The 127,168-nt window shown below is 47.1% G+C and overlaps 1 protein-coding gene across 1 annotated transcript; it reads right to left on the bottom strand.

Annotated features, from left to right (window-relative positions):
- Positions 1-19,382: 19,382 nt before the first annotated feature.
- Positions 19,383-82,339, bottom strand: LOC144148395 (1,5-anhydro-D-fructose reductase-like). The gene is made up of 9 exons (XM_077679935.1): positions 82,091-82,339; positions 75,652-76,011; positions 71,788-71,955; positions 54,819-54,935; positions 35,688-35,806; positions 28,405-28,495; positions 22,216-22,299; positions 21,384-21,472; positions 19,383-19,416 (listed from the first exon to the last, which is right to left on the bottom strand). The coding sequence occupies exons 1-9, from the start codon at positions 82,337-82,339 to the stop codon at positions 19,383-19,385; spliced, it is 1,311 nt and encodes a 436-aa protein (XP_077536061.1).
- Between the last annotated feature and the right edge of the window lie 44,829 nt (positions 82,340-127,168).

The following is a 127,168-nucleotide window of genomic DNA, read 5'->3' as shown; positions in this document are numbered from 1 at the left end:
GAGTTTCCCCCGATGAGTGAAAGAAGGGGAAACCCCTCATCCTTCTAAAAGACACAGGAAAAGGGCCTCCCTGAGCGAGCAGACGGCAACGCCGCCAAGTCTAATCCCAGGATTCGGCCGGACAACAAGTTGTTCCCCGAAAGGCGACCCTTGAAGAGGGCGGGAAAAGGCGCCGGCGTCGCCAATCGCGTCTTTCACAAAGGCGCACTGTCGACAGACCGGCTGCAGACCGGAGAGTAAGGAATCCTTGCGCGGCCGTGCCAAGCGGCTTCCGCTACAGAGGGTCCCCTAGATTTCGGAGCTTTTAAGGAAAGACAGCAGTTACCGGCTGAATGGCGAAAGGTCAGAGTCCAGTAGTTATCGCTGAAAAAGTACGTTAGAGGCTGCATGAATAGAAACCTCAATATGAGCAGGCTTGGCGCGGTCGACGGCGACGACTTCTCGCTTGCCACGCACGTCGATTGCGTTGGTCTTGTTATTACGTCCGAAAACTTTGAAAGGGCCGTCGTACGGCGGAGTGAGGGGTGGCTTTGTTGCGTCGTGTCGCAAGAACACATGAGTTGCTCAGTCCATGTCGGGAAAAGTGAAAACTTTTCTGTTGCGGGCAATGCGAGGTGCTGTCCGCCTGAGTTGCGCAAGTCATGCACGCAGCTTGTCGATGTGGGCGGAGGCTGCTGGGGCGGAAATTTTCTGGTCGGAGAAGAATTCTCCAGGGGGCGCAGTGTTGAGCCGTACACCATTTCCGCTGCGCTGAAGCCGAGGTCTTCCTTCGCCGCTGAGCGGAGGCCAAGAAGAACGAGCGGGAGCTTTTCCAACCAGTGCTGGCGATCGAGTTTCGGTGTGAGTGAAGCTTTGAGTTCCCTGTGCAAGCGCTCCACCATTCCGTGGCTTGCGGGGTCGTAGGTGGTTGTATTCTGCAGCGTCGTACCGAGGAGGGTCGAAAGCGCGGAAAAGAGGTTGCTCTGGAAAACTCAGAAAACTCTGTCGATAACTCAGAGATGTATGAGATCTGACGAATTTCCCGTTCAAAGTAGGATGAGCTGTTGTTGCTGAATACGTAGGTGAGGGGCTTGTGGTCTGTCAAGATTTAGAATTGACGACCTTCCTGGAAGTAGCGGAAATGCTTAATGGAATAATAGATTGCAAGCATCTTCCTACCAAAAGTGTTGTGCCGCACTTCTGCAGGCTTCAGGCGTTTCCACTGGGCTTCCATTGTGCACACTTCTGTTGCTGCAGCACTTCTCACCCGATTTGGAGGAGACGTCCACCATGAGGCGTGCAGGCGCATCAGGCAGTAGACGAATGAGAAGGGTGGCCGCGGCCAGCTCGTCCTTAGCTTTCCGGAAAGCGTTCTAGTGTTCGTCATACCAACAAAATTCTGGTGCCTTTTGGTCATCTCGGTGCAGAAGGTCGGTCAATGGCTGGTGTACTTGAGCACGAGCCGGAATAAACCGCCGGTGGAAGTTTAGGAGCCCGAGGAATTCTCTCAGCTTCCGGAAAGATGTTGGAGCAGGAAACTTCTTGACGTATTCCACTCTCGATTCCAATGGCACAATGCCTTCAGCAGTGATGCGGTAGCCGAGGAAGTTGAGATCCTCGACACCAAACTTGAACTTTTGAGGTTTTAACACCCGACCGTCCTCATCCAGACGCTGAAAGAGCTGGCGGAGGTACTGTTCTTGCCCGCTAGGAGTTCTGCTGTCCACCAAAATGTCATCTAGGTAGACAAAGAAAAAGGAAGACCCCTGGTGACCTCATCCATGAACCTTTAGAAAGTTTGTACTGCATTTTTCAAGCTGTAGGCCATACGGAGAAACTGAAACAGGCCGAATGGAGTTGTTATGGATGTTTCATGGGCGAAGCTCCTCTTGCTCGGGCCCTGTCCCGTCCCTCATTGCTGCTGTAATCGCACCATGATGATGATTGTGGCAGGATCCCCCTAGAGATTGGCTAACCAAAGATTGGCCGAATATGTCAAACGTTCAACGCGTTCGTTGCTACCAAACAAGGAAGAGAGGAAGAAGAAGAGGTTGTCGTTCGTCGCCTCCGAGCGCAAGACATGTACCGGGGGTACGCGACACAAGACGCTCTGCAGAAGGCGACGGCTAAGATGGCTAAAATGGCTACACACTGAATTCGCCAAATTACCCATGGAGATTCTCATCGTCAAGCCCTACATAACCACGACAAACATCGATGTCATCGACGGGCTTGTCAACGGAGCAGTGGGAAGTCTGAAGCTTTGCGAGCGTGGAGTGGTAATCTTGACGCGGCGGCGCCCGGTTTCGATTCCACAACTCTGGCCGTGACGGGAGGTACGGGGTGCAACTCACACTGCGGTACAAACCGAGACGCGCGCATGGCTACGAACCCGCCTTATGTCCTTCACTCATTCAGATGGTGCGCGCCGTCAAGAAGAGCTATAACAATGTTTCACGGTTTCACCGATAAGCATTATAGCGTCGCCCCTCTCATCATCATTCACTTCGTGGAGATGGCGGGATTTTTTGGTACGTCCTCCGGTTCAACGGGGATTTCATGGTATGCCGCTACGAGGTCGATCTTGCTGTATATTTTTGTACCTTCCAGCCGCGCACTAAACTCGTGAATGTGTGGCAGAGGATACTGGCCCGGCATTCTCGATGCGTTCAAGGCTCTGGAGTCGCCGCACGGGCGCCAGTCGACCCCGTCGTTTTTAGGCAAAATGTGCAGTGGTGATGAATGGTTGCTAGACGAAGGGCGAATAATTCCCAGCTTCAGCATATGCTCGAACTCACTGCGCGCAGCTTGAAGCCTGTTTCTGGACAGATGTCATGGCCGGGCGGTGACCCGCGGCCCGGTGGTGACGATGTGCTGAGTCACGTTATGTTTCACCGGCTGTTGCCTGTTGCGGGGCTTGGTGAGAGAAGGAACTTCGGCCAGGATGTGGTGGTAGGAAGATACTGGCTTGAAGGCGCAGAAGACAGAGGAAATTAAACCATGAATAGAGGTCAGCCTAACAGTGAGCTCGTCTTGCTACTCCACCTGAAAACAAAACAGTGCGAAAAGGTGTGAAACGCATCATTGCGCCCACAGGCGCACAAATAGACGCAGGAGCGCACACACCAAATGGACCAAAGTATAATTGGTGAATTTTTTGCAAGATGCAGCCGCAGGCAAAAGACATCAAGGCCCTTGAGGGAAGTCGAGTGGATTTGTTCGATGACACCCTGAGTTACAGGCATGCATCCGACCACAGTAAGACGCACGTCTTCCTAAATAGTGGTGGGGTGATAAGTGTCCCAAGGCCTCCCGAACGCTGCGACTCTAAATGAGAGGGGAGGTCTCTCGTCACGTCCAGTGCAGGAAGTCGTTGGTGGAAGGAATACTGAGGAGGATGCCGCGTAGTTTTACTTTATAACGCTTTCCTACAATACGTCTTGTGGAAAGTGCGGGAGGGGGAACCTTGTCAGTGGTTGATAATTTTTTCTAGTGTCTGTATATGATGACAGGAGGCACTACGCGCCACCGCATATGCAAGCGACACCGCATCCCATCGATGGAATTGCATTATGTCACTCGACTAGCAATAGACGGTATAAGCTGTTTAATTCGCCCCCAGTTTTAAAAGAACTCTGAGTGTCAGAAGCACAAATCTTTTAGTTTCACCGCGCTGGGAGTGCATTTTATAGGCTAACTGTCTGCACGATAGTGAGCCAGGACGTTCAAGCATTGTCCCGTGGATGTAAAAATCACCCGATCACAACCTTGCTCGAGCGTATAGAGCAAACCATTTTGCAGAGCGTAAGGCTTCTCTGGGTTCTTCATGGCGGCGGGTTTTAAACCCACCTATCTTCAATGAGGTCGTGCATGCGTCACAAGAACTGTCATGAATGAATTCGTCAATAAAATGACGCGTTCACCGTGCTCATGTACACCTTTTTATTCGTAAGGTAATTTTATAATAGCTGTGGAAGCAAGGCGGTAAATTTCCTTGACAATGTGGCATGTGCGCTCTCTAATTGTCTCTGTTGAGAGAATTATCCCCAATTCGATTGTGTGTTGCCCATTTCTGATTTCGAACGCTACTGATCTTGAAGCCGTACAATGGGTTCTTTAGTGCCATAGCGAACTTGTCTACTAACGTCGTCCATTTTTTGCTGACTCCAAAGGTGTCGTGCAAATATGCAAGCAGGCCGACTCTACGGTCCTTTCGGCTAACTGGTGAGAGAACTCCGACAAACATTCCATCAGGCCGATGCAGAATGGCTATGGTATTGTTTTCAGTTGCTTCCAAGTCAGTGCAAAATCGGTGGCGACGTTTCGGCTGATGCAGCTGCATCTAAGCTCCATATTGCTCAAATGCACGATTTTGCGCCCGCTTTCAAAGACCAGTGCCGCTAGCTTTGTGCATCCCCGCGTCCACATCTAGCTCCCCCTACGCCACCTCTGTTTTTGCGATGGGCTGTCTCGAACCCAGGCTACTTGGTGGGGTGTGGTTTATGGAGGGGTTCACGAAAAACTACTTCTTCGTCATCGGGATAAACTACAGCGCCTATTGCGGCACTTGTAGTGTGGAAGACAGTCGATCATGCACTTTGCCGTTGCTGCAATGTTATTCAAAAATTAGCCTGCGTTACCAAGCTCCGCCTATTGGCAACAAAACGTTTGCAGTAGAGACCATCTAAGGAATTTGGTGCCAACCACATCTTCACGGAAGGCGACAAAAGCCGTTGTCTCTTTTCTGAAGGTGCTGACTGCCTTATGTGTACAACACCGAGTAGCAACACCAGCCTCCAAGTTAGGGACACCATAAACGTTTGGAAGAAAATTGATTTAGCGCTCCTGATGTCACATAAAGAGGGTGGATTTGTGGTGCTTCCTAAGGTTGACTTTTTTTTAAAATAGCACAGCTGGCTGTATCGAAGAGTTTTTTTTTTTCAGTTGAGTGCACAAAGAAAGAATTAAGGAAGAAGGCATTGGCTCTTTGTAATCAGATGAATTTGCAAAGCCTTAAGAAAACCATCGGTTGTGTGAAAAGAGACATCTAAGATAGGTTTTTTCAGTAAAAACGCACAAAGAGGAGATGCAATTCAGGGCGATTGTGACGCAGAAAGATTCTTGGCATGGAACCCTCTCCAGAATTTCGCAAAGGCATCCTAAATTGCTTAAGGTGAATGCCCCTTACCCTCTGCCTAACTCGGAAAGTGTTTTGAGGTTTATTGCTGAGTATGAATATCCTCAGCAACCGCTGCAAGCCTTTTCCATCAACGTTGTAGACCTCTTCTACTCAATTCTCCAAAGTGAACTTTTCTGTGCCGTCCGAGAAAGCATCGACGACTTTGGCCCCATTGCTTTTCAAAATTCTATTGGTTTTAGCATTTTACGGAATTATTAAGCTTTTACATGTCCTCTACAACAGTTGCTTTTAATGAAACACCCTTTCTTCAACAGGAGGGCATCTGTGTTGGTTCACGTATTGCCCCCATTTTCAGTGATTTGTTTTTATCCTTTTGTGAACGGCGTATTCACACGTGCCTTGATATAGTCTGCAGTGGTAACATTCTAAAATACTTTCGATACGTAGATTTTTACCTGGTTCCTTTTAAGAATGTGCGGGCTGAGAATTCGACGAAACTCGTGAACCAAGTTCTAGGCATTTTTAATTGATGTGGCAAAGGGCCCGAATTCACCTTTCAGTTACATGATGAAGGATGCCTTCTGTTCCTCGATTTAAGTATATTTTTTTCATGATGGTCAGGTGTGCTGGCTTTACCATCCCCGGTCCAAAAAAAAACAGTCCTTAAATATGATTCGGCCCATTCGAAGGTCGTGAAAAAGGGCATTGCCAAAAAATGCATGCGCGCTGTTTTAAAAAAGTCCTATGACCACCAAGTTCCATGTATCCTTCTGCACCAAGCTTGACGCCTGCACAATGCTGGTTTTCCTGCGACACTGTTAGCTTCCATTGCTGGAAGCCTGATCAAAGATACAAATTCAGTGAGCCAGGCAAGCCTGAATAAACCTGAACCCCAGAAAGCGCGGCATGTCGTCGGATCATATGTGCGCAACCTGTCCCACCGGCTAAAAAATTGGCGTGAAGGTGGGGCACCCAGATTGTTTTTCCAGCGCCAGGCAAGCTTGCACGTATGTGTAAAATCGTTAGCAAAGACGCTGGAACGCATGGCTGCTCAACTAAGTACACCACACGCTTCGTGAATGTAAAGTAAGTATGGTGTACATTATCCCACTAGATTGTGGAAGATGCTACGTCGGACAGACCAGGAGCTGCATTAATGAAAGAATAAGAGAGCACCGCGCAGTCGTAAATTCATTGGCGCGGGGCGGACATTTGGCAGATCACTGTAGGCGGTGCTCTTGAAAGCCTGACTTTCAGGAAACACGCGTCCTGCGCAGCTTTAGGACACAGCTGCAAAGAGAGATCTTTGAGGCCTTTGGCATTATCAAGGAAAATATAAAAGAAAATGGCAAATGCGTGAGCACAGCGTCTCTGGCTTTGCACAGAAAAGACAAAGGCTATCTGGAGCTACAGTCACTTTCTCTGTGAAAGCTGCGCATGCCGTATATTTTTGTAGCGTTTCTGCGGACTGATATTTATGTTGCCTTTCCTGTCCGTAAAGCCTCAGTTGATGTCTAGCGCTCGTCCCATGTCACCCTCTCTCTTCTGTACCCGTCTATTGCGATTTTTTTACCATGTCGAAGTCCTATAAGCAACTCGCCCAAATTTCTGCATTGAATAGCCCTTGTATATTTTATGAAGGACGCAAACTTGAACGAACATCTAAAATGTCGGAAAACTAATTGTATTGCGTGCGTGTACTCGCCGTGGTTTCGCCCCATTTATAGGGACACTGAAGTGAATTTAAAGCTCCCGTTTCTGCTTGTACTGCGTAGACTGGCTCAAATTAACACACTTTTCATCGTTTATCCGGTGGATAATTCGGTAATTATTTCATAAAGCCCGAAAGAAGAAAAAAACTACAATGCAAGGTCTGCGGCGGCCGCACCGACTAAAGGCTGTGACGTCGGGAGGAGGTGCACCGTGATTGGACGATGTCCAAGATTAGCATCCAAACAAGATGTTGTTTTCGATCTGTTAAACAACATGCTTGACATCCGACGTTATTGTTCGGTGGGCATTCTCAATATCTCCATAATCGTGATACCACGTTTCTGGCTTGTTGTCGGCTGTAAAATGCTAAGATAAGCCTCCCAGGACGCCTTGGAAGTCTCTGACAGGAAGTCTCTCCGCGTCACCGCAGACGCTCAAATTCCACGTGATTGTCCCCATATTTTGAGCTTGCCCCACTTATGCCTCCATCGTAAAAACCGTGTTCACACAAGGCCAAGGGTCTCCTAGTTCTGGGGTAGGCCCCCTGCCAACAAGCAGTGGGTGCTTACAGCAACAGCACGTCAACGAGAACTCTCTAGCCCGTCAATGTCAGTCTGTGAGCGTTCTGCGAACTCAATCGTAGAGCATTCAACGTTAGGACTCGAAATGGTAAATTCAGTATAGCAAAACATCGGCCGAAAACGAAAAAAATCAGCATACAAACAAAAGACTATGTACCCACGGGGATGTAAACTTGCAACTTGCAAAACAACCTACCTAGCGATGCAGACCACTCGGCGACGGGCCAGCGCTGCCGGCAGTAGAACTATTAGGTATATAATGTAAAACCGTTAGCACTTACATTTTGTTTTAGCGTTTTAAGCAATTTAAATGACTATCTGATGTATAGCGCTCGTGCAGTAAGGGTACCCCAAATTTACAGAATATCTCACATCTAGAAATTGCATTTTTAGACGGAAACGCGTTCGCAGATATGTGGTCGTGCTGCTGACCGCTGTGCTTGTTTACCCAGCGCAAAAAAGTTCTTGCCGGTCCCTAGTTTTACAAAAGACGGTAAAAGATTAAGGTGCTTTTATTTTCTTAGTACCTATATTGATTTCACTGACTCTTCATCCGCCTTCAAGTGGCCTTAGATTTTCCTAGTCAGATAAGCTTCGCATGTGCGGTTGTGCAGCGCTTGTGTGAAGCGACCTGGACTTCGAGCTTGATACAGTGTACAAAGTAACCAAGAAAAGAAAGGCACATTTTTCCATTCACAAACGTGTAGTTGCTTAGTTTAAACTGAGCCAACAAATTGCGACGACCCGTCTGCGGCCGCCGGTCTAAACGCTGGGCTTACTGACTCTGTTGGAAGGTCGGCGAGCCGTGCAGTTTCGTAATCAAGCCAAGTCATTTCCTGCGGACTTCACACGAAAACGCCACAGAAATTTTCTGAGGATGCACAGAGGACGCCTGCATTTTCCAATTGAGTTTTCTACTAAATAAATTCGCGTGAATGCACTAACAGTGGTCCACACATGGCCTATCGACTCCGTACTAAAAGTAGCGCTTGTAATCCCGCAGTGTTTGCAAATCACGTCATTGTCGCTCTAATGTGCACCATCTTTTATCGCCTGGATAGGTATTCTACGTTCCGGATAGCTAACTGGGTGTACACCTCGTTAAACCACCGGCCTTTCCGTTCACTTTTCTCGTCCGCTAATGTAGATGCCACCCGTCAAACATGTGGCCTAGATCGCAGTCTGCGGTCGCCTGGATAAAATATTTGGTATTGGACACGTTTAAATTTACAGTAATGCCCGAAATTGGAATTTTAACCTTCTTCTTTTCGGTATATGCATTCAGCCTATGAATTGCTTACGTATAAAGGCTGACGACTATACTTGTAGATGATGTATGAAACGTTTTATGGGACCTATACTTTTTGTGAAGGCGAGATCATGAGGTCTGGTAGACGACTCCTTCTATCATTTCGTTCCTGTTCGTCGTGGCTGCGAAAATGTCCTTTTCCCGCTGAGCCAGCACCCCAGACCTGTACGTTTCATCACAATGCGCTTCTACACAGCTTGCCCAACCTAATCTAACATTCTCCAGGTGTTCAGACGGGCTACAAAAGCTTACATCGTGCAGTCCCACCTGACGTTTTCATAAATATCCAAATTGCGATTCGCAATTTCTTTATCAATTAGGCGACTATACTGTAACTACGGTATGCGAGTGGTTTTGCAAGACTTGAGCGAAGCGGCACCTGTCCCCTTTTAGATATTCTGGGTGTTCAGCGCATCGAAGATTCAGAACAGCTATGAGGACAGCTATACTGGCGGACTCGAGATTAAATTTCACCCTCGCAGGGAATCTCTAACGTGGTACGAAATATCGACAAACGGACGTGTTCGCTTTTCGTCTCCGCCTCAAAAGCAGTCAACGAGGGCAGGACCCAACGCGCGACCATGGCTTCACCAGCACAACCTCGCAGCGAATGCACCACTGCATCAAGCCTGTCGCTACTGCTCTGCTGCCGTTTCCCACGGCAAGCTCTGTCGTGGCTTTAGGTCCCCCGACCTGATTACAATAAAAGATTCTCCGTTAGCGTAACTACACTCCCTAGTTCTTCCCAAGACCCAGATGCTCTCCAACTAACTTTAGTGGCAGTTCATCGCCATCTCGACTCTGGCTTCCCGGAATCCCTTTATTGGGTTGTTCACAACCATCTTTTGTTGTTATTTTCTCTGGTAGACACTTTAAGGACGATCACAACATATGAATGCAAGATAACGACTTAATGGTGTTCCAATGAACATTAAAATTTTCAGGTATTTTTGCAAAGGTGTCTACGACTAGGACGCGGAATTTACTGGCGTTCGCGCGAAAGAACTCTTCTCTAAAGTGCGAGGGTAAAAGTACCAAGGGTTAGGAAAGGGAAAGGACATGCAACAAAGTAATAAAATATCATCCTTCGCCAGGAGTTATTTGTCTCTGCGAATGTCTGCATAGTCGGCCGTGTTGGATGCAGCCAATAAAAACTGATATGGTCCCAGTGAAGCGACTGTTATAGTGGCTTCTTCCCTCAGCACCACGGTAATTTCATTGTAAAAGTTAAACTTGCGTCGACCCGGAGTCGTGGGTGGACTGGACTGGATTGCGAAAACGTATCTGCATGTCTTTTTTCGTTGTTGCGCAGCACACAACCGTGGTGTTATGCTGCGGGTTACATCTCCCGACGGGGTTTATTACACCGGCCACAATGCAACCATGAATTTCGCGGCAGAACAAAGGAGACAAAAAAATAAACCTTTCACTGCGAAAATCGTGCATGCATCACTGCATTTGCATGAACAGTGTACATGGTTATCAAATTATTACACGAAATGAGACAACTTACAGTTTGCGTACTTACTGGATAGGGATTACGAACTCTACGACCAACCCTAGCTGTTTCGCTAATCAAACCCCATCGCAGATTAGGAGGGCGGGATTTTTATGGCAAGCGCCAATGGAAACTGAAAGCGCAAAATAGACACGGACAAAGAAAGGGGACAACAGGACGAGCGCTCGTCCTGTTGTCCCCTTTCTTTGTCCGTGTCTATTTTGCGCTTTCAGTTTCCATTATGCATCACCAACAGGCCCAAACCATGACCCTTTTGAAGCGCCAATACCCTCACAGAGTATTTTTCTCGGTTATATGTATGTACATAAAACATTGACGGGTTTTTTCATCATCTCGAGCAACGGCAATTTTCATAAGGTTCTGGAAACTGCAAAGACACATCATCATTTAGTCACCATTTCAACCATTCAGCCGCCATTTCAGCTACTGCAACTATACGGGCGAGGCAGGGGATCGGGTGCGAGCGAAGAGTTTAAGGTGTGAATAAAAGCACTACGGAAAACCCCAACTGCAAGAGCTACAACAAACAGAAAGTAGGGAGCATTATGTTGACATTTTTATCTTTAACGATGTTGATCAGTGCTACGTTCCACGTGTGCTTCATCATACGTGGTTATGCAGCTTGATATGATAAAAACGTGTATTCGAACTAGAGATAGTTTGCAATTTCAATGCCTTATTAAGTCGCAACATGGTTTAGCCGCAAGACGAAGGATCTTGAAGGCTGTAAAAAATGCGATGTTTCATCAAAATACGCCGGCCGGTGCAATTATACCCAGCAGGATACGGCTGACGGAGACATTAAAACAGCCAGCAAAACATAGACGCGTAGATGACAAAGGAGAGGCAATTTTCGTATAGTAATAATTTGTCGGGAATCAGAATAATTTGCTTCACAATAAACGTGGGGCGTCAAAAAAGGGAATGCAAAGAACTGTTTGCGCTAAAGTAGGATAATTTTCCAAATAACATTAGGCGAGACCCCTGGCATTAAAAAAAAACATTCGCAGAGACCTGCACGCACCGGCGCTTTCAGAATGATGATTTATACAGCGGATTCAACCACCACCTTACAATCATCATCATCACCGTTATGATGATAATCATCATGATGCTTGCTCACTAAACTCACTGAGCCACTCTCAGCGAAATCCCTCCCCTCATAGTTCGCTGTGTGTTCTTGCGCTCAGTGTTTTCAACAGAAATAATAATATTGTATTCAAACTATTTTGTGTTCTTCAAAAGCACTGCTGTTTTGGAAGCCTGGCTTGTCAAAAGATTGTAAAAACCATTGCAACATCATGGTTCTCAAAAGGGATGGCGGTAATTTTACTGATGGCACTTTTATAGTCCAAGACGTGTTCTCTAGTGGCCAAATCCAGAATACGCCTTCAGGCAACAGGGAACGGGCTTTGCGTACTATGACGTTGTGTGCCCGGCAATACGTTCTGTGTCCAGGATGACAATCTACAAGTTACTTGGCATGCATTATAGGGAGAAACAAAAGCTAGGTTACTGTCTTCTGCATTATTTTGTGAAGGCCACAGTAATTTCCGACGGTGAATCCGGTTTCACCACTCGAACGGGTTCTCCTAGATACGCGGAAGAAAACGGTATCTTCTCCAAATTGGGGTCACCGCATGGAAGTTCTCATGTTCCTCAATGGAAGAATAAGTAAATGCGCGCTCCGAGGTCATCAGGGGCATACTTCAACGCAAAGCACACGGGGCCTATTGTGATGCTTTTTTCATAATTGTAGGTAACAAAGTGCTATGCGCAGTGTCACATTAGAAGCAACTGTTGCGACAACTTCTTAACAATTTCAAGCCGCCCTTTATTAAGAAAGAATGTGGCCAAGTTTCACAAAAACCTTATCCAAGGTTTTTTTTTTCGCTTACTTTATGTTATCTCTATTTGGTGCGCTTTAAACTATTTCACTATTCCCGTGCTTCAAAAAACAGGCGATTCATAAAGACATCGGTGAACCTAAAAGCGTGAACACTTCCAGAGGCGATACTAACGCGACCTTTACTTCGCATCATTTATTCCTGAGAAAGCTGGGGTAGTCCCTGGTAAGAGTTTTCTACATCGATCCGACGCTTTTAGCCCCCCTCTTTCACGGAAGTAGGAAAGGCTTGATTGCGAAAAGATTACCCAACAGTGCGGGTGCCTTTCGCTGTATTTTCTCGCTCCGCATAGAGAGGGACCACAGAAAAGGAATGGGCACTCTCAGCAACGACATTGGACACCTTGCTTCTTTTTGTGCCAGTGAGCGCAGGAACGCGTTTTTCTGAAGGAGCTTGGTTGGCCCTGTAGGCTGAGCGAAGAATAGGAGAGAACGCACGAAATGGTGGTAGAGAAAATCGATGGTCGAAAGGGGAAAAGGGGGGTGGGTAAATGAAGTCGGTTGTAGCCACGCCGGCACACGCGAGGACGAGGCAGGCCCAGTGAAGCGGCCCTTTATGGCACTTTCTCTTGAGTGGTTTGCTAGGTCTGAGTTTTGTGCGCTACTGGAGTATGTGGGACGTGTGTTCCAAGTGGAACAGAAGACTGACTGCTTCCTCGGAAGCTGTTTGCGCTGGTGCTAGGTTCTAGAGTTGCATGCAGAACGTAAAAAAATATTTTGTGGTTTAAAAAATGGTAGCTTCTCGAAGAAAAATGCCCTGTGAGGTTTAATAGTACCGACCAGCATTTGCAAAAAATGGTCCCTTCTAAAACCAGTGGCCTATGAGATGCCATAAGAGAATAAAGATTTCTGAGGATTTTTGAAAAGCTTAAGAGGGTCTCAGATGTTTAGTAGTGCGTCATAGAGCCAAACTTATCAGGCTGTGAGTGGTACCAAAGCCGTGAGGAGCGAAATGAAACGATGCAGCTGCGATAAGTAAGAATAGCATGCTTGCAGCTAAACGGCGGCTCCACAATAATTAATGACGCCATCCTGATTCGGCGGGAGCGTTCAATATCTGCGCGAAGGCAACCAGCAGGAACGCTGATGCTGCCTGAAAAGAAAAAAAAAGCGTCGCGAAGTAAGGCAGTCAATTGAATAGCCCAAAACGACAGTAACTGTTCGGATGCTTGTAGCACAGGCTGACTGGTAATTTAAGAGGAACAAATCACAGGACGCAAAGCAAAAGCGTCGTTACTCTAATCTTAAAAGGTAAAACTCTGTGACTCCCGTGGCCTGTTTGGGCCTACGCAGGCAGATCGTTGGGGGAAAAAAACACGCAGGCGGAGAAAAAGATATTCAAGCTCAAAATCTATTCCTCTAGAACCGAGTTGCGAGAGAAGTTAGTGGTTTTGTGCTTCGTTTGGCAGAGTTCATGTCATCTTATTAAACGATATATTTACTCTCGAATCTCGGAGACCTATCATATAATGGCTCCGAACATATTCGCGTGCTTTTGTGTTTGCGAAGGTGTACTTTATGCCACCCATCTAATCAGCACAGTGCCACGGAGCTTCCGATCACATTGCTCTTTTCCCAGTTTCGGAGAAGAGCAAGCATGTAGCGAGTGTTTAAAACAGCTTGGAGAAATGACAGGCTGTGAATGTAGTCCTTAAATATTAATTGAAGACCGCCGCCAGCTCAGTTATCACTGTTATTCGCTCGTTAGCTTTGCTGTGTCTTACTGTGTTCATGCCGGTCAGGCTGACGCAGCTTTCAAGGGTTGCGGAACCAAGGTCCGGGAACAGTTTTCATCATTCATTGCGTTTTTTGGCTAACGTGGATGTACCGGTAAGGGTGGCTGACAGAGATATTCCCATCCGAAGACATTCTGTCAGCGTTGTCATTTGTCGGGCCACAGCCACTCCTGTGTTTCCTTTAGGGGAGAAGCGGCCCAATTTTTGTTGATTGGAAGCGACGAGTGCTCCGAGATCATTCTACGGGTCAGAAAGTACGCATAGGAAAACGCGACAGTGGGTGTAGCCTGGTTGTACTGCCAAAAGTTACAGTGGTCATGTCGAATTCGTTCCGCGTCAGGGTGTGTCGACTAGAGGGCTATGGCGGGGATGCGTCGTGAGGACACGGTTTGGCTTTGTTACTCCTCGGTGCGCTATCGGGAATGGAGCAACGCGCTCCAAAAGGGTACTTTGGGCTTTCAAGGTACGATTACCGGGTGTTCCTTCACGGGCGGTACCGACTGGGCAACGTTTGTTTTTAGATTATTCAGAGTTTGTCAGTTCAGCTTTCTCATTGTTTATTAGTTACCCTGGGTTCAAGAAACGTTCTTTGAGATCTCACCTTAAAGAGAGTGTTTGGTCACGTGGGGATTCGTATACTCACCTGCGATTGGTTGTTGTGGCTAACCAGAGGCGGGCTGTGTTAACTGAGATGTCTTCCTCACTTTCAGTTGGGACTATCCTATGTAAAGTGGAACGTTTGTAATAAAACTGGGTTGTATCGTGTTTTGGGACAATATGAAGGTAAGACAGACGTGGGGCACACGTTACGAGCATTCGTACAGACGCCGAGAGACCCTTGGTAGGGACATAAGTTCCCTACATGGCTTTGAGGATGTGCGATGGTTACACGTGTCTGATTGTTGGGTCTTGGCATGGCATGTGAGTGCTTTCACTTTTAATAAATTTTTCGGTTGGTAGTACGCGCCGGTGTTGTTTCACTTTCTCGTACGTGTGTCAGTTTGCACTTGAGTTTCACTCATGGATGTTAACCGCCTAGCTCGTCTCTCCATTTTTCTTCAAGTGTACGTGTTTCTGTTTTTAAAATTGAGAGTCCCCATTGTGTGCCTTAAAACGTTTCCGTGAATTTGCCATTTTGACCGGAAGGTTTTTAGTTTGGCGTTGAAATTTGTCGCTTGCTTGCGGCTGAGAAAATGTTTGTAATTAGTATGGTCAACTCGGTGTTTCGTCTAAATTTTTATCTAGTCAGGTACTAGTAAGGAGGAAAGAGTACTAGAGAGGAGGAGGGTATAATGAGGAGTAGCACGCTCTAAAGAAACAAGGAATTATAAAAATGAATAGGCACTCACAAAAAAGCAAACAAAAATGTAGACAACAGAAGCCCAAGCAACTGTTAAAGGCAAAAAAAAAAAATTGCGGAAGCAGGAAAAGAAATGAGTCCTTTCATTTTATAACTGGTCTTGAAAATTTGTGGTTGGTCATTCCTATCTATTATTCTGGGCGGTATGAATGCGTGCGGGAACATAAAAATGACATACTATATGTCTAAATTTGCAAGAATGATCATGCCGTGGAAATTTACTGTGGGGGAGTCAAACATGTCGTCGGCTAAATGCTCCCAGTCATACAATTTTCTGAAAAGGTTTAGGCGAGCATTTTGGCGGTGCAGTGATAATGAACTTAACGGCGCACCATTTTTTAGTCCCGCGACGCTTGAGTACGATGAATAGCCAGAAAATATATAATGAATTGCGTGGTATAGCAGGGACTCAATGTAGCGTATGAGACATTCTAGACTTAGATCCCAACTGGCAAATGTATATTCGATGTTAGGGCCGATATGTCTGAGGTATGAAAGTTTTCGAACATTGCATGGTGTGTTGTTTAGGTTATGTTGTGTTGCACCTAGTGCACGATTGGCAGAGAGAGGTATACAGCCAACTTTATTGTCTTGAGCACATAGGCCCCGGTCCTAAATTCAGTCTTGCAAGCCTGTGAATAATTTGCCTGTGTCCTGTTCAATTCTACTGAAGATGAACTCGTAGCTACTTGTAAGTAGGAACCGGCTTCACTTCAGTGTTGTGAACCAAGTACGCAGTTGAAATTCTAGAGGAGAAACGGGTAATGTGCACTTTATTTTGGAAAGGTTAGGCGTCATTAGCCAGTCAGAAAATCGTGTGATTATTGAGACAAGATCAGTTCGACAGCTTAGAAGTCAGTGCCATGTGAAATGTTACGATATAATACAAATTCATCATCAAAGAGCCCAGCTTGAGACGTTATTCCTACTAGAGATATCAAGATGTTGCTAGAACTGTTATTCCAGATTTAACGTTTTCTGACGTTTACCGGCACCAGTTCTAAAGTTTGCTGTTTTCTGTCCTATAATTTCCGGCCAGTCCTGCAAAACTAAATAAAATTCACCAAATATGAACCTAAAGCCCGGTTATCGGTATTCAACAAGAAATTTGCTTGTAGCCCACACCTTCTTTTAGATTGGCGGAGAAGGGGTAACGTATTATAAACAGTTGCGGGAATGTGAACCTGACACAGTGGTCACTTTAGCTTGCGTAAAAGTCATGTTTTCTAGCGTAACAGCTTGCCGACGGCCGCTGGCATCACCCCAAAATGTGAAGAAATTTCACAAACCTTCGACGCCATGAAATCCCCCTAAATTGGAAACAGTCGCAGGTTCGTACGACGCATGGTTAAAAGGTGGTTGCAAGCGAAATACCTTATTTTTACAGATTCCAAGTAAAAAATAACGCAGCAAAAAATAACGTCCCATGATTTCCTTTTACGAATGGCTATAAAATAGCCGTTATTCGCTGAGGGTAACAGCAACACAAGGGAGTTGTCGGTGCCTCTTCATTAAAATGAACTCAACGCACTGCATTCGCCCACATTTATTCCAGTAAGATTGTGGATGATATTATCAAAAACAAAAGAGAGAAATCCAACCGATTACTACAATTATTACTCATTGGTCAAGTTGGTGTTGTAAGAAAGACTGAATCCCGGGCATCACAATGCTTTCACCATGAACAGACATAGTGCTTTTCTTTACTTACCGCATCAGCAAACTGACATTCCTATCTTTCTTCTTCTATAACTGCAGACGCCTGTTGCAATATAGGAGCAAAGTCACGACCGGGAAGCTGATAAGGCTCAAGCCAGAATGCAAGTAAACATTGCAACACAGAACTCTGTTATGTCACTAAACGCACTGAAAATAAACATCCAGCTACGGGGAAAATATAGTGATCCTTAGTGCGAACACGCCATTTACTTCAAGGTTGATGAACATTACTTTTTCGCTTTGTGGTTCTGACGCCAAGTTTCATCTAAAAAATGTTTTGTTTGCCAGCCTCAGATTTCTTATTTGTCAGAGTACGTAGTACCTGTTTTTATATATTTGCTCAGCAATATCTGACAGCTTAGTTGTCATCTTTGTACGCTAAACGCCAAATTACCCTTCTATTCGCCATAGTCATACGTGCACACGTCACTGATTGCTAATCTTTCACCTGCGCAAAAGCACAACGCGCATACCTGGAGACTACACCACGTTGAGAATAGGGTTCTAGCCAGAGAGCATTCACAAAGCCCGTAAGCTGATGCGTAACGTCCGCCATATATATCCGGCTCTACTTTGTGATGGCGAAGCATAGCCGGCATAGTAAAAATAATAATGCACACAAAACACATACCAGTTACATTTTTGTATGCTGCTCTTGTCCACTTTGTCTTGTGTTTTCCGGCAGGAAGTCTACAGTTGCACAGACGTTCAGTCCCTCGATAGTATCACGGAGGAGAGCAAGACCGGGATTATGCTGTGGCCCGCGCGAAACTGCCCGAAGAACTGCGTTAATTAAGCTCCGTTCAAGTGATGTTTAGTGTCCAAGCGAAATTAAAGCCCTGAATACCATCACCGCTTCCGGCACAGGAAGGGCGTCATTCCAGGAGCGCTCCGAACCAGCGCCCGCTCTTGAAAAAAGCATAACCGCGCCCAATCAGGACAGCCTCCTGAAGGCACATATACACACTAACAACCAACCACACTGTACTGTTTTTGTAAGTACTACCACGCAAGAGCAGACGCACGCCCACAATTTTAGCGAGGGAAATGAAACGTTCATTTATCTCTTTCTCGTTTGATAACCCCTTTTCTGTCAAGGTGGTGTACTGTATTGCCACGCTGACGTGATTATGCGACGCTTGATGTGCTTTCCTCACTTCCCACTTGGGCTGTCAGGCTACGACGGAATGGGGGAGGGGAAAGCAAAAGTTAAGTTTTAAGGAGGACATCTGGGAGCCCATACACACTCATCGATTAAAGACACGTTTCCCCCCAAGGCAATCTCTCTCGTGTCCACGGAGGCACACGCGGTTTCTTCTCTCGGTATTTCTTGATCGATGGTCTCCTCGGCGGTGTCACTGGAACTTCTATAAGCTCGGTTTGCGACATTGCCACACCACACCAGGATTTTTCTGATACTGTACACCCTCTGTGATGGTCTTGGATACGCCTACTTGCAATACTCACCCCATGGTCGTATTCTTGTAATAGTGGTATTGGATATAAGTAGATAAACTACTCTATGGCCCGCATTATTCATAACGACATTTTCTCTTTTTCTCCGCCGCTTCCGTGGCAGTTGCTACAAAGGGTGAAACACATATTTTTTGTAACTTAGAGGTGAGCGTAAACACCGTTCATAGTATCGGGGGTTCCAGTTCACATATTGCCAATATATACAGGCTGCTTTTTCGCCGTTTCAGGCCACAGTAAATTATTTTTTCCCATCAGAGGCAAGTCGTTGTAGGTATTTCATTACAGTTTTTATACCACCTTTGCGGTTATCTCTTAGTGGTTCCAGACAATGACCAAGAATTGTTTCGTAATCGTAAACGCTTATAAGGTCCAGGTGAGGAGGAGGAAAAGTTTATTCGACGATGTGAAGCGTACTACGCAAAAGCAAGCACACAGCCACAAAAATTACCATTATCTAACCAGCATAATAATGATATTGATGACGACTCAACCACTCACTTAATCACTGACTTTTTACCTTCCTTCCTTTCTCTCTCACTCGCTCGCTCACTCACTCGATCACTCACTCACTCACTCACTCACTCACTCACTCACTCACTCACTCACTCACTCACTCACTCACTCACTCACTCACTCACTCACTCACTCACTCACTCACAACTCTAAACACTGCTTCCACACTGCAAGCAGGTGCTAGTACTCCACTGTTACTTCTGACGATTCCAACGTGCAACATGAAGCTGATGGTTTAGGCTGTTTCTTGAAATTAGTGGGTCAAAACAAGAAAAGAAAAAGATCATCCGTTATAACGCTAAAAGTGCATTTATTCGGCACAGTAAGGAAAAGACATGTTGCATGTTTGAATCATTAAAGACATTTTTCTTGACACTATATGAATTTTTGTGGCGCATTTAGCACGCGCCACAAGCCTTCCGACGCTTCCATCACTTGAAAGGGTACTCCGTTCGGTTGGGGATCCTGCATAAAATAGAATACAATGTAATATTTCTGCATAGTAAAAGAGTATGGTCCTCCCCCTACTTTTGTCAGATATAAGAATACAAGTAATCATGATTGTATTATTCCATGATTAGTCTTTACGCTGTATCAAGGCGGCATTTTAAAAGCACCGAAGTGTTTTCGGTTCCTCGATTGACAACTTAATTCAGCCGAATTAGAATGGTTTATTATGCCAAATTTTCACGACTTCAGATGTTTTGAACTTGTGCATGAAAAAAAACGGGTAATCTTACTCAAACTTTTAAATGTTCGGAAAAGGAACCCTGCCTCAAACGGCGCTTTCCTCCCTCCATGTAGCAAAACATGCGAGATAGATGTGTAGCGGCAATGCGGGTTCAAATTATCAGCATGCTCTTTTAAAACACGACTAAATTTATCGCTTTGACAAATCACCCCCTACATAAAACCCCACGTAACTTATCCAGAATCACGGATATGAGCTACAGTTCAATAGAGAAGAAAAGAAGAGGATTCCACTAGTGATACTTCCTCTGAAAGGGAGGTTGTAGTTCTTTCGCAGTTTTTACATTAGAGTAAATATAAACTTTTTCCTGCTATGTGTAGGGTTGACGTTATGTGCCGACTAAATGGAGGTATTTAAGACAAGTTATCATACAGGCCAATATGGACACCGGTTCATCCACTTCACGGAGGATATGTGTTACGACAGGTTCGTAATGGGAAATCTTTACAAATTTTACGTCTCCCAAGCTACAGCGTCGTCCTCAGCTGGAATGATTGGGCAATGCTCTTCCACTGTGATTTGTTTGATTATCTAAAGATTTCGATACTGCTCCTAACTCTAATCCAAGGCGTATATAGCTTAGCTGCAAACAACAACTTGGGCTTTAAGGCCCCAGTCACTTCATGGGAGCGAGAGCCTGTATGCCGCTCATTTTACGCCGGCATTCTCAACCTCATGCCTGGAATGCCAAGGAAATTTCTAAGGAGCTTTCGCATCCCGCGAGGCGCCATAAACGCGCCAACAACTGCCCAACTTAGCTTGACTAATTTCTCGAAAAGCAACGAGCCTGTAACGAGAAACAGAAGGTGACACACGTGCTAGCTTGCGGCAAGGATGTGAATACGGACACCAAATATTCGTAAAATTATCACAATCTTGCAGCTATAAATGCGGTGGCGTTGCCTTGGAACTAACAAAACGACAGGATAATGCAGTCCCGCTCATGTGATTGCGGCTAGCTTTGCGTTCTGAACTTCCGCAAGCTTTTGGAATTTATTTTGTTATGTTTGCTTACCATTATACGTGAGAAGTGGCTTTTAATAAAATGCTGTACGGCGCTATTTTTAGTGATTAACCCCTTCGTCACTAGGTATAGCACTGTAAAATTTGATTGATTGATTGTGGGGGTTTAACGCGCCGACGCAACGCAGGCGATGAGGCGCGCCGTAGTGGAGGGCTCCGGATTAATTTTGACCACCTGGGGATCGAACCCGCGACCTCGTGCTCAGCAGCCCAACGCCTTACCCACTGAGCCACCGCGGCGGGTACACTGTAAAATTTACTAAGGGGAGAAATCGCGTTCTGCACTTCAGCAAGCTTTCGGAATATATGTTGCTATGTTGCTTACTATTTTAAGTTAGAAATGCAATTTAAAGAAAAATCTCTACGGCGCTATTTTTAGTGCACAAAGCCTTCGACACTTGGTATACCACTGTAAATTCACTAATGGGGAGAAATTATCCAACTTAATTGACATCGCGATGTCAATATAAGTTTAGGCAAATGAAATCGACAACCACCCGAGAGAATCAAACTTCGCTCCCCATAAGAAATCCAGGAAAGATCCACACGGAATGTTTCTTAGTTGGAGCATGCGGAAATTTTGATCGAATGATAAGAAACAACGTTGCCCACTGCCCTTTTAATAAATGGCCTTAATTAAATACGTAAAAAAACACACCCGTAGACATCGTAGGTGAAAAGGCGCTGATTCTTGTTGAGGCCGATTAGGGTGTCAATGTCGGCTTTAGACAGCTCGAAGTCAAACACCTGCGAGAGGGATTGCGCCAAATGGCTTTAATGCAGCTGTCCCTGGTTGGGTTGAAATACGTCTGCTGCACACAGGCACTCAGCTCGAACATTTCACAACGTTAATTTTGAAGGTAGTCCATAGAACGCGTTTTCTTCTTCTTCCTTCAACTGTACTAATATTCTGTTTCATTGTAAGGTTGTATCACATACTTAAGCAGACTACTACGGGAACAGCGTGATGGAAAAACAGCCATGAGATTTACCGCGTAACCGAATACCCCCTTCCCCCTTTCAGTCTCCTAGGAATATATTTGGCTATTGTGAACTATCCTAATTTTTCACATTTCACGCAGCATTTTGTGCATACTTATGACGCCATCAACAACCAGCGGTGCTTTCGAACTTCCCCATGGCAGTTTTATCTAATCCTGCTTCCCTTGATGCTAGCGGACTCTCTCAGCTGTTTCGATGGGATGAGGGTTTTGACAGGCGCTCTGTTGGTAGCAGATATGGGAGATGTACGAAAAGGAGATGAGGCACTCGTCAGGCCATACTTACAAGTGTAGGGTAAGCGGTGCCTGTAGCGCCACACAAGAAGTCCCACACGAAGTGAAAGCGTTGAAAGGCGCGCATACCTCCCAGAGAGGGAGTTATCAAAAATAGTAAAACAGTGAGCTTACTGCTCCCTCCCCAATGTTTCGTTCTCCCGGAAAGATGTGCTTTCGGTGGCAGAACACCAGTTTCCCACACTGCATGCTGACCTGAATGTTCTCCTGGATGTGCGCAGGGGAGGTTGATCGGGGCAGTGGAACTATGCCCCGCTGCAGCAGCCATCGGATCAGGACCTGCAAGAAGCGGGAAGACAAATGGGCGGCTAAGGTCATCGGCAATGCGACCACCATACGTCGCGTCGAAAGGGTAGCACTGTGGGACGTTTCTCTGAAGCTCAATTCTCGGACGCCTGACTCTAGTTATAACCCGTTTTTTTAGCTTCGTTCCCAGTAGGCGACGACGCTCGACGAGCACGCTTACCGTAAAAACCCGCGTATAATACGAGGTTTTTTTCCAAATTTTTACTATGTACAATGTGTGCCTCGTATTATATGTGGATCCCAAAGTTTTCAGCGGAAAATTTGCACTTTCGGTTTTGGTTTCAGCGGAGGGTGGGCCATTTTGCGGTGGCGTTAGCTGGCTGCTGCTCCTCTCATCCGGCGCCATTTTGATTGTTTTGACCACGCGAAGGATCGGCACGTTCACCGCAAGTCTATCACGATGTCGGGTGCACGGAGGCAGCATTCAGCGGCAATTAAAAGAAAAATTTTATGTGCCAAGACCATCAGAAATTGCGCCGCAGGACGCCAGTTCGGCGTCACCAAAGGCAGCATTCGCGGGTGGAGAAAGCAACTGGTGCTTGACTGGATAAAGTCTGTGTGGTGTCGGCGGCCTGGAGCACTGTTAGGGGTTCCCGTCAGTGGTCGTGGTGGACGCCTTTCGCTGCCACCTAGCTGATTCAGTGAAGAAGTTGTTGCGCGAACCCCGCACCGAACTCATCGTCATTCCAGGAGGAATGACATCCCAGCTGCAACCGCTAGACGTTTGCATCAACAAGCCTTTCAAAGACTGCATCAGGTCCTGCTATCAAGAGTGGATGAGGTCAGGAGACCCGTAAGTGACAGCTACCGAATGGCTGACGCGGGCTTCTCCAGCGGTGCTTTGTGGCTGGATCGCGGATGCGTGGACCAGCATCCCAGAGGAGCTCGTCATGCGCTCTTTTAAGAAATGCGGCATCTCGAACGCCCTTGATGGCACTGAGGACCACTTTCTGTGGGAAGACATTTCCAACAAGGCGACTTCAGGAGACAGCGGCAGCGAACCTGACGATGACTGAACGGACGTCGGGAGACAGTGCCAGCGAAAACTGACAATGACTGAAGGGTAACTGCAGTGCAAATAAATGTTTTCCGTGCTCTTTACTTCGTATTATATGCGGATGAAAACTTTTTTTCTGATTTTGCTGTCCCCGAATTACACCTCGTATTATACGCTGGTTCGTATTATACGCGGGTTTTTACGGTACTTCATTAAGCCAAATGTCCTCCCCGGATACCTAATCACCCTCGACGCAGCAAAACCAAGCTGTAAAGAGAGGCCTCAATGGGCGGCTCTCCGACATATTAGTGCTACAATGTTTAAAGGGACCCTGCAACACTCTTCGTGCAGTGCAAGTAAACCTGCAAGACGTTTAGATTGACTTCCACGAACACCCGAGCCAAATATTACACGTGCACGTGAAGCGGTAAGCGCGCAAATCGCCATGAAAGACGAGGAAAAACCAACCACGCTCTCTTCAATTCTCCTCATTATGCATTGCCTCTGCGAATTCAATCGGGCCATGGCTGTCTTGGCTGTACTATTGGCTGTCGCTGGTCAACTTCGCGGCTTAATTCTGGCATTTCCTGTGACGATCAGCCGTCTTCGGCGCTGTGTATGAACCTCTTCGATGTCTCAGCCTGTCCGCATGCTTTTGGTGTTTCTTTTGTTTTGAGTGCGCGCGGAGTATGAGTGACGAATTAAATATTCCACTTTCAACGAGCCCACTCGACAACCAACGTTTATTCCTCCAAAAACTCTCTACCAGCCTTTTATTGCACCAAAAACTCACTACCAGCCTGAGCGCTTGCTTGCGAGCAGGCCACCATGCCTGCTTTTTTTGTGGCACCAGACCGGAAATAGACCCGTCCACGTTGCAAGAAAACGACGAAACTCCCCGGCCTGTGACATATCGAAGGCCGCCGAACAGATCGCCGCGCGCCGCCCCCCTCTCCGGGAGATAGCGCGCAGCTTTTGTCCCGTTGTCCGTGGTAGAGTTGAGAGGAAACATTTATGCGCGATTTTTCATCGCGCGTAGTTTCGGTGATAGTGAACGGATTTTCATAATTCTTGCGGGAGGAGATTGCTGGGGCAATACACTTTACCCCAAAATACATTCCGAGTAGTCGATGGTAAGTGTTGCAGATTCCCTTAAGAGTTTTCTTCATCAACTTCGCTGTAGGGGCGTACCTTTAAAATCCGGTGAAGTCGCCTTTGTACTGTGGGAACAGTAAACATAACAGTTGAGAAGCCAGCTCATAAATCGCCCAGGTTTAACACTGCTAAACCCAGTTATTATGAGCGAAAAAAGACTTTGAACAGAGTGTTTTGTGATAGTTTGCCTTTGGTTCACATCTCCATTCTGCCGGGTACATATATGCACTGCTTCATTGCATTCATCGTTTCGGTAGCGCGGAAGAGCGCGCGCAGACTGCCCTGCCAGCGTGCTATAGATAGAGAAACTACCGGAGAAGCACCAGCGAAGCAACCGCTAAACCCTCCCCTAGTCACGTGATTCTCTTGCGCTGAGGCGCACTCCAGACGGCTCAAGCAGCGCCGAACGATCATGCGCAAGCATAGCTGCCAATTCCCTCTTGCCTACTCACATGGTCCCACTGCAGCGACGCTCCCAGCGAGGGAATCAATATGAAAGTACGGTACCCTAATCGTACCGACGGCTCAACGTCACTTCCGGCGCAATAAATTACCTTGAAATGTATACCGTTTTTTACCTATCGCTCTAATCCCGCCATGAAGGAAACGTTTCACCCTTTACATACCCTAGGATTCTAGACACAGCACACAGAATACGTCTTCATTGCGCTTGCTTGCTTTTAAGGAAGCCTTGCGCGCCTAGCAGTGCAAGGGGACAAACTGAATCTCGTAAATTACAAACAACGATAACAACACGTTCCAGATCACCCTTTTTCCTTTACATCAGTCGAGATTTACTGCGTAAGTCATGCCTCCAGACAACGAAACGAGTAAACCGATCGAGAAAAATATTTCGGTAAGGCTCAGTTTGTCCCTAGCATTGCTTAGGAACTAGTGGCATGGTACTTCCACTGAAAGAAAATTTCTTCAGCTACCGGTTTTAGGTGTAACCGCGTACATCTCCATAGGATTTGCTTTAACTAAATCTCAAGATTTTTTTGCCTGTCTTGAATCGCCTTTTTGCTAAACGCATAGAAGGATTGTCGATAGCTCTAAGTGAGATGTTCTTCCCTACCTCTCAATAATCTGCCCATGTGATTTTGATCCCGCGGCAACAATATTTGCAAGCTCAGGTGCACCATCTATTAATCAGAGATAGGCGCGTACCATAGTGTCCTGATTACTAATGCTTCTTTGTACCCATGCAAGAAGGGCGTACGTGTGAGCATCTCAGCGCATCAGTATGACCGTATGTCGTGCGTGAGCTTCATTATGGTGTGCGGCGTGTGTGCGTGCATGTATGCACAGACGCCCGCACCCACACGCGCGTACACAAGCTCGCGTACGCACGCAGACGTGCGCACAGACAGTTTGAATGCGTATTGTAGTGTGCATATTGTACAGAACTACAAGCATTACTCCAAATATTTATGACAACGCGCTTCAAGTGGATGAGAATTATTTCCAGGGCGACCGAAGCAATAAATCCGTACACTGGTTTGTAGAGCACACTCTCCTGTCATTTCCTTGTTGGGTTGAGTCAGCACCAATCAACAGACGGGATTAATTTCCCTGTGCTGCTGCTTACAACGTAAGAGTGAACGCTTGTAGTCTTTCTACAAATCTTACATGCTAGTCTCGCCGAAACCTCAGTGCTGCCTTTCTCATTGCCATTTGCATTAAAACACGTTTGACTGCTTCCCAAGCATGAGTCTCCCAATGGAGAAAACAACGCCAGGTCTTGGCTAGCAAAGTCGGTGAATACTCTTGCTCGTCATACCAACATCGCTAAACCGCTAACCAACCAATATATCTTCAGAATAAGCATGGTTGCTGAACTGAGTGAAAAGGAAACATGTTCTTCGCAAGTAACATCATGAACTACGGGGATAAGTTGGAGAAGTCCGCCACGTACGTTATCGAGGCGTACAAAAAATCGGCTGGCAGATCCAGCTGTCTTCCCTGAACACGCAGCACACAGCCCTTTTAGGGAACATTGTATTGTAAAATTTTCTTGTATTGAAACAGTATGAAGTATTGTGTTGCTTTGAAGTATCGCGAGCTTGCTTTGAAACATTCCTCTGAATCACTCGAAGTATATTGTGTTGTATTGCTTTCAAGTACTTCATATGTGCTGTATTTTATTGATTTGAAGTATTTCAAGTACCTCAAGTAATCCGTTGCTTTCAATGCAGCACAGAGTGTTGCACCCATTTTTTAGGTGCGTTGTGCAATGTTATAACTGGCCACATGCCCTTCTGGTATTCTGTTGTGTCTCAATCGCCGCTATGATTCTTTCAATAATTGTTTGCACTATTCAATGATGGTATACTGCGCTAGAAGCATTGTATTAGAACAATATCAAGAACTAATTTCTAACTATACTTCCCGCATTCAATACTCAAAGCGAGGTACTCGGATGTAATGGCGGAGTTGCCTTCTTATTCAATGCGAAGCGACGAAAGTGACTTAAGAAACCTTTAATTCGAATGGAATATCCCCAAGATCCAGCTAAACTCTCTGTATTTTCTATATCCACTCACCCGTTGTTGCCTGTCACAGGGGTAGCCCGTAATGATGCAAGATAACTTTTTATTCTGCCGGTTCATAAAGAACCATAATTGTTCATCATAAATCTTTGCATTAGAGCCTGTCTCAAATTCGGTATAAAATATCTACGTGAACGATTAATGACCCGCCGAACGCTAGTGCAGCGTTGCTCATCGGCATCAGGAATAGACGACCCGTAATGGCGGAGGAAATATGTCAGTCTTGGCTCCATTATGCAGCACCAGAGAGCACATAAATTTATCTAAATTTAAAATCTATTACAGGTATAAATGTATCCAAGATGCTCAGTCCGTGCTTGCACATGCGTTATTTTTATCTAAATATTGAGAGCTAGTTTAACCTGGCGCGTGCGTAGCCATCCTTATACTAGTGCCTTTTGATACCCTTGGGCACGGTACAGGTATGTTAAGTGAATAAAGCCGTGTTCCGCTAAAACTGCTTCCCATTAACATTAATCTCGCAGTTGCCACTATTTCAGAAGATTTACGCCGAAGGCCCTCCTATACCCTAATGCATAACTTAGAGTCTAAGGCTTCGCTCAAAAATGTAGCGGCATCAAAAATGAAAGGCGCTTCGTAGACCGATGTCACCCTTTGGCTTAAATATCTTTACTATGATGAGTAAACTTGTGATTACAGCTGCCGTGCTTTTATCAGCACTCGCAAGCATACACCCCAGTTTTTTCAATTTTTATCATGTACAGCAGTTGGTTTACAGGGTGTGCATTTTTTTACCGGCAGATGTTCATAAATCGTGGGTGAAAGGAACGCCCGGTAGATCAAAATTTAGGATTATTGCGTTAATTGCGGCGGTTGCTTGCCGTAAAAGCATATAATTGCTACACATTTTTAAATATTGTGACCCACTAATCTCGTTGTGCTGATTTACTTCATGCTGTTTACTTGATGCAGAAGTGCAATTTGTATTTTTAGATCTCGTAAGGGGCTTATAAGCTGTAGTATCTAAGATGTTATGACGAGCAAAAAGCAGTTACTTGTAAGTATCACCTTTATTTTTGGGAAACCTTCGAACGCTGAAACCTAAAACACCTTGATGGTGTTTACCTGCTGAGATAAGGAACCTTGTAAGAATTACCCGTCATAGCCTAGTTTGCCTAGCTCATGATGGTTATACAGATGGCTACTTTGCTGGTAAAAGGAAGTGATGTTGTATATTTTGGATGGGGGATTGATGAGGATTTGCATCTTTCAGAATCTCAAGTATTTCGTATAGTGCGCCAAAACAGCTCTAGCTCACCCTTCCACCGAAACCCTCTCGTTTGACGAGGCCAAGAAACTTGAGGGGTTGCGGGGGTTAAGTGTCATCTACAGCACCAACGCCGGCGTTCAACTTGCCTGAGCGGGCGTCTTCTTGTAGCGGTCTGCCACCTTCCTCAAGGTTGAGTTCTGGAGGAGGGTGGAATGCGTATGCCAGCTTTCCCCATGGCTGAAGAAATGGAATGCACATAAAATAAAACAAACGTCTTTAGTTTTCCGATCAATGCTGCGGCGCACGAAATTGATTATACGCTGTCGAAGTTACGGACTTGCCTTGCCATGAAGAGTATATAGTGTGTATACAATTTGCATTCTAGTACGTGGGCGTCTTAAATGGAAGCACGATTTTTAGATGAAGGCGAAAAGTACACACGCCCGTGTGTATATTCTAACGCACGTTACAGATCCCCAGATGGTCAATGTTAAGCTGGGGCCTAACCCAACCGCGCGCCTGATTACTTGGTGTAGCATTGGCGTGTTACACATCAAAAACGGAAAGCTTTCAGGACTGCCTAACCACAGTACATGCATCGAGTTTCAGTCATATGCACCAATACCTTTCATTCGTTCCTCTGAATCCTATAATGCGTTCTGGCCGATAGTGTTATTGGCGTAATAATGTGAACACAAAGTCCTGCGAGTTTCACCGATTACAGGATATTCTTATGAAGACGCTGCAAATAACGCACTCATACTGTTCTCCTAATATGTGGGTGGGCGCCGGTAACCCGCTGAGACTACAACTTGTTCTTACCAGTGAGTGTGTGTGTTGGGTTGCGGAGCTGGATGTTGCGTACGGAAACAATAAGACGAACGTGTCATTCCGTGGTAAAAAACCAGCTCAACATTGAGAAGGGCTAACGCTGTTGTGAACGAAATCGGGTTCAGATGGGCTACTAGCATTCGTCATAAACTAACGTGGTCGATGTGGAGTAGGGACGGAAAAAACCTGCACCCTTGTAAATTCGCAGCCTTTAAACATCCTTAGATGTAGAAGCAATCTCATGAAAAAAAAAAAAAGGATTTCGGAAGGAGGCGTCGTGCTTCAGTGTCGCTGCATGTGTTAGTCGCGGCAGCTGTTCGCACACTGATAAACGTTCGTGAATCCGACCGCCTTTAAACCAGCGTAAGCAGGGAACAGCGCGCGACAGCGAGGCAGGGGTAACCGTTACAGTGCGAAGGCACCCCGGTATCCGGCTGGGATATGCGAAGCGGGGAGCCTGGACCTCGCGGTCGCAAAGGCAGTGGGACTGGTGGTGAAAGTGAACACACCCTGTATAGTAGTGAAGAACTAACCTCGCGCTTTACCTAGCAGATCCAACAAATGGGCACCATTTCTTTTTAAACTTACTTGGGGATCAATAAACGGGGCTAATCATCATAGCCAATCCTTATACTTTCATATCACCTGATGCATTGCGCCAACATACTGCATATATTATATTGCGCCTATAGGCATGCGCAACCACTTTGAACTTCGGAGGGGCACCAAAAACGTCAACCGCCGCCGTTTCGTTAGTGGATCCGATCCCTTGACTCAGCGATATCTCACAACACGATAGGGGGGGGGGGGTTATAAGGGGAGAAAACGTATACAGGAATGCCGCCTATCACGTACATTACTGAGGATTGCAAATTTATGCTGCCGCGTACGGGTCGAACACTGGAGCCGCAGAATAGCTTTACCTAGCATTCTCAAAAATGTTACCCTCACGATGCCCTTCTTGTAGTCCGGAGGGAAATGTTGTTTGATGCGAGGGTAGACAATGAAAGATGGGAAGTGTGCAGCTGATTTTCTTGCGTTGGCTTAAGGTTGGAACGGGGACTTCTTTCGAAGCACGATTGCTTTCTCCGCTACTTTATGGTCCACTTGCTCGCTTCAAGGTATTTTTTAATACTCACTCTAAACGTTTTAGCACTGATGATTGTGTTGTGTATGCTGTGAGGTGCCGGAAGTTTTGGTTTTCATAGTGAGATGGAGGAGCTTATTCATAGATCGACATGCGGCAGAAGAAAAGTGGTGCTCACAAGAATAATCTTTAGGATGGCTTGGTTGTCTAGTTGGTGGGGTGTCATGAAAGGGGTTAGGAGCGCACGAATAAGACGAGACACAAGGAAGAGGCGACCGGGCAAGTGCTGAACTACGACTGATTTTTATTCCGCCAAACAAGACATATAAACAAAGACACATACTGCCTTCTTTTCCTTGTGTGCCGTCGTCTTCGTGCACTTGCTAACCCTTTCATGGTCACAAGAATAATATCTACAGCAGCTAGAGAGAGGATGGTGATTCGAAATAGAGCGTTAGAGCACCTTTTAGCTCATATATTCTAGTTTACACCTTGTTGAGCACCCAGACAGCATGTTTCAAAACACTGTAGCGATATATAACCCAGCTTCCTTATCTAAACACAGAATTACTTTCTGCCCGGTGCGGATGCCCTTGTGTGCGCAATCATTGTACTTCAACCACCATTCCTGAAGCGTCAATGAAAACGTACGCAATGTCATGAAGATACTTCCGCGCGGTTGCTATATACACTTTCGACCAGTTTCACAGCCGTGTTCTAGTGTACTTTTGTGTGAGATTTTGCTTCACTAATCACATTTTTTAAGGTTGAAGTATCGCTCCTGCACACATACGTACCATCTTGTATCGATCATGAATTCGACATTCGTATTTCCGCTTCCAAAGATTATGTTTATTTCAATAATTTTTATCGCGAGAATCCTAAGTTTGCAACCACAGTTGCAGTGAACTAGAATGCTTGAGTAGGGGGAAAAGTGCCCGAATCTGAGTGAGGCACGACACTCCATGAGGTGGCGCTCGCGTGCCCCGCCCGAGCGCTTTTTCGCTTGGCGAGGCGGCGGACAGGCGTGCGTCAACGGCAGTCTCCAAGTGGCTGCAATTCTTTTTTTCTGAAGATTCATGGCTGGTGTGGTGAATGCGTGCTGTAATAGCGTTGAGAATGCGATTAATGTAACAAGGTTTTTATGGAAAACGTCGCTACGTCGTGCATATACTGCTCGCTCGTTGCTTCATCACATTTGGCGATCGGAGCAGTCCGCACATGCAGCCCTTTAGCGATCAAGTTAAGCATAGGGATACTTTTTCTCCCTTGTTTGATCATTTTTCTATCGTGTTGTGTCAACTTAGCCAAATAGCGGCGTGCTTTAGCCTGAGCAGCGTGCGTCAAGGTTTTTGCTTTTTCTTGACTTTTTGCTAATATTTCCATCCAGTTCTGCATACTAAGCTAACAGCATCGTACGTTCACGAGCGTTCCTATTTTTCTTTTTTCAAATTCGAACCCCACTGCACACATGACAGATGTCCTAATATATCACTGAAGTCAACGAAAAGCGCGCAAATACTGGATGCGCCACCGCAAATCTCCGAGAAGCCCTAAGTCACACAGAATCATTTTATTGCGCCATCTTTTTAACACTTCACACTTTCAGGCACACTGAACACCCATTAAAAAATAAAATAATTACACATTGTTATATTTATTGTGCGCAAACGCAGCCCGCCAGAAAACAAACAAAACACACCAAACAAACAGAGAACGGAAGCAAAAATATAACGCACCCGCAGCGTTCGTCGTGGACTGTGTTCGAGGGGCAGCAGTTCTAATTTACTCTAAATTCATCACTGGTCTGGCGAATGCACGTTTTAATAGCGTTGAGAATGGTAATAACGTCCTTATGGAAGTGCATAGCTATGTCGTTCGATCGTACTGTTTGCTTGTTTTTTCGTCCCACTTGGCCAACCAAGACGACCGCGTTTGTCGTCTTTTACAGAGCGAGGCTAGCCTGTGGGTACTTTTCATTCAATGTGTGCTAATCTTTGTGTCGTGCGCTGTCAGCCGAGGAAACAGCGCGGTGCGTTAGGCAGGCCGGCTTACGCTCGTTTCCGTTTTTTTTTCAAATTTGATCCCTGTTACTGCAGTGGCCAGGCTACAATGCCTAGGCCCGGCCCGAGTCCGACGAATTTTTAAAATATAAGCCGAAGCCAGGCCCCTACACAAAAAAATTATTTAAATTAAGCCTGAGCGCACCAGATTGTTTTGAAATATCAGCCCGCACCCGACAAATTATGAGCCAGAAAAAATTGGAGATTTAAACCTAAACACGTAAGCATAGAGCGAGCGTATTGGATTTAAAGTTTTTATACTTGGATTGAGCTTTTTACAACATAAATATATATCCTAACAATGACAAAAAAAAATTCGAGAATATCGGTGAAATATATTTTCAACGTCGCCGCAGTCACTTTGACTTCGAGTTTTTTTTTTTTTTTCATTTTAGCCTACACGATGAATGAGCAATCTTTTTGGTATCAACCATCACGAAGTTTCGGCACCCGATTGCCCGGGATGAAGACACTGCATGCATGCGCCCGTGTGAGCACGGCCCAAAACGTTTCCTGCGTCCCGGGCCCGGGCTATTGCAGTTGACTAATCCAAACATCATTAGCGATCTTTAAAACTTCCCTCTAGTCATCGACAAGCATCAACATTCGAAACCGTAATCCTAAGAACAGCACCATATGTCCTACTAGAGAGCGCGATCATTTTAAAACTGCGAAGTTCATAGGTACACTGGTCATCCAGTAACATAAAGCATGTTACCACATTACAAACGCACAAGTTCATAAAAACGTAAGTTCATAAAAACGTGGGCGTAAGATATTATGGAACACTAAGGAACTCAACAAATAAAAGCAGGCTAAAAGAAACCGCAAATATAAATTCTTCCTTGCAATCACATAGATGTATTAGATGTGCTGTCTCAACACATGCTATTAAAGGGACCCTGCAACACTCTTTGAGCAGTGCAAGTAAACCTGCGCGACGTTTAGATTACAGTGCCAGGATACCAGAGCCAAATAATACACGTGCACGTGAAGCGGTGAGCGCGCAAATCGATGTGAAAGACGCGGAAAAACCAACCGCTCTCTCTTCAGGGGCAACGAGCAAGCGGACCATTTAGCTAATGTCGCCGTCACAGCTCCCATTCAATTCGGAATTCCTAATCTGGCTCTATTTGCATCTGCGAGACTAAGACGATATTGGCATTTAGACGCCACCCGTTCCGATTCGCTTTTATCATTTGAAGAGTTCCAACATTTAAAGTTCGGGTGGAATGTTCATTTTTGTGGCTCTCGGCAATGCGAGGTGACCTTCACCGAGCTGCGCTGCAGGGTTCCACGGCTTAATTTCTATCTGTTCAGATCAGAACTTTCACCTACAGAACTATGTGTGCGGTGCCAGGTCCCCGAAACAATCGAACATTTTTTTCTCGACTGTCGCCGTTTCTCAACAGCTAGACAACTGTTTTTGAAGGAGCCGATTGAGCGGTTGGGGTTGACTTTATCGATAACACTTATATTATCTATTGGCGCATCAAAGCTGGGGTTTGCAAGAAGGGATATATATAATTGCATTCAAAATTTTCTTTCTGCCTCAGTTCGTTTGAATTGCTAAACGGTGCTGATTAATGGGTAATTCGGGTTTCATTATTAACTAAGTTTCCTTTTACACCCTCTTTCCGGAAATAAGTATTTTGGGGTCCTCACGTTTTTAACCAGTTTAGCCCTGGCCAATCCCCCCTTGTGGGTACGTGCCAAAATATTTGAGGACATCATCATCATCATCATCAGTTGTCCTCATTATGCAACCCCTGGCATGGCCTAAGGGACGTCACATAGGCCATGGCTGCCCGATCGGCTGTCACTGGTCAACTTCGCGGCTAGATTCTCCCATTTCCGTCGTCGTCATCGCTGTGTACGAACTTTTTTTATGCCTGAACCTGTAGGTACACTTTTGCCGTTTCTTTGGTGTTTTGAGTGCGCGCGGAGTTTGAGTGATGAGCTCAATACTTCTCTTTCAACGGGACCACTCGACAACAAACGTGTATTGCTTCAAAAACGCCCTACCAGCCCGAGCGCGCACTTGCGAGCAGGCACCCATGCTTGCTTTTTTGTGGCACCAGACCCGAAATAGGCCCGTCCGCGTTGCGGAGAAAAGGAGAAAACTACCCGGTATGTGATATATCTAAGGCCGCCGAAGAGAACGCCGCGAGCCGCCCACCTCTCCGGGAGAGAGCGCGCAGCTTTCGTCGCGTTGTCCGCGGTCGAGTTGAGAGGGAACGATTATGCGCGATTTCTCATTGCGCGTAATTTCGTTAATTGTGAACGGATTTTCATAATTCTTGCGAGAGGAGATTTCTGGGACAATAGACTTTATCCCAAAATACATTACTAACAGTCGATGGCAAGTGTTGCAGGGTCCCTTTAAACTGTACTTTCAAGCTGAATGGGCCAGCCCCCGGCCATTTCGAATTAAGAGACCTCCGCAAGTATCTGCCCTATCCATAACACAAACAAAAAAGTCATGAGAACATTAAAGATCAAGGTAGTGCCGGCTAGGCTACTCTTGCAATCACACATACACAAAAATATAATGTACAGCGGCATTAAAAACGTCAACAGACAGCCTGAATCACTGAACAGCAGCATAGCGACACCTTGCTTTTAACGTGCGACACCTTGGGATTTCCTCGGGCGGGGCACACCAGCGCCATGCCGGGGCGGTTAACTTGTTTACTTTCAATGGCGCCATGTGGAGCAGGCGCCCCCTTTCCACTGCGAAAGTATTTTAGTTGACTATACCACCGTACAACCTTGAATACCCCCATCTTTGACGCCACAAGCTATAGAAAATTTGTCGATGGATTTCTTTCTGAGAATATCCATTTTCCACCTGCACTATTCTGTGTGTTGCGGGATTGAAACCATAGTTAAATGCCCTATGAAATCAGACCGTAGCACCGCATAAAACAGGTGCGATAATACAAGTCACCCTGCTAATTTCATACCAAAATGAAGAACCCTGTTGGCTTCGCCCACATGGTTATGTCATCAATTACTTCAGCCACAGACGCTTTATGCGGCCAAAGGAATAATCTACACTACAGAACTTTTGTAATGCTGTAAACTTTATTGCTTTTAAATTTTTTTTATTTAACAGAAATTTTAAAGTAGTTATCCCCTCGCAACATTTACTGCGCGCTGGCCCACGAGTACTCGAACGGAGAAAAGAAATTTGAACAGTGGTAGACTATGGCTCTTGCCCGCCCCTTACATGGGCAATTAGGTTGGCAGATGAGATGGCACAAATGAGATGCATGGGCACAGGACCGGGATAATTGGAGATCTATGGGAAAGGCCTTTTGGCTCCAGTGGGCCCTGACAGGCTGACAGAATGGTGATGGTGATGATGATGATGATGACCCTTCGGTTCATACATAAACGGGAAGCGAAGGTAATGCGGTGAACTCACCTCCCCTCTTTGGCCGACGGGCTACTCGCTCCGCTGTCTGCCGGACTTCCCAGGGGCGCGTAGGCTGTGACGCAGATGCTGTGCTGTTTGCAAAACTTCAGGAGGTCCTTTTGGTCCAGGTACGCATGGCATTCTATCTGCATTTTGCAAATAGCAAGCACCAAAAATTCTCGTGCCGGTCCTTCTTTCATTCAAATTTCCCTGAATGTGAGACAAACACCATTCGAGATCGTCTGGCGAGGCCAGATAAAAACAGCGAGGGGTCATTGTGATGCGATAGCTGGCCGGACCGAATACTGCAATTCAGCACTTGGAGAATGAGAACACTGTATTAAGGAAGTGTGACAACTGTAATCACTAAGAACAGCAATCATGTAAGGATAGAAAATCAGCTGCGTGCTACCACCCGGTCCGGGTAGAATAAATCGCACCATTATACTCTTGAGAATGTCTGCAACCTTAAAACAGCCTTTTTCCCCGTAAGGGTAAAATTGTTTTCTTTTAGGAAGGGCTGAGCCGTTCTGTTAGTTATTTAGCCTACTTGTTCCTTGATTTTCTCAAACTATCTCGTAAAGCGGCCTAGATAGAAATGATCAAAAAGGAATTACTAGTCAACGTTCACAGGTGAAAGCGGAGGGGGGAATCAAGCTTCGAAAATAAAAGAAAATTATCGGCTAAAACGAAAGATCCGCTGATTCCCCGACACAATGCGTCAGTCACTGCGTCACCAGGAAATTTCATAGCTAGTTTGCAGACAATAAAACTGTTGCAACATTCCCGCAGTAGAAAATTCTTGCTTCCTTGCTACTTAGGGATGAAGGCAACACTGTGTGTTTGCAAAGACAAACCACGGAATGTGTACTGATGCCATTCCTTCTTTCTTTAAAACTTATTGTACGCGTGAAGCGTGCGTGGAGCGTATTTGCAGGAAAGTATATTCGTATTTTGGCTTGCCCTGTTCAATTCACTAAATTGCGCCTTAAGGAAACTTTGGCGATTGGCCGTGTGAAAACAGCAAATGTATAGGATGCTAACTCAAACAAGCCATGCTTGAGTTTACTTTGCTTGCACTACCCCGCTTCGCACAATTACCTACGCTTTTTTCTGCTTAAGCTGAGAGTACACACTAACAAATCGGGGCAGGATTTGAACAGCACAACAGTCATTGTACTCTTGTAAGAGTTGGCGCACTCCCCTCGAGAGCTGCGGGGAGTTGGATGGAATGTTCGCTACACATAAGAAGGCGCAAAACTGTTCGCGTACTACTGTCGTATATGGAGTGCAGCCCCTGCTCCGCTCCCGCACCAGTGAACCGTAAACCTGCGCATTGTGTCCCTCTCTCCAGTACGATAAGTAGAATTGCAATTTCATTCTTTTCCAGTGCGGGAGTAAGCATTGAGATGCAGTACTGCCATTTACGCACACCAATTTATCAGCGTTGTTTTATTTCCATATATATATATATATATATATATATATATATATATATATATATATATATATATATAAAGCAGTTGTGTAAAAAGCGCCTGATTACTTCCGCCGCGCATTATAAACGGTGCTTGAATTCGTGTAACGATTGCTCGTAGCATTCAGTGACATGAACTGCTCCGGAGCAAGCGTAACAAAACTCAGAAAACGCATGTCTGGATTTGTTTTTTTTTGTTGCTTTGTTTTGTTGTTTTGTTTTCCCTCTGTCACTGCTTCGTTATCGACATTTAAAAAATTGGCAGACTATGCAGTATAAAAGGTGCTCACCACGGAGCAAATATTACTGCGCGCCGATCTCAGGGGAGCTGCCAGCAATTTCGACTCACGTTGCGCGCGGCACCGTGCATGCCAAACATGCTTGCTTGCGGAACGGCCAGAATACATGCAGCGAATATGCGACGAAAGGAGGATGAAGGTGGCGCACGTCCGACGCCCGCTGGCGGATAAACGACGTCCGCCGCCAATCTAGCTGGGTCAGAAATGTTCGTCGTCGGTGGAGCGGCCGCGATCGGCAAACCGAAGGAACTAATCTACGGGCCGCTGTCGACGGCCGCTCTGGAAGAGTTTGAGAGACGCGCGCTTGTCCCGCGGCTACTCGAGCTAAAAAAACGGACTCTAAATTTGAGATACATTGAATAAAATGGGGTTGCAAGAAGTAAATGAAGTCTGCGCTCTTCTGATAGTTCAATTCGCAAGCGCAACACGGTCCCGACGCATCTACCATTGCTTGGGTCGCCGAGATAGGCACGTACGAAAGCTTTCATTAGTTTAAATCAAGAAATGCGGCTACAAAACTATAATTAACAGCAACTTGTTAATGTTGCTTGTTGCTTGTATGCGAGATCAGCGTGTGAGGAACAGCCGATATTACCGCGAGGGCATCTCAAATAGAGCAAAATACACTAACCCTGTCGTACGTATTCAGAGCCATGCTTGACATGCCTGATGATGATGATGACTGATGATGATTGCTATTGGTTTCCCCTTTGTAGCGGGCTGGTGACATGTCATCTTACCAAAAAGGACTAATATACACATGTTTTACACTCTTGGTTTAATACTAGCGCTGGTTAGGGCAGGCACAAAGAAGCTTATTAGTCACAAAATACTTTTTTTTTTAGTTACAGGTGGTAACTGTCCTAGGCAATATTCCCCTCTCCACCCGATTATACCCTAAAGAGCACTCTGGTGAGGTGGAGTACAGGTAGAACGGCGGTTTCATGTTCTTGAAGTCGCTGGTTCGAAGTTCCCCCGGGGACCCTCGTTTTGTTTCTTTTTTTTACTTTGCTACCTTTAGCGCATTTGAGAACTGAAAACGCATATTTCAGGGGGAGAATCTCCACCCAGTGACGCAGAATAGTAAAACGACGTACAACCCAAGCAGGAAGCTCCTTCACTGGTTCTGTTTACTGAACGCCGACGTTGATTATGGGCATTGCTGGCCACACTTACCGCATCCCAGCGGCGGCGCGGCGGTGGACGCCGTGTCTTCGTAGTTCAGTCCGACGAACATACGGTGTCCTGCCACGGCGGATTTTCTGCCGTGCGAACTTACTCGTGAAAGTTCGCTGTATGTATTATGGCCTTAAGACGCAGGTGGCGATCGCGACGATCTCTCGCGTCTACGGCGAAAACCGACACAGGTGGTGTACCCGCCAGGACCGAGCGGGCGACTCACTAATCGCACCAGACCGTGATGTCCGAACAGCGCGGATTACAGAGCTGCGCTTTGTAAACAATGGGCAACGTACGAAGTGGACCTTCAAGCAGACGCTTTATGCAACACGGGAAGTTGGACCTGCCCTTATCACCATACTTGCTTCGACACAGTAAGGCGCCTGCTCGCTAACTGCTTGGATGCCTGTGTGTTAGCGTTAGATCTCAAACACGCCAGAAAGCCGTATATTCGTTTGTTCGTGCGGGCGTGCGTCCGTGGGACTAGTTTTTCTTTCGGGCGAACATCACAGCAGCGGTGGCGTGCAGGCTCATACCGGAACTATGTGCACTGTGTAGCGATGCGCACGCATTTGCTCGGAGTGCATTCGCGGCCTTCGCAGGTTTCGCGCATTAATCTACGGATCCTTCACTGCTATGACGACCCTTGATTAATCTACCGGACGAAGCAATTCTGCCGGACAGTAGAGGTAAGCCATTTATTCGCGTCGTGTTCTTTTATTATTTATTTAACGAATCAGAATTGCTCTTTAACTTTGGTCCCGTAAGCGGTTAGGCCTAACGTTTTCGTGACTCATTTTGACCGTTGCGTTGATTGGAAGGGCTTCTTTTGCACTATTGGGCAAACAGCATTAATTATGACACCGTTTCAGACCCTTTGTTTCGTCAAGTGTAGGTATTTAGCCGGAAGTTTTATCTAGCTGAATGTTTTCGCAGGTAAGAACCATGGCCGCGAGAGTAGTGGCTTCGCTCTCCTGTACTTTTAGCTCGGCGGCTAGGATTAGAGGGGCTGCCATGCAGTGGCTGGCTGCTCCGAAGAATTGTGTACAAAGGCTGAGTGATAGGAGTGCGTGTAGGGCATGCCAGTCACTAAAAGTACAACAATTGTAGTGACTGCCACCCGTACAGCAGCGCACTGAAATTCTGTCCAGAAAAGTTTGCGTTTTGATTGAGGGCACCATGTACAGAAACGGGACTTTTCCGGGCGTACGCCCCGCACTGCTAAGGGGTAACTACTTGCGTCTACGGCGATGAGCGATGCCTGAAACCTCACTCAATGTGTACAGAAAACATGTATTGTGGGCGACACGGAAAATCGAAACATTTTACTCAGGCCGCCGCCGGCGGCGGCGACTGCGGCAGGTGACGAGCCATCACCGACGGCTCGCGGGCTTTTTTCCCGGCCAGAAGCAGCAAACAAGCGAGGGGAAGGGCCGATGACGGAGGGCATTGGTGGCAATGCATTATTTTTTTTTTCGCTTGCCGGTGTCGCGGTCGCCCACACTGTTTGTTGTAACCATTACGTTACGTTTTCGGCGTCGCTGGTCGCCGTCGCTGCATGTGGCTACCTCTTTAATGTTCAAGTTTTGTGGTCGCTCTATAACGAGCCAATTGGTTATCAAATCTTACACTCTGCAGCGTGTATGCAACGAAGCGTAGTAGAGAATGAAGAAAACAGCAGCTATGAGACCCGCTAGCGACTTTTCCACACGGAGCTTGTGAACGTATAATGGGCCGTACGTTGCAGTCGGCTGAGGACGACAAAATCCAATGCAAACTAATCAGGCATTAAAACCTTACACAGAGTTATCTCTACTTAAAGTTTGTGCGATGTTTTTATAACGGGAACAATAGGGGTGTAAAGAATGGAAGCTACGGACACGCAAACAAAAGCACTAATGTGTTTGGCGCGCAGTGCGCAGGCAGGCAGGCAGAGCTCTAGGGCGCGCTGTCTGACATGGCATTGGTCAACTGGCACAAAGAGGGTGGCTGCATCGAAGTTCACCGCTCATTCGCATCGAGACTGGTGACTGTGCCAAACCGTATTGCATTCCCTATACGGGTTCACTGCGCGCTCTCGGAGCAAAAACTACCCTATCACACGATAATTTTCATTGACGTTGTTCAACCTCGTCAATTTTTGTTTTCGTTGTAGAGCTTATTGTTGTTTCGTCCTCTTTCTGCCGATGTAGGGACCAGGGGAAGACGCTACTTGCCCGAAGATTTTTTTTTAGAGAGAGAGAGACAGCCCTGAGGCGTCAGCAGGAGAGGCCATCGCATTCGAGACACTTTTCTCACAGCATTTGACATCGTGGATGGGTTCCCATTGCTGCTGTCTGTGTTTTGGCGTTTCAGTGTGTAATACGCTTCAAATGGGAAGCGCACCTTCTTGCTTCTTTGATACCTTACTTCGTCTCAAGAGCAGTGGCCTAGTTTGTACAGTTCTCAAGGCCGCCACTAGCAAATTAAAGCAGTCAGCTCGAACGTGTTTGTTTTTATTTCCAAAATATGCGTTTTTAATCTTGCTAGCGCATCCTCATTTGGATACCACCCTTACTAAAAAACCCAGTGGAATGTTTCCTGCGGTTTCCTATGGTCCCACCAACATATATCGCTTGCAGAGTTTCTGTATCAACGTCTTTCCATCTCTCTGTCGATGGCCCCTTTAGTTCGCTAGTAGTAATCGAAGCTAAATTGATTTAGTCGCAGATTTTTGTTTGGCAAAAATTATTTGTAAATGTTTTCAATGTGTCCTAAATAAGAGCAAGCTTTCCAGTCCTTTTGAAGCACTCACTTATGTACTAAGACCGTTTTGTTTTATTTCATCAGACTTTCGACGGATGCTTTCCGTGATAATGCCCGTACCTTTTTATTTGTGGGTGTTCTCGTCATTTTTATTGTCTTATTTTATAGGTTGTAGTTTCAGTGCTTTCAGTTGCTTTGCTTTATTTTTCTTTGTGAATTTTTCCTGTATGTACCTAAATAGGAGCTACGTGTCCCTTTGTGTGGGTGTGGAATACTAACCGTTTTTATGCTGTGCAACTATTTTATTCTAAATAAATTGCTTTTTGTGTGAAATTACAGAATGAACCGATTGTTGTGAAATTTTCTTGGAAAATGAAGTGAGCTCGTTTTTTCTTCTTTTCCATGTATCAAAATAGCTTGTCCTTTACTGTTTGCTTTTAACTGTCTCAGTAACATCGTCCGGAAGGGGAAGGGGCTAGTAGCAGGCAGAACGAAAACGCGCTTAGTCGCGTGGAATAGCAGAACGCTCTTGGTGCGTAACGCGATGCTTTGCAAGATACAGTAGTAGTTCCCTTCTGCAGTATCCGGTAACGCCGCAGCCAATAGAGCTTATTCACGCCTAAAGGGAGTGATGGAACGCTGTCTTGGAGATGACATTGCAATTTTCATACAGGGTTCAAGTACTCCGCCTCGTAAGCAGCAAGTAAATCCCACGAGGAGTATTTCGCCTCTCATTTTGACGGCCCCGCGCCACTCCTGGGAAGAGCAGCTGAATGCTTCAAAAAGAAGTGAAATATGGGACAAAAGCTTTGATTCCTACACAGAGGGCCCAGCACTCGTCGAATTCTTAGAGTGTAGTAGTTTAGGTTGCACTGTATCATGTGACGAGTTTCACTATAGCCAACAAAAATTAAGCCGAACGCATTAACCTGGGAGTATGTACAGTTCTGGTTAGCAGAAAAGCAAATACGTTTTTTTTTTCAAATGGTGCTTTTACCAAAATTAATGCTTTTTTATCACACTGGAACCGATAGTTTCAATTAATCGGTTGTGAAGTATACAGAAAAAGCAGCTTTTACGCGAGGTCCTAATCCGGTCTTTTTATGTGAATTTGCAGATTATGTGGTTTCTGCTTCTATCTCGGGCTTATCCTAAAACGTAGAAATGTTCGCTTCAGGATGTTTTTGCATTATTGTTTTCTTCAGCTCCAACAAACCAACGTTAATGAGAAATACACTTAAGTGACGTCTGGCCTTCAGCTGTTGCCGACGTAAAGAGCGTAGTTCGCAGATTAAAGGAATTCAGCTGCTCCATATTAGCGTGCCAGTATACCTCTAGGGCCGAAATTCTCTCTCTTAATCGAATCTTCTGTAATAAATCTCCCACTGTGTTCGCGATGATAAGAACTGGTTTTGTTACCACTATGGGGTCACGCGAGATAATAAGGCTCTGTTTCGTGGCAAAGTATCACTAATAGGAAAAAGACTCCCCGACTAGGAAGTCGCAATAAATCGCGAATCCATTACCCCTTCTGCGAGTACACGCTGTGAAACAGAAAAGATTCGATTTGTCGTTTTAGCTTTCCGCATTCGAGCAAAAATGAAAACAGTGTGCCACGAAATGCCCTGAACGCGGGAAATACCAGAAGAAATCGCGGGGAAAAGACGCAGCAAGTGTGCGAGTGGCAGATTTAAGAGAAAGAAGCGAAGATCCGAAGGGGCTCGAGACAAAGGAGGCCAGAAAGAAGAGGAACGAGGCTCGCGTTTCGAGAAACCTCGAGAAGTGATCGAGGGCAAACAGCGGAGCGTCTACGCTGAGGCAGCCTGGCGGACCAGCCGCAGTCGACAGGACTGCGGGTACGCCGATTCTGTGACGACCCTGCGCTCCAGCGGTAGTCGCCCGGGCTGGGGGAGCGCTACCCCAAGCACTGCTCGTGTTCCCACGGGCCAGCTTCTTCGGGCAGACCAACGGTAACGTCGTCATGGCGCCATGACTGCGATCGGATGCCGGGGCCACGCCGGGTCAACGACAACAACCGCCAGTGGTAGCCGCCTTCGACGAGAGCTTCTGCACGCCGCCTCTCCCGCCGCTGCCGAAACTGTGAGGCCCTTGTGCAATTTCACGCGGCTTGGACTCGGACTCTTCTGGCAGCGAGACTGTGTTCGCGTGCTGCGCCGGACTTCGCGACAACTTTATTCTTTTTTTTTCTCCTTCCTTTTCTACCGTTTTTTTCGACAAATACTTCCGTTGTATGTAATATGCTCACCGGCCTCGTCACTTGTGAGCCGCTCCCACTACGGCCCTGAACCTGCCATAACATCACAAGTGGCGTCCGCGAAAGGACTCTTCTTAACATCTTGAAGAGCAGGACGTAGAACCGAGCAGAATTCACGAGTGAAGTTGCAGCATGCACCTCGAAAAGACAATCGCTCTAGGAAAGGAATTGGGTTTCAAGGACTCGGATCTTCGGGAATAGGTGAAGTCTGGCAGGCCCGATTAAGGGAAGAACGGGTGGCAGACCGTGAGGCCGCGAAAGAAGCTGCAGAACGCGCGAGGGAAGAAGCGCAACGAGAGAAAAAAGCTTCCGAGCGGGAGCAGAAGACGTTAGAGATGAAGATCCGCTTGCAAGAGCTCGCGAGGGATAGCTCGCAAGTGGATCGCTCAGCACCTGAACCTGCAGCCTCGGGACATGCAACGGCGGTGAGCCCGCACAAGCTTATCCCACCTTTTGATGACAGGAGAGACGATCTTGATGCCTATCTTGTCAGATTCGAAAGAATCGTTCTTTCGCAGAAGTTGCCTGAAAATGAGTGGGCAGTAGCTCTGAGCATGTGCCTCGTCCTAATCTCCAGGGGCCAGGCAGTCGCAGAAGCATATGGGTCCCGTGAAGAGGGAACCACCCCAACCGGCACGTAGTCGCCGTAATTTTGTGCGGCCAAATGAAGTTTTTCTTTCTCTCTCTCTCTCTCTCTCTGTCTCGCGGGCGAAGCGCTGACAGTGATAGGGAGAATGAGCCCAGAGGACTCCCTAGATTACAAAAAAGTGAAGCTGGCCCTGCTTCAACGGCCCTGCTGAACTTCAATGGCCCTGCTGAAGTGAAGCTGACCCTTCTGAACTTCGCAGGGGTACAACGAAAATGTCAGGAACGCAAAAGCCGAAGACGGGGAAACCGGCGTACAGTTCGTTTCTCGCCTTGTTGGCTACGTTGACAGGCGGTTAGCGACGTCCGGCGTCGCGAAATCTTTGACGAACTGCGGGACAGGATGATTGGAGAACGATTCATGAAGTGCTGCCACACGCAACTAGCAGTCTTTATCAAGGAAATGAACTGGAAGACAACTAAGAGATGTCAGAAGCGTGCGACCACTTTATGGAAGCACAGACCATCAAAAACTTGTGTAAGACCCTAGATGAACCGAGACGGAATCAGAGTGCAGATCAGGCCCCAATATTAAGGAAGACCCAAGGTTGCTTCATCTGCGGCGAACTAGGCCACCGTGCTAGTGGCTGTAGAATGTCAGGAGGGCATGGTAGCTGCGGCAAGTGTTGAAAACCTGGCCATAGAACCGAAAACTGTCGAGGCAAAGAGGGCGATGCAAAACAGGTTTCTGCTTGCACCTTAGCAAAGCGCCGATTTCTACAGAAGAGGACCCCCGAACAGCTAGAATAGAGCGAATAAAAGATCAACAAGTTCTTGGTTAAATACCTACCTGTGGTGACTGGGGAAATGTGCGGGAAGCGGATATCGATGCTACGAGCCTCCGGCAGTAATACCGTAACCGTGCACCGTGGTCTTGTGCCAGACTCTTGTCTGACGGACCAAGCTTCGAGTGTGGTGTTCGTGGACAAAACTGCGCAGCAACTTCAACAAGTGTACGTCAAGGTCCACACACCCTAATTTTCGGGGATGCTTCTGGTGAAATGCATGCAGGATCCCTTGTATAATTTAGTACTAGGGAACACACCAGGAGCCAGACCACCCAACGACCCTCACTGGAAATGGCATCCACACGATGATAAAACCAAGACAACCCCAGAAAACTATCAAGAACCAGCTCAAAGCCCGGGCAGCTCGAATACTGCGATGGACTCTCAGAAGGTCGTGGCTGTCGCAGAAATCAACAGGCTGCCTACAGGTAGCTTTAGCATCGCGGAGGTCACGACAGATGAGCTCAAAGAAAAACAAGAACAAGATGACAGCTTGAAAGACTGTTTTCGGAAGCAGGGGACAACTTTCACATCCCGGAGTGGCAACCACTACAAATATGTCGTAGACAAGGGATTGATGCACCGGCAGTATCACCTTTCGTCTGGACGCTGATTCAAGCAGGTGGTGGTACCCCAACCTTTGAGGAACGCAGTGCTACAGATGGCACACGAAGGCATCATGGCCGGACACCAAGGCATCCGGAAAACAACGGACAGGATCCTTGACGAATTTTACTGGCCGGGAATGCACGCTGATGTGAAGCGGTTCGTGAAGTCCTGTGACATCTACCAAAGGCCTGCACCGAAAGGAAGAGTAGACGTCGCACCGTTAAAAAGTATGCCGCTCATCGACACTCCGTTCCGGAGAGTAGCAGTCGGTCTAATCGGCCCGATCAGACCCGCTTCCGAGAAAGGAAACAAATATATCCTCACTATGATAGACCTAGCGACACGCTACGCCGACGCCGACGCCGTCGCGCTACCAAGCGTTGACAGCGTTCACGTCGCAGAAGGGCTTGTCGAAATGTTTTCCGGAGTGGGACTTCCAAAAGAAATCGTCAGCGGCCGAGGGCCAAGCTTCACCTCAGGGCTCATGCACGATGTCAACCGACTCTTGTCCATCAAGTTCTCTATACGGCACCTTATCATGCCATGAGCAATGGACTGGTAGAAAGGAACAACGGAATGCTGAAGACGATGCTCCGACGGATGTGCCAAGAAAAACCAAGATGCTGGGACCGTCACTTGCCACCGTTGCTTTTTGCGTACCGGGAAGTACCCCAAGCCAGTCTCGGATTCTCGCCTTTCGAACTGATATATGATCGACACGTCCGGAGACCTATTACAATCCTGAAAGAAATATGGACTGGCGAGGCCATGGAGGAAGACGTACGGACCACATACACGTACCTCGTCGAGTTACGACACAGACTCGAAAAGACATGCCAAGCTGCCCAGGAAGAGCTGCAAAAGGTGAAGATGACACAATAGAAATACTATGACCGGAAGTCCGTTTCACAACAGCTTAAAGGAGCCATGAAGAGAAAACACAAGTTTGGTTCATTCAAAAGGTTGTCTTGTTAGAATCATACTGACACCACTTTTAACGTAAACTTCGCTCAAATAAGCTACATAATTAGGAAAAACGGGAATGGTCATGCGACCCACCAGCTCATTTCCCGCAACAGAACCTATGATGTCACATGAGCTAAGCTCTGCGATTGGCGGAGGCTGGCAGAAGCAGACGCAAATTAGGTAGAGCTTACAAACTAGACGAACGAGCGATTTGCGCTTAAATTTAGGGCACATTCTTTACAAAGCAATATGAATGATGGGACAAACAGTGGAAGTTACGAGAGCACATGTAAACATAGAATTACTGATGCGTTCTGCTGTTCGTACTGCGCACAGCACACTTGGTTTAGCTGCACAGCACTACGGGGCTTGGGGTTGTCTCAGACGACACTGGCCGATTGACGCAAGCAACGGTGTCTTACGTAACCCGCCGCGGTGGCTCAGTGGCTAAGGCGTTGTGCTGCTGAGCACGAGGTCGCGGGTTCGATTCCCGGCCGCGGCGGCCGCTTTTCTGATGGAGGCGAAAAGCAAAAACGCCCGTGTGTACGAGATTTCGGCGCACGTTAAAGATCCCCAGGTGGTCAAAATTAATCCGGAGCCCTCCACTACGGCGCGCCTCATCGCCTGCGTTGCGTCGGCGCGTTAAACCCTACAATCAATCAATCAACGGTGTCTTACGTGACCCCATTTCTCGAGCGAGCACTGTTTCAGGGAGGGAACGAATATTTTCTCCCAAAACAAAAACAGTTCAGGTTTAAATGCGGGCAAAAACAAACCAAACGCTTGCCACGGTATGGTGGCGCCATCTAGATTACGGAACGTAAAGAAACGCGGGAACAAACCAACACCGCTGTAATGGGTGGAGACAACCTTTGAACGGTCCCGTGCCGCCGCAACTGGGCCAACGGGCTCAACGCGTTATTCTTTTCGTTTCCCACGAGACCTAGCAACGCGAAACAGACAATATGATTCAAACTTCTTCAGTAAACCGCGTTGCGGCGATAATTTTATCGCGGTTTTGACACAATGACTTGCTTCACGGCGAGCGAGCAACCGAAAATGGCGGCGCCAGCGTATACGTGTCTCTACCCTGTACGGCGGATGCGTGAATGAAGGTACTCTAGGCTGCAGAGCGGTCGGTTCCTGTGATGTCATTTGGGACCACGAAAACGCACGATTGAGCGGGAAAATCAAAATTTTAACCTAATTTGTTTAATGTCTCAGTGAATAAAGCGCCGTTTGTATCCGGACAAGCGCTGGGGGCACCTTAAAACACGAAATCTTTCGAATAAAACCAATTTGCGTTTTCTCTTCATGGCTCCTTTAAACCGGGAGATTGCTTCCTAGGTCTCCTTCCAAGTGAGGCTAACAAACTCACGATGCACTGGAAGGGTCCCTTCACTGTTGTTCAAAAGCGTGAAAACATCGACTACGAAGTCGACTTGGGCAAGAAGACCACCCTCTTTCCCGCGAACATGCTCAAGAAATACGAAGAACGACCGCCGACGTCTTCGAGTGTAGCGGCCATCAGCACAATAGAGGATGGCATTGAAGGCGAAGAAATACCCTTTCTGCCCCTTCAACAACAGCAATCGTTCAAGCACGTGTGCATTTCAAACAGCCTATTGTCGTCGCAAACTCAGGAGGCGCAACAAATATGTGAAGACTATAAAGAGATCTTCAGCGATTTGCCAGACACGACCAATCTTTTGCCAGGCAACCAATCAATTTGCCAGGCAAGATTGGAATTGACAAGCACCACGCCCGTTTATGTGCGGCAGTACCCCCTACCATTTGGTTTAGAGGAGGTCACCGAAGCAGAGGTGCAAGACGTGCTTCGCTTGGGAGTGATCCAGAGATCAGTCTCCATACAACGCGCACTCCTTCCTGTAACGAAACCGGACAACACCGTATTTGTCTAGATTACAGGGAGCTGAACAAACTACTGGTTTCCGACAGCGAACCGATACCTCGAATTGACGTCCTCATAGCTGGCGTAGGGCCAAATAAGTTTTTCTCGAAACTCGACTTCACTAAAGGTTACTGGCAGGTGCACATGGCACCTGACAGTGGGGAAAAGACTGCGTTCTCAACCAAGTACGGGCTGTACCAGTTCAAGTACATGCCGTTCGACATCAAGACCACCCCAGCGGTCTACGCTCGACTGATGCGGAGAGTTTTCGAAGGCGCGGAAAACGTATATCACTACTTCGATGACGTCCTGGTCGCAACTAAAACGTGGCCGGATCACATCATTGCATTGAAAGAAGTATTCTAGTGGATCCGTGCCGCAAGGTTGACCGTGAAACCAAAAAGTGCGAAATAGCGCCACAGACTGTCACCTTTCTGGGTCACAAGGAAGGAGATGGGACGGTGCAACCAATGGATAAGACGTTGGACCAAATATTCAGCTCAAAAAGACATCAAATCAAAAAAGGAAATCCGCTCCTTCCTAGGCCTCATACGTTAGTACCGAGATTTCATCCCTGAATACGCTAAAATAGCAAACCCACTGACAGAGTTGACTAGCAAAAGAGCTAAAAACGCGATTGAGTGATTGACTGGAACCACGACGAGAGAGCTTTCTGCACTCTGAAGGAAAACTTGTCGTCTGTCCCAATTCTTCGTGCAGCAGACACGTCCAAACAGTTTGTTCTTCGGACAGACGCCTCAGACAAGTGCCTTGGGGCAGTATTGCTACAGGAATACAACGGTCAGCTGCACCCGGTTTCTTACGCCAGCGGAATGCTTTCTCCAAAAGAAAGTCGTTACTGAACGGTTGAGCGCGAATGCTGAGCTCTTGTGTGGGCCGTACGAAAATACTGTAATGATCAGGAGCCCAACTAGTATCTCGCGCCAGACGTACGACTCGCTCCGTTGCACGTTGTCGGCACTTGTATTTCCGGCACGAAAACAAGACCACGAAATGAAAGACTGGCGAATGGTTCCCAGCCCCCAACACACACACACCCGGGCAGTTACACAAAACACAAGTCTCTGGAGAATGTCCTCGCAGCATCTCACCAAACCCCAGTCCCGGCTCGGATGTCAGCGTCGGTGACTGGCCGAGACTGCTGGGAAGTTGAGTTCCTCGGGCCTACGCCGCGAGGCAAGCGGGCACCAGGGCTGTTTGAGCGCTCCTCCGAAACAAGGACGAGAGGTACGCCGTGTCTTCTCGCCGGCCCGGAGGTCCAAGACGCAGGCCCGAACCACTGATCGGGCAGTTGTTGTTGATGATGATGATGATGATGATGTCCTCAAATTTTTTGGCACGTACCCACAAGGGGGGATTGGCCAGGGCTAAATCGGTTAAAAACGTGGGGACTTCAATATACTTATTTCCGGAAAGAGGCTGTAAAAAGAAACTTAGTTGTTAATGAAACCCGAATTACCCATTAATCAGCACCGCTTAGCAATTCAAACGACCTGAGGCAGAAAGAAAATTTTGAATGCAATTATATATATCCCTTCTTGCAAACCGCAGCTTTGATGCGCCAATAGATAATATAAGTGTTATCGATAAAGTCAACCCCAACCTCTCAATCGGCTCCTTCAAAAACAGTTGTCTAGCTGTTGAGAAACGGCGACAGTCGAGGAAAAAATGGTCGATTGTTTCGGGGACCTGGCACCGCACACATAGTTCTGTAGGTGAAAGTTCTGATCTGAATAGATAGAAATCAAGCCTCGGTACCCTGCAGCGCAGCTCGGTGAAGGTCACCTCGCATTGCCGAGAGCCACAAAAATGAACATTCCACCCGTACTTTAAATGTTGGAACTCTTCAAATGATAAGAGTGAATCGGAACGGGTGGCGTCTAAATGCCAATATCGTCTTAGTCTCGCAGATGCAAATAGAGCCAGATTAGGAATTCCGAATTGAATGGGAGCTGTGACGGCGAGATTAGCTAAATGGTCCGCTTGCTCGTTGCCCCTGATGTCCGTATGGCCAGGGACCCAAGACAAGCGTACCTCCTTCACTTGCCTGGGAACAAAAAATAATAGTGTGCGGTACAATGGAGAGTCCGAAGAGGAAGTTAACGCCGATACAACTGCCATCGAATCAGATAATATGATGATTTTTGAAACATGCTGCGGTACTAGAGCTATTGCTAAAAATTCGGCCATAAAAATGGGTGTGTAATCCGGGATTCGCAGCGAATAACTCCAGTCTAAAGATTGTGAAAAAATACCAATTCCAGCTTTCTCGCCATTTTGAGATGCATCAGTATAAATCACAGAAGAAGCAGGATAATTGGATAAATATTCATTTAAAATAGCGGCTAATAGCGAGCGTGGTAGAAGTTTTGCAGCGGAAGGGAAGGGGAAGGGAACTAAGTAAAACTCAGTTTCTCGCTCGATTGTGGATACCGGAATGACCTCATATAGCTTAACAGAAATACAATCCAGGCATGATTGAACGAATAGCACTTGGGGGGAGATACGTTTAGGCCACGGAGATGTAAAAAATATACTCGGCTCACAAATAAATACAGGCTTGGCAGCCCCAGAGGGGGCTTCGTACATGCGGAGGTAAGTTTGCACCGTCAGCAAGAGAAAACGGACCCTAAGTTCAGGAACGCGTGCCTCTAAGTACAGAACTCGGTTCGAAACGAACCGGGGAAGGCCAAGACAAAATCGAAGAATGCGCCTCTCCAACAGGTATAACGGACGCAGTTTGTAGATAGGACAACTGCAAAATAAGACGCACCCAAACTCCATGACTGGCCGGACGTAGGCTCGGTACAACAGCAAAAGTGTGTCCCGGCGCATTCCTGCTCGTTTCCCACATAGTCTTTTCATGCGACCAAATGCTCTCTCCGCTTTTGTGACCGATGTGTTAATATGTGCCTTCCAATCAAGAGCAGACGTGTATGTAACACCAAGATATTTCAGCGAATCCACCTGCGGAATGACTTGATTTTTGTAAGCGATAGAAATTGAAATTGTTCCTGCAACCGGGAAGACAAGTAAAGCACTCTTCGACACATTTAACGTTAAATAAATGCTGTCAAGCCATGTCTCCAAGACAGATAAATAGGCCTGCAAACGGTCATATAGCGAATGAATGTCGACTGCGGCCGCAAAAAACGCTATATCATCCGCATAAACGTAGGTTGTTACATCTGGGAATATAGGAATGTCACTCATAAGGATGTTAAAAAGTAAAGGCGATAAAACCGATCCTTGAGGCACTCCTCTAGTTTGAGGAAAACTTCCTGAAGATAGCCTTCCGTTTGTACAAAAGAATTCCCGATCAGCCAAAAACTCCCTAATCCAAGCAAAAAGATATGTAGGCAAGTTTATACGCGCTAGTTTGTCAAGTAAGATACCATGCTCGACACTGTCATAAGCTTTAGCTGCATCTAAGGTCACTAGTGCCAACACCAGTTTCCCTTTTTGTGCTAAGCGGATCCTCGCCTCTAAGTCCACATGAGCGTTCCAAATAGAACATCCCCGCCTAAAGCCAATCTGAGCAGGACTGAGTACTTGCCTCTCCTGCATGAAAGAAGTCATCCGTTTAAAAAGTATTCGCTCTATTAATTTTATCATGTTGGAGGTCAGAGCAATCGGCCTTAAGTTGTCTAAATCGAAACCCTGACCTGGCTTTTTTTTGGAGCAAAATTATCTTGGACACCTTCCAGTTGAGTGGAATCCAACAAAACCTGAGGGATGAATTTATCACATTCAATAGAACCAGTTGGAATTCCTCAGCCAAAAATTTATTAGCACCAACAGTCACACCATCAAGCCCCGGCGCCGCCCGTCCCCTCTTTTTTTCTCCGTCTTCCTCCTCTTCCCACAGCCTGATCCAGCCATCTGACCGTCCTAGGGGTTGGCCACACACGCTTTCCGTTCACCTTAACACAAATACATGTATACGTATATGGAAAGGAATTCATACTGCAAATGGACCACCAGCCCCTGCAGTACCTTCAGGCTTCCAAGCACTTGAACAACCGCGTGCTTAGATGGAGCCTATATTTGCAGGAGTATTCCTTCACGGTCCACTACATCAAGGGATGCGAACATGTAGCTCCGATTTTATGAGCCCCGTCTAGGCTCTAGCATTTTTTCCCCACCACTTTTGCCTTTTGCTCTTTACATCCTCCGTCATTTTTTCCCGCGAGAAGTTGTAAAAGTGCACGTGTTTTCACCCAGCAACTTTCTTGTGCGAGGGGGGGGGGGGTGATGTCCCGAAGTGTCCTGAGCGCGGGAAATACAAGAAGACATTGCGGGGAAAAGACGCAGCAAGCGCGCGAGTGGCAGAGTGAAGAGAAAGAAGAGGGGACTCTGGACAAGGGAGGCGAGAAAGAACAGGAACGAGGATCGGGGTTCGAGAAAGAACGAGAAGCGATCAAGGGCAACCAGCGGAGCGTCTACCCTGAGGTAGCCTGGCGGACCAGCGGCAGTCAACCGGACTGCGGGTACGCCGATCCTGTGAAGACCCCGCGCTCCAGCGGCAGTCGCCTGGACAGGGGGAGCCCTGACCAAAGCACTGCTCGTTTTCCCCCCGACCAGCTTCTTCGGCCAGACCAACGGTAACGTCGTCATGGCCCCGTGACTGCGCTCGGATGCCGGGGCCACGCCGCGTCAACGACAACAACCGCCAGTGGTAGCCGCCTTCGACGGGAGCTTCTACTCGCCGCCTGTCCCGCCGCCGCCAGAACTGTGATGCCCTTGTGCAATTTCACGCGGCTTGGACTCGGACTCTTCTGGCAGCAAGAGTGTGTTCGCGTGCTAGGCCGGACTTCGCGACATATTTATTCCTTTTTTTCTCCTTCCTTTTCGACCTTTTTTTTTTGATAAATACTTCCGTTGCCTGCAATATGGTCACCTGCCTCGTCACTTGTGAGCCGCTGCCACTACTGCCCTGAAGCTGCCGTAACATCACACAGTGATTTTCCGCACAGCAGGCTGAGTTTGGGCGGCTGTCAAATCCGCAGTATAGAGAACCGACGCAGGAGGGACACGACCATCTAGCAGTTAGAGAGAAAAGGAAGTTGGGGGCAAGAAATTCCGAGGAGGGATGCAGCATTTCTGTTGCTTCCTACCGACACGGTTACTCGTTTGTGCCGATTCTGCGGGTACAACGCTTGTTCTTCTGGGGTCGGGGGAAATGTCTTGATAGGTGGTAAACGCAGGAATTTCCATTTTTGACTGTGTCGATTCATGGGCAGGATTTCCAACGGTAATAATTTCGCCGCGCAGAAAAGCTTCTGTGCCATACCGACCCGGTGTGGGCGTTTGCACACCCTTCCACAAAACATTTACGCAGAGGGGTCATTGTCTTACAAGAGCGCTGCACGATATTGCCTTCAACAAAATTCAGGATGCTGCCCACAATACCCACATACACTTGCAGCAATACCAAAGCGGTTTTATCCGTCTAGGGATAACTTCCGCTCATTTGAAGAATATTTAAACATTCGGAAATCGTCTTCATTCTCATTTTCTGCTTGTATGTGCGCATGCATGCATGTATTATAGGCATGTATGTATGTATGTATGTATGTATGTATGTATGTATGTATGTATGTATGTATGTATGTATGTATGTATGTATGTATGTATGTATGTATGTATGTATGTATGTATGTGCGTATGCATGTATGAATATATGTAGGGACGCACGCATGTAGGGAGGCAAAAATGCAGGTATGCATGGAATATTAGTTGGATGGGTGTGCAATGCCTCTTTCGCAAAAGAAGTATGATAGTCTACTCGGCGCAAAACTGCTACATAGCCGCACAGATTGAAACAAAATGCAAGCGTAGTAGCTCACTCAATCGGGTTTTGCATTTGAAGTTAATACGTTACAGCAAGTAGATAGATCTAGGAGTTTTGATGTTCCCACTCCCTAATACAGAGTAGAAACCAGCACGCAAAGACGAGATCCGATATGACGCGTCTTCAGAACCGTGCACTTCCGGCTGTTGTATTGTGTTGCGTTCTGACACGCGTACGCTTAGACACTAGGCGTTATGAATACCCATGCGTGTGACAGCCGGTTTCGGCTCGGCATTCAATATGACGTGACGCCATCGACATGTCCCCTGCTGTGACACCTCACGTGTGTCACCAGGTGTTATTTTTATAACCGTTAGCTCTAAAACATAGTAGCGCGAGGAGTATTGTGTTCTGAAGGCAGGCTCCCATTGACGAACGCTTTCCTCACCTGCAGGTTAGCTGGCTTAATCATGGCCATGTCGAGGATCCTGCTGATTTGGGTCTTGTTAAAGTTACAGAGACCAATAGACCTTGTCATGCCCAAGTTAGCTGCGTCTTCCATGCCCTGGATCAGAGGACAAAGACCGTTAGAAAAGTTCTTCCCGCAGTGATTTCAACTGTCGTCTTAACCTCGTTAACCGGGAGGCCCACCTGCGGTACGTCTACACGATTGCACTCCCGCGTTATATTCCCTTTTCCTTAATTCAAAATCTGACTTTGCTCCACTACCCAAGATGTTTTTTTTTGTAACCCGAAGCGTTAGTAGTATCATTCTTGTCTTCATATCTTGATCCGTCATTCTAAGTTTTGTTTTATAGTATTCAGAGGTGCTGTGCCTCTGACCCCATAGGTCATTGTTGAAAGTAGGCATTTTTCGTATACACGTCTTTACATCGACACAGGCAGGCATTGTGTCTGATATATCCCCGGGCAGAGTACACCCCTCTCAAAACTAATTGAACACCTCATTTCATTACTAGGGTTGGCATAAGCAATGTCAACGTGTTTAGTATTTCTGCCTCACCTTCAAGTATTTCATTACGTATCCTAAGGCACACTGAATTGCTTGGTGAACATTCCGAGAATATCTACCCAGATTGAAGTCTGGAGTGTCTAGGAAAACATTCGACCACTCTGGCGGCATTCACACTATCTAATTTAGAATGAAAATCTATTCAAAAGGCTGTCACCATCCCTCCTCCATCCTTGCCGACTGTCTATTACAATTCTTGCGACACTTACTCTTGCAGGCTTGGCTTTATTGCGAGGCTGACTTCCCTGCGACAAAGTCAGTCGGCTGGCCTCTTGCGGGTCTTAGCAATTCGTTTACTCAGTGAAAACTCATGCTCGGAACCACTTGTTTCCCGAAAAACGTGGCTTTAGTTTGTTAGTTCGTACGCTGTATTAGGCTGAGTACAGTCCGTTAAGTCAAACCATGTCCACACAAAGCACGAGCGATGATTCACTGAATTCGCTTCACTGTAGCTGTAAGCTGAATAGTTATGTCTGTGCAACTGGTAGGCTAGTGGAAAATCTTATCATCATCATCACCAGCCTATCTATGCCGACTGCAGGGCAAAGGCCTCTCCCATTATTCTCAAATTACCCTGGTCCTGAGCAAACTGCCACCAATTGATCCCCGCAAACTTCTCGATCTCATCTGCCTATCTAACTTTCTACCGGCCCTGCAACACTTGCCTTCTCTAGGGATCCACTCTGTTACCCTTAACGACCTACGGTTATCTTGCCTTACCATTAGATGCCCCGCCCACGTCCGTTTCTTCTCCTTATTTCTATTAATATGTCCTTAACACGCGTGTGTTACCTGACCCACTGCGGTCACTTCTTGTCACTTAATGTTACACCTATCATCTTCCTCTCCATTGTCCGCTGAGTCGTTCTCAAATTAAGTTGAAGCTTTTTAGTGAGCCTCCAAGTTTCTGCCGCGCAGGTGAGTACCGCTAACATGCAACTGTCATACACTTTGTTCTTCAGGGACAATAGTAGGCTGCTATTCATTATCTGAAAATGGGTGCCGTACGCACTCCACCCCATTCTTATTCTTCTAATTATCTGTGCCTCATGGTTGGGATCCGGGTCACATTTTGGCCTACGTAGATATATTCGATTACCACTTCCACTGCCTCGCCACCTATCTCAAACCAGTGTGCTGTCCCGAGGTTATTGATCATTACTTTGGTTTTCTGCATAATAATTTTCAGGCGCGGCTTCTACTGTGTTTATCCAGTGCGGAAAGCGTGGATTGCAAGTCGTTTGCCAAATTGCTTAGCACCCCTGAGTAGAAGATCTATGGCCAATAAAAGGCCGGAGAAGAGACGGCGACGTTAGTACGGCTAATAAGGTAATAAATGAAGGGAAACACTTATTCTAAAGCATAACAGCAAGATACAGCAAGCGTTTTTTCTGCAGGGTTAACTAGCCCTGTGGTCAGCAGCCGGACCATACATCACCGATCGCTATCCCAGCCCGAGGAACGCCTTTGCTAGAAAATGAGGTATTCGGGGGGATTTTGGGCCAACTTTATTCACGAAGGTACTGGAAAAGCTGAAATTAAAACAAGCATAAGGACGTCATACAATATGTACTTCATATTTGCTAGCTCCGCAAACCCTGATGTAATTGGCGAGTGGTCTGAGACATTGGTTGTAATGCGTCACAATGAGCAGGTTTGAACCCCATGTGAAGGTGTTTTAAGCGAATCATTATTTACCGAGTACACTCACAGCCCGTGTAACTCCCTCCATTTCCACAAGAGAGCAGACTTTCCGGAAGCAATACCTATAATCATTTTAATCGGGAAATTCAAGATAATTGGTTGCATAGAATGTGGAAAAATCAAAAATAAGGAAAAAATAGAAATGACCCAACGCGTAACGTCCTGCGTTTCCACAAAAATGCAGAATTAGCGGAAGTAACATCTTTTATGCTTATAACAGCGTAGTTTCAGTTGATATTGTCGCAAACCATTCTTATAAACAAAAAAAAAATCCACAATGAATACAACGAAATAGCGATACCGTACGTGTAACGACCTTCATTTACACAAAAATGTAGATTTCGCGCTAGTAGCACATGTAGTCGTAAAAATCGCATACGTGTATTGAAATAATTGGTCGGACAGAATTTAGAATAACAAAAAAAATGGCTGTAAAGAAATCCTACTTTAGACAAGCGGCCAAATAAAGGTACACACAAGTAGGCAATTCGTTGAATTTCTATAGATTTTCTGAAGTTGATTTCTTGTTATTTAGGCAATTTTTTTTTTGTAATCTATTTACTGTTTTGTACTGCAACCTTCATTGCCCCATGAGCGAGTTGGCAAACTGGCATTGACGGGCTGGCGAGTTCTCGTTGTTGTGGTGGTGACATAAACACCTACAGCTTCCTGGTACTGGGGAGAATTATCTAAGTGTAGGGTTGGCGTGAGCGACAAAGGGACTAGGCAGGCAAGCTCGAAAGGTGGGGGCGAAGATGCTACAATGATGTTAACCGGCAGCGATGAAGCGGAGCGCGATCAGTCACTAGGCAGTTTTATAATAGATAAACTGGGCTATGGGGGCCCCCGAGCAGTTAGGGGAATCGAAATGCAAGCCGCTCGCGTGCTCGGAGTTTTAGAAGAGGGGCGTCCCCAACAGCCCGCAACCGCTTGTGTTGCTCGGGTGCACTCAGATGATGGGAACTTTGAGCTTAGCATTGTGACAGACATTTGATAACCGCTATTCGTGCAACTTCGAATAAAAATACATATCAGAACTTTTCACCACAATCTCATCCCTCTCTTCGCACGTGGAACGTTATTTTGGCGATAAATACCGTTTGAGTGATTGGTAACCACGGCATATGCCATGGCAGGTTCTGCTGCGCAGGTGGCGCCATCCTTCGGCTAATCGCGCGGCATAGATTACAGTCCAGCAGAGACTAGAGTACAGTTTCCGAGACAGTATACGAAAGGTTGAGGGAAATGAGGATAGATGAAAATGGAACAGACAGCTCAGGAAGCGACCAGAAGCGGCTTACCTTGCATTTTGGAGGCGCAACCACGACAAATTTAGAAATATGTGCGACCGGAGGAACTAATTGGAACAATAAGCAGTTAAAAATTATCGCTGAGAAGATGGAAGATGAAATCAATAAATACCCAGACAAAAATTGGGATTAGGACGAAATGATCGCGTTCACAAAGGGCAAAATAAATGAAGCAAAGCAACGAAACCGATGGAAAGGAAAACAATTACACCATCTTCCCGAGGGGAATCATGAGGAGGATGCGAAGCATCATGGGGATTCTGTGTAGGTTCCATTGTGTTGCCGTTATGTTGTTTCATTTAACGGAGCACGAATGTGAACGTAGTGTGAACCCCCATGTCGAGAATGTGAACCCCCGTGTCGAGACAGAGAAATGTAGAAAAATGTATATATGCGATGAGACCTACACCCGCGTTACCTGATCGAACACCTCTTGGTTCTCGCATGCCTTTATTGCGCACTCACGCTCCTACCCCGCTGCCCTCCCTCTTCGTCCTCTTCTCTGGTAGAGCTGCAATGCGCGGGGCGCTACCCGCCGCAGCTTTTCCACGGGAAATTCAACAACCTCCTCTAAAGTTTTTATTTAGTGATTTTCGTTGACGTTCGGCTTCCCGCGCCTTCGTTGTATCAGTAGCTTTTTGACGTAGTTTGAATGAGTGAAGGAAATACGGCGCGTTCACAGCACATGCTCCCACCTCGGTTTGTAGCGCAGTGGGAAGAGCGCCACGTACGTCCCGTTGCGGCCAAAGAGTCGTGGGGTCGAAACAAGGCACCGCCTAACTATTTTTATAGTGTGCTGCGCTGACGTCAGGCCAAACGCTGACGGGGCTGAAGAGACGTGCATGCGCAGCAGAGTGCGGAAGGCGGACAACAACAAGGGCGGGAGGGGCACAGCCACGAGAATGGGATGCTTCGCATCTAAAAAAAGGAGAGGAGCTAGTGGCATAAGCAAATTAAAGAGACTATTAACCAGTTAAAAAGGGCGTCGAGAGAACATAGAGAGGCCAAAGAACTTGTATGGAACCGGAGTTAGTGAATGAAAAATGGGATATCGACTAGGGAAAAAAAGAAGTGCAGAAAATGGTGCAAGGAAAGATCAGGCAGAAAAGCGAACAATGGATGGCCGAAATCCGGAAGAAGGACAAAAGCGCATTCAAGACGTTTTGGAACCATATAAAATTACTAAGCTCAAAAAACGATATTCATCAAAAATTCTTGATTGGTGAGGAGGGGAAACATTTAGGAGAGCACGCGTTGGCGCATATTAAACGAGTGATTCGTGAGAACTTTAGGGCAAAAGATGTAGGGAAGGCTGCACGGAAATCATCAGCGCTACAGAAGACTGCGGAAAGGGAAACAATTTTGAACAACTTTGATTGAACACAAGCAAAGCGAAAGGTTTCTCCCAGACAGCAGTGCGCCCAGACAGAACACCAATGCAAGTGATAAACCTGCTTAGACCTAATAGTAAGGCATCGTTTATGAGGGCGATAAATAAGGTGACACAAACCAAACAAATATCTTACTATTGGCTAGAAAGTAAGATGAATTAATATATAAAGGCAGAGGGAACAAAGCCAGTATTGATTCATACAGACCACACACAGTAACGTCGGTGGTGTATAGATTCGTCAAAACTTCAAGCGGAGATGGAAGAAAATGAAATCCTTGGGGCACTGCAGAATGGATTTATACAAGACGGGCGATTGAGGGGTAATTTCTTCGTGATAATGAAATGCCTTGAAATTGCGAAAGCGCAGAATATACCATTATGCATTACGTTCTTGGACATTAAATTGGCATATGACAACGTAAACAGAGAACTGCTTTGGAGAATGCTGGAACTCCAGGAATTAGATGAAGAGTTAATAAGTTCGTTATAGCAATCTATAAACGTAATAGAGTGCACCTTCCACGGGAAGGACAGAAATTAGCCAAGCAGGTCAACAGCCATAGGGAAATAAAACACGGCTGCCCTTTGAGCCCAACACTGTTTATGCTTTACATGGGATTTTTAGAAAAGAAACTGGAAGTCAGTCAAGTAGGGTTCAACCTAACGCATGTGCTACAAGACGAAGTGGTACAACAGCGCGTTCCGGGAATGTTATACGCAGACGACATTGTTCTTTTAGCTGATAACCAAACGGATATGCAACCGCTCATAAATATTGGCGGCCAGAAAGCCACAAACCTGGGGTTAAATTTTAGCACAGAGAAATCGGGAATGGTTTTCAATGACTCTACCACTGACGCCGTGCCTATGCAGCACGGCGAATTACCCAGAGTGAAGGAATATAAATATTTGGGATTGGGATAAACGAAGGGAACAACTACTTAAGAACTCACGAGGAGCAACTTAAGGGTTGATGTGTACACCGCGGCAGGTCTGCGGCCGGTCTGCGTAGGTTTAGCATCGCGGCAGAATTGCGATCGTCGCTTCTGACATCAGCGCTCATAACAATCCCTAGCACAATTTTTCACCACAATAACATCTACTTTCTCGCATGGGGAACTTTTGGAAGAGTTGCGAAAAGCTGTTGTTACTGTTGTTACTTGGCAACTACGGCAGCAACTGGGCCACACGTCTGAAGCTGTTTGTCCGACACTTGCAGATAACGGGATTTCTGGCCGTCGTCAGCTCCGTGACCGGCCATCGTGACCGCCCCCCAAGTGCACGTCACCGTCCATATCAGCCGTTTCTGCTGGCCACCGCCAGGGGTGAACGGGCTAAAAGAGACGCGGCATCCCGGCTCCGTCACTTGGCAGCTACGGCAGCAACTGGGAAACACATCTGAAGCTGTTTGTCCGACACTTGCAGGTTGGAGGCAAAGCTATTGTATTTTTCTTTTACGTCTGCTTTTGTTGCTGCTGCTGCTGCCACTGTGTTTGCGCTATGAGTACCGACGTGGTCCAGTTATTGAAAGAATGCAGACAGGACATAGAAAGGGAGTTCAGAAAAGAGTACAGGGAACTGAAAAATAGCATGGACTTCTTCAACAAGTCGTTTGAAGAAATGAAGGCAGCATTAAAGGCGGCCGAGGCTGAAAACGCTGAAATCAAGGCCCAAAATGTCGCTCTCACCGCGGAGTGCTCGGCGCTTCGCACTCAAGTGCTCGAAAATGAGCATAAGATTGTGCAGTTGAAGCAGTACTCTAGATGCAAAAACATCGAGATCAAAGGTGTGCCATCCACTGAAGGAGAAAGCCTCCCTGCCCTCCTGCATAAGGTGGGATCAGTCTTAGGCGAGCCGATCGTAGAAAACGATATAGATGCCTGCCACCGCGTACCAACGAAATACGACACAGTCAGCAACATAGTGGTTCAGTTCCGGAGTAGGTCCAAGCGAGATATCGTCCTCGAGAAAGCAAGGAAAACGCGGGTTTCGACAACTCATCTTGATTTTACGCACCTTCTCCAGTGTTTTTGAATGAGCACCTTAGTCCCGACCTGAAAAGGCTGCTGGGTATGACTGTGTTTAAAAAGAAGGAAAAGGGCTGGCGCTATGTTTGGACCAAAAGTGGCAAAATCGTTGCAAGAAAAACCGAATGCTCGCGCACCTTCAAGGTGACACGCGTCAGCGACCTCGAAAAAATGGAATGATTGTAATCATTCCATCTAAAACTACGGCTCGTCATGGCAGCCGCTTATCTGACGCCACGTGAAGTGGGCCGTTTACATGCGCGGAATCAAAACACGATGTCTTTTATTCATATTAACGCACAATCGGCAAGAAATAAAGAGGATGAAATTCTTGCACTGCTTGGCACCATTGCTTTCGAGCATGACATTAATATGATAACTGAAACGTGGTACGAAACCGATCTCGATGTACTGAGGCCTCCAGGTTACACAACCTATTTCATCAATCGGTCTTCTAAAAGGGGGGGTGGTGTACTGTTAATAGCAAAAAACTACTCGCTTTGCCACTTGGTTGCGGCGCATTCTTATGTCACTTGCGATTACGAAGTGCTTACTGTAAAATCTAGGGACACTCTCTTTTGCGTTTTGTACCGACCACTGGGAAGCAACGTGTCAAATTTTCTGTCTTTTTTCGATAGCTACTTAAGTTGGGTGAACGAAAATTGTTTCAAACTAATCTTAGGCGGAGACTTCAATATCGATTTCCTCAAGATTTCTAATACGCAACGAGACCTCCACATCTGTTTGGCATCGAATGGATTGGTAATACTATTCAAGCGCCTACACGCATCCAAAACAGCTCCTCGACCTTACTTGATGTTTTTATCACGAATATTCACGAATGTATTTCTTTTTATGGTGTGCTTAACGTACATATTAGTGATCATCTCCCTATTGTTCTTCTGCTATCTACCCCTCCTTCCATACATAAAGTGCCAGATGGTCGCGTGATTACTCGTGACATAAGCAGCTCAAACTTAGACAGGTTTCGTGACGCGATATCTCTAGTCGAGTGGTCAGATATCATGCGCACCACGGACCCTGATACAGCTTACGATTGTTTCCATGAAAAGTTCAAAATGGTATACTATACTTGCTTCCCGTACAAATCTTTCAACTGCGTATGCAGAGGCCAGAAACCGTGGATTACAAAAAAGTGTTTGAAGGAAATCCGCATAAAAAATAAATTGTACAAGAAATTTATTCAAACCAAAGACAACGAAAAGTTCAAACAGTTCAAAGTGCAAAGAAACAAACTTAATAACCTCCTGCGTTACGAAAAAAGACGATACATGAACAATTTATTCAGTAGTGGTGTAATGAAAAGGTCAGATATAGCTTGGAAAAACATTAACTCTGTTTTGAATCGTAATACAAATAGTCATGACACGATACACGAGGTTATTCGGAACAATGAAATCTTATCAAATGCAGAGCTAGCAAACGCCTTTAACGATTACTTCATATCAGTATGCAAGAGTGCTCACAACCCCAATTATCTAAACTTCATGAATGAAAGCACCTGTGATTCAGCCTTCTTGGCCCCCGTCACTTTAAATGAAATTGTGAGCGCTTTTCTTTCTTTGAAAAATAGTGGTTGCCCTGACGTAGATGGCTTAGAAATCCGGCCGATTAAGTATGTTCTAGACCTTGTTTCACCGGTGTTGGAGCATGTCTTTAACCTTCTTTTTACTGCCGGTACTTTTCCTAAAAAACTTCAAATGGCTAAAGTTATCGTTTTACACAAGGGAGGCGACAAAAACGAATTCACAAATTATAGGCCGATCGCGATACTTCCTATATTTTCAAAAGGCCTAAAGAGGCTTATACACACTCGCATGATTTCATTCCTTGATAGGCACAAAATAATAACCACTGCACAATTTGGATTTGTTAAAGGCCTTTCCACTGAGACTGCCCTTCTAGCGCAAAAAGAGGCAATTCTTAACTCCTTTGAGCAACAGTTATACACATTAGGAATTTTCATCGATTACTCAAAGGCGTTTGACTGTATTGATCATGTCACTTTGCTAAAAAAGCTCAGCCACTACGGCTTCCGTGGTACCTTTTTACAGTTACTAACCTCCTACCTTACCAATCGCCAGCAGAAAGTGCTAAATAATAATCATAGTTCCTGCTTCAAGCCTGTTTCTGCAGGAGTACCGCAAGAAAGCATCTTAGGGCCCCTGTTATTTTGCATATATATTAATGATCTGGCCAATATTGATAGCTCTGCTAATATTATAATGTATGCTGATGACACGACCATGCTTCTTAGCGCAAAAAACCAAAGTGATGTGTTTCGCATGTCCAATGAACTGCTTGATAAACTGTCACGCTGGAGCAGAGTTTATTCATTGACAATTAATGCAAATAAAACTAAAGCAGTCCTATTTAGACCAAGAAACCGTACAGTTCGCTGCCAGCTCACGCTAAAACTAGGTAATTCCGAAATTGAAATTGTACCTACGGTGAAATGTCTTGGAGTAGTGTTTGAGCAACACATGTCGTGGAATGCTCATGTTGACCTTGTGTTATCAAAACTTTCTCGAATTACAGGTGTTCTTTCTAAACTTAGGTTTTGTTTGCCCAAAAGTGTGAAGCTTGTGCTATATCGGACCATGTTTTTATCGCATTTGCAGTATTGTCACTTGGTAAGGGGCACCACAACTCAGGCGAGTATTGCTAAACTTTCCAAAGTACAAAAAAAAAGCAGTTGAAATCATCATGAACGCAGCATACGATAGTCACACAGCCTCCTTTTTCGAAGATATGAAGTTATTACCCGTGACCCATTTCTATAAATCCTCACTTCTCAAACGCTACCAAACCAATGTAAAAAGAAATAACAACGTACTATGCAGTATTTCCAAACTTCAGCCTAAAATGTACCCGCGAAATATTCGCCGAGTTGACCGCTGGCTAATACCGAAGAACCGAACGAATTACGGTGGACAAATGCTACGGTATTAGTTGCCATTTCATATGAACAATGTATCATGTATATAATACTGTTCATGTATCATCCGTTTTATGTATGTGAATTTTATGATGTACCGTGTGTGTGAATTTTATGATGTGCTGAATGTGTGAATTATTATGAAGTACCATGACTGCTAATCAACCAGGTGTAGTAAATTTTATGCCTGTTCTGGTTGCATCTGCTTTGTATAAGGGCCGTGGACCCTGTCAAGCCGTTTCTGAGGCTTTTTGTTCACGGTCCTCAGCACTTTGTGTTAGAATAAACTGATTTGATTTGATTTGATTTGTCTGCGCCGGTTCGAATAACTTAGTGGGCCGAGCGAGCAGGCACGGCGGGCGTGAGCGCGGATCGTTTCCTGGAGCAGAAAAACCTCCACGATTGCCTGCTGTATCCATTTCTTGGGAACGAAGCGCGGAATCTAGAAATTCTGCTCAGCGATCGTCGAAGTACAGACCGTTCGCGAGCACTTTGGGCAGCTATGGCGACCAGTAAATCAACCAGTCGTGACGAAAGGCCTGAAGGGAGCCGAACTCTGCCTGCTCCACCGAGTAAGAACATAGTCATCCCGTACACCAGCTTGGCTGCATAAAATCAACATTGTTTCATCCCCTTTGTGCCCCTCGTGAAGTGTGACTGGTGACATTATCACTTCATTATGAACTGCGGCAAAAGCAACCCTGAGCGGACGAACGTTTTTCGTGATCTCAAGAAGTTAGGAGTGCCCCATGCTACATCGGAGGAAATTATTTTCCTATGGACCACTGGATTGTGCGAAGACAGGTTGCTCATCTCCTACTCCGATTCTTGCAGTCCACAGGACTGAGGGAGGTGTGGTGACATTGTGTGCCGGTTATTTTAGGACTAAGTGAGGTGTGATGACTTTGCGAGTCTCTGATATTGTATTGAAGACGACTAGGCGGAGCAATGTCCGGCAGCTATGCAAGGCTAAGTCCGCCTCATTCAGCAATACTTCCTACTATTTCAACTACTTCATCCGGTGGATAAGGAAACGATCCGCAGGTTTCGCTTGAGCCATGTTCGCACGCAGTATCGCTGGGTGCGAGAGCGACGCAAGAAACGCTAGATGTTCGTGAGGCCAGCTTTGCGGCGGCCGCTATTTCGGCAAATTTGTGTGCGCGCTAAACGCAAACCCAAAACCCCAAGGACGGCTTGGGTTCTATGTAAGTGCAGAACGGCGCACCAAGCCGCTTTCGAATCATAGAGTGCTGGGGCCCCCTATTCTAAACCATCTACTACCTACGCCTCAGCGAGTGAAAGTTACAATCCTAAGTAGTGCTGGCCGGCCTATTAGCACATTGTACAGCCGGCGAACAGACAGGGAAATTGTATGCCCATACCTGAGATATAGAGAATAACCAAACCCCGATAAGGTCCTGTTCCAAGCATGTTGCTGCTTGAATACAAAGCCAAAACTGCGTTGAACTCTAATGCTGACATCATCCAATACAATCACAAGATAAATGAGCTCAAGGCTGTTAGTTGTTGCGGCCGCATTAAATGTCACATAACATTTTTCTTCTTCTAGGCTTTATAAAAAATACGACATTATCAAGAGGATAAACGATGAAAAGCGTGCTCATTTAATCCATTCCATGCAATTAAAGCAAAACACAAGTGCGATAAATTCACCTTAGTGTCCCTTTAAGGCGAAGCCTTCTGATGTGTATTTATCAGTAAGGCCCATTACTTTTATTACATCAATTATCGCCCTATGTTTCAACTTTTTATTGCAAAACAATATACGTCTAACCAGCGAAAGATATTTTTCTGCCCCATTCAGCAGAAAATAACCAGTCTACTTCTGGCTACACAAAGAAACATGCCAGGCTACTACTGGCTACTGGCTACACCCCGGATACACAAACAACGGGCACCGCCAGGGATCGAACCTGAGCATGAACAGAAGGGGAGTGAGAGCTCGTCGTCTTGCCGAGTATGCTACGCCAACACGTGGAGACGAGGAGACAGACGGTAGTTTGGAGTCCCTGTCTGCGGAGGGGGAGGACGCTTTTTGAAGCGACACATGAAACGAGAGTGAAAGGGAGGTGGTGAGGGAAATGACGCTAGAGCCTGTCGTGCCGTTCTCCTTTTAACGATTCTAAACACCCCCCTGTCCGTTTTCTTTCCGCCGACACGTGGCCGGCTAGTGCGGCTGCGTCCGCCGCTCCAGCGTGGCCTCTCCCGACGCTGGGGTCGTATTCTCGTGTTTTGTCCGTTTTGTGTCCGTTTCAAAAGCGTCCGTTTTGAGCGAGCCCTGATTGGCTATAAGCAGAGAACCGGATGATACGCAACGCAAGTGCGGCGGACCTACGGCATTTCCCCACGGTTTTTTGGAAAAAGGTTATTTTATTTCAAAGAGGCGTTTTTGAAAGAGCAGTGATGAATGCACCGGTCATCGCCTTGTTGTTGGCTGGCCGGCAGAAAACGCCGTCAATACGTCGTGTAGATCCATTTGAAATGCCCGCAGAAGCATTCTGCGAACATTTCTGCCTCTAGAAGATGACTGTGCGGTGGGTATGCGACGAGCTGCAAGCCGAACTTGGCCCGCGGCCGCGCGGACTCAGTGGCGGCGATTAAGTGTTTTGCGCCCTTCCTTTATTCCCTACCGGATACTTTGAACCAGCGGTCGGTACCGAAGAAAGGATACCGTTGTCACTGCCCATCTTGAGCCGGTGGATCTAAGCCGCCGCCAAGACAGTCGTCACGCAGTGAAATAAGCGAACGTCTTCGAGCTCGATAGCTGGGCAGCAGACGACCAAAATTACACCAGCACTCGGCCTGAAATTTATAAAGTTTTATTGGTACTTGACCATTACACATACCAGCTTAATGTGCGTTCACTTCACGCACAACCCACTTCTTGGTACACCACTTACACATTTTTTAACTAGCTCCTAAAGCACTACGAAAATACCGACGGCTTAACGCGCCATTCCAGGTTCTTGGAAAAGCTCCGAAGCATGCTGCAAGTGCGTCGATGCCGAAATACGTAACGGGAAAGTCATTTTGATTCCCGGAAATTGTCAATCACCTAAAAACGGTGACCAAGCAAAAAAAGCTGAGTAGCCACCACATTGCCTAATTTTCCCGGTAACCAGAAACAGCTTGCTGCAGCTGCTTTCTTTTGACGTTCGTCCTTGCGATTAAATCTTTCAACGTCGTCACAAAAAAATCTAACTTGTTTAGATTTTCAAACCTCGTTCAAAAACTCAAAATATATTCTGACATGGCTTCAGTTCTTAAAAATGCGTTTGCAAGGACGGTTGATTCATTATTAAAGACCCACTGCTTAACTGGAAGTACGTCACGATGAAACGGATGCAAAATGGCCGGTTTGAGAACAAATAAGTAAAGAGATTACCGCCCCTGCAACTTTCGGGACGCGGCCCCGCGTATCCCAGGTAACGAGTGGACAAACTCCAGGTAGAAAAAACGGCACAGCGCACAAGTTTCCAGTTCAGTCTGCTTGAATTTACACACATGGCTGTTTGTAGGGCCACGTGTGTGAATTTAAGTGACGTCGCGTGGGTAATGGTTGTGGGGTTCGCTTACAGCTTCGCAGTTCAACTACCTTCACAGCATGGATGGGAGCCAATTTTTTGGTACCGTGTTTGCAGCGTTCTAAAAGGTATCCCCGGTTACATTAATTCTCAAGCTTCAATTTTCAATACGGGAAGTAAAAGTCATACGATTTCGAATTGGTGACATCTGTGAGCTACTCCTCAAAATATCAGATGTAAAATATCGTCATCGGTGCAGACATAAACAGCTTTAAGACAATAAATTACGGGATTTGTAGCTGTTAATATACTGGAATATATTGGCTTGCAGTTAGGCCGAGGGAAGTACGAAATTATTAACATGTAATTAGATTTTCTTTAGTAGCCTGAAAGTTTAATGATTTAATGCAGCAAAAAGAAAGCGTGTTTTAACTAGCCCAACAGCTCATGTAAATAAATCGGTTTTTAAAATAAAAGTAGGGCCACCCACTGGAAACTTTCAATTGGTTCTTGCACTAAACACGGGTATCCGAAGGATTAAGTTGCCATCTTTTGTTAAATTTAGTGGTTTAGTTTCTCCAGCCTATCTTTCAGGCTTTCACTGAAATCTATCTACTCCTAAATAATCTCAACCCTAACTCAGCTCCAGTAATGGCGAGAAATGTGCTGGAAATTGTGGAAAGAGAAGACGACATCGAGGAGACGTATGTGCAGGGTGACAGTACGGGCGACAGGAATTGGTAAAAGCGAGGTAGGCGAGAGAAATGTTTTCGGCTACTTTACCTTCTTTCCGATGTCGTTTTTTCTCCCAATCCTCTATCAGCGTAAGTACATCGGCACAGTTCTCGGGAGAATGTCGTGTTTGACACTCAAACGTGCACGATAAAACTACTATGGTGGCGTAAACCAACTGGTTAGCTAACTTTAATTGCGAGTGATCAGAAGTTCGGCAGAATGAAGAAATATTGACGTTAATCCTAATGACCACGTAGCCTCGCAATGACTCCCCAATGACCCCGCCGAGCGTTCACCAGGCCCTCCTCGCAATCTGTGAAGTTTCATTTACCGCGCATACACGGTAGAGCATGGCCAAGTCCAATTGTCGCTGTGGAAAAATTTGTCGAAGCCATGTCATCTGCCCGTTACAAGGGACATCTTTGAGCTGTAACGTGGCAGAAAATGTATCTCATCATTGTGCCAAAAGCTCGGCTGGGCCTTACCCTCCAGGTCTCCAGGATGTCGGTCTCATCGACATCCGAGCTCCCTGAATCCTCATCCGGGATCGAGCTCTCAGGCGACTCTACGTCCGACCCGAGCCCGGCCGCACTGGTCTGCCTCGGCGCACCCACGGTGCACCTACTGCTCAGCTTCTCAATTTCGGAGCCCCCTTTCGGGGCAGGCCGCTGGGAGTCTTTTTTGAATCCTGGTTCGTAGACCGGGAAGTGGATCAGGTACAGGTCCACGTAGGGAAGCCTCAGCTTCTCGAGAGACGAGCGCAGGTACTTGCGCACCTTATCGCGATGGTTTCCCTCGCACGGAAGCTGCGTGCAAGTCCGACAGGGTAAGAGTTAAAGCTGTGTGAGTCGCTACCGAGAGCTAAACTGGCACAAAACTGAAAAAAAAATCTAGTTCTGAACGCATGTTCTATCTCTTGTTTATTTCTGTTACAATAGAGCTCTAGTGAATTAGTTTACGAAGTGGCGGAAGAAAAACCGTTGCTTTTCACTTTGCCTTTATTCTAGAGCAACGGTGCTTGTAGTCGTTAGAAGACTTTTTTTCAGGACATTTGTCAAGAGAAAAAAATCTACCAGCCCTTCCTGAAGAAAGTGAGAGAAATGCGAAAGCGACAATTTTTCACACACTAAGGTGCATCTGTATAGAGATACGTGGTTGATGACGTAAAAATGTACGGTATTGCTGCACTCCTCCTTCACGATCGATGCGTGTGTTGCCTTATCCGGAAGCGCTCCTTATTCAAAATTTTCGACTGAGTGTTTTAACATAATGAAAGCCCAGTTTCAAGCAAGCAGAGTTGTCTTAGCGCGTCATTGCCATAACATTTGTTTCGGGACCCTTTGATACACAAGGGTTACAGCCATTTTCTGTAACCATAAAGACACCGTAGATGGCCATGTTTCACTGCAGAACGGGCAATCTAACACAGCCAGCTTACAATGACCAACCCTACGCTGATAACATGAAAATTGGTTTTGCCTCTAAGCCCAAAGAAATTGCTGGGAAGACCATTTTTCATTAGAAATTTACCATGTCTTCTATTAAAATATGAAGGCCCTAGCACATGAGACCATTTTCGACGACCAACCGGCCTGTAGGAAAATGCGTTAGATCTTTTACAGGGCACCATCAGTCCCACTAACAATGTTTTCCCTTTAAAAGGGAAGGCACCCTGCGGCTGTACACGGTGTGAGTGTTGTGCTTGCTTCTAGTTGGCTAAAAGCATTTTTTACGGCATGTACAGGCTGTTATTACCTACAAAGAGGAAGGCTATGGGACTACCTCGACGAAAGTTTTATACTGGGGAATAAATGCAAGTGGGCATGGTGCAAAATTGGAATTTTAACTAAATACATCTCACAATTGTGAAGAACATGTTGGTACTAAAGTATTTAGGGTAAATCGCATTACTGGTAATTCGTCAGAAGTCGAGACGAAGGTTCTAATTTATTTTTCAGTGGCTACAGTGGGCTGCATTGATGGGAATGGCCACAGATGGTTTTAGGACTCATAATGATTTGTTTGCTACACAAACAAACCAATGAACTAGAATTCGGAAAGTAAAGTTTATATTCATAAAGACCTCAGGCAGTAATTTATTGCGGTGATCCTCCCTACATGCTGTCCTGACATAGCCTAGTTGTCTCTACAAGGACAGTTAAAAATGCAGAGATGTTCGACGGAACTCGCGACGACGGCGGCATGGCCCAAAAATGATTGAAGAAAGCAAGACTTAAGAAAAGACACGACAGCACATGAAAACAAAGGAACAAAGAACTTTTATAAAAGCAGCTTCATGGTTTACGAGGAAAATGCGGTATTACAGCAAAGATGATAAAAATGACACACCATTTTACCTTACAAATTTGTGTGTGCTGCTTCCTTGCATCTAAAAGTTGGGCGCGTGATTAAGGCAAAGCATGCATCCTGGTTTCCTGTACCCCGAAACAAATGCTAATTGAAGCATCAAAACGCGTCTTTACCCGAGGCTATAAGTTCAAGATGGGCACAACCAGCACTATCACAACCGCCCAGAAAATCTCAATCTATTGGCAAAATGTTTCGTAAAGCAAGAAATAGGGCCGCAGTTTATGTTACGCGTCAAAAACAATTGCACGCAGCAACATTTGCGTGAAATAGCAGTATTTTGTCTCCTGGATATACAAAATGCTTCCCTTGGGAAGCCAATTAGCATTCCCCAACGATCGTACCTTGGTGACGACGAACAGCTCGTCGCGTTTAACCTTGCCCGAAGCCATCATCCTCTGGAGCGCGTTTCCTATGGCCGTCTCGTTGTGTGAGGCGTGCGCGGTGTCGATGTGTCGGTAGCCGGACAACACAGCGTCCTCCACAATCTTCTCAATATGCGCGGTATCACCCTGCACACCCACGACAAATATCTTTTTCAAGTGACAGTTGACGTGTAGAGTGGGCGTCCCCCTATGCTCAACTGTGAAACTTCGACCCCAATACGCAAGCGGAAAAAATTCTGCGTGTGTACATTGAGCGCCTGTTTCATTACGACGCTTTTTGAAAGCACATGGGGACCCTGCAGAGTCGTTTAGTGTAGGCAGCATGCCGCCGCACTTGCAAGCCATTCCACCGTTAAGCAAAGGCCTGCCATTAATAATGGCGGCGCATTCCACGATTACAACCGTTCCGACCGAAAGCTATATGCCCTTGCAGTTATTATATAGGTGAAGAAGTCAAGAATGTGTTTTCGGAAGGAATTTTGAGGGGACAGCTTTAAAAGCGCTATGCGGCAATATTTATCCAGGCTAGCTTAGTAATCACAAAATTTATTATATTGTTACGTGGCGGCAGGACAATGATGAGGCGAACCATGGGAGACGATGAAGTGATGTTTTTACAAGATGTTGCCGAAGAGCGATGCGATCTATTTACAAGCGGCCATGATCACTCGGGCGAGCAGCATCCTCTTCGTTGTCTTCGGTGACGGGTTATGGCGCGATGGGGCATTGTCCACACAGGTGTTCCGTGACATCCGCCCCCGAAATTTCGTACGAAGCGGCGGAAATAGGAGTACAAACCGACAAAACTGCGCACATCTGTTGCTGACGTGGAACGGGAAATTTTCACACAGCTTCAATCTTGTCGGGGTCAGGTTGCACTTCTTTAGCATCGACCAGGTGGCCGAGGATGGTGATTTTCCGTCGTCCGAACTTGTATTTGAAAGAGTTAAGTTGAAGTTCGGCTTGGCGAACAACGGCCACAACGTCCGACAGTCGCTGTAGGTGGGTCGCAAACGTTGGAGAAAAGACGATAACGTCATCAAGATATCAAATGTAAGTCGACCATTTAAAGGCATGGAGCAGAGAGTCCATCATTCGCTCGAAAGTTGCTGGGGCATTACAAAGTCCGAATGGCATTACTTTGAATTAGTAGAGTCCGTCCGGTGTGATGAAAGCCGTCTTTTGTCGCTCCTTGTCATCGACAGTGACCTGCTAGTAGCCGGAGCGGCGATCAATGGAAGAAAAATACGCGGCACAAGAAAGGCAATCGAGTGCATCGTTGATTCTTGGAAGGGGATAGACGTCCTTTTTAGATGCGGAGCGTCTTATGCTCGGGGGTATGTCTCGTGGCGTCGGTTGTGGTCCAGTGTCCGCACACCACCTGCGCATGCGCCACCGTCGTCATCTTCCCGTAGGGGAACCGCTGAAAACGAAGAAGGAGAAGAAGACAAAGCTGAGAAGAGGAGGGCGTGTACGTTGCGGTCGCCCTGACCGCAGCACTTCTCATGATGATTTTGGCAGGATGCCCCTTGGGATTGGCCTAGGGATTGGCCGCATGCTTCGCTTGACTCCGGTTGTGCTTGCGCTTGACTCCGTGATTCTTCAGATGAAGTAGGATGGAAGAAACAGCCCTGTCAGTGAGTGTGCTGACGCAATTAAGTGAGAGCATCAGCGCAAACACTAACAGACCTTTAGATACCACTGCAATCTCGTCTCACTCGCGTATACACGAATGCAATAAGGAAAATTACACCCATCTCCCCGAAGGAAACCATTAGTAGGAAATATGAGCATTACGGGCTTCGCTACATTTCCACCAAATTTGGCTAACCAACATCACGGAAACGCAAACGGCACCCCCATGACGCTCCGCATCCAAATCATGGTTCCTTTCGGGGAGATGGGTGTAATTTTTTTTGTGATTTTGTTAGGTGCCGGTAGTCCACGCAGAATCGCCAGGTTCCATCTTTCTGTTTAACCAGGACGACTGCTGACGCCCAAGGACTTGAGGATGGCTCAATAATGTCTCTATTAAGCATTTTGTCCACCTCTTTTTCGATAACAAGCCGCTCAGCATGGGACACACGATACGGCCGTTTGTGCACAGGGCTGGTGTCGCAATTGTTAATACGATGACGGACGATAGATGTCTGGCCCAAAGGACGATCACCGAAATCGAAGATGTCGCTGTATGACTCCAAAACGCAACGCAGTTCTTGAGGTTGCGTTGGCGTTAGATCAGCTGCAATCATCTTCAAAAGTTCGGCATTCTCCCGCGGAAGAGTCGGGCTGGGTGTTTCAGCATCGATTGGAGGTTCGCCAAAGGTTGCTGCAGAAACTTCGTAATCACAAACCGGCGCAAACGTGGCGAGTGTCATACCGCGTGGAAGAACCTGTGCACAGAAGCTGAAATTCAGAAAGGGCAACGTGACTTCGTTGTTGGTAACACTAACTACGTTATCAGGTAGGCAAACGCTGTGAGCAAGGAGCACATCAATAATTGGTGACACTACGTAATCACCGTCGAGACCTGGGGATCTGCACGACAGGGGAACATAAGTTATTGCCCTCGGTGCCAAGCGAATGTGCTTTTTGGAGGAAAGACTCGTCGGGCGCGTCGTCGTGTGCTGGCAAAATCGGCATCTAGAGGCGAAGGACACCGGTAGAACAGTCAATGAGGGTGGCGTGCTCAGATAAAAAGTCAAGGCCAAGGATGAGGTCATGCATGCAACGTCCAAGCACCGTGAACAAAACAGTCGTTTGATGACCACCTATAGCCACACGAGTAGAACACATTCCCATAACAACAGGTGTCCCTCCATCAGCGACTCTAACAAGATGTGATGTTGGTGGCGTCATAACGTTTCGTAAACGGCGGCGAAGATGAGCACTCATTACAGATAAATGTGCTCCTGTATCGATGAGGGCACTGACAGGAACGCCGTCAACTTCAACGTCCAGTAAATTGTTCCGGGTAGCCGACGGTCAAGACAGGATTTTCGGGCGTGGTCGGAAATGCAGCATCACCTCCGGGAGCTTCATTAGCTATTTTTCCGAAGGAGGTCGAGCGTAGTCGGACGCCGGGGATGGGTGGCGAGGCTGTGGTGAGCGGGACTGGCGGCGTTGGGGCGACGGCAAATGGTTGAATCTTGGGGGTGACGGTTAAAGTTGGTCGGGTTCAGCTCAGGACGCGAAGAGAAGCAGTTCTGACGGTCATCAGAGTAGCCAAAGGGTGGTCAAGTACTATATTGGGAGTAACTGTTGTGGAAGAATGAGACCCGGGGGCTGCGACAGTACCGGGAATGTGGCCAACTCTGGAGCAATGGAAACAAATTTGTTTATCGTCCGGGGTACGCCACTCAGCGGGGTTACGGCGTGGGTAGCGTGGAGGAGGACGTTCGAGGACCTGAACCCTTGTCAGAAATGAGAGCTAATCGAGCACACAAGGTGAAGGCCGTTTTTGGCTATTTGGTCGCGGACAACGGCCTGGGTAACGGCAACGGCGTGGAGGTCGTTCCGATCGGGCATGTATGGCACCGCAGTAGTAGGCGTCATAGCCTCCAGTTCTCGGAGCACGACTCTGGTGATATCCGACCACGATGGAACGGGATCTTGTTGGCAGGGAAGACGGGCTTGCAGGTTGCCATTTTCACGCGAAGAGGTCGCTGCTGTGCGTAGAAGTCGAGCGAAGGTGTGGCCTATTCGGCGTCCTTTCGCCTCCTCGAAGCGCCATTCCTTAATGATGGTATCTACAATGGCACAGTCTTTGCATATACGAATGTGGAATGCACCAACCGCAATGGCCTTCAGTGTGTGTCCCACCTTGTCGGCCTCCGGCATTGTGCTGTCAGCCTTCGAGCACAGGGCCAAAACATCCTGGATGTATGTGACGTACGATTCAGTTGACGTCTGGGCGCGCGATGCCAGCTCCTTGCGGGCAGCAACCTGGCGACCAAGAGGCTTTCCGAACCCTTCTCGCAGCTTCGTCTTGAAGACTTCCCAGCTGCTCAACTCGGTGTCGTTCGTCTCAAACCACTTGCGCGCAGGACTCTCCTCTTTCAGATAAAAGATGACATTCGCGAGCATGATGGTGGGATCCCACCTGTTGTGAGCACTAACACGCTCGAACAGATTGAGCCAGTCGTCCACATCAGTGTCGTCCGCCCCGGTGAGTATTCCAGGCTCTCGGGGATAAGACACGATGACGAGGGATGGTTGTCGAGAAGGTCGCTCCATCACCAGGCATTGTTACGCGAGGAACGGAGCGTCCACTCCGAAGCTCTGGGGTGGGTGGAGTACGCCCGGGCGAGCGGTACGGGATGAGGTGGTGATACCAACTCCGCAACCTCCACCACAATGTTAGGATAAAAATTAGGCGTATTTGCTATATTCATACAATCTGCGATGGCTTCACGCAGCAGCGTATAAATGAACATTTCGCAAGCTGGCCGATCAACCTCTTCCTCTTCTTTCTCGAACCGTGCACCGTCCAGTGTCTCTCGTCGTCTTCGCCGTTTGTCTGTATTTGGAGCGTCACGTAACAATATTTTCAAGCAATATGTTGCTATTCAGGAGTCAACTAGTTAAGTTAAGGTGCCTCTCTTAAGAGGATCCAGGAATTAGGTGTTACACTTGATTGTCATTTGAACTGGAAGACCCACATAAATAACGTGTGCTCAAAACTAGCTTCTCTGTGTTATGTATTGCTAAGAACTAGGATGTACTTTGACCTGTACACGTTGAAAATTATTTATTTTTCTCTGTTTCACTGCCACCTGACATATTGCTGCGAGTCTTGGGCTTTTACATTTAAAACTTACCTCGATCCTTTGTTTAAAGTGATGAAAGAGCCTTGCGTACTATCAGCTTTTCCCAGTTCCATACTCCTACTGAAATATTGTTTCGTGACCTTCAGATCTTGCCCCTAAAGCTTCTTTCCGAAATGAAAATTGAAATTACGGTGAATAAGATCCTTCATAATAATCACGCGTTGTGACGAAATTTATTTATTATTCTAACCAGCAATACTAGGCATGCCAATAATGTAAACTTTAACCCGCCGATAACTCGTAATACCTACGGCGAACGATTAATCCAAAACTTTGGTGCCAAAATGTAGAACACTGTACCCCTTGAAATAAAGATGGCTAACGATTTTATTTCTTCTATAAAAAGGTTCTATCGTTCGAAGCTAGGCTGAAGGAAACATCAATATAAATAACAAGAAGGCATCGTGGACAGAAACCAGGTTGGTGCATGAAAATATCTTTCTGGAAAAGTTTTGTTAACTTTCAATTGTGTGCTTCCGATGTCTTAAGCGGCTATTCCTGCCGAAATGTATCGAGGTTTGTGTTGCTGTGCACTCTGTTTTTGTGGATCTTAGGTCTGTACATGTAGCTGTGTATCTGTGTCTACATAGACGCTTAATGTATTTATTTAAAAAAAAAAGAGTACTTTAAAGATACTTTTTTTTAAACAATCAACCTCAAGTGTACGATTCAAATGTGTAAAAGTGTATATTTTGTTTTCGCTCTATTGATTGATATTGGTGTTTATTTTCTTTACTCGCGGCTTATGAGTGCCTTTGCGTCCTGTATTTACATACTCTGCGTACACTAAGTACTGCACTTGTTTCGCTGAATTGTTAAGTAAGTTTGTTCTCCCTGCTGTCTATTTTCATCTTGGCCTCAACTAGCTTCCACTATTGGCCCGAAATCTTGTTGCATATTTGCAATTGCTTAAAATTATGTAATAAATATGAAATGAAATGAAATGAAATGCTGCGGTGCTAGTCTTGGGAGTTTATGTCGAAAATGTGACGTGCTCAAGCGAAAGACAAACTGTAGAGGTGCCTTACAAGACAGACTTCAAAACAGATATTGTGATTGGAGACGCTTCCTTAACTTCATTACTACGATAGAAATGTGCTTAATTTCGCAGAAGTACGCTTACCATAGTCATGAGAATTCCTTTACAGAAAAATACCGCAAGATAGTAGAACGTCATTGCTTGTCGTGGAAAAGCATTTCTTACTAGTTGGCTAATGGTTTTCAATAAAAAGAAATTCTTGCGTCCCTGAAGGACGAGATACAGGAGGGTGCCAAAAACCTGTACTCAGGTTCACAACTGAAAGCTGAGGTCGTTTTATAAGCGGTCACCTACGGTTGAAAAATCATGCACTCCTTCATCTAGCGACGAGGATGGTTTATCGCAAAGGTTTATCCTGTGGGTGTTCTTAGTTACCTTTTGGATTTGAACTGACTAGTTGAGGTTTCAATTTGATTAGCACGCAGTTTTGTATTTTGATGGGAGCGTCTTTGAGTTTGAGAATTTCACAATCGATTTCGCACGAAGAATGCTCCGCGTTCAACCATCGTCGTCTTTAAACGGAGGACTGGACGATTTAGCAGTTTAATTTCGCACTACATGCACCCCTGTTGAAATCCTAACCGCTTCCAGCGTGTCAGAAATTCGTCAGTGCTAGAGGGCTCGGGCTGATGCTCCCTATTTGAGGCAACCAGTCGCGTGGTTTTGGTTTCTTTGCATGGGGTTACACGATTTTTATGTACTCGGTAAATATTACTTCAGCATTAAAAATACAGGCTGACATCCCACTGCGGCATTTTGAACTATCCGTGCCAGCATTTATTCGACGTAGGTGGGAATGGTAAAGAGATGGGGGGATGGCTTGTAGCTTGGGCAGTTGGGTGGTCCAATAACTTTAGCTATTGATAAAATGACTACTAGAAACTTGGGAGTTTCACTTCGGCTCTCAGGCTCCTGTGCTGTAAAACTGTCGCTCACCAAAACCGGAGGCCCAAAGCTGACCGTAACATGAAGAACGTGTCAACTACGACGACGTTTCAACGGCCACACGGTAATCGATCAGGTACGTAAGTACCTTTCTCTTCACAGGACACGTATCTAGGTATGCCAGCGTTAAGGCTGGCGTGGAAACCGTAGCCATTGATACCAGTCTAGATAATTTAAAAGATAAAAAGATTACTAATAGTAAGAGGTGTGGTCCTACCCAGATTGCGCGGAGCAAGGCGCAGAGCGCGGCAAAAAGCGGTGAAGTCGATGTAGCCCTTTACCAAACCTAGAAGCGTTAAATAAGTTTACCTCGCCATCAGTGCATTTTGAAAATGAACACTACTAATAGTAGTTTTATTCGTACTCAGAACGGGTAGAGCCAAGCGTGGATCGCTGCAAAAAGCGCTCATATTATCATGGCCCATACCGAAATTTAGAAGCGTCGGAGAAGTTTACGGAGCCGTTGTTGCATCTAAGAACCCAACATATCTGCCTGGACTTTGGTTCACCCGCCATATCCGCTTAAAAGACCACCAAAACATTCAAAGACCCGATGCAAACACGCCAAAAACTGGAGGCTGCGTAGTCCAATGTACCGGCTAATTCTAGTAACGAAGGGAGCACCGGGTGGAGGCGCCACACGTACAGCTGCCCGGTACCTACAGCCGCAGACAAGATAAATAGGCGCCGACAAAGTACATAATGTTGTTTTAAACATGGGTACGTGCATGTGGCACCCATATCGGTTAGCGAGCTTCAGTTTTTGTGATTTTATGCCCGTTAAAAACCCTGCAATTTAGCAGTGACACGGACACCTGCTACCGGGCGCTTTGACTTAGAAGAGATCAGCGCAGAAACTGTACCAGTTTTTCCACTTGGCATCATACGCTTCGGTAGTGTCTGTTCTACGGGCCACCGGTAGAAACACCGCTTGAATTAGCTAAGCACCCCACCTGGAGCATCCTTGCGAAAAATGATGAGCACAATAGACCTCGTCTTGTGCTCTTAGAAGCACTACGAAAAAGTTGTCTGCCGATTACGATAATCCCTAGTTCGATGCTTGGGCGCAGCACCAGTGCTCGGAGGCAGCATGCACTTCTGAATTCTCTCGACGGCAGTGATGATGAGTCTCTCCGTAGGCGGCGCGAGTGCGTTTTAGAAAGTGACCGCCAACTGCTTCTTAAGTGAACACACATCATAGTAACGGGCACTGTGCCCTCAGGTTTTCGCCAAGCGTCGTGCCGTCGAGCACCTCATGCGGGCACACCATACTGACACTTCCCTCCCCCCTCCGCAGACTTTTAGAGACCGCTGGCTCGCGCCGCCATGCAACACCACCTAGAGGGTATTCTATGTGGCGTTCCGCCACGGCGAACCGTCCTCCCCTGCAAAATTGGCGACACTCTCTTGCTTTGCTTTGTTTCATCGTTCGCTTTTTCTTGCACTCGTCGGTCCAGGCCATTGTTCACTCGGTTACGCACAAAACGCGGCTCATTCCACAGGTGGCCGCAATTGAGCTCAGCCCGAAATGTTGGACGGGTTAGTTTCTGTTATGCATCAGAGCAGTCGCGTTTAGTTCGGTTAGACTGACTTTATATGCACGACGTCGTGTGGTCTGGCGGAAGCCATTATACGCACGACGCGACTGAGGCGCCAACGCGGCATTTGCTGAAAACTGAAAGCGCCATCATCATATGGGTTGGCGGGTCCCACAAGCCCCTTGGCGGCTTCGACGGAGGCGGCATGGCATTCAAAGTTGGGGCACGATATAGTTGCTTTAGCCATTTCGATCTCGCCTTTAGAGAATTTAAGCTCCGGAACAAACGCCTTTTCGTAGTGAAAGCTACACAAACAGTGGACGTCGTCAATTCCCGGCTAAGTGTACGACTTGAACGACTGCAAAATAAACTGAAGTACACAAACGCGACCACAGACTCGGACATCACCATAACAGAACTCGGACATCGCCGTGAGTGTGAATTAAAGCGCCCTATTATTTTCGGAATGATCGGTGCAGTTTGTTGTTGAGTTTCGCGGTTGCTCGTATGAGTGTTATGTTACACGCTGATACTTCTACGCATGCCGTTTTGTTTTATTGTGTGGAATAAACTGGTTCTTTCAGTTTCTTGCGTGTCGGCGTCATTTCGTCGAGGGGGTTCTGGCTCGCGAACCCTACGCACATAAAGAAAGTTCATTCACGACGTATACATAAACCAAATTGTTCTTGAAATGTTCAGTGAACATTTGGTTTCTAACTTTTAGTGTACGTAAATGGTTAATGCCCAAAGCAAACATGAAAGCTGTTATCATTGCTCAACACATGTGGATGTAATTGAAATTAAATTTCGTGGGTATTCATTTCAAAATGGTGAAAATTGGCTTGCATGTGGCCACCGAAATCTGTGTAAGAATAAAATGATATGGGGGTGCATCTGACTTAGTTTTTTTATAATTTGTTGTAACTGAACTTGAACCTGTCTCTTTCTTAACGCGCATGAGTAGAACAATTTGAGCAGAACAATGAGAACAATCGTTTAGGCTATCGCTCAACGTAATCCTCCATTTACGTGTTGATTCTAAATATAGGACAAGTGCTTCCATCCACAGTATTAATTCGGAGGCTCCATTAGAGCACCGCAATCCGTTGTGGGTTCGATGCGATCGCAACCCGAGCGCATCTGAACTGCATTGGCTATGCAGATTGTAAGCCGAGATAAAAAATGTGTGAAAATTATAACCTAGGTTATTTTTAGGGAGCTGAACGTTATTGAAGTGCCCCAAATTTCTTATCGGTAGTTGGGAATATGGTCGGTCTGTCAAGGACGCAATGTGGCCCAAAGCATGTTAATTGAGTCGCATAGCTGCAATCGTAGGTGAAATAAATGCATTATCCGGTTCAATGTCTTCCTTTGTATCCACAACATCACTTGTGCTTTTTTTATTGCTTTACGGGGCGCAAAATCTAAACGAAAATTCATTTCGAGGAGCGTTGTACGGCTGTCATTTGAACCATCGGCTTCGCGACCCGTGGTATGGTATCCATGGTGCAACGGAAGAGGGCGCTAGAGCCGCTTGCAAATCCGGCAAAACGCTCTATCAGGGCGATTGGGACGGGTGGAGCAACATCGCGGCGCCGGTTGCTTTGGCTGCCGCGTTGGCGCGTCATTCACGTCGTGCGTATAGTGGCTTCCGCCAGACTTCACGAGGTCGTGCGTATAAAGTCAGTCGTTCGACTATGGTACGTTATGCAATGGTACGTTACTTTTGGCGCTGAATTTTGTTACACGTGAATATGTGTGAGACAACTACAAAAACGCCAATTTTGCAGGAAATTATCACGGGGTGTTACAAGCCGATGGCACGCGAGTGGTGGCAGAGTTAGGCTAGGTTTTCTCCGGGCTAGCCGCGGTATGTAGACTGCGTGCTGTTTCTAAATATGCACACTCACCTTGCAGATGGAGAGGCCGACCATGGGCATCCAGACGCCGTTGTTCATGAGCACACAGTTACGTATGGTCCTACCCGCACTGTCCACCCGGAAAACGCACGGCGGCATCGAGGTGTCTGTGTGGTCGCAGGAGGAACTCGGCCTGGGTTCCTGTGAACTGTTCCGCTGCTCTTTGGAGGGCTTGGCCGTGGTCGCTGGGGCCGGCTTCCGCACTTTTTTCGTGGATGGTGACAGGATGTTTTTGCTCATGGCAGGGAGTAGTCGTCAGGGAAGCGGAGTAAGCAGGGAGGCTGTGCTCTACGTGACGACTTTGCTGGCCGTAGATGCTCTTCTTCTTTTCCGGCCTCTGTTTTATAGACGTGACGTATGCCTAAGCAGTCAGAACCGCACAGGCTTGAAAAAATTGGCGGTAAACTAGACGAACCTTCTCAGAAAGAGCTTAGGGAGGGTAAAGAAACAGTTGTTGCGAAAAACGAATCTTGATTGAAATTTTTTCTTCTTCATTAAAGCACGTTCTAGCAGCTGTGATCGTAATGATGATATCTAATTTATTACATGCAACGTCTTCAGAAAAACGAGAGCAAGACGCCTCTTAATAAATACAGAGTTAAAGGAAAAAGGAAATTGAATTCAGAAATGAATAGCCGGAACGTAGTGCAAATAATTTAAATAAGTGATTGTTTAGGTCGGAGTCTAGCTCACTGGATTGGAGTCGAGCGTGCGTTGGCAAGGATGTCATTTCGAGGGCAGTGTCATAGCAGATTTGTATCCCTGAGCCAAAGTTTATATTTTGAGATTGCTGTTTAACCATTTAAGATTTCCTCACCGAGCATGCTGGATCGTTCGACTGTTTGTCAGCATTAGTGGTGGTGGTGGTGGTGATGTTTATTGACGGGTTGACCTAGCCTTGCGTGGTATGCCGGCAATTGCTCACCCGATGAGCACCTATGCGGGTGTTGGTATGCCTTTTTGCAGTGAGCATGACAGGCCCTGGAAAATCAAGCATCATTATCGCCTTCAATAGTTGCACGTCGAATGTACAAGACAATGCAACCCATTTGCAGGTCGTCGAACTAACATAGCCATCCATTCGCAAAGGAAGCCCAAAATCTGCCACCCGCCCTAAAAGACAGCCATGAAAAGGCGAAATTCCTCTATTCAACAGTACGAGCTCACCTCCACGTTTCCAACAAGCGCAAAAACTCGTGGAAAATCGGTCTCGTCGCCGTATGCTTTCTAACCCCGCTGGCCAATGGTCTTTGTTCTCATTAAAACTTCCTTCCATTATAGTTCGTCTAATAAGTCCCACCAGAATGTAGGCGTAGGGCCAGCCTTTTTAACCAGCCGCTCTGATGACGTCACTCGAGCCACCACAGCTCAAAGTTTCCATCGAGCAGTGCTCCAGCTCTCCGATAACGTACAAAAAAAGCGCCTCTACGCCCGCTCCACCGCCGCCAACGTCGCTGGAGGCGCTTCGCCTCGCGTGGGTGACCATTTTGTACAAGCGAATGCCCATCGACAGCGTGAGCACAACATTTGAATAAGGAAATCGATGACATGTACATGATTGTGTATCCGTCTCTCTGGTTTCTTGTATGATGGTGTTTAGTTTCGGTGCTTTTGCGTGCCTGGCTTCGCGAACAGCAGAAAATAAGGAAAATTGTTTTAGCACGTTCCAATGGGTAAAGATTAAAGCCGGGTTGAGACTGTTTTCGCAACTGTTATATTACCTTTAAATAATGGCGTCATTTGACGTCTTAGCCAACCGAACTGCGTGAAACGCCGCTTGTTTACGTCTATAGCGCACGATACGGCTGTGCGTAGGTAGTTTGAACATAGCATAAGACATCCCACGACGACTGAAATCGCATTTGCGCATTGGTAGCGTCGTTTAACGGTGCCAAGACGTGTTCGGAGCCGGATATCAACAAGTTTTAGGGAGGCGTGTTTTCTTGCGCTAAATAGTAGCCACAGCGTTCTGTTTACCGTGAAATGTTGCTCCACTGTCTGGGATAGTATAGCTTAAAATACAAATATTTGTTGCGTTTTTACAAGCGTGTAGTTCGTTTGCGCTCGAGCTGGTCACATTGGTAGCAAGGTATGCCTGAGGTGTATATTAATAAAGGCGGGGCTAACGGATTGCTTGAGCATTTAAAAACACTAAATGTCACCTGTTTCTCCACGTTCTTCATGCAAACAAAGTTCGCCCAAAAATCATGCTGTTCACAATCGGGAGTGGGCTTTCTTTTAACGAGGTGTTCTGTTATCAATGAGGCAAGTACCATCGCTAAACTGGGATGTTATTATTTGATGGTAAAACGCGGGTTCTGTAGTTTGAAGATTCAGATCTAAAGAACGAGCACGGACGCCTGAAGTTCTCCACCCTGCTTGGAAAGCAGAATCACGGTGGCACGATTTTTGCCCGCTTGCGCTTGATTTCCCCGCGCCAGATCCCTGTTAGCCCCCTGCGGATGATATGATGACAAAGTGTAGCGGCTACAACCGCCGCATGGAATCAAATGGCGCTTGCGTGAAACGGCACAACGAAGAAACGCTTTCCACCTGTACACCTTCTGAAATAAAAAGCGCGCTCTTTTAGCTCACCTCTTTGTTTTCGGTGTGCGCTGGGTGATGCGTTCGGTCATCAGCATGATAGGCCCATATTTGCCGTGACAAACTTCATTCTCTTGACCTGCGTGGCCTTGTTAAGCATAAGACAGCGTAATTAGTTCTAATGTGGCCGGAGTATCTTGCGTAGACCGATTTATTGAATGTAAACAAATGACGAAGTAAAACGTGGTGGTCGAAAAAAACCTAGCGCCATTGATGAGTTGCGCACACGTATTTCATCCTATATAGAGCTGCATTGGTTCTGTAGGTAAGGCGTGGTGGTGCTGACCCAGATGACGCGGGTTTGATCCCGGCGAGGCTGCTTTTCTCACAGGTAGGCAAAAAGGGAAAACTACAGCGGGTTAAGATTTTGTACTGCGTGAAGGATTCCGAAATGATGGGAATGAACACGGAAGCTTCTACTACTACGCGCTTCATAACCCAGAGGTAGATTCGGCTCGTTAAACAAAGAAAGTGAAAAAAATTGCCGCAGACTGCAATAGTGCTGCGAGGCTAGCGAAAGAGCATAGTTAGCGGCACTTCTGCCGGCGTCTGATACCCCGCTGTTACACCTCGCACGGGTTTACGAACGTGCTGCTGAAAGTTCACCATGACTGGTAAGCCCGCAGTGTTTTTTGTGCAGACTTTCGAATCTCTAACAATGTAGACCCCGTTAGCAAGCCGTAGACCCGGCGGCACCCGATTCCCGGACTTGGCGTCGATAGCGCGAGCTTTTCTGTGTTTCCCACTTGAGGCGCGCACGCACGCAAACGCACGCAGTCCCGCTTTACGGCTCATGGCAAGTAGTGCGGGCTTTTGCCACCACGTGCCGCGTAGAGTGTAGATTACAATTTTCCAGCTACTGCGTCACTTTGTGTTTATCGTGCATAATCGTAGAAAGAAAATCGCCGGATTTCGTGGCAACGTAGGCAGTCGGTCCCCGATCAGACGACTGCAAATGAAAAGGCAAGAGCACCATTGGCACACAACAGCTATTACGGTGTGTTTCAATAGTGAAGCGTGGGTAGAGATGAATTGTTAGCCTGAAGAAAAAAGTTGATTTGGCGTGTGAACTCTTTCCATTTTTTTTTTCACGAGGTAAAGCAAGAGGGCACACTAGAGCAATACTCCCATTTAAAATGTATGCAAACGTTAAGGAGCCCCAGCTAACCTGATTTTGTGTTGAGCATAGTTGAATTGGGGTGAACCCCCTTGCTCTGGCAGGGCCAAGCATAATTTTTCGCCCTTTAAGAGCAAGGCGTTTTTTTCTGTCAAACTTGCTACAGGTCACTGACCGAGTCCCGGGGCCACTCGATGTTTTCGCCTCCATCTTAAAACTGGCGACGACATCTGTGATTGAACCAGCTATTTTGGGCGCAGCTGCACAACGGTTTAACAACATAGCTGCCCCGGTGTGTGCTGAAATATGCATTCAGTGCTCATTTATTGCAATGGAATTTGCAAAGAACCTTTTTTCTTAGATGTATTTTGTGTCACAAGAATACCACATTGTAAATTTGTTATTAGACACGTACTGAAATTTAAAATACTCTATAAAAAATTTAGGTTGGAGTTGAAGGAAAAAGTTGTGATGAAATACAGCAGATTCTAATAAATAGTTGACCTGTCAGGAAAAAAAAACCTTTATATAGCTGATCTCAAAGCCATTTGTTCAGCATTACCGTTTAATATTCAAAAACATAAAAATTCAGTGCCCTTCCACCCCGTGAAGAGGGATGGCCAGCAAAGCTGCGGTGCCGAGCCTCAGCGTGAGGTTTGACTGGGTCGTAGTCCAGTGTGCACGAAGCAAAACACGTTTGTTTGTAATTTGCGATTGAGCATTGTTCCTGGTTATAAACTGAAAGTCCAGTCCTGTCCAGTCACTGCTCCTCGCGCATGCTCAGCAAGGCTCTTCACGAGCCACCTGAAACGGCAATCAAGCGGCTCCGACGACGCAGCGTCAAACTTAGCTACTGCCCAATTGAGGCGGACACCTGGGCACGAGCCGGCGCCAATGCGTCTCGCCGCGGCTATGACGCAACACAATCCAACACAATCCACTTATATCCACTCCAATCTAAATCTAATTCAAGCCAAGCCAAGCCAAGTCAATTCAATCGAATCCAATCCAATCTAATGTCCCTCGCGCATGCGCAGAACGGCCCTTCACGGCACACGCGAAACTGCTCAACCTCGGGCAGTGTAGCTTACGCTACAAAACACACAGGAATCGTGGGTAGAAATTTGTTATAGCATGGGTATGGTAATCACGGCTCATGCTCTATGAAGGCCCTAGGACGTTTTTAATGTTGTATGATTTTTTCAATCCCCGGGGGTGTTGCACGCAGTTTTACGATTCCGGGGATTTGAGGGGGCTCCGCAACCTGGCGCTACACTCGCTAGCGATTCCTGTCTACATCGCTCTGGGACCGGAGACGATCTACTGGATCCTAGCCATTTACACCTTTTCTGTAAAAAGTCAAACAACAAGAGCATTTAAACTCTTATATGTATTTTATAACGTTAAGCATGTATTAATATACACACCCATGACTGAAGATCTTCACTTTAGGCATGACCAATTGTGGCTTTTTGGTTCATAGATCGGGCGCTGAAAACTTGCAAGGGTTAAGGCTTGGGCGAGTTGGTGCATGATTACAAAAGGGGAACAGCGCAAACTCAGACAAGACACAAGAAGAAGGAGGTGACAAACCCGAGCGCTGACTTACAACTGAGGTTTATTCCTTGGCTTTTCACATATATATGCCAATAGTCAAAAGCACAAGAAAAACCGAAAATTTCACGATAGAAGGAGATACGAAGCCGCTCGTCACGCTTCACCGACGCCATGTGCCACAAACACTTGCTGTACTATTGAGGGACAGATAATTAATCTCTTTCTGCGAGAGGGACAAGGAAGGAACGCTAACATGTTTATCTTTTCTGCGCAATATTTCTGCGGCTTCAATTATTTCTCTTGTTATTTTATCGTTGCGTCGTGAAATGACCTGCATTTCTTGAAATATTGGGGCGCAGTCGCGGCAATCCCGACAGTGGACTGTCATTTAGGCATTTAGAGGGACACATTACTGCCGTTTAGGCACGTATAGATCCTTTCTTATTTATTTTAGCCCCATTTGTATAGTATTTTTTTACTTGCAGAAAAAACGGCGGGAAAACTTGGGTTGCTGTAAAGTCATGTTATTTTCGTCAAATAAATTGGGCACACGAGCTGTTTTTTAACATATTGGCATGAAATGCAGGGTGACTGTACAACTAAAGAAAAGCTTAAAAGCAATGACAAGCAGACCCATCTCAATGAATTGCTGCTTGAAGTTGTGCGTTATTTTCGTCGATAGTTGCGTGTGAAAAAAAATAACACTCAAGCTTCACTGAAGTAGAAAAGCCCGCCTGTACTTAAGACGCTCCATGACCTAATTTTGTTTGCAATATCAGAATATTTCGTTTTCAGAACCATCGGCAGTTCTTGTTGCAGAGGAATGCCAGAATAATATCTTAGAGAGGAAGGGCGCTATCGGATGTCGTTCGTTTGTAGATGGTGCCGGATATGTCCTGGACCTTCGAAATGATTTAACCATTCTTAGTCAGAGTGGCGTCAAAGCTTTCAGCTGCATAAATGTTTTCTGCTGATAGGGTTATATTTGCAGGCTACGTTCAAATATAGTGCGATCTAACGAAATATGCCTGCGATAATTTTATCACCTGCAATGCTGTTTCTAGTACTGGCGAGGGTATTTGTAGTACTTTGCCGCTCTTACCGGAGATTTTAAGTGGATAACAACGGCCTCTCTTGGAAGAGGCACAAAAGTTAACTTCTCCTTGAGTACAAAACTGGAGACCTGAAAAAGCTCTTACCTGCAGATAGTTATTTTTTGACAGAGCAGTACGGCCTCCTAAGCTCTTCACAGAACCATAACAATTATTGTGCAAAATCATATATAGTGCAGGGAAGAACAGAATTCCCCGCATTTCCCCGAGGGGAAGAATGTGAAAGTGCGAATGCACGAGTTGAATTTGCGCGGTTCGGTAATGTTCGCGAAAGAGAGATCACACACACACACACAACTACAAAGAAAGAAAGATGCATTTATTCACAGACACCTAATTGTGTTGTCGTTGTACTTGATTGCTAGAGCGGATCTCAGCTTTGAAATTTCGTGACAGTACTCCTTTAAGCAGGTGCATTAGCCCTTCTCACGCCCGATTCTTGGCCAATCCCCCACGTGGGTATGTGCCATGTCAGCGGCCAGGCAGCGCGCGCCCATCTCCCCCCGTTGCCAAGGAAGACGAGGAGATTCCTGGCCAATCCCCCACGTGGGTATGTGCTATGTCAGCGGCCAGGCTGCGCGCGCCCATCTCCACGTGCGCGGACATCGCCGGTGGACGCAGGTTCAGGGTCGCTTAAGAAGTGCATTGCACTTAATATTTCTGCCCAAAGTACTGTGCTGTTGTGTTTTGCAGATGATGAGGGCAGCTGCTGAAATAACACAATTCATGAACTATTCACTACATACCAATTATCTGTATGAGACCACAGGCTGAACATTTTTTTGCAACTGATTTCTATATTGCTAGGTCTTTAGATACCCTTGAATGTTATCCGGAACGGTGAATAGGGCAGCTGTCCCGACAGGACTGCTTCAAAAGTGCCGAGATGGTTATTCTATATGCCCCGGGTCTCCTTTCTTCTTCACCCTACACGTTTCCTCTTTCACCGTACCTCCGTGTACCCGGGATAGGCGGATGACTTTGCACGTGTTCGAGGCGTTACCCTGAAACTTTGGTGGGCAAGATTTGCACGTGGTTCTACCGAAAAAGCGTGTTCGACCTTGAGTGAGATATGCGTAGTTGTATCCAGTTTTTTTCATTTGTTTTGTGGTTTTTATTTCGTGAGCAATTGAATGTCCACATGGGCATACGTTTTCGCGGTTGGTGTGCGCGCATTAAGGATACAGAACGTAACAGCACGAGTGGACAGGGGTGACGTCGGTGAGGTTGGCTTCGGTGTCGCGGCGTGCGAGCCTCTGGCGGCTAGGCCTATAAGGCGAGGATCAAGTGGCGGTTGGTCGGGGGCAGTTCCTTTTTCTGCATTTTCGGCGTGCCTCCAGGATGTTTCCTGCAAACGGCTTGCGACAAACACCCGCTGCGAGCTCCTGAAGTGAAGTAAATAGCATAGAAAATGTTTTTTAGGCGATAAAACGTCAATATAGGCCCATATAGTGAAAATAGATGCTGAAAAGCCCATATACATATAATACGAACTTATATGAACATGAACTACTTCTTAAAATATTCCCCTGCCTTATTTAAGGCTTATATGTTGTGGGATATATGTGAGGGGTTCCTCGGGGCGACTTAGCCAGTCCTGGCGTAAGGCCCCCACGCTAGCTCCCGGCGGTACAACCACGCGGGCTCCCATGGCTACGGCAGCCCAGCGAGGTTCGCCGATACAAGAACACAGTAGACAGTAGTGCCGAAGCACAGCCGTTTATTTGGGGAATCCCAAAGCATGCGAGCACAAGGCTCGACGGCGTTCACGAATCACGCCGTCCGGGTCGTGACCGCGAACGGGAGGTAGGCACTCACGGCGCGCGACAAACAAAGCTCCCACCTGAGATGCAAGTATCCGCCGCCACCGCGTTCCGCCGATCTCGCCTCGACCGGGTCTCCGCCGAGACTTTCCCTTCTCCCGTGCGCGCACGCTCGCGCCGCCCGCGCCCGCGCGCCTATCCCCGCACACATCGGTGGCGCCATCTCTCGGGGGACGCCGACGAACCAGCGGAGCGCCGGACCGGTTCCAGCGCACAAGCGTCTCTCCCGAAGCGCGCGCTGGCTCGGGATCGCAGGTCGCGGTTCTACCAGCGGCTTACCAGCGGCTTACGGGCGCACATCACCGGTATAGGTCGCCTAAAAGTCCGTCTCTTACTAAGACTGGCGATCTCTCGCGACCAACGAGCCCGCTGCCGAGCCGCGCGAAGCTCTTACTGCCTAAACGCAATCTCGAGCGGAGTCTTCACGGCATCGAGACGCACGCACTCCGGAAGCGCGGAGACAACGGTCCCATTGCTCCCGCTTCCGCCGCAGCGAGAGGAGACTGATTCTTCAGCGATCCCCCTCGCTCTTTGTCAGGCGTCAAATCGGCTAACACTCCGCCTCGGACTCAAAGCGCAGTAGCGGCGGGCTCATTGTGCGGCTTGAGAACTCCCAAACACCGCACCCTCGCTCGGTAGTGTCCGCCGCGCCTGCGGGAAACTTCAACCGGCCCCGCCGGCGCGGCTGCGCGGAGACGGCGCTACGAGGAAGGCGACCCGCCGCCATGTTGGAACAAGGCCTACGCACCTCCCGTCTCGCAAGCGGGCCGCGACTGCGGTGCTCGGAGGTATCCTACTGACTCACCGCCTGGTGCGTGTAGGAAGGTTTACGCATTTGCCGTCACGGCTGTATCGGGCATCATAACTGTCTGCCTGCAACCGACTGGCGCGAGGCGTTTCGTCCGAAGTCTTCCGGACAAAGGGTAGCGGGCTACGACTGCAGCAACGCATTTCTCGGAGAGCTAGAAACCTCGAATTCGTCCGAATACGAGCCCCACGTTGGGCGCCATGTGGGATATATGTGAGGGGTTCCTCGGGGCGACTTAGCCAGTCCTGGCGTAAGGCCCCCACGCTAGCTCCCGGCGGTACAACCACGCGGGCTCCCATGGCTACGGCAGCCCAGCGAGGTTCGCCGATACGAGAACACAGTAGACAGTAGTGCCGAAGCACAGCCGTTTATTTGGGGAATCCCAAAGCATGCGAGCACAAGGCTCGACGGCGTTCACGAATCACGCCGTCCGGGTCGTGACCGCGAACGGGAGGTAGGCACTCACGGCGCGCGACAAACAAAGCTCCCACCTGAGATGCAAGTATCCGCCGCCACCGCGTTCCGCCGATCTCGCCTCGACCGGGTCTCCGCCGAGACTTTCCCTTCTCCCGTGCGCGCACGCTCGCGCCGCCCGCGCCCGCGCGCCTATCCCCGCACACATCGGTGGCGCCATCTCTCGGGGGACGCCGACGAACCAGCGGAGCGCCGGACCGGTTCCAGCGCACAAGCGTCTCTCCCGAAGCGCGCGCTGGCTCGGGATCGCAGGTCGCGGTTCTCCACGATTCCCACAATGTTAAATAGGCTTATTCAGACTCAATGAAAAAATTGTCATTTTTCAAAAGGTCCGGTCTAAGCTTATAATGCACACCGCAAAAAGCACTACATTTGATGCTGCCTTAGGCAATGGTATTAATGAAATTGGGTTGAGTGGTAAAAACGTACCGGTTCAGTGCAGCGAAAGACAAGACAGCATGCACCTGCGGTACATGAATTTCTGCGCTGCTTGTGGGCTAATTTGGTGGCGCCTAAATTCTAGGCTGACTTCTACCTCACAAGCAATTCGTATAAAATGCAATGCCTGTGTTTGGGATTTAAAGAACCTGTTTTATAGCACTTGAGAAATGAAGCTCTGTTGAATACATTCTAATAAAAGCAGCACACTTTGCCTTGGGCAAAGTTAAACGAACTAGAACCATGCTGTATGGCGATTGCTATGCCATCATTGCTGTTTCCAACTTAGCATTCCTTTCTTGTTTCAAAAACTGCGAAATTACAATTCAGAAAGGACTAACTTTTCTTGCACCGGCCGAAAAGTATTGAAGAAATTGCTGTAGCCTCCACTAGTTGTGCAATGCTGGAGATCAGCAGGGGTGGCTGCCCCATTCCTTCCGTAGGAGACTCGGCTGTTACCCCTCATATAGATTTCCTATCTTGCCCCTGAAAGTTGTTCGCACCTGGCCGACCCGGACTGTTTTGTACGCAAGTTTTCTCATCTCACCGAGAGCGGACCGTGTTTACACGGGAGAGAACTGGCGCGAACAGGCTTCGCAAACTCGGCGTCTGTAGCGCGAGCTTTTCTGTGATTCTCACTTTAGGAGCGAACGCACATCAACTGCGAGGAGCCGAGCACGCGGTATATCACGCAACGAACACTGGGCGGAATGTTGTCGATGTTCGAGCGGCACGACGCCGTCCTACAATCTGACGCAACTCTACAATCAGTATACCCTACTACGTTGCAACCCCGGTGATACGTCCCCCGGACTTACGACGACACGGTTCTTACGACGTATCAGTGCGGTCACGGCAAACTACCCATGGAAACAATGCATTAAAACCCCGATGATATAACGGTCGGGAGCACGCGGTTCGCTTCATACAACGTACCCTGGGGCAAATAAGCCGTCGTTCTTCCAATATTTTACATCGCTTCACCGCCTCATCCCGACCATCTCTATTCTTAACCCCCGTTTGACGCTGCTTGTTGTGCAAAAGTCCGCAGCGGGCCAGACCACTGGCTGCACAGACGCAAGCAACAAGGCGGGTACTAATGAGCGGGAGTTAACTGCTACAGCACCACGCGGCCGCAGTGCGGCAACGCGCCAACCGCAAGAAGTCAAAGTTCAGGTGACAGACTGATCATGAATTTGAAGCTCCCGACGAGCTGCCGACGAACGCGAAAACACATACGATGTAATCCCGCAGTGATGACTGAACCGCCACTTCCTCCGTCCGCTCGATCCAAGTTTCTTCCTTTCATTACACCCTAATAGCGCTTTCCATTGGGTGAACAGGGGCACTTTTAACTGCACCCAAAGTGCTCTCGCGAGTTCTGGCGTCTTCCAGTGGTCGGGCAGGAGCAGGGGCGTTGGGTTTCATTGGTCGAGGAGGAGCACTTTTTCGGCGCCGAGAGCAGCCGAGAGCAGTTCTCGGTGCTCCGTCGCCAGCAGCGGAGTAACAGGGAACGCCGAGAAAGTCACATGACCTCTTTTACGTCATTTCTGGTTTTATCCCCGGGTGGCGGAGGAAAAATGGCGGAATACAGCAGCCGCGATAGTCGCTCAGTGCGTACGGCAGCAGCTAAGCGCGGCCGTCTGGACGATGCTGCTAGATGATGAAAGCACCACAGATTCAAGCGCAAACTTATCATCGGACAGCAGCAGCAGCAGCGACGACGACGACGATTTGACATTGCATGAGTTTATGTTCAAGCACCTGTTCACCCCGCCGGAGCAGCGACCGAAGGTAGAGTCGTATCTCGAAAAGACGGCGGATGCTGTTATCGTTCGCAGATAATTTTAAGGAGATACGATGGTGACCCTATCATGGACATGAACATCCGCTCGGCTTCTTTATTCGTCGCCATGAGGAAGGCAGACACAAAACTACCGGCAGGTATCTGGCAAAACTGGCGAGGGACAGCGTGCGGAAAACACGAGCGCGCGAAATGCTCCGAGAAGCGAGAGCGGGAAAAGTTTGGTCACATGACTCTTGACATCACGCCCTCCCCCTCTTTTCACGGCTCCCGGAGCAGCGCGAATGTTTGATTCGCGGAACGAAAGCACACGTCCCCGTTACTCCCGTGTGCTGCTCTGGCTGCTCGCTCCACTTGCTTCTGTTCGCCCAATGGAATTCGCCATATATCTCCTCTCTCTACTTATCAGTGTCTTTCAAAGGCACGTTGTCACTCCGCTCCTTTTGTTGCTAGAGTACCTCAATTCACGCGCGTCCGCCGAAAAGGTGGACACACGTACGTACCTGTTGGCACTGCCATTTAAAGGAGCCATTAAGAGAAAACAAAAGTTTGTTTTATTCGAAAGATTAGGTGTTTCATAGTACCCCAAGCGCTTTCCCGGAAGCAAATGATGCTTTATTCACTGAGAAATAAGGCAATTTAAGCCAAAATTTTAAATCTCCCGCTAAAATTGCACATTTCGTCACGTGAACAATGGCGTCACATGGCCGGTCCATGAAACAGATACTTAGTATGTCGACTCCATATAGCACCCACACGCGGGAGTCGATCGAGACGGCGGCCATTTTAAAAATACTAGTAAAACCTAGTGCACCCGCAGCCCTAGTCATGGAATCGCCTGATCCGGAGAACAAAACTCTCGCCGAGGAGCTCGGGCTTGCATTTAACAACCTCACAACACTTGAACGCTCAATGCTTCCAAGTGCACGAGCGGCAAGAGTTGTGGGATACGCGGTGGACGGGAAAGCGACCATTCCGCGATAGCCACAACAGACGAACGCCCAGCCGTCGGCACCGCTGCCTCGTCAGCTCCGTCGCGACGGACGAATACAGACTGGTACGTATGTGCCGTATTTTCAATTTCAGTAGCAGTATCGCTCATTCCAGTTGGCCGGTGTCGTGTATGGAAAGCCATTCGCTCGAGCTCTCTGCTCCGACCAGAAAGATTCGAGCGTCAATGCGCGGTGTGTACGGCAATTTTTTTCCCCAAGGTCAGAGCGCTTTGACGAAGTCGGTGACGAGAGCCAGCATGTCCGGGTCCCTGCCGTAATCATTTCCTCGGAAATGAAGCGAGCACACTCGTACTTCCTTTAGCTCTCTTTCTCCTCCGTTTGCAAAGTTAACAAAACGTAGCCACTTGCTTCGCCAAGGTTCGTCGTTGGGCAGCACATAAAAGGAGATCTCACCGGCGGGGATGTCTCACTCCCTCGACGATTAGCCCGTACTACATGGGCATTTCAAAACACAGCAACGAAATTTCATTGTAAAGTACTCGAACAAACTGAAGTTTTCAGTGGTTGTAAACTGTAAACGAGCTCGTAACGATAGCAGCAACCCAACACGACCTCCATACCGAAACCTGTGCGGCGAGTGGCACTATCTCGTTGCTGCTCTGTGTTCCTTACTCTCCTTGTTTCTATTTTTACCTTTGCTGGTTGGCGATATGACGGCCAACCTCCTGTGAAGGGATTACGATACCAAGCAAGGTCGCGGCTGTGCGTGCGGGGACGGTTCGTTGGCCCCGAAGAGCCTTGAACCCAAAAATTCGTCTGGGCGACGGTGGCAACGGCGAGATGTCGAGCTCGGCCAACGGTAGTTTCGTACGCATTGGCATACACGCTTGCGTGTTCGTTCGGAACTTCAACCGTTTACTCCACCGTTCTTTGTCATAAAAATAATGTACAGTATGTTTCACGGGCATTTAGCTCGCTATGCAAACTGCAAGCCCTGCCTAACATGCGTTTCTTTTGCCGGCCTCCGCCAATCGCAGAGCATTCTCAAGTGACATCACAGGTTCTGTTGCGGCAAATGAGCTGGTGGGTCGCATGGTCATTTCCTTTTTTCCTAATTATGTAGCTTATTTGAGCGAAGTTCGCGTTATAAGTGGTGTCGTTATGGTTCTAACGAGGCAATCTTTCGAATGAACCAAACTTGTGTTTTCTCTTCATGGCTCCTTTAAGGTCTCTCGCTGGTCGCCGCATCTGTAGTAAGGCCGTGTTATATTTGTCGCAAAAACACGGTTTACTCGCTAACGATGAATCATCTTATCTATTTCGCGTCTCTGGGTCTGGTGGGAAATGAAGACAGCCATGTGTTCAGCACTTTGACCCAATAGCGATGGCACTGGACCGTTCAAAGGGTGTATCCACCATGTACCACCATGCCATTATTTTTTCATCTCCTCCTTGTATTATCGTTCGTTTCGCTTGGCCTTGGCAGTTTCACCTTCGCCTTTTCTTGGCTCGCCGACGTCGCTCTTATCAAGCGCACGGAAGGCTCGGAGCAGGCGGGCTAGCTCGGTGCCGCGCAGAGGAGGGGCGCACAACGCAGGCGTGCCTTCTTTTTTAAACTTGAGATTTTAGCTATACGTTGGAAAATCACCCATGAACGCGAAAACATAGTAGTTTAAATACGTTTTTAGCCCACTTGTCACATGAGAACGTCTACTAGGCCAGCGTTTGCCGGCACACGGTCGTACGACACCTTGGTCATACCACGCTTTCTCGCGTTTCGTTGAAAGTCGTATTATTGGAGTTCCACTGTAGTTGCTTTGCTACCCTGTAGTGAAGGTCACATGCACTCCAGTAAAAATCCCTGATATAAAGATCATAGCAGGAAGCATGCACACTCACTGATAACTGATGCCATCATACACTTGCTCATTGAATTGTACACACTCGTACTCAATCCTTACAGCACCCATTCACCTAAATTTAATGGCTTTCTTTATCTGTCTTCCGCAACCACTTGTGGGAGATATTAGGTTAATGCGCATCGGTTCTCCATTTCGGAAAATGTAAAATTTGGGATACAGGTGGGCTTTAGTCATTCACTTAATAACGGAAAGTAGGCTGACTCAACGTGCGATATTTCCACTCTATTAGAAATGGACTCATCCAGGGAAATGGAAAGTATTGCTCCACCAGTTTCAAAGGATTATTGAGTAACTGCGCGAACAGCCCTTTAACACTACCGAAGTGGTTATTACATAATCAGAGCTTAATTAGTGTGAGCGTGTGTGTTGTAAGCAATAAAGAGAACATTCCCTGATCAGGTGATAGAAGTTGCTTTCACGCATATACATACATCCGCCCACCAAGATTGACCTTTTGAATTTTTCTTGAACCAAGTATATCTGAGACTTTTTATTGCGGTGCGAAAGTTGGTGAAACCATATCGTGGGAATTGATGACAAGTTTTTTTAATGCTTCGTGGATATAAATTGACAAAAATAAAAGAGTAAAAACACATTCCGGCTAACATTGACCTGCTTTTTTTGCTGTTCTGACCAAATCGTTGCGGATTGTTTAGTGGCAAAACGGTTCTTTCCTACTTTTCAAACATGGCTTATGACACTTCCTCATTTATTAATAATATTGTCACTGTGTGCTTGTGTATTTCTTGCTTCCTGAAATGTCCCATCTGGGTTACCGTCCAGAAAGGACCAACATCTTAATGTGGATGTCCGTAGTAAAAAAATGTATTTTTTTGTTTTACAATAACTGTTTTCCTATTGTTGACATAACGCCCCGTAAGTACGCATGCCTTTCTTGGTTGAAACGTCACCTTACAAGACTTGTCCGAGAGAAACAGAACACATTCGCAACATTCCTAGATGAAAGATACAGACGCACAATTAATAGCAGAGAAACTAATGCCGAGCGTTATCCGTACGGTGAACCAAATGCCTCGCCGAGCAATGACGTCACCTCGCGTTGCCTAGCAACCCCTGGCGCAAGTGTGCACAACGTCGCGGTCTTGGGCTAGCTTAGACGTTGCTCCCAAGAGCCTCACCGCCGGCCGTCACGCCTCGACGTTATGGTGCATCACATGCTTTAATTAGTCGCGCACCGCGTCGTCATCCAGGCTTGCACTTGGGCTTGCGCCAAATGAGAAGCTGGCAAAAATTAACAGGAAAAATACTAGAATTTATATAATTCCGATCACTCTGGCAATCGCTAAAAATGAAGACCTCTCAGCTTCATCCTTAATAGAAACGACCATAACCAAGGCATAACAAGTCTATCTATGGACGTTGAAGAAATATCAATATCACATTTGAATCATTTCTTCACTAAAGCAGATTTAAACCATTGTATTGCTGATACGCAAGACTTTGTGTTCATAAATCACGTGAATCCGCCCTTTTCGGGCCAACGGATCAAACGCCGGTTTTTGTGATGTGCACAAATTGAACGCATGCTGTCTACATGGTGAAATATTCCAAGTCGGCCAGCGAAATACGTTTGCGGGAGAGCAATAGCATGTGTAAAGCGTACATACAATACTAAAGCTATAAGGGAGTTAATTTCAACCGTTACACAGCTAACCCGTGATACTGAAAAGGCGAGGTAAGAATAGTCATCAAAGATTTCCTTCTGCCGTTGGAGGTGCGCGTCCGTGGCGGATATCTGTGTAAGAAGTCCGTACGCTGTGGTAGGAAAATAGCCTGTTTCTGTTGTGTAGGTCACAAACCGGTATACCATTCGCTCGTGTACATTATCGATTCCGCAAGGTGAGTGACATCGGCCTGAGATACTTGTGATGGAGGTTTTTTGTATTTCTTGAATCAGTATGGCTCTTAATTAGGTGATTATTTGTGCCTGTATTTGTGGAAGGCCTATTGCAGATTTAATTATTCTTCTGCAATAAATATACGTACTTTTTCAAAGCTAATGTTTCAATGGCATCGAAACCATTTATTTAAAAACATATACGAAGAGAAGACCAAGACACGCACACAAGATAGAGCAGTAAGCATGTGGCGGCTCGACGGCCCTATTGGGTATTTGGGGGCCTAGCTTGGGAGCCAAGGTCGCTCTTCGAGGACGAACAATATCAGACGGTAACCGCAGATCGTCGTACAATGACTTTGGCGCTGCTTTGTACAGTGGGGTCCACTGTTAAAGGGAAACGGCGATCGCGTGGCCACTGCGCTCCGCGTAGCGCCGTCGCCGAGAAGTGGCGAGAATCGGAGACAGCCGGCACATTTACACTGACCGCACGAGGCGAGAGAAGCCGCTGTGTCGTCTGCTACGGCGCTTCGCCCGGCCGCTGACATCCTTCGATTACGAAATCGCTCAGCTGTTTCAAGCTGATCGGCGCAGCGGAACGCCGTAGCAGACGACAGAGCGGCTTCTGCCGCCTCATGCGGTCAGTGCGCATGTACCGGCTGTCTCCGATTCTCGCCACTTCTCGGAGCCGGCGGTTCGCGGAGCGCAGTGGCCACGCGCTCGCCGTTTCCCTTTAACAGTGGACCCCACTGTACATGGTTAGACGAAAAGTTACGGTATCCTAGGGTTGAAAAATAATATAGGTGGAACAATGTCCCAGCATCCGAACTCGATGAAATTGACCAGTGGTGAAGAGAGCGATACCATCAGACGCGATATTCCCTTCAACGACAGGTGCAAGCCAAGCACCTCCTCTGCGATGGAATTAAACGCGTTTATATGTCGCCTCCACTTTTCCTTATTGGTGTAAAAGATGCCAAACCACTTTTATTGATGAAAAGATTCCACAGCCTTCAGCTGTGGGAACATTTTAGGCGAGGCTTTATATGCATCACTGATGGCGCTCGACGACGCGTGAGGAAGCACTGCAGAAACGCCAACTCTACGGAATTGGTTTAGCAAAACCAATATGATAATAAGCGAAGGCACATTGTGTGCCTCAAGAAGAAAATATGGTCAAATAACGTGGTCGGAACCGCATCTGGGTTCCTGGCGTAATGACACCGACGTGTATCCGATTGCGCCGACGTACAGTCTCGAAGCACTCACTAGTTTTAACAAGCTTTCTCGTAAAAAAGTGCTTTGAGGCTTATGTAAAACAACAGATAATTGTTAATCGCAAAGAAATAAAGCCGTTCCAGTCAATATGAAAGCTGTCGGAAGTGCAGAGCAGTGATTCGCCATAATGGGCTGTACCGTCTTTATTTGATTACTGCTACCACTCCAAGCAATTCAACTTTCCCGCCTTCACAGTGGTCGCGCGCCCCCTGCCTGAAACTGCGCCAGCGGGAGCTCTGTTCTCTTTGCGCTTTTCTCCCCGCACGTGTTAGCGTTGCAATGCCCTATTGGTGTTTAGTAACGTAAAAACCAACCCAAGGGGCATCATTAACTAAACGACCTCCGGCGCTGCCGGTTAATTACGTATATTGTTCCTCCAATTTACCTATATTTTTCTTTGCGCTAAACAACGGGAGGATGTATAGCAAGTGCCAGCGTTTCACGAGTTTCGAACGATTATGACTTTATAAACCGCTTGCTTTTGAAGACTCTGGGGTACGCCGCGAACAACAGCGTTACCCCAGGACGCCGCTTTGGTGCTGTATATACTTGGCTCGAGCGAGCGAGCTAGGATGAGAAGGCGAGCACCTAAACTGCTCTGCAATAAAAAAATATATCTGAGACATGAAGCAGGGCTAAACCAGCTGCGGAGAGTGCATCAGCCGAGGAAGTAACGATGGCGGAGTGGAGAAGGTGACCGTCAGCGGAGCTCAGCCCTGCCTGTCATGGGATTCGTTTCAAAGGATACGGTCCAGCTGCGGTCAAATAAATGCCATATTTACCGGGACAGTGAAACCAATCAAGCAGATAAGTACAGCTTTGTTTTAGACAGTAAAGTTGAGAGAACGGAAAATTTTAAAGGATTGACGCGGCCCAAGCTTAAACATCGTCTACGTGGCGCGGCGTAGTGAAAGGCTCCGAAATTGTTTCGACTACCTGATGGGGATATTTAAACTAACCGTGCAGACTAAACAAAAGTTTGTTTTATTCAAATATTGTTCCGTTTTTATCATAGCCATACCAGCCTTACTGTATATATCACTGAAATAAACTACATACTTAGAAAGATATGGAACGGCCATGCGACTTATTGGTTGATTTCTCGCACTACAATCTGTTATAAAATACACACAGTTTGTGATTGTGGGAGGCCACAAAACCAAACGAAAGTTTGTCAGCTTCATAAGCTTACCGAATGATGTACTTTCGGGTGAATATAGTGCATATACATTTCATACCTATAATAATGGTCGGATAAAGAATGAAAGTTAGAAAATTACTCCTAACCTTAAAAGCCGCACTGCGTACTAGTGTTGGTACTGGCCACACTGTTGCTTGTTATTGCTCAAACCAGTGCAGCGCTTTGGAGTTGTGTGGCTCGACATTGGCGGATTGGCGTATAGCAAAATTGTCTTGTGTGAACCTGTTTGTCGCGCATATCAAACATTTCACGAAAGGATTACTTTTAACCGCAGGAAAACTAAGCCAGTTGCAAATATGGTAAGAAAGAAAGCGAGTGTCGAGAGCGCTCCTGATTAATATGTTGCTTCATCGCAGACGTCACGAAACACAATATTTGCTTGGGAATCAAACAATTCAGGTACATGAAAAATTACGCCCATCTTCCCGCGAGTGAACCCTGGTATTTTGCGACGCATCAGGGGGTTCAATATATTCGCAGCGCCTGAAGGAGAGGAGACAGCGGAGGAGAGTCGTGCATGCGCGCACTTGCGCGATGGGAGCGGAGCGAAGCGAGCGAAGCGCGCGCACACAGCTGTTGTTTATGATAACGAGACGGAGTGAGAGTGTTGCGCACAGCTGTCGGAGAGAAGAGCGGAGGAGAGTCGCGCATGCGCAAGTGGCGTTCCGACGCCGCCGACGCCGACGCAGGAGGCACATGCCTCAGAGCAAGAGATGCGTCGCATCTAAAAATATTCTCAGTGAATGAACCGTCATTTGCAGCCCGAGAAACGCGGAGTGAACCTAGCAAGAACCAAATCAGTTGAATTAAACAAACTTGTATTTGGTCTGCAGAACGTCTTTAGTGCCCCCCCCCCCCCCCCCCCCCCCCCCAAATTTCGACAAATCGGCGCAATCGTATTTCGCCTCTATATGAAAAGCGGCCAACGCGGGGGGATCAATCCTACATCCTTGGTTCTGGATCACGATGCCTTGTGTATTCAGCCACAGCGGTGGCTCGGCAGTTCTCGTACTATACACAAGGAAAAATACGCGGGAATTTCCGTACAGTGCACGCCGAATACAAAATATGTGTCGGTACATTCGAACGAGTAAAAGTATAAAAAACAGTTTGTATTCGCGGTTGGATTAGCGGTAGGGGTTTAATTCGTTTGCAAACAATGGGAGCTATATACAAACACAATGTGAACATATTAACCAAGTGGAGCTGTGTTCCGGGTATTGTATTCATGGTTGTATTGAACAAATTCCAGGAATACATGTTTTTTATTTCTAGGATCACTTATGTAGTAACTCGGCAAGAGCCAACGCCACGCGTGTAAAAAAAAAGCAATGTGTAAATGTGTAAAAGGTGCATGTGGAAAGGCATGCACTTAGGAGCTGCAATGTCCGCCACGAGCAACCGCTTGTTTTGTGACTTTCTCCGAGTGCTGAAACGGGCATTTACGCCCCAATGACAAAGACCCCATTTGTGGCACTAGCCGATTACAAAATTAAAAAATAGCTTTTCGAGTTCCCAAAGTATTCTTCTCATAGGCGCAGCCTAATATCTTCCAGAAGGTCGTGGTAATACGCAAATCATAGTTGTCACCTCCACGGCGGAGCTAAAGGTGACGCATGACAGCGGACAGGCCCACCTTTTCCGGAGCCATTGGGCCTCCCTTTACCTATGTTGGACAAGGAAGCGATGGAATTACCTCTACTGCTAAAGACTACCGGCCAAATATGCTGGAAACAACCCTGATAGCTACTTATTGTTCAACGGATAGTGCATTCGATCAGGGAAAGCAGGGTACCGCAGATAAACAGACCCGACAGCCTTTTCAAACAAGTTGCTATGATATATATTTTGTATGTCGAAGTGTCCCCTCGACTCCATGCTCTATGTTATATGTTTACCTTTTTCAGAGTTATACAAATGTACTACGTCCGATACTGCAATGCCAGATTTTAAACAGCAGAGATGTTGTTGCTGCCTGTAGTGTGAGCGGCGTACGGCATCACCAGAAGCCCTGGGGACCACAGATACTCCAGCCGCTTACCGCGTGCGTGAGCGTGAGCACGTTTTGCGCGTAGAGGGCTGGGGATTGCACATTGCGCATTGCGCTCGGAAGAAAAAAAAACAACAAAACAGTTCACGTGCTTCCGTGATCCAGGGGGGTAGAACAAGGCAGGTCACGCTACGGTCGCCCCCTTGTCGAAAGCGGTCACCCCTGATTAAAGTATGCGTGCTGACGCGTTCCACATTGAGATAAATGTCAAAGCCTGAGGACAAAGCATTAATGGCAAGACAGTCATGCATGATGATGCCGTGCCACAGTGCCATTCGGAGCAACGAGGAAGCCGACACCCGGGCCAAGAAGGCCCTCCAGGATGGCACACCAGACTGCAGGGGCGTAACCGCCTTCAACGAGACTCCCCCTTGCTGGCCCGCGTGGTGCAGACGATGTACTCCAACCTTCGGGGTGTGAGTGGACTGGTGCCGCGGCCGCTCCTTACACGCATCAGCATGGACGCGCGCTGCCCTTTTTACCGCATGCGGCTTGACTGCTGCAACGTGGTGGAGCGCCTCCACCGACACGGGCGCAAAGACCGGCGTACATGTGCAGACTGTTCAGAACCAGACATAATGGAGCACCGAATCTGCATTTGCGCCCACCACGCAGCGCCAAAACCAGAGCTACACCGAGAGCTCCAGGGTCAAACCTTTCCAGGGCCGGCACGGAGGACCTTCTGTTCCCGAAGGCGCCATCGATAACCCCACGGTATGCCTTCGCCCATCTGCCCCATTACCTGCCCTCAGTATTTCGACATCTGCTGCATGGCTCTAAGACAACCGGAATGTAAAATCATGGTTCTTATGAATTCCGTGTATCCAAAGTATACGGAAAGCATATGGTACGTATTTCGCGCTTAAAATAACACAAACAGGAAAACTGTGGCAAACGTTTCTAATTTTACAAGTCATTTCACACTTTTATTTTTCGGAGGATAACATGGATTGGTGAAGTCTGGGGCCGTATTTTTCCTTATCAACTTTGTATTTCCGTCAATTCTGTATATTCGGGACATTTAACTAAGGGGACGTTTAGAACCACTGGAGTGCCTTTATGAACCCCTTCCAGTCTGTGGAACCCATTTTAGAAGCACTCTTAAGGATCATCGTCAACAGGGGTTCCGACATTTGGTTTCCTCAGGTGCGAACTACGTACCTGCGCCCGCTTGGGCAAAGAAGTGAACACTGGGACAGCTGACCGCTGCTCCCGCACATATAAATCAGGACATTTTTCTCGCGGGGCAGCCACTACAACTTTAACCTATCCCGCCTCATCACTTCAACTTCAAGGAAATGTTGGCGGAGAACCGACACAGATGGCGTATTGTCCCCAATTCACACCACCAAATTACAAGGCATGAAACATCATGTCCAGAAGACTACAATCAAACACATATCCGCCCTGCAATCTTCTCACATGCCATTTATCCAACAGTGTATCAAGAGACTTGCAACTACTCTCCAGTGTCCTGTATCCTGTACAATCAAGCATAGGAGCGCCAGAAAAGAGTGGACCGCAATCAATTCCCAACCTCACAATACAACAGTGGACGACGCTATTGCATAGCAATGACACTACATTCGAGCTTGACCTGGAGAAAAGGGCCGGTGCCGCCAGCCGCTGCTAGGGGATCTGGTGGTAGTTATGCCCTCCACTAGGCAAGTTCACCTAACAGCAGCTAAGGTCAATCTGAATACAGTTTTTATCCATCCATTCCTTTTACGTACCACCCATGGGTGCTGCAGGGATAGGTTTCCAATTTAACACTAGAGCAAAATTTTGAACAGCCGGAGCTTGCGATATTTGGTTACACTGATATCACCAAAGAAATCATGTGATGTTAAAAACACGCTTTTCAAAAAAACCTATTTTACTCATTATTAAAATTAATAAAAACGCAAATACAAAAGCCCGTTACAAAAGTTTTCAAGCAATAAGAATGTATCTGTAAAAGCCATGGTAACATCATTCTGCTTTGTAAACTTCATGTAAAAATAGATTTTTAAAGAAGTTTTTGCTAGTTTTGTACTTAGCTTTTCTCCCCGCCTTCAGTACTGTTCGAGGTAAACATGAAAAAGAGCTGCACATGCAGCCAACACACTTCGAACGCAAACACAACGTAAAGTGAAGTTCTGTAAGCAATGGATTCAGAGGTATATTAATCTCCTTATGTAGATAGTAGTGAAAAAAATCTGAAATACTCAACTCAAATGAAAAGCGACCAGGTCGACAGGCTACCTAACACGCTGTTAGGGGCTCCTTTCGTTTTTTTTATGTTCCCTTTCACTGCTCTAATCCCAAATCGCAACCCTACCTATGAGCACTGGGTGGAGCAGCTAACCAGCTCCGAGGTCTCGGACCAGCGCCGACTGTGGAACGGGCCCGGACGGCTAGCCAGCTCCAAGGCATCTTGGAATAAGGATGCCTCTCACTGGGTGGAAGCCCTACGAACATCCTCCTGTTCACCAGTATAATAAATGTTTGTCCCTCTCTCTTCCTTGCACAGTACCAAATTTTCAACTATTCGCAACTCCAAGTTCCGCGACACCGGCTGGCAACATTAGTCAGAGCAATCAAAATGCCGACACAAAAGAGGTTCGCCGTCGCAGTTTAGCTTGGCTGCCGTACTAAGACTCCTAAAGTGCGGCGTTCGTTCTCGTTGTTTTGGCGACGAAGATGGCATTAGTTCAGCCGACGACCTTATCTTAATTGGGGTCAAAGATCGGAGCGATAAAAACGCCGAGATAGTCGCAATGTGCGTGGAAGCGTCGGGTGTGGCCGAGCAACCTCATTACAATTCGCTCAAAATAGCTACTCCTCTGGTGAGCCAATATTCCTGGAAGGGCGGTGTTGGTGGGCGCGCCACGGCTCTCAGAGGAGAGCAAGATCCTTGCTGCAGCTCTCATCTACCGCCACATATTTCGGCAGCAGGGATGTTGCGGCGCACACCATCCTAAGCATTCCTTGTATACCTTGCAGAGCAAAGAAGAATCAGATGCGGGCGTGAATGCGCGCTTCTGAAGACGACGCACAACTAGGTACGGTCCACATGGCATCACTCCTCCTTAACCAGCGCCAGCGCAAACGTGTGGCCAACCGGTCACATTGCTAGTGTCGACGCCCATAAAAGCCTGCAAGCTGCCGGTGGACAACATTCGGCAGCAGTGAAGTCGCTGCGGACACCATTGTAAGCGTCCCCTAAATTTGGTCCCCACACTTGGATTGTTAGTTTAGATTTTCGACTTATTTTGTATCTGTTGCTTCTCCCACTGTTCATTTCTTGCTCTTCTTCGAAGCTGTTTATAGCTGGTCAAAATGGCAAAGGAATTGCTAAATGTGTTGCAAGAATTTAAGGAAGACATGAGGAATGATCTGAGGCCTTTCATAGAGGCGTTGGAACGTAGCGTTCCGCCTGACGACGAACCCTACACATTGATTTCATGAGCAAAGGATTGGACGAAGCAAATGGACGCGTGTCGGTGATGCCGGAGTAAAACAGTGTTCTAAGAAAGGGAAATGAAGAACACTGGCGTAATGTATATACGCTCGAGAACGAGCTGAGCACAGGTCAACCCAACCTGTCGAAAAATGAACAATATTCCCGAAATAGAAATATCGAAATCAAAGGCGTCCAACAGGAACCAAGCAAAAACCCTGTTGCCATTGCGGAAAAGATCGGTAAAGCTGTCGGTGAAACCGTGTCGCCAAATTACATAGATGTCGGCCACAGAGTTCCATTCAAGAACCCGGGAATAGAAATATTTTCGTTCGATTCTAACACCATGAAAGAGAGACGAATTTCTCGGAAATGCGCGAGAGAAGCGCCTAACATGTGAAACCCTTAAAATAGGATGGGATGAGCCTTTCTGCATAACTGAACACCTATGTCCTGGAATGACGTGGTTCATTTGAATATCGAATGCAGGCAAACGCGAAGACGGGTGGAAACTTAAATAGGTGAAAAACGGTATTTTTCCTGCCAAGCAAAGAAGCCGCCAATAGTTGCCATAACCACTGAAAGCAATATCAATTAGATGTGGAGGACCGTGCTTTAACATTCAACTAACAAGCCGCAATACAGCTAAGTTAAAGACTTCGGCAAAAGAAACTAAATGGGCGAAATCTTCTGGGGTGCACATGTAGCGAAGTTGTTTCGCACGCGTTGCATTTGGTTATGAAAGGTACGAAAACTTAAAACCAAATTTTGTACTTTCGTGCTAGAGAGGCATCTTATAAAATCCATGGTATGCATAGCATTTGCGCTTACCGTTGAACTGTACACCGTGGTGCCCGCTAACCACGGTGCCTGGGTGATATTTACTTAGTCGCGAAACGATTGGCCTGTAAAAGGCTCGTGCTTTTTTTTTATATTGGACATTTTTATATTGGACAATTCAATCATTACACGTGGCGCTAAAGCAGGCCACAAGGCTCATTGCTAAAAAATTAACGTCGACCCCACTGTAACTGTCGTCACGCTGTGATTATAGCTATTTTGCTTGTAGGAACATTCGTCTGGCGGGAGAAATTCTCTTCCCTCACATTCCTTCTCACTGTCAGCTACCCCTTCTTGCTCAAGTCCCTCCACTCCCTCCCTTCCCTTCGCACTCCCCTCGGATTCAAGAGTAAGTTGCAGTTCCTGTCGTGTCTTTTTTGTGAACTCCATCCACTCTCTCTACGCATGCCCAACATGAATACTCTTTTTGTGTAATAGTCCTATAAAGCTTTGTAAAAATCCAGGAGCTCCCAAAGCAAAAATAGCAGGCGCTTACAGAAGTTTGCAAAACTCACTCAACGATTTCAAATCGCAGTAAAGCTGTATAGCTTATTCTCAACCACAGCAAAGGAAATGTATGAATTTTTTTTTGGTGAAGACGGTGCGACCAAGTTCTGTACTAGCAATAGACTCAGCATTTTTTTCACGCTAGTACTCACCTTACGTTGCATGTTTTTATGTACGCGCTGCTTCCCTTGATTCGTTCCGTTTCCCGGCGTTCTTTTTTTTTTTTCTCATCAAATGTTGCCATCACTCATATCTTTAGAAGGATATTCGGCTTTGCCTCTAGAGAAGTTTACCTTGAGGCTGCTATTCTCTAATCATAAACTCGTTTATCTTTCCCTCCCCTCCGAGCCCCTCAGCCTCCCGCTGTATTATTGGCCTATGGGGCGATGGAATTACTTCGAATGCTAACGACTACGGGTCACCACACCGGAAGCTTCCCGTATAGCTGCTTATGCTTCCTATGCTTTTAGTGTTTTCCAGTTTCTTGACCATGGCGCTATAGGTAAGCCGTCCACACGGATTTTTCAGCCATGCGACTAGGACACACATGTATATGCCGAGGTGCCCCCTAGATAGACTCATATTATTTTTTTCCTATCTTGATTTTAGGCCAATGTAGTTGCAGTGCTGCACTACCACGTTTTTGTGTTCAAACTTAATGCAATGTGTTGTGGTGTGTACTATAATGCCTACAAAGAAAGATATCCTGCAACTTCCCGATTGTTCCAGCTTTGCGCGACTTAGCGCAAACATGGGCATTTTTTTATTTGGTTGGACGGGAAAACTTAGCAGCAAAAAATAGCTCTTCTAAGACTCTCCGTTACAAGTGAATAGTGCGAATAGGTAATTTTTACATTTGCTAACACCCCCCGATAAAAACAGGACGATATGTCTGCAACAAATTGTAGATGCTACCGTAGTGCAGTAAAGATTGTTAACTTCGGCTTCAACTCTCTACGAGGATCACAAATGACGAATCATGGTCCGCATGGATTCTGTATACATTGATTATACGGAAACCATTTAGAGCCGTATTTCGCGCTATAAAAAAGACAAAAAAAAAAATAAATTTTGGCAAGCGTGTTTATTCTTACAAACTAAGAGATTATTCTGTTTTTCGATAATTGGTGAATTCTCCGTATGGATTTCATTTTCCCACAATTTTGTATATTGGGAACGTTTAATTTATGATGCCCAGTGCAGGAAAAATTGAAAATAAGAACGGTAAACGATGCGGATGTTTGGTCTACATCCTAAAACGCACTTCTTTAGGCCAATGGGAGGGTTATAAAGTAAGTCCTTGTCACACACTCGAGCGTGCGATGCCTAAAAGTACCGTATTATTTTTTTTCTTTTATTGTACAGCGCCTAATTCGTGTTAAAGTGGTTCGATTCATTCAGTTCGGTTCCATTCGCCCCGAGAAAATGGTGGAACTCTCTCGAAGGAAGAGGCGGTAACGCGATCACTGGCCGGCTAGCCGGCAAGAAAATACCAAAATAAAAGCTCCGCCGCTCAGCTTTCACCGAAACTTTGAGTTCTTTCGAGGGGGTGCGAGTTGCCTTGCCAGTGTAAGCGCGACGATGATTCCAGAAGGGAGAAAGAGGGAAGTTCTGTCGACGGCGGCGGGCGCGTTGTGTGTTGTGCCCTCTCTCTCCGCGCCGGCACAGTTATAAAAAGAGAAGCCGCGCCTAAGCAAACCAGCTACGTTAGGACGTCGTGATGTGACAACGGCTTCTGACCCTGTGTGCACCCCACCATCGGCGAACCGCGCCCTGGAGGACTCCAACGTACTCCCGGGCATCGAATCCCCGTGATCCTATCGGACGGCCTGGCCTACAACGGAGCCACGCTTCCCAGGTAGCCGAATCGCCTCTGACAGCGGTGCGTCGTCCGGCTCGGTCGGTGAATATTGTGGGACTCTGTCTCTAATATGCATGGAACTGTTCGTCTCCATTTTAGTTAACTGCTCTACTTCGTAATATCTATTTGTTAACACTACACATTCTATCAATTTGTCTAATTTTGAACTGTTTCTTGCATTTGTATTCGATCTAAGTTATCGCTCATTAACGTTACATTACCTCGTGCTTGTGCAGTGTTTTGCCTGTCTAAATATAAGTGTTTGGGCTGTTTTCGTTCAAAGCTCTGACTCATTCTTGACACTCTTGTCGGCGAAAGCCACACATTAGACGGCCACCCCCTTCGTCACCTGTGCCCTGTAGATTCGGTGGGGTTGTTTGCTCGCTTGAGTCGATTTTCCACATCTTCTAACAGCGCCCCCAACGAACAAAACAGTGACAGTCCTAATTTTCTTCATATTTTTTTAATTGTTATAAATGTGGGTCTCACGCTAACACCCATGCTCAACCAAAAGTACTGAGATCGGTTGGATCGTCGAAGCATAGTGTTGAAATACCCAAAACTCTGAACCGCTCAATTCGGTGTGTCTTGGTGTAAAAGGTGTCCACATCGAAACTTGTGGGTCGATTTTATTTCTTGATGTTCATTGCACACCCCATTGTGTCAGGAAGAATTTTGCCAAGTTTCGCTAGAAAACCTTTATAAGGAAAAACGTTATAAATTTCCGCATGTGCAAAAATTGCCGTCTTTTTTTTTAAAAACCAACAAAAGATTTCAAGCAAGTGCAGGACTTACGTAGGGTGATCAGGAAAGCTAAAATTCTTCACGTTTGTAGTTGGGTCTTGCTTGCGTCTCATTTGCTCGTGTGGCATGTTTAGTTTTTTTTTCTAGGTTGCTTTGCAGTATCAGTGCTCTGACGGGATACCTTTGCGATGCGCGACGGATGATTCAGTTCAGTTCAGTTCAGTACAGTTTATTCAACAAACGGGATCTAGATTATTATACATGGATTCCTGGGCTAAAAGTTGTATAAACAACTTGACTAGGACCCAGGAGATTCATGGCGCGGCATACGAGATATTGCATATAGTAAAGAAATATTAGGAACAAGTGTAATGTTTTTTTCGAAGATGTGCAGGATATAAACAACAACAATAAAAATTGCAGTAGATATTGTCATGATTAAGGGGACAGTCCCCCCTTGGGAATAAAGATGACGTGCAATAGCGGTGCCAGAGGCCGACGAAGATGAAGACGAAAAAAGAGAATGCAAATTTCCTGCGAAGAGGGCGGACGAATGACGAGGTGAAGCGATGGAGGCGCGTGGACAAATAACCAATGTGGTGGTGACCCGTGCGGCGGACACGGGTCACCACCACACCGGCATCGGCTCTTACTTCCACGTCGTACCACCAACCTGTGTTTTGGTGGCCCCAGCGGCGACGGTCGGGCGGCTGCATACAGCGAGCACGCACCGTCAAATAACGCCTTGGCGGTCCCCACGCGGCGACGTTCCCGGAGCTTCCCGATGTACCTGCTTCCATGGCGACGGCCCCGAGGCCAGGGTTTGCTTCCTGCTACGATGGCTACCACGAAGGGTAGCTGAAAAGCGGTCCACCGTATGACTACCACGCACAACTACGTCGGTACCACCACCACCGGCACCGCGGCAGCGAGCAACTACAATTACCAGCGTGTCACGGCCACGCTGCGGGTACGACACGTCAGCGCCGGAGGCAGCGGTAGGCCCGTCCGCTAGGTACTTGGTATCATATGACTATTGTTGCTAGGATTGTTAACATGGACGTTGTATAGGATGAAACTAGGACGGTTTGCTTTAAGAAACTTCAGTGTAGCAACTTTTGGTATGGTTTGCTGGTTTTTCTGGGTTTTTGTTACCAATTAGAATTTAGGAATTTCTTTGGTTGAGTCCTTTGTTTGCTTTGTTGTTTATTTTGCTTAGTGGTTGTAGTTGTGCATAATAAATGTGTGCTGTGGTAAACGTGCCAACGGTTCTCCCGTGTCCATCCTTCTGAGCTGGTCAAGACGTGCCACAAAACGTGACAAAGAATTGGCGAGCCTGCCAGGATAGATTTATCCTCACTAAGGATATTTCCATCGGGCCCAGTCACGTGTCTGACCAGCTGCGGGAATAAATTGGGAAGGGTTGTTGGCGTTGGTGCAAACGCGAGGAGTGAACAAAGATCAGTTTTTTTAATTGTTAGATGAAGAGAGCCGCAAAGCGCATGAGAGATCGGATGCAAAGATTTAAGAATCTCGCAAAGCAAGGGAAAGGTCAGAGGTGGAGGAAAGAAGGGTTTTGGCAGAGGAAAGAAATTTTGAGGCGGAGAAAAGGAGAATTGAGAGGGAGAAAAGAAGCATTGAGGAAGAGAAAAGAAAGATTGAGGAGAAAAAGAAAGAAATTGAAGTAATACGGCTGAGTTACAGAGAGCACATGCTGAATGAAAGCAGTGGCTCGTAGAAGGGACACGCAAACAGAACGGTGGACGCGCCGCACGTGAGCCTGAAGGACCGCGGTTCGCTGACCTATACGAGGCACGTGAGGAGGAAAGCACGCAGATCTGCGAAGGCGCAGGAGCACGTGCGCTTGATAGACCGTAGGTGGCAGATCACGATGAGGCCGCGAGTAAAAATCAACACAAAGAAAACGATTGGTTCTTCAGACAACCTGCTGAGGAGAAAGGCGCGTTCGAAGCGCGAGAGAGTGAACTGGCCGGGCGTGGCTCAACCGCAGGCCAGGTGCTTGGAGGTGAGCGCAGCGAGAACGAGCCGGACGAGGACAGCTTTCTGCCACTTTGTAGCGCAAGGGACTTAGTTGATTGTATGGTCTCCTAAATATTAATAAGTGTAAATGGGGTGTCTGCTAAACGAAGCGCAGCGAGTAGCATCAGACCAGAAGGCCTTAGTGGTGGTTCTTCCAAAATGCCTGTGTGTAAGGAGAGTAGCTTTCTCGCTGATAAGGCGAGGGCAAGTTTCGAAGCTATTAGGGCGGACACTTCGGCATTGGAGGCTATTACAAAGGGCAAAAGTGTACAGGCCCGTAACGAGTTTAATGACCAAGTAGAACAGCGCCTCAGTCCAAGTTCTGTGACGTCGATGAAGCGCTAGATCTAGAGAAGTGTGACAGGGAGGCAGTGCAGGGGCGAGTGATCCCAGGCAAAAGAACGTTGGGAGCTTCGGATAAGCAAGAGGAGGGACACGGCTGTAAGGAAAAGCCTGCAAATAATCAAAAGAGAAAGCTGTGCCAAAAATTAGAGTCGTCCAGAGGTACACGGGATGCAAAATACAACAGGAATAACAAATTGAAAGGCGATCTGACTCTAAACGTTGCCCAGACAAGGCACGGAGAAGGGCGAATGAACAGACGAGGCGCCAAGATGAGACAGGGTGTGAAAAACGCCCACAGTGACCACGAGAAGTGTACCTCATGACAAAGAGGTGATGCGCTAAGGAGCTTGCGAGCTCGTAGGGGGCAAAAAGCAGCGCGCAAGAGCAGCGTGGCAGGTGGAATTGTAAGGCGTTGGTTTCTAGCGCGACCATCGATCCAGGCTGTGTGCCACCGGCACACGAGCAATATGAAGGAAGAAAGTTGTGATAACCCAGTGGATTGTGTAGCGAAATGTACTAAATGGTTTAGGCGGAAGAAGGTGAAGATGAAGCCCAAGGTCAACTAACCTGAGGGAATACACGGAGTTGACTTGGGCAGAATAGGACCCATAACGGTGATGAATAAGTGGTGTGTTGGGGTAAAGCACAAATGTTGTAGTATCGTGTGGATGAAAAGTGTAGTTGGGGTATGACGTGTACTTGGAAATGAGGTCGTTTAGAAGTGTATATAGATAAGGAGTGTTCGCTAGCTTTGGGTTTATTGATATGTTTGATGTCATGACGTGTTCTAGTAGATTGTATGAGGATATGAGTATGGTGGTGTAAGTTCATGCAGTATACGAATAAAGGAGGAAGATGAGGGCAAAGGCGTGGTTATGAACTATAGATTTAAAAATAGCTGCAAAGTGCCGATTGAGGAGCAAGAGGAGGAAAGAAGTTTTTTGACGTGGATTGAGAAATGCTTGTGGAAAGAGATCATTGATGTGTTTGATTTTTATGATGTGTTAGAGGGGAGTGTTTGAGGAGAGTAGGGTTTAAGAAAGTTATGTACTGGTGATAGATCGGGAACGTGGTGTGCACCAATGTGTGTGTCCTGTGTAGACATGAGTGAACTATAGATAATGGTTGAGAAACTGTGGTGTTGGCAATGGAAGTGGTGAAAATTGTGTGAACACAAGACAAGTGTTAAAGAAATGAAAGTGAAGTGTGTACTGAAAAGTACGACTAAAGAAGTGAGCAGGGGTGGTGAACAGCAGACTGCGTGAGTAGATTTGTGTGAGACATGATTACTTCGGGATTTGTAAAGTGATGAAGGGTGTGCGGACGAAATGTATATTAGGGTGTGTAGAAAGAAGTGAACAGTAAAGTGAAGAAAAAGTGAATGGTGGTGTGTAATGAGGTGTGTTGTGTGTGAGTTGTGAACAGTGGTGGTAATCAGAAGATACATCGGCGACAAGTGAGCAGTTTTTTGGGAAAAAACTCTTGAAGAGGTGGCCCATTCTCATGGTTAAGGGGGCAATCCCCCCTTGGGAACAAAGATGACGTGTCATAGCGGAGCCAGAGGCCGACGAAGATGAAGACGAAGAAAGAGAATGCAAATTTCCCGCGAAGAGGGCGGACGAATGACGAGGTGACGCGATGGAGGCACGTGGAGAAATAACCAATGTAGTGGTGACCCGTGCGGCGGACACGGGCACAGCGAATACAAGAGTGCCGCGACGGCCGGGCAAAGGCTATTTAATCCCGGGGCATAGGCCGGGAGAGGGGGGGAGATCAGAAGAACGCCACTGCAGGAAGGTCATTTGGCACGAGTCCGAGGAACAAGCCGGGGGTACGAGGCCACGCCATCGACCAGAGCCTCGTTACCCTGGGCCGGAGTGGTCCGACGTAGCATCGGCTCCTACGTCCGCGTCGTACCTTCAACCTGTGTTTTGGTGGCCCCAGCGGCGACGGTCGGGCGCCTGCGTACACCGAGCACGCACCGTCAACTAACGCCGTGGCGGTCCCCACGCGGCGATGTTCCCGGAGCTTCCTGATGCTACCTGCTTCCACGGCGACGGCCCCGAGGCCAGGGTTTGCTTCCTGCTACGAGGGCTACCACGAAACGTAGCTGAAAAGCTGTCCACCGTGTGACTACCACGCACAACTGCGTCGGTACCACCACCACCGGCACCGCGGCAGCGGGCAACTACGATTACCAGCGTGTCACGGCCACGCTGCGGGTACGACACGTCAGCGCCGGAGGCAGCGATAGGCCCGTCCGCTAGGGAGTTGGTATCATATGACTATTGTTGCTAGGATTGTTAATATGGACGTTGTATAGGCTGGAACTAGGACGGTTTGCTTTATTAGGAACATTTGTATTGAATTTTGGTTTCGTTTACTGGTTTTTCTGGGTTTTTGTTAACGATTAGTATTTAGGAATATCTTTGGTTGAGTTCTTTGTTTGCTTTGTTGTTTATTTTGCTTAGGATTTGTAGTTGTGTATAATAAATGTGGGCTGTGGTAAACGTGCCAATGATTCTCCCGTGCCCATCCTTCTGAGCCTGTCAAGACGTGCCACAAAACGTGACAGATATCACAAAACATAGCATATAACAAGAAGAAGACTGAATGAAACATTAGCAAAGAGCACTGCTTGTGATCAAAAGAAAAGAAAAATTTCCCCGCATTTCCCCGAGGGGAAGAATGTGAAAGTGCGAATGCAGGAGTTGAATTTGCGCGGTTCGGTAATGCTCGCGAAAGAGAGATCACACACACACACACAACTACAAAGAAAGAAAGATGCATTTATTCACAGACACCTATTTGTGTTGTCGTTGTACTTGATTGCTAGAGCGGATATCAGCTTTGAAATTTCGTGTCAGTACTCATTTAAGCGGGTGCATTAGCCCTTCTCACGCCCGATTCCTGGCCAATCCCCCACGTGGGTATGTGCCATGCACAGACACCTATTTGTGTTGTCGTTGTACTGGATTGCTAGAGCGGATCTCAGCTTTGAAATTTCGTGTCAGTACTCCTTTAAGCGGGTGCATTAGCCCTTCTCACGCCCGATTCCTGGCCAATCCCCCACGTGGGTATGTGCCATGTCAGCGGCCAGGCAGGGCGCGCCCATCTCCCCCCGTTTCCAAGGAAGACGAGGAGATTCTTGGCCAATCCCCCACGTGGGTATGTGCCATGTCAGCGGCCAGGCAGCGCGCGCCCATCTCCCCCCGTTGCCAAGGAAGACGAGGAGCGCGCGCACCCGCAGCTGTTGCTATGTGGACGGACGGCGGTCAACGGAATGCAGGGTCGCTTATAAAGTGCATTCGCACTTAAAATTCAGAGCCCTTCCACCCCGTGAAGAGGGATGGCCAGCAAAGCTGCGGTGCCGAGCCTCAACGTGAGGTGTGACTGGGTGCACGACTGGGATGCACGACTGGGTGCACGACTGGGTCCAAGGGGTGCACGAAGCAAAACACGTTTGTTTGTAATTTGCGATTGAGCATTGTTCCTGGTTATAAACTGAAAGTCCAGTCCTGTCCAGTCACTGCTCCTCGCACATGCTCAGCACGGCTCTTCACGAGACACGTGAAACGGCAATCAAGCGGCTCCGACGCAGCGTCAAACTTAGCTACTGCGCACACCTGGGCACGCGCCGGCGCCAGTGCGGCTGCCGCAGATATGACGCAACACAATCCAACACAATCCACTTTAATCCAATCCAATCCAAATTTTATCCGAGCCAATCCAATTGAATCCGATCCAATGCAATGCCCCTCGCGCTTGCGCAGAACGGCCATTCACGGCACACGCGAAACTGCTCAACCTCGGCCAGTGTAGCTTACGCTTCAAAACACACAGGAATCGTGGGTATAAATTTATTATAGCGCGGGTATGGTAATCACGGCGCATGCTCTATGAAGGCCTTAGGACCTTCTTAGTTTTGTATGATTTTTTCCACGCCTCGGGGGTGTGGCGCTCAGTTTTACGATTCCGGAGATTTGAGTGGGCTCCGTAACGTGGCGCTAAGCTCGCTAGCGATTCCTGTCTACATCGCTCCGGGACGGGAGACGATCTGCTGGATCCTAGCCATTTACAGCTTTGCTGTAAAAGAAATGAGGGGACAAGCAGATGTAGGTAATTTAATGCAATGCAGCTGTGACGGATAATTGTTTGAATAAGTAAACATATAAGCGGAGAAAATACAAAGAGGGAGAGAGCGGGTTTTAACTCCAACATAACAAACAACTACTAAAAATATAAGCGCAGACACTGGCAAAAGAACCGAAACAGAAAAAAAACACCACAAATATTTCAACTCTCATCAATTAGTATCCAGCCTACAAAATATCGATGGGTTTCCTTAAATGAAAAATGTTGTACTGCTTTAAATCGTTTAAGAATATCAGGAAGGTTATGCTGAAGAGATTGTAGCTTGTAGTTTGTACGAAATCGGGGTATGTGTCAGGTGTGAGTGTTGCGCGTGTTTACTACGTTTGTTGTATGTGTTAGCAGTGCTGTAGACATTAAAAAGTTTTTTGATGGGAAAGATGAAAAATAAAATCAGCGTACGTTGCGGAAATGATACATATGCTGAAAAGGTATAATAATATAGGAATTAAATATACCGGCTGTTTGTGATAAATAATGCACCCATGAAATGAGTCGCATGATTTTTTTTTGCAATATTTCAATTTTTGTTTTATTCGTTTTTGTCGTGGTTGCCCAGACTAGGCTACAGTAATTGAGGCGTGAATAAAATGATGCAAAGTAGAGTTTCACTTTTACTTTTGAGGGTAGAAGTCACCGGGTGCGGGCCAAAGCTCGTGTTGCAGAAGAAAGTTTTTTACAAATGTTACTGATGTGGGTATCCCAGCTGAGGCATGCTGAAAAGATGACACCAAGAATTTTGAATTCATTTACTATTTCAATTGGCTGTTTGAATATTTTATGATATGGTTTAGTTTTGCTGGTTTGTGTTTTGGTCTAAATATAACTACTTTTGTTTTTGCTGGGTTTATATTTATTTTGTTGGATTGCGACCATGAGTGCAACCTTTCAAGAATGCCGTTACATTTCATTATTAAATTATCTTCCCATTTACCAGATATCAGTAAAGTACAGTCGTGAGCATACATTATAAAGTTTGCTTCCGAGTCGATTTTTACGATATAAATAACGAACAAATTGAAAAGGAGGGGTCCCAGTACAGTTCCCTGCGGTAGACATGTTGTTGTGGGCAAAAAGGTTGAAATGTTATCATGAATACAAACGCATTGGTGCCTGTTGGTTCAGTAAGACTGGAGTAGCGATAACGATAAGCATCACTTTGTGGTTAGTATATTGTCACATATGACACTCGGTACTTCTAACGATCAAGGCTATAAAGAAGATCTAAGGTGCCTAAACTCAAAGCTGCAGCCCAGAGCCCGTGAGGACAATCGCTTGCCCGAGCGTTCTCGTCTTCTTTTCTGCTTCGCTGATGGTGATAGTCGTGGCATTTCTTCCCTGACTTGCTGGGGATGATAGTGGCGGTATTACTCCCCCCTTCTAAAAGGGCATCACTCGATGCTACGGAAATCGAAATGATATTGTCCAACGCGGATCAACATCTGCAAGACGGAACACTTCTAGTTCTATACGTGGGTGCGTAGTCCGTGCCTCAACGTTCGTAGTAAGGCTTGAGCCGCACGACGTGTACCACTCCGGATCTTGGCCTTCGACAGGAGGCTGTGAGCGCTGTGTCAGGTTTCACTTCATAATTGAGGTCACCAATGCAGCGGAGTATTGTATAGGGGCCGAAGTACCGCTTCATAATCTTCTCGCTCAGACCACGGCGCCATACCGGTGTCCAAACTCAAACTCGATCACCAGGGGTGAAATGTATTTCTCGTCGAGGAGGTTGTAGCGGTTAGCGTCGACGGATTGTTGATTTTGAATCCTGATCCTTGCGAGTTGTCGTGCTTCCTCAGCGCGCTGTGAGACAACTTCCGCATCTTCGTGGGTATGGTCACTGGGCAAGTGGGGCAGCATTGCGTGGAGCGTGGTGTTTACGTGCCGGCCGTGCGCCAAATAGAATGGAGAAAATCCCGTCGTTTCTTGGATCGCGGTGTTGTACGCAAATGTCACGAATGGAAGCACTTCGTCCCAAGTTCGGTGCTTGACGTTTGCGTACATGGCTATTATATCTGTCATTGTCTTATTGAGGCGTTCTGTAAGTCCATTTGTTTGGGGATGGTACGGCGTTGTTCGATGGTGGCTGGTGTTACTCAAGCGGAGTATGTCCGGCGTCAGTTTCGACGTGAACGCCGAGCCGTGGTCAGTTATTAACACTTTGGGAGCCCCATGCCGCAAAACAATTGTCTCAATGAAAAATTTCGCTATTTCAGCGCTTGTTCCGAGTGGCAGCGCCTTAGACTCTGCGAAGTGGGTAAAGTAATCCGTCGCTACCACAATCCACCGATTTCCTGAGTTGGACATGGGGAATGGGCCAAGAAGATCCATGCCAATTTGTTCTAAAGCTGTTAGTGGGGGCTGGATAGGATGTAGAAATCCGGCCGGCTTTGTTGGCGGCTTCTTCCACCTATGGCATTCTCGGCATGCTTGCGTGTAGTGAAGGACTTATTTCGGAACACGAGGCCAGTAGTACTTTTCTCGTATCCGGGCTAGTGTGCGGCTATATCCGAGATGTCCGGCGGTGGGGTGGTCATGAGAAGCTTCGATGATTTCGTCTCGAAGGCTGTCTGGAACAACGAGAAGTCACGACCTGCCGTTTGAGTCAAAGCTCTTTTTGTAGAGGACGCCCTGTCGAAGACTGAACGAGGACACGTTACGGGAGAAAACTTTGGGAAGGTAAACTTGTTGGTCTTGAAGGTATGCCGCAAGTGTTTGAAGCTCAGGGTCCTGTCGTTGCAGTGCGGCCATATGAGAGCCATGTAGTACTCCCAGGAAGGCGTCGTCAACATCGACTTCCGGCTGAATGCTTCCCACGGGGGCCCGAGACAGGCAGTCCGCATCACTGTGTTTGCGGCCCGACTTGTAAATGATGGAAAAATCAAGCGTAGTCCCCAACCAGCGAGTCGTCGGGATGGGTCCCTCAGGTTGGCAAGCCAGCACAGTGAGTGATGATCTGTGACTACACGGAATGGACGACCATACAGATAGGGACGAAACTTTGTAACTTCGCAAATGACTGCAAGGCACTCCTTTTCGGTGGTTGAATAGTTTTGCTCCGCTTGGTTAGCGTACGGCTCGCGTAAGCGATGACTCAATCAGCTCCATCCTGCATTTGGATGAGCACTGCACCAAGTCCCGTGCTACTTGCATCGGTTTGGACTTCAGTTTCAGCCTCCTGGTCAAAATAGCCTAAGACGGGCGTCGTTTGCAGAGCGGATTTGAAGTCCTCAAATGCGGGATGTTGTTCTTCATTCCACTCGAACGGGACCCTTTCTTTTGTAATGTGAGTCATTGGGCCAGCTATCTGGGAGAAGTGCTTAACGAAGCGGCGATAGTAAGCGCACAGACCCAGGAACCTTGTCACTGCCGACTTGTCAGACGGTGTTGGGAAGGCGCGAACCGCGGCTGTTTTCGCTGGGTCAGCACTTACACCTGTGCTACTAACAATGTGGCCTAGGAACTTCAGCTCATCGTACGCGAACTGGCATTTTTTTGGATTGAGCGTAAGGCCGGCAGTTTCGAGGGCCTTCAGTACTTCTCTAAGTCGTCGTAAGTGTTCGTCGAACGTACGTGCAAAGATCGAACGTACGTGCAAACGAGGCAAGTCTGCCATTTAAGGCTGGCGAGAACGGTGTCTATTACACGCTGAAAGATCGCTGGTGCTGTACATAGCACGAAAGGCATCACTTTGAACTCATAGAGCCCATCTGGGATAATAAAGGCCGTCTTTTCTCGGTCCCGCTCGTCAACCTCAATCTGCCAGTACCCACTCTTCAGGTCTATTGACGAGAAGAAGCGGGCATGGCGGAGCCGATCGAGAGTGTCATCGATGCGTGGAAGCGGGTACAGGTCCTTCTTTGTTATTTTGTTTAAGCGCCGATAATCTACACAAAACCGCAGTGTCCCACCCTTTTTCTTTACAAGCACCACTGGTGCAGCCCAGGGACTGTTAGGCGGTTGGATGACATCGTCCTTCAGCATGTCTCTCACCTGGGTTTGTATTGCCTCTCGTTCTTTGGGCAAAACTCGCTACGGCGGTTGGCGAGTTGGATGCGTGGCGTCATCAGTCAAAATCCGGTGCTTAGCAACGGTGGTTCGGCCTACTCCGGACGGCGTAGCAAAGCAGTGATGAAATTCGCCGAGCAGTGAAAGCAACTAACTCCTTTGTGGACCCGAACGTTTTGAGTTCACCTCGAGTTCCAGACTTGCTGCCGTTTCCGCAAAGACGATGTATCGGCGTCGGACACCACGTCAACAGCTGCGATTTCCGCGATGCCTTCCATGTGGGCTACGGCCATGCCCTTGGTCAGGTGGTGCGACTCGTTTCGAAAATTTGTCACCAGAACTTCTGCGCATCGATTTTGAAGCTGCAGTAGGCCTCTGGCGACCCCGATTCCCTTCTCCAGAAGAAGCTGGATACTTCCTTCTAAGAGTGCTTCTCCGTCTGGGAACGTGTCAACTTGCACCAGCAAGAAAACACTGGCCAGCGGAGGCGGCTTCACGTGCTCCTCTAACACCCTGGACGAGGCGAAACTTGGCGCGGAGTGACTCCGTGGTGCCCCCGGCATCCGCAGCATGCGGCTGTTCGAGCCCAGGTCAATTACGGCACCATACTCGTAGAGGAAGTCCATACCTAGAATGATGTCTCGGGAGCATTTTTCCAGAACGACCAACTTCACAGGGAATGGCTCTCCATGGATCTCGACGCGGGCAGTGCACAGTCCAACAGGCGTTACCAGGTGTCCTCCGGCGGTGCGTATATCCGGGCCACCCCACGCCGTCATCACTTTACGTAGGTGACGGGAAAGCCTACCGCTAAGAACGGAGTAATCAGCACCAGTGTCAATGAGCGCCGTCGCGTCGTAGCTGTCTATAGTGATCGATAGGTTGTTCGATGGCGCAGCAGTACGGATGAAAGGGTTGCGGGAGTCGGAGTGGGAGCTTCGCGGCGTTTGCGGAGGTTCTGGATGGCTTTCGTCGTCGGCAACACCACCTCCAGGCGTTGCCGTACTTAGTTTTCCCGGTGAGGCACGGGTGAAAGGCTTTCGCGGCGAGACGAGCGGAGAGGCGAAGGTGGGCGACGGGGCGACGGCGAACGGGGTCCACGAGGAACGCCTGCTAACAGCGGCGTTGAGCGTCGAAGGTATTCTTCGATTTCGCGGGGTTTCTGACCGTAACGTGGGCACGGATCGCTTGGACGGAAGCCTGGAAGTGCAAGCTCACGGTAGGGGCAGCGGCGAAAGGTGTGGTCTGGCTCCCCACAGTGGAAGCAGAGTGGTCGGTTGTCCCGTGTTCGCCAGACATCCGTTTTTCGCTGGCGAAGCTGCTGTGGTACAGGCGGGGGAATATTCGGCGACTCACGGGCCACCCGCTGTGGTACCAGGTTTGAGTAAGGCGCGGCGACTGACGAGGGCGGCTGGGAAGCCGGTGCGACGTACGTCACAGAGGGACGTTGGGGGACGACGTCGACCGGAATTATGGGTGCAAACGTCCGCTGCACTTCTTCTCTGACAGCCTCCGCAACCGATACTGAAACAGGCCGCTCGAGCATTGGGAACAGCTTTTGTAGCTCCTCTTGGAGCACGCCGCGGATGATCTCGCGGAGACAACTATCATTATTGCTGTTAAGATCGAGGCGAGAAGTGGTAGTGCAAGCAGCAATTGGGGGGGAAGCCACTAACCTGTGGTAATGATTACTCCTCGCCGCTAGCACCTGTTCAATGTTGGTGGCTGCCGTCACAAACTCATCGACAGTCGTCGGTGGATGGCGAAACGAGCCCTCCAAAAATGTCGCTCCTCACGCCTCTCATCATGGCCAGCACCTTGGTTTCCTCAGTGGCCAGCGGATCCGCCCGTGTGCTCAATTGCAGAACGTCTGCCACGAAGCTCGTCACGCTTTCGGTAGGCCCTTGGGCCCGGGTTCTTAGGAGTTCCTCGGCCCTTTGACATCGAAAGCGGTTAGGGAAGGCGCGCCGAAGGCCCTCCTTGAAGGACTCCCATGACTTCAGACCCGCCTCGTGGTTATTGAACCAGATGCGAGCAGTTTTCTCCAAAGAAACGTAGACGCTCTTGCGGCACAGGTCTTCCGTCCAACCATTGTGGCGAGCTACACGCTCGTACTGCTCAATCCAGTCTTCTACGTCCTCGAAGTCTTCGCCATAGAACGTGGTAGGATTACGGGGCGTGATCGGACAGAACATAATCGGAGGCCCGAACGCGTCAGTCTGCTGCGACTGCGACGTCATGCTAACTGCACGTGTCACCTGTGTCCTTTTGGGATTCTCCGTCAACTGCCCGTATTCCAGTGCTTGGCCTTAGAGACGTCTACTGGTGCGGACACCTGCCTCTTCGAGGAAGGCTCGCCGGCCCGGACTCAGTATCGGGCTTGGCTTACGGGGCCTTGAGGGGGAGTACTCAGCATGAAGGGGGTTTACGCCGCACCTCGACCACAAATCTTAGGAATGACACTCGGTACTTCTAACGATCAAGGCTGTAAAGAAGATTTAATGTGCCTAAACTCAAAGCTGCAGCCCAGAGCCCGTGAGGACAAGCGCTTGCCCGAGCGTTCTCGTCTTTTCTGCTTCGCTGATGGTGATAGTCGCGGCATTTCTTCCCTGACTTGCTGGTGATGATAGTGGCGGCAATATCATGATTAGGACAATCAAAAGCCTTCGTGAAATCTATGGAAAGACCGAGAGCGTAATGCTTGTTTTCAATATTTTGAAAAATGTTTTGTTTGATTGTCAGGAGAGCTTTCTCAGTTGATTTGTTTTTTCGGAAACCAAATTGTGCATCAGATAAAATGTTGCCTCTGTCAAGAAAACTTGTCAGACGGCATAGCAGCAACATTTCAATTGCTTTAGAAAACACCGATATTACTGATATAGGTCGATAATTTGATCTGTTAGTTTTATCCCCACTTTTATGTATCACCGAAACCCCCCTTTTCTTCATAGCATCAGGAAATATGGCACTTTCAAAGCATAAATTATAAATGTAAGTATCCACTGGGGCAATTGATTCTATGACAAATTTTATGTGTTTAATTGGCAGGTTGTCAGTGTCTAAGGCTTTGCTGTTAGAAAGGTTCATAAATGTAGAATAAACTTTTTGCTGATCAGTAGGCGTAAGAAAAAAGCTTCCGATGGACTCTGTAATGGGGTTATCTAAGGCTACGACGTAATTAACAGGAGGGACGATATTTACAAAATATTCGTTGAAATGTCGGGCCATTGCTTCGCCCGTGAGTTCGACATTGTTGCACATTATGCTCTCGGGAAACGATCTTTTGTTTGCTCGACCTAGAACGCGGTTCTATAATTTCCGTGTTGCATCTGGGTGTTTCGAACTTATGTTAACAAAAAGCTGCAAATAGTAGTCTTGCTTTGATCACTTAAATTCCGCATTGAGTGCATTTTTTGTTTTCTTAAATTCCTCCTACAATGCCGGCAATCTCATGATAAGAAACCGATGGTACAGACGATTTTTCTTCGTTATCATAGCCAGATGTGTTTTGGTAACCCATGGTTTTTTAATCTTTTTAGTAGGATTTAGGAACCTGAAAGGAAAGTGAGAAGTGTATATCTGTGCAAAAGATTGAACGAATTCTCGGTACGCAAGGTTCACATTACTTTCGTTTAAAAGGCTAGACCAGTCATGAAGGTTGATATCTTGTTTGAAACGTTCTAAGCCTTCTTTGGTCACACATTGCACACGAACTGCTTTATAACTGCGAGATGTATGTCTGTTCTCTGAGCAATATAATGCGAAAACCGGGCAATGATCACTGATGTCAGATGTAATTGTTCCAGTGTCAAGGTTAGTGATAATCAAGTCAAGAATGGACGAGGAAAGCACTGTCACACAAGTTGGCGTTGTGATTGTGTTAACAAGACCGTTTGAGTTAACCATGGTATGTAGTGCATCTGCAATCGTTGAATGTTCAGAGTAATGAATATAAAAGTCACCGGCGCTGATAAGTCGTACATTGTTCGTATTCACACAGTCGAGAAAAGTTTCATAAAACTCAAAAAAGGTAAAGCGTTACCACTGGGGGGCCTGTACACGACAGACACAATATCTCGGTTTAGCTTAACAGCTAACATTTCATAATCATTCGCAATTTCCGAAAACTGGGAAACAAGAGTTGCGTCAACATAAATAGCAGCTCCGCCTGCCCGTCGATTCTTACGATTGAGCACAAATGTGTTATATCCATCAAGCTCAATTATGTCACTGTCATCCCGGTACCAAGTTTCTGTTAACAGCACGAGTTTGAACTTAAACTGAAATTCACTAAAAATTTGCAATTGTGTCGCCTTTGTTTGATACGGAGCTGGTGTTTATATGCAACAGCGACATAAGGGATTGTTGCGGCTGTGTTAGAGACTTAGGTAATAAGAAATTGTGATATTTGCTTTGGACCATGATTGGGGTTGTTTTAGTGATAGGAAGGTTCAGCAGATCTTTGCAAGATCCTTTTCACAAGTGATGTGAACGGAGTTGCTACCTTCCGTTTGTCTCGCCAGGATTTTCCATTCACGCACCACAAAAACTTCCAGTCATGGTCCCGTTTTCTCTGAACCGCCATCCCAAGAACCGCAAAGTTGTTCGTTCACGTATATCGGTGTTTGAGTTCCAAGTCCGATGTCGTTATTTGGGAGCTTGTGCTTAGACTTTTTGAGAACATCGTCACATTTGGCGCGTGATTTAAACTGTACGACTATATTTGGCTTGTCAGGCTTTCGGGTAGGTACGCGATTACAAGCCTAGAGTTCAGAGCTTGAAATAGGTTCTTCAAATAAAGGCCCCATTTCCGACACGATGCTTTCCACGATTTCCCCTTCTCTGGCCTCGACGCCCAGAATTTCAAGGTTTGATTTGCGGGAGTGCGGTTCCTGCCGGACAATCCGCTTGTCTAGCTCTTCTGTTCGGCGTTCCGAAGCGCCATCTCGAGCTCAAATTGCCTCATTTTCTTTTGTCATTGCTTCGTTTTTCGCGATTTCAGCGTCCAGTTTTGCCTTCATCCCATCAATGGTTCCATGCGCATGCTCAACGCTTTTTATCAGTTCAGTTCGGTCGTTCTTCAGATCACGAATTTCATTTCGGAGTGCACGCACTACCACTTCCCGCGAGCTTTTTATTTTCTGGCGAAGTTCGTCTTTGATTTTCGCGATGTCGTTTCGTAGCTCTTCTTTCATTTTTGTGGAATCCTTTGACATGCTTCCAGAGACAGGCAATAAACAACAGACAAAATACAGCAAGGCTTGGCAGCGGCGACAGTGACAGTGCGGAACCAAGGCACCCAAACGTTAGCACTAACCTGCGCAAAGAGGCAGGACAGCGTACTTAGTCCGGGTTCCTTCCAGCGGCCGCCGCCGCTAAGTGAAGCCCCGATGCAGTGAACGTCCACTTTTGTAGCTGCTTTATCTCCGATGCGATGCTGCCGATGACGTAGATTGAAGACTCCGCTGACAGTGACGCCTGGTTGTGTTCGTTGCTCAGGATCCCACAACGTAACGGCACGTGCTGGTGCTGGCGTTTACGGTGCGTTGTGCAGCCAATCTCCGCAAAGAGGCAGGACAGCGTACTAGGTCGGGGTTCGTTCCAGCTGCCGCCGTTGGGACGAACGAATTTGTTTTTTCTATATGTGAGTCTTCGCGCTCAAAACTTTCCTAATACTTTGGATGCCAGTAAGACTAAGTAAGCGACAGGGAGTCAGCGCATCTACCAAACAATCCGAAATTCCTTTGACGCGCGCACGAAGGCTCCAGAACGTAAACAATACGTGGGAAATATCGCGCATCTGGTTGGTATGATTTTAAGTTTATGTTAATTGGTAAATGAAGTGTTGACATTATGAGGGCATTATTACATTTTTGCACGCGGTACGATACTTAAATATCTAGCTAAGAACTCCAAACCAGGGCATTTTTGTGTTGCGCACAAATCCTGCAGTTTAAGTTTCGGTTCCGTAGAAGGCTTATGGGTTTGCATTTTGTTATGTGTCTTTGAAAGAAACTGGGTAGCCAAAACTTTTTTCAGCAAAATGATGCCCAATAAAGTTCACTTCTAAAAAAGGGGAAAACGATAAAGTTACATTTTGAAAAAAAAATTCACAGCATATCCACGGG

The sequence above is a fragment of the Haemaphysalis longicornis genome, unplaced genomic scaffold (assembly GCF_048455015.1).
Source record: "Haemaphysalis longicornis isolate Haplotype H1 unplaced genomic scaffold, Haemaphysalis longicornis Haplotype H1 scaffold_8, whole genome shotgun sequence".
NCBI classification, from domain to species: Eukaryota; Metazoa; Arthropoda; class Arachnida; order Ixodida; family Ixodidae; genus Haemaphysalis; species Haemaphysalis longicornis.
This window is presented reverse-complemented; position numbering and strand designations above follow the sequence as displayed.

What these genes read in the sequence shown, in the direction of transcription:
- LOC144148395 (XM_077679935.1), bottom strand. Translation starts at nt 82,339, where the DNA reads ATGAGCAAAAACATCCTGTCACCATCCACGAAAAAAGTGCGGAAGCCG. An exon ending in TTAAGCCAGCTAACCTGCAG is followed by an intron (nt 35,807 to 54,818) that starts GTGAGGAAAGCG and finishes TGCAAAATGCAG; the next exon opens with ATAGAATGCCATGCGTACCT. An exon ending in GACAGCGGAGCGAGTAGCCC is followed by an intron (nt 28,496 to 35,687) that starts GTCGGCCAAAGA and finishes CCATTTCTTCAG; the next exon opens with CCATGGGGAAAGCTGGCATA.